Source organism: Pinus tabuliformis, chromosome J, assembly GCF_031772625.1.
Source record: "Pinus tabuliformis cultivar Carrire ecotype Pingquan chromosome J, CPIR1, whole genome shotgun sequence".
NCBI classification, from domain to species: Eukaryota; Viridiplantae; Streptophyta; class Pinopsida; order Pinales; family Pinaceae; genus Pinus; species Pinus tabuliformis.
Genome location: NC_142295.1, coordinates 1,276,192,779 through 1,276,336,957, shown reverse-complemented (window position 1 = coordinate 1,276,336,957; position 144,179 = coordinate 1,276,192,779). Strand labels below are relative to the sequence as shown.

Below are 144,179 nucleotides of genomic sequence, written 5' to 3'. Positions count from 1 at the left end.
ATCTCTGATGTGCGATATGGACCTCCGATCTCCAATGTGCGATATGGACCTCCGATCTCTGACTTCTGATATGTGGATCCGATTTTATTTAAGTCAACAATTTAATTATTAAATCGCGTCCACCACTTTATCAGAACTTTTGAATGGCACATCCAATAAGACCCTCTGATTATTGATTTCATATATCGTCGCAGACTCGATTGGATTTATCATAACGTGTCTAATATAATATCATATCCACCTCATCGGAACTTTCCTATATCACATTGGTCCCAATGTATGTGAGTAAAGATGATGTGGCATGTTGGACCTCCCGACATCCATTATAATATGGTCTCACATTATTTAAACGTATTTTTTAAAAGCTATACCCCCTCTTATCTTGTTATTATAATATGGTTTCCGTAATAATGAAACTATGATGTATTTGGTTGATTACTAACAAATACCCCTTCCAGCAACTATTTAATATATTTCCATTGTTTCAACTCATGCACAAGTCGGCCTCACTTCAAATAGATGTGTCCCTTCAGTTATAAACAAAATCACTATAAATATGAGTCTTATACTGTTTAGTTTTTATGAGTTTAGTAAAGGAGTAACTCGATGTCATTTTATTTTAAAGAGTTTGAAAAAGACACAAAAAGGAAATTCATTCAGTTCTTTTGCTGTAAAATTTTAACGAGCCCAAAGAAAATAAAGCTCGATGTTTTTCAGTTTTAGAGAGTCAGAAGAAAGCATAAGTAGACTCCATCAAGTTATTTTTCATAAGTTTTAGTCCCTCAAGTGTGAAAAAGGATAAAATAATGCAAGTGAGAACTCTATTGACCATGTTCTATCAACGTATACCTTTTTCATAAATAGTCCTAACTCTATCCGTAAAAGGGGTAAACTTATATTGAGTGGACAATTGTTCATTTACTTTTACGAGTTCGAACAAACAAGTACTTGGCAATCTTTTCATTTTTAAAGAGTCTTAAAAGGGCTTAAAAGAGGACTCTATGATTTTTGCTTTCCACAATTTTTTAAGAGCATGAAAAGTGATAAAAGTCAGCTAAATAGTCAAAATGATTTATTCTCACTTTGTAACCTATCCTGCAAATTTAAACTCAATAAATCGTTATAATTTCTCAAAAATATACAATTTTCCCTCCTAAAAGGTTTTAAATATAAAAATAATATTTATTTTTAGCTCAAAAACCCTATAAAAGTGGAAAAAGTAAATTATTTCTCACCATTTGTATTTGTACCATTTGAGAGCATAGAAATGAGTTTTTTACCACGAGACTTCTAGGATTGATTCCGAGCTAACCGATGGATGAAATCCTAAACCGCTTCTTCTAGGTAGAATATCTCTCCCTAACTTAGCTTTCATCTGTTCAAATTTCCATTTTAAGCTTTCAGTTAATTTTTTGGGGCAAGGATTTGTCAAAAAATGTGCCCTCAACCCTGTGTTGATTTCCTTCAATCGGGTCAGCGTAGTCAGGTAAAATTGGAAAATCTTGGCCTGCATAGATATTTTCTGGAAAAAATTGTGCAACTACGCCCTATCTGTAAAAAAAATGGCAGCATAGGCGGTGAGGGTTTATTTTTTGAAAGACTTGGTCCCCAAAAAATATGAGATCGACCGTATAAATTATTGTTAACATTTTAAAATGGTCATTTAAGGTTAATTGGTTGCTCAAAATGGAGTTGAGGGAAAGAGAGCATGAAGCCAATAATTTGGAAACTTGACAGATCCAACTATTGTGCATGCTCTAAGAACTTGTGGCCTCCTAAAATACTGGCTAATTCTTGGGATGAAAGCTTAGGTACATTTGATTACATGGCTGGTAAGAACCTGGAATGTCAAGGAACAATGTTTAGTGATCATAGATCACCGCATTACCATTGATGCTGATGACATTTATTTCTTGACTGGGTTTTCTCCTTGGGGAGACGGTATTTCATTGTTTGGATCGAGGACATGAGGAGATACTACAAATGGGTATCTACGACACTTTTGTAGAGGTTCACCACCCAAGGATGGTAGAATTGATATGTAAACCATCGATCTCTTACCCCTAAGGAACATTACTTTCATTTTTAGCAAGATGTGTGGAAGTGTTTCCCTTCATTTAACCACATGGGCATAGATGAAGACTGATTTGGAATGCTAGGAATCCATAGTGTTCAATTGGTTCAAGGCAGAGGTTATAAACATGAAAGGACAACTGACTAGATGCAAGAATGGGAAACTGAAGAACTTTGGTTATGGCGCCATTCTTATTGATTTCGCCCTAGAGATGATTCCTCTTCTCCGGCCACAACAAATTATAGCAGATGAGAGGGAACCTAGGGATTCATGCATGATGAGGTGGGTTTCACCAATGGCATATCATGGAGGTGATGGACTGGTAGTGAGGTATACTCCTGAGTTTTTTGACTGGTTAGGCCAATAGACCATTTCAATTGAGGAATTATCATATGCCAGGATGTATTACAGATGTGATCTGGATATTCTACTTCCATTCAGAGCTCAGTGGGGTGACATAGGTGAGAATTTCTCATTTTTACATGTTTTTAAATTTTTATGTGTTTTTGCTAAAGGCTAGTTATTTGAAATGCATGTGTAGAAGTGCGCCCAAACCGACCAGTAGGGCTGAGATGATTTCGCAGACGAGACGAGAAACATATAGCGGTTGTGACAGCTAATCCATAGGCTGTATAGATTTTGATAGAGTTGGAACACAAGCTAGAGAGGTTGACTTTGGATATCCTAGAGACTGGGATGGATGAAATTCCTCTCTGATATCAGAGACATGTAGTTGGGGTTCCAGGGCCACTTAGACATTTACTGTGTCAAGTTCCTAATGCTTTTGTTTGTTATCATGAGCATCATCATGCTTAGCTGTTCTAGTTTCTAGAACCATATTTTTTGTTTTTGATGTTGGCATATTCAGAAATTAAAGGCCTATTGGCCTTACGTCCTTGGATGACATATTTTGTAGACACACGATTATGCAAACCCTATTTTAATGAAAAAATACTACTTTTTCCTACAAATTATCTTGATCAATATGAATGAATATTGTTTTAGTTTACAAATGTCGCAAAGGTCTATTCAACACATGATTAGCCAATGCATCTATCAATGTGTTTAAATATCTTAGAATGTGTTTATATTTGATATAATCAAATTTCCTTTCCAAAAGACGGACCAGTAAAAACATTCTTAACATTGTTGGACTTCTTACTGCATACATATTGTTTATATGTAATACTACGAGCTGCGAATCTAAGCTAATGATTAAATATTGAATACCAAATATGATGGCATTAGATAAAAGAATAATGACTGCGCTATATTCTTATATGTTATTTTTTGTTTGACCGAGGCATATTCCATGAATAGACACTAGCTCATCACTGGGTGAATAGATAGCCCAAGTTGCAGAAGATAAATTTCAAGTACTATGACTAGTGCCATCAGCAAATCCAACATAAGTCTGAGGGGATGTCAATGTCTGCAAATCAAGTGAAAAATAAGATAAGCAGGAGAAGTAGTAGAAAATGTAAAAAACATTAACTACACATATACCTAAAAAATGGTAAATAATGTACAAAATCTCCATTAAAATTTTATGCATAATATTTCTTTAGGTAAATACAATTTATGGGCTTTTCTAAAGGAATACCATCATAATCGACCAGATCATAGGCTTCTTTAGCTAATATGTGTTTTATGATGTAAGGGCCATGCCACATGGGTTCAAACTTTCTCGCGCCTAACTTGTCATGAGCTTGATCATAAACCAAGACTAGGTCACCTTATGAATATGAAAGAGGATTGAAATTTTGATCGAAATGAGTGTTGACTCATTTTTTGTGAGCTTCACAAGCTAGTGTGGCATCATGGCGATTTTCACCTAAATGTGCTAAATGTACAAAACATTCTTCGTCTGTAGTGGTAGCAGGCAATAATCCAATTGCTAGTTTCAGAGATGGGATTTCACATTCAATGGGTAATACTGCTTCCAAATCATAGAAAATTTACAAAGGAGTAAGACCTAGTGATGTTTTTGCAGTAGTACGGTAAGCCCAAAGTGCTAAAAAGAGAATGGAATGCTAGTTTCCTTTATGAATACCAACTATCTGTTTAATCACATTGGTTAAAAATTTATTGATGACTTCAACTTGACCACTAGCTTGTGGATAGTAAGGAAGAGAGATATCATGGTGTAGACTGAGCTATGCTGATAGCGCAACCATCATAAAGTTACGAAAATGACTACCATGGTCCATAATAATTGCTTGCTGGAAACCAAACCGAGAAATCACATGATTGAAAATGAAAATTGATGCAGTTTCGTCCTCATCTTTATATGTAGGCATCACCTTGGTCCATTTCATAAAGTAAACGAATGCAAGGATAATATACCCATGCCCCCCTGACCGAGTGAGGGTAACAGGTGATGAAATCAATGACCCATTTGGAAAAAAGACCACCAACTATGATAGGGTGAAAAGGGGCTGGAGGTGCTCGCACTTTGTGATTGTAGATTTGGAAATTATGGCATTTGCAGACTGAAATAATGCAATATTTAAACATTGAAGGAAAAAAATAATCGACACGAAATATTTTTTGGGTAGTAGCATACATAGACATATGACCGCCACATGCTCCAAAATGACAAGAATTTAATGATTTTTTCGACCTCTTGGAGAGTCAAACAATGCCGAAAGATAGAATCGGTACTGCGACGTTAAAGAGTGTCACCAATTGCATTGTTTGGATTGGTCTCGGATTTGACGACGATCAGTTTTAGATAACTCAGGCCTAAAATTTTGGCATTGGAGATATCTAATGATATCTACATCCCATGGATTTGACGTACTAATAAGAAAGAGAGATTCATCAGTAAAGGAATCTTTCGCTAGAGTTTCTATATTAGTATGAGGAAAGTCACACAATAGTTCGGCGAAAACCAAATTTTTATTTGGTTTAGGTCTTTCAAATTCTAAATCAAACTCTTGTAATATAACTATCCATTCGGAGTATTTCCCCCTAGCAATTGTTTAGTAAGAATATACATCATAGGGTTGCAATCTGAAATGATAGTTGTTTTTGGAGAAGTATATAGTAGTAGAATTGTTGAACAGTTGCGAAGGCTAGCTTCTCCACGTTTGTATATTTAATCTCAGTTTTAGTGATATCTCTACTCAAATAATAAACCACATGTTCACTACTAGAATCATCCTCTTGGACTAACACCATGCCAATAGCAGCATCGGATGCAGCTAGGTACAAAAAGTAATCTCGATGATAATCAGGTGGATGCAGTAATGGTGCATTAGTTAGTGCATGTTTTAATGCATCAAAAGCTTTATCAACAAGCTCATCCCAGAAAAATGGAATTCCCCTTTTCAACAGTTGAGTAAAACCCTGGGTTAGTTTGGCATAATTGTGGATGAATCTATGAAAAAAAAATTCTTTCCCTTGCAAAATTTGGAGTTTTGGAAGGCTAGAAGGAGCAGGAAAATTCAGAATTGCCTCTACCTTAAGGGGGTCAACATGAATTCCTACTTTCTAAATGATGAAACCTAGAAGCCAACCCGATTGTACACAAAAAGAAACATATGTGCAGATTTAAGCGAATATTGTAATGCCTGCAACTAATGAAAATTTCTTTTAAGTGCAATGGCTGATCTTGCATTTTCATTTAATGAGCGGGTAAGTCATCCAAATAAGGCTAAAAAATATGCTTAATATTATGGAATGCATAAGACATTGCTCACTAAAAAGTTGCACCAACATTTTTCAGGTCAAATGGTAGTTTGCGAAAAGAAAAAGTCCCCCATGGGCATATAAACACGGTTTTTTACTAATTGACAGGGAGTATGTTTTTTTATTGTAGCCAGAAAATCCATCCATGAATGAGAAAATTTCATTCTCGTCACAGTCATTAACAACCTGGTTGATATTCAAAGTTGGATAATTGTCTTTGGGAAAAGCTTTATTGATATCTAGGTAATCAACACATACTTGAATAGTTCCTTATTTTTAATTAACAAGTACAATGTTTGATACCCAATCAGTAAAAGAAATGGGTTAAATGAATCCTGCTTTCAATAGTTTTTCCACCGCAGGTTTGATAGTGGCAACTTTTCATGGATGTATAGGACGTAATTTTTGTCTAAGGGTCTTAGCATCTGGATAAGTTTTTATCTCATGTACAACTATGCTAGGGTCGATTCCTGGCATTTCTTCGTATGACCAGGCAAAGGAAATTCCTGAAATAGGGCTTTATAACTATGAATCTCTTCTAAAGAACAAGAAGCTACTATATGAATATTTTTAATTATCCATGGTTTCACTGAGATGTCTATGGGTATCGTTGCCGATATGTTCCCTAAATTATATTCAGAATCAGAAGAAAGGGTAGATATTAGGCATTGAGGATCACTGAGAGTCTCAATTGAAAACATAGATGAGAAATAATTCTCAATTTTGTCAAAATATGGCAAGAAGTTTGAGTATCGTCCCATGTCATTTCATTCAAGGTAATAACTTCCATAATACCTTCATTAGTTAAAAACTCTGTGTTAAAAGAATCAGGCATAGAGATTGGTTCCAAGCGTGACAAATGAGAATGTTCATCAATAATCGTATTAATTTGATTATTTTCATACGTTGATAAGTTGGAAAAGGACTAAATTGTCTCATAAGCCAACTCACTACTATATAAGATTAATTCTGACTCTAAAGGTACTTTCCATAGATCTCCTAATTCGAAAGTACTTGATGTAATCATGTTAATCTGGGCATCATTATGAGGGAAATTTGGTGGAGGGAAAGTGAAATTTCCCATAAAAGATAAGTCTTTGAGAAGACCAACAGCAACTTCTTCATACAGAGTCGTTGATTTTGCAACAAAAGGCACACTACTAGTGGAATTAGGATCTGAGGTATAGTAGAAAAATTGGTTTACCTTCACAATTCTTTCTTTGCGAAGAAACATGATCATCCTAAAATATGATGAGACTATTGCCACCATGGCATAAGTCCAGCTCCGACCAAGCGAAAGGTTATAGTCAAGTTGAGCATCAACAACCTCAACTTCTATTGGAAACGTTTTACCCTCTAATTCGATTGGTAAATCATTTAAAATACTGTAAGGATCAAAACTTATTCCATCAAAGTCTTTCAAAGTTGTGGGAGATTGATTTGTTTTTGGAGAACCTAAAGCTCTCCAACAGGAAACGGACATAATACATGTCGAATCTCATTCACCAATCATTGTTCGAAAACTCATCAAGTTTTGACATGGAATGGTATCTGAAAATCCAGTTGGTTTGCGGGACGTGGGACATGATTCTTGAGATAAAAAAATAAATAAATAAATAAATATCAAATTGGAGTCATGAGGATCTACTGCTCCAATGGTTGATAATAAAAACTTCCTTTGTGCTGGACAAGTCTACAAAACTTCAAGATCCGACATTGCCAAAGGTGACATAACCAAATCTTCAACGATGTTATAGTTATGAGCAGCCCTAACGTGAGGTTTAAAGGCTGGATTTCGAAGCATACCCATAGGAGGCAGATGAATTATCGTACCAGGGTTTGGTTTTTCAATATGTAATGGTTTAGAAGAAGGAGGACTAGATGTGGAAGTTTGACCAAATGGACTAGAGTCATCTTCATCTTCAATGGGACGCTTTGTTGCATAATGTTTGGATCTCGTTGCTACCATAACTTTGGAAGACATCATCATGATATATGCCAATGTGGATGAGGAAGATTGGTCCTGAGAAACCATTTTTCTACCTTGAGGAGGAAACGGGTGCTTCAAAACAGTCGAAGTGGGTGAACCTTTGATAAATTTAGAAAATTTGGCACAATGTGGGCACTCCTTGGTGTAATGATCTTCATCACAAATTACGCAAGGATAATGAGGTTTCCTCTTTTCATCAGATGGATCATTCTTATTCAATTTATCCTTAGAATGAGTGTCTTGTTTAGCTTTCTCTTTTCCCCTTTTCTTATTTCTAGATTGCTTACTTTTGCTGGTAGATGATTCTATGACATTAATATCTGAAGTAATTTCAGGAGAATGATCTTCTTCAGGTGATTCAGATAGAGCTAAAACATGAGTTTTCTTAAAATTCTTCTTTTTATTCTTAGATTTTTGGCTCACATAACCAATCATACAATCAGCAGCATCTGATCTTCTAAGGGCTAGATTAGTTTGACTAGGGTGGGGTGAATTTGGGATATTTTCATACCAAGTACCAGACTGAGTATAAAAAATATCAAGGTATTGAGCACGAGAAATTACTTGCTCCTGAGTTACAACACATCCTTTGGAAACATCTTTAGTTATTATTGGTAAAAGAGATTTTATGAACCATTCATTCAAAATCGGGTCTAGAATGTAAACTTTAACCAAATGACGTCTTCGTATCCATTCATGAATGTGATCTGAGATATGGATTGACGCTGACTATTTTAAAGAGGTTATAAGTTCATTTCCATTAACATATCAAATGGGAAACTGAAAAATGGGTCAAAAAAGTTGTAGCAAGGGCGTTAAATGTACTGAAGGAAGATTGCGGTAATTCTACATACCATTTGGCTTCCGAACCAGTTAAGGTTCATTGAAAAAGTTGTAATCTAATAGAATCACTGATTAATGAGTTGGACACGCACCAAAGATAATAGGTCATAACATGGTTTGATGGGTCTTCACCCGACATACCTTCAAACTTAGGGATGTCACTGGGAAACTTAGTAGGAATGGATGGCCAAAATGGTAAATAAAGAAGAGGATTATTAGTTAACCAAGAGAGGTCAAGCAAATCCAAAGTTGCAATGAAAGGAAAATGGTGGTTAGGATCCTAAGGTGTCAACTGATAACCCTGAGGGATGAGTCTTGTACTAGGTGGAGGATACCCAGGATATCCTAGAATAGCCTGAGCAGTTGGAATCTGCATACCTCCTGGATATTCAGGATGAGCCATGCTTGAAATATAGGAACTTGGTATGGTTGATTATGAAATGAAGGACTCTGACCCATTTGATATTGAATGAAATGTCCTTGAAAGTGTTGATTTTGCAAAGGTTGACCTTGGAGAAACTGAGTTTGAAAAGGTGGACCTTGCACAAATTAACTCTAGGGTTGACCTTGTAAAGGTTTCCCTTGAAATGCCACTTTAATATATGGAAAATTAGGTTGTACGACATGAATTTGGGGTATGGACATAATTGCAGGAATATATTGAACACCAGATACATGAAGGAAAGAATGAACAAGTGGTTGCATCGTTACTTGTGATGTAAGTGGGATAGTTACTTGTGATAATCCTGGAATGGGACTTTGAGGTGAACTTGGACCTTGATTCTGAACAGTTGTTGGTACAACAGACTAAACAGATGTTTGAGGAGTACTCGGGACAGGATGATGGAGTGGTTGCTGGGTAGGCATTGATGGATTAACCTGGGTAGTTGGTTGGACTTGAAAAGGCATACCTTGAAAAGGCAATTGCTGTGTAGGTTTTCCAATAGATTGAACAGGTTGATACATGGGCACCTGAGAAGAAAATGGAATCGACTGTTGATTTAATGAACGGTTCTGTATTGTATTCATTCCAGGGTAACACATTCCAATGGTGGGTTGAGGCATAATAGGTTGACCAAAAACAGTTTGAGGAATTTGAGCATAATTAAGATAATTTCCGATCGGGGGTTGCCCCCAAGCTATAGGATAGGATCCACCTAAAGGTTTTCCTCCAGTTGGAGGATAGGATAGTTTCCCCCTAGGCATGTAATAACCCCCTGTTGGGTTGATTTGAGGATTGCCAACATTACCAGAAATCATATTGATAAATTGTTCAAATGTGAAACCTTCATTTGTAGGATTAATTACACCAGTTGACATGTTTGAAGTTTGATTTGAGGATGAATCTCCTGAATAAGCTCTAGCAAGAGAGTGATATCCAGGCGGTAGAAAACCACCATATAATGTTGACTCCAGAGAATTAGAAAACATAGATGTGTCTAATGAGGTACTTGTAGAAGCCATCATAGACCAATCAAAACCTAGTACGGTAGAGTAAGGAGTCATCTATCGCGGAATTCGTTGTCCTAAAAAGTTCAAGGGTGTAAAATACCAAGGTTCTGGGTGAAGAGATCCAAACAAAATATCTAAAATATCTACTGGTTCACTAGTAGAAACTATTGGTTCTTCCTCTTCGTCTGAAATAAGTCCTTCAATGCTAATGAGACTAGGAGGGAGACTATCGGTAATAGTGAGTTTTACACGCGATCAATGTGGAGGCTCTAGAATATGAGTTGTAGAAAGCGTATAATATTCAAGTTCAGAAATATCAGACTGAGGTTCATCAATATCTATTTCTAAAATGGGATTTGTATCTAAAAAGTCTCCAGTATATGATTTAGTTTGAATGAGTTCAGTAATTTGTAAATCAGTTCCTCTCGAGTGTGATACTAATTTTTGAGTTTGATCAAGTTCAGTTTATGTCACTTCAAGGCCTAAGATAGTAGATGTTTCTACTTGATTAACTTCATTTCCTTTTACATCAGAGTCTATAGTACTAGAAGTTTCAGTTTCTGCTGCAGTTCCAGATCCCGATGATTTAGACTTTTTGGCTTTTATCTTTTCTAACTTACTTGGTGTATACTTAGGGGGGTCCCCGAGTATACTACATGATTTTCTTGGTAATTTTTCCACAATGAAAAATTTTCACTTATTAAATCACACAATATATAAATTACACTTAAAGTCTCTAAAAAGTAAAAACAACATAGTAAGTAACACATGCTAAAAATTTAGGAGTTCAAACCATACAAACTGACTCTTCACGGAGATCAATAATTACTAGCTGGCGATGAAATCCAATGTCATAGTGATCAAGGTGAAAATATTTATAGAAATGAGCATTTGGAACCAGTTACCTTGACAACCTGCTTAATGAAATAGTCTAGTGCAAGTTACTTTTCTATAACCCATCTCAAGCAAAGATTACCCTCCAAAAAGTCCATGTGAGTCTAGTCAACATCTGTTTTGGGTACAACAGGACATCCCCTCTGTCGTGACCTTAGATAGAGCCCTAGGATTATAGTCACTAAGTTTACCAATTACAACAATTTTACCTGGGGGACAGTCATAGATCAGAGTACACACAAGGGAAGAGTAACAAGTTCAATCCCCTTAAAGGCTCCTCCACATGATCAATTAGAGGTTTACTTTCAAGTTACCCCAAATACCTTTTGGTACCATTGTAATACCTGAAAATCACTATATCTTGGATGATGAAGTAGGTGTCATCACTTCACCAGATTCAACATGATCTCATTCTTAACTCATGTACAAGAAGAGCTTCCCAGAGAAAAACTGAAATAATTATATTTTCTCTCCCTAAATCAAGATTCTATTGTTTGTTTGTATCTTTGGAAAGTTTACTTCCTTCCCATTTCCAAAGCCCTATACTTAAGCAACTGTAGGTGGAGAGAGCCCTAACACATGTAAAATTCTAGATGAATTCTAATTAACATACAATTATTAAGTTGTTCTTTACTCAATAGGTAATAAAGGTGAAACTCATGATGTTATGTCACTACTCAAAATCTTAATGCACTCAAAAATGCAATTTTCAACTTCCAAATTTGATGAAATCCTATTTAGAAGAAAGAAAGAGTTTCTTTGATTTTTTAGAAATGAAGTGCAAAACTCACAACTTTTATGACTTTCCTAAAACAGCCAATTCCATCTTAGTGAAATCAAAATGTAGAAAATAAACCAAGTTCTAGATTTCCCTAAATATCAAATAAACCAAAAATACTCTTTATGATTTATCACTCAAAAATTTCAAGCACACAGAAATCAATCAAGGGAGTTGGAGGAAAAATACTTTTTCCCTATGAATGCTTTGATTTAATCATAACAAAAGTGTATTTGTGAGAAATTCCGAAAATTGAAAGAAACAATTTCTTCACAAAAGCAGTAGATGTCAAGAAACCCTAATTTGCAATTCAATATGAGTTTGATCACAAATAAATAAAAAAATTAAGGTCAATTGGTGTATTTGACAGGACAAAATAAGGATATCACAACCAAAAGGAAAACCTATCTTGTTCTGATCAATTGACAAACCAACCAAGAAAGAACCTAACCAATTTCTTCAAAGAGACCTAATTCTCAAAAAAGATAATGACACATCCAAAAAATCAAACTCAGGTCGGGGTTGAGGCAAAAGCCAAATTTTAAAAAATTCCTAAGGCCTACGCAGGTCAACAATACAAAACAGAGCGCATACACCTTGTTGATAAGGAAAAACTAGCGTAGAACTACGTTTTGTTGGCGAACGAAAATAACACAAATATCATAAACCCAAGAAAAAATAAAAATTCAAGAAATCAACCACGGATCTGAAATTTCATTAGTTCATAAAGACTCAGGTCAAGATAAATCATAAGGATCAGAAAGAAAAACTAAGGAAAATGAAGAGAATAGAGACATTCCCCAGTATGGTGGCCAATTTGTTACATCGGAAAAATCCCTCTTGCGAATAAGAGCTATCTCCCTAGATCCTTGATGGAAACTAGAAACAAGAAAAACAATTGAGCTGACTCTTTCCCTAAGTTGGACTTGTTTGAATTATAATAATTAAAGCTAATGGATGAGCCTCTTACCTATTTCATGAAATGCTCGATGAAGATCCCTTGTTGTGACTTGATGCAGCTCCTGAATGCTTGACAATACTTGCAACCATAAACCATAAAAGAATCGAAATCATATATAATATAATAATGCAAACTAAACTTAACTTAATGATCAAGGAGATTAGGAATTGAATTTGCCTTAATCAATATTGTAGACAATTATAAACCATTCATCATTCTAATAAGACAACTCAATGGGAGAAAATGTTCATTTGTATTAACCAAAGATAAAGAGGAGCCTTACAACCTTCGCCTTGATGCTGTGAGGTTCCTCCCAAATGCCTTCAATCTCCTCCTTAGATTATAAGCTTTCCAATCTCTAACTAGTAGCATAAGTTTATCTTCTCTGAGTTTTGACCTCCTCTAACCCTCTACCCTCTAGTCATTTTATAGGTCAAGAGGAAGAAGTTTCAGATCCAAAAGAGGAGGGTGAGATCCCCTAATTGAGGGATTAGGTTTTCATGAGGAAAGGGATTAAGATGAATCATATGAGGGTTATAGTTTGAATAGTCATCACCTAGAAGCTTTCAGTTGGGAAATATTCGACCAACTACGTTTATATAATGTACTTTTTATTTTTACTTTCTTGAATTCACCTGCACGAGTTTATAGTGATAGATAGAGCACATCTCTACACTGTTCTCAGAGTTAGTTCTAGTGAATTCGCAAGAAAATCTACGATAATCAGCACAAGTGAAACTTGACAAGGTGTGACACCTATTATTCCCAAATTTCTCATCTTCTTCAAGATATTTTTGGTTGTTTGACTTCTAAGGGAGTTCAATCAAACATGTGCATGAATGGAAAAAACACACATAAACTGATCAAGTATCATGGTGAAAAAATTGACATGTAACAGATACCCAAGCCACTTTGATGAGATGAAGCTTTTTGTGGCTCTACTTACCTCCCTCCCTTAAAAATTTCCTCATAATTTTAACTAGTTCGCAAAGAGACCTAGTTGGCAGTAGGAGAGCTATGAACTAGCAAAAAGGAAATACTAATAATACCACTTTAATAAGAACTTGATGCACAACTAATTTCAACCAAATCACTCACCGCTATTGTAACTTGGACTTGAATTTCACAATAATTCCTAACCATGATTGTGAAGAGTGGGATTTTCAATGGATCATAATCCCTAAACATATAAAATCTTTCTAAGATGTTGTACGATAGAAACCAAGAATAGGAACCAAATGTTTATGAAGAAGGGGGATAATATTCCAAGAATAGATCTGTGATTTTCTATGATTAATAAGACCTATAGAAGTGAATAGATATTGATCTGGAACCCGCTTGAAGCGCTTTGTAATAATTAGTTAGGCTCCTCCCAACAAGAAGGTATCATATGCAAATTGGGAGTGATTTATACTCTTGATTCCTGAGACATATCTTATACATGGAAGGTTGACATTCCTTTGTTCATATCCAAGACACCTTCTTAATGAACATGCCATCAAGATTTAGAGGAAAGGTGAAAAGGGGCACCCCTGATGGAGCCCTATTGAGGCTTTAAAAAATCTTGAGGAGTGGCCATTCACCAAGGGGGAGATCAAATGAGAGGAGATACAAACCTACAACCATTTTATAAATTTCCCATTAAAGCCAAATTGAGATAGAAATTTTAATAAAAGGTCCCAAGTGACACGGTCAAATGAATTTTCCATATCAAGTTTGATGAACATAATCTATCCTTCCTTACACTGCTCAAATGTACTGGTTCTTAAACTAAGATTATATTATCTATTATGTGCCTTTGGCCCATGAATCCCCCCTGATTCTCAAAGATGAGATTGGGAAGGAAAGGTTTTATGCACTATTCTAAAATTTTAGAAATTATCTTATATGAAACATTGTATAAAGAGATCAGTCTATAACTTGGGAAGGAGGCCATATTGACTTCTTTGGGACTCAAGACAATAAAGGACTAATTAATCCCTCCTCCCATACAACCATGCTTGAAGATGTAATCCACTAGACAAATAAGATCAAAATTAATGACATCCTAATATGCCTAATAAAAGTGGGATAAAAACCCATATGGACCTCGAGCTTTGTTCAGGCTTTGATAAAATTTCATTTTTCAGATTTCCTCTTTTGTAATGCTTCATAGCACGTCTAAATTGTCATCTTCAGGCACCAATTTCAGATTTTATCTAACATGTACTAAACAACCTCTGAATTGGGTATAGGTTGGGAAAAGTATAGAAAAATGAAGTAATCGACAACCGCCCTTTGGATCCCCTTAAATTCCTTGATCTACACTCCATCAATGCTAACAAATTTAAAATTATTCCTTCAACCCAATTCCTTAGCTTGGTTATGGAAGAACTTAGTTTTGTGATCGCTAGTTAGTAGTCAAAAGCTGCAAGACTTAAGGTGCCATTCTTCCTATTCTAATATTAGCACATGATGGAAGGCCTCAAATTTTGCGTGCTTGTATTTCAGAAGCTCCATTGCGATAGATCCTTTCTCTATTTTCCTTTTAGATTCTTCCATATTTGATTTATGAATGTTTATTTTGGCTTCCTGTCTTCATTATTTTTTTTTATCGTGTGCTTAATGACTATCTTTAGATATTTTTTTTCCCAAAAGGTAATTAGAGAACCAATTTCCCACCTACTCCATGTTTCCATTAGCAAATTCGAGAAGTATTCCCTTTAGATCCAAAGACAAGAGAAGCGGAAGGGAAATGACCCATAGTCTACTATTTGAAATACTTGAAGAGAAGTTAGTCGATGATTTGAACTCGCCCAGGGAAGAATATGAGAGGAAATCTAAAAGTCTTGAGATAAAAAGGAACATGAAACTAAAAGTCTTCCTAGGTGGGCTACAATATTCCCTAGGCCAAGTCTACCATTCTTCCATGTAAATTTGTTAGCAATTGGCTTTATATCTATTAGATCTATCCAAGTAATGAGATCCTCTAAAATTTCTTGAAACTAATCTCGAACATGGGATCCTCTTTTTTTTCCGCAAGGATGGTAGCTTTATTAAAATCCCATGCCATAATACAATCTTGACTTCAGGTGGAGCCTCTGAGGTCTAGGAGAGACACTCAATAATTGATCTTTTCTATCTATTGAATAGGCACACATACATTTTTTTTGTGTAAGGATCGACATTCAATTACTGATAAAAATAAGTACAAACAATTCTCCAGGGTGTTAAGGGACGCCCTGCAGTGAAACCAATCCAAAACCACCATTTTAAAGTCTTGATATTACATATACCGAGTTTGACTAAAATGTTTGTCAACAGCATAGGGAAGAGTGAAAATGATTTGCAGAATGATACATAGAAACCAAAACTTTGGCCTAGAGCCACAAAACTAGTAATAAATGTGCTTAACATGACTAAACTATCCTATGTAAAAGAACTAGATGCCACATAAGGGATGGCCAATTACTTGAATGAGCGTGGAAGACTTGAGACTCTAAATGAGCTGTGGAGAGTCACAAGCTATATGCCATGAGCCATGAGCTACAAGCCACAAGCCATGAACATGCATAACAAGGAACCCTCCTCGGCCCATTGAGCATACATAGTGGGAGCTCCTTCCTTGACACCCCTAAGCCTATGCTACGCACAACATGTACTCCTTCCTTGTCCAATAATCATAGACAATAGAAACTCCTTCCCTGACACCCCGAAGCCTTGAGCCTCTATTTTGCTCTGAGTGTGACTGACGAGCTACCTTCTTACAAACTCTATGACCTCCCAGAAGTAGTGACATAAAGCTTATGCTCTTCACTGATAGGACAGGACCAAGAACCCGAAGGAATTGCTTCAAATTCCCTGCATGCCTCCCAATGTAATAACTCCAATGATTAGCCAATTGTCAATAGTTCGAAAGGTGAGCCTGAATGCCGAATTGGAGCCTCTCTGTAACCAAATAAATTCTACACGTCACGAATTGCCCCATGACTAATGGGTCCAATACCAACCTCCATGCAGATGAGGAGAGAAAAATCCCAATGTTAGGCATCGAACCTAGCTACTAGAGAATTGCGATGAGGATCAACATTGAAATTATCCCACACCATGGCTCGAATGGAAACCTAAAGAATATTTCAATTCTCCATGAAATGAGATGAATGAATACTAGCTTTGCATGCTGGAGCATTAGGCCAACACAATTCACCCTAAGGTCGAATGACCTTACAATCATCACACGCCATCATAAACCAAACACTATGGTACTCGATTGCATTAACAGTGAAGGCTCTAGGAATGAATGAATTTAATGGGGCATACAACTGAGTTATGGTTGATGCATGACCCCCTAGGTGGAGATCCAGTCCACCTATAGTAGTCTTGTTAATTGGAAGACTACATTCACACCCAGGATGGGGGTGAATATGCACATATACATTAACAACAATAAATTCCTTGTTTGATGGGAGATGAAGAAAGTGAATCATCAACCAATGAGGAAGCAAATGTGAGTCAATAAACTTGAAAATAGAGGTAGACCAAATGTAGAGCCCCCTAGAAGCCCCATCTGATCCAATCACTCTAAGCTCAGAATTCTTCCAAAATTTTGAAAACTTTTGGAGGGTATCTTGTTCCCCCGTATTTGTCTCATGGAGCAAGAGGATGTCCAACATTTCCTTTTTTATTATAGATTTAACTGTAGACATCTATTGATCGGAGCCTGACCCCCTGCAATTCCAAAAGAGGAATTTCATTATTTATTGTGCAATTTGTTGCCTCCAGAACGAAGGCCATGGCTGTTTTTATTGACATTTATACTAACCATTTTGGATGGATCGATTATTGTTTGGGTACCCATTTCCTTATTTTTTTTATAAATTTTTTTCATTCCAGAGCTATTGATTCGTCTTCCTCCCTACTTTTCTCTGCGAATGATTTATTTCCTTTTCCTTGTTCGCATACGATTTTTCATCTACAAATCTTGCTGGTAACCCTCAACCCCGAGTTTTGAGGGCCTTTGGAGAGTGGAATTATTATTGTTATGAATCTAAATCCTCCCCTTGAGTCCCACAGAGGCTTCCTCTAAGGGAGCATCCCTTCTGGTGCTAGAAGAGAAGATGGCTTAGTAGTTAGGATTTTCCATTCTTCTAGAAAATGTTTTAAGATATTGAAGCTATTGTTTGGATCTAGGGATCTATTCTTATTAATAGCATAGGTTCCCTCTCTAGGTGTTGTCCCTTACTTTTTTGGAGACATGGGCCCTTTCCCTTTCTGCCTTGTAGTGGCTTGAGGAGGAGCTTGGTTGTTTATCCTTGTGAGGCCTCTTCTCCTATTCTATTACTGCCATTATTATCTATCATTACTCCACTTTAACTTCTCTTCTGCCTTCTTATTACAATCACGTGTGAAATGGATATATTCATGGAAACGCTTGTATTTTAAATGGAATTTGATTGTAATCAAATTCCTATATATGAGATCAATTGTCTACGTTTAGATTTATTACTGTTGGTAAACACTTGTCTAGCTCCACCTCCACATAGATCTTGGTGCAAGTTTGCAACCTTTCTTGTGGCTCATCTTTGTCGATGTAATTTCTAAGAGCATTTCCTATACTACTAAAAGTTTCGTCATTCCAACAATGTAGTAGGAAGAAGAGAATTTTAACCCATACTGAGACTTATGTTGGAACATCACATTCAGGATTAAAATCTGGACTCCAGTGATCTAGATATAACCCTTGGTCCCCCCCATGAAGTAGGGGTTATTCCTAAAGATGAGATCCCAATTTTCTTTTACTTCGGACAGGACGATGTAATTCCATTGTCAACAAAATGACATTGAAACCTTATTTTTAATCTTGGGTATCCAGTTCTCATCGATCCATGCCTGCAGGGATCTCAAAGAGGGTCATAAACCCATAAAATGACAAATAATTCTCCTATCTGCAAGGTTCAAGGTCATTGATATAGATTGAGGTGTGAACTGCCACCTTTGGAATGTTGTTGATCTTCTTCACAAATTTTGAGGATTTAACCTTCTAGAAATGTCGCCCTCTAACAACAAGGGCATTAAATTCCACTCTATTTGGAGGGGGTGGCGGGGGTGAGATGGGGTCCTCTTGAACCTTGATCCATTTTCGACAAATAAAGGAAAGCAACAAAGGGTAACAGGATGAGCAATGCGCACTAGGTTTTGTTTGATTTTTCCATAATTAATTTACATTTCAAAACTAAAACTATATTATAATGTTATAAATGACTAAATTTAAATATTAAATAAGCATTTTAAAATTTATTTTTAATTGAGCACTTAATAAATACAATTATATGAATTTATGTTTTATAAATTTTATATATAATTAAAAAACTATTAATTTTTTTTTTTAATTTTTACAAATTTTATTAAAAAAAATTCTATAGTTTATATAACCTAATAATTCTCTTTTAATATATTGATGTTTAGTTTTAATGGTTTAATGAATTTATGTTTTACAAATTTTATATATAATTAAAAAACTATTAATTTTTTTTTTTTATAAAATTTATTAAAAACTTTTCAATGGTTTATATAACTTAATAATTCTCTTTTAATATATTGATGTTTAGTTTTTAATGGTTTAATTTAAATTTCTAAATAAAATTTTAGATTATATTCCAATATATAATTGGAAATTTAATAATATATTGACTTTTAATTGTTATAAATTATTATTATTATTTTTTATTTTTTATTTAAATATAAATTGGTTTGTTTAAAGAATTATCAAAGGAATTCTAAATATTTTTTAAATTTAATAGTAAACCATACAAATTGTTATATAAATATAAATCTAGAAAAATAAGCACTTACATTTTATAAAGACTTTTTAAAATACAAATTTATAGAGTAATAATTAATTTTTGATTGAACATTTTAAATAAAATTAATTGAATCTCAAAAACACTTGATCATCTCAATATTCAATCTAATAATTAAATTCATGATAAATATGATCAATGGAGATAGACACTTACAATTCTCATATTTGTAACTGACAAGATAATAAGACTAATACTTTAACTATAGTCATCCAATGAATCAATCTATTATAACTTTAGAATGCTCAACACTTTTAAAGACCAATGCCTTTTATTTTTCTCAAAATAAAAGGAATTTCAAAGAGTTACTAATTCATTTCTACAACTCTCATATTTGAAGCTATCAAGATAATAAGACTAATATTTTAACTGTAGTGATCCAATGAATCAATATATTATAACTTTAGAACCCTTAACACCTTTAAAGGCCAATGTCTTTTATTTTTCTCAAAATAAAAGGAATTTCAAAGAGCTACTAATTCATCTGGGGTATTGGTTCTTCAACTTTATGCTAGCTTTACCAAATAATAATGATGTGTAGGTTTCTCAACTTTCTGCTAGCTTTATCAAATAATAATGATGTGTATTTAAATGAAACATAATACGAACTCCACAAAGACCTGGAACCATTGACATTCTCTATTGGAAAACTCCAAGGTAAATTACGTTTAAAATTGGGACCGTGCTGAGACTTACCTATAAGGATCACATTATCCTTCTTTATTTTAGCTCAAAATGCTCTATAAAAAAAATCCAAGATAAGTTTTGTTTAAAATTGGTACCATGTCGAGACTTAGCTATAGGGACCACATTATCCTGCTTTCTTTTAGCTCAAAATACTCTATAAAAAAATTCAAAAGTAAATTATGTTTAAAATTAGGACCATGTAGAGACTTAGCTATAGGGACCACATTATCCTTCTTTCTTTTATCAAAAGTCAAGGAAATCATATGTGTGACCAAACTTGGATTGTCTTTTTTACTTTTAAATAGCACCCAATTTTTATAAAGCCATAATTATGAAGAACATAAGAGGTTAGCCCAATAAAAGATATAACCATCCTATCATGTATCCACTGCCTCATATTTTGAGGGTGCCCCACAATTCTAGAAACCATTTCAAAGTTTAAAGAACCTCTTGACACACTTGCAAAATGAAAAGGATTAAACAAAAACTTAATTCATTAATTCTTTCTGAAACATTTGTTTAATCCCCTTTATCCAATTTTTTTTTTCCTTTTTTTCTTTCTCTCATTCTATGTCAAAACATTGTTTCTCATTACTATCCACACAAAAAAATTATGCTTTTTTTACATTTCCATTTCCAAAAAAATCAACCACAATCATTTAGCCTCACCTTCCTCATCGAAAGAAAAAGCAACTTCATACCCCAGTTTTCCAATTAGAATACTTATAACCTTATTTGATTACTAAACTAGTTGATCTTCCTCTTCATTCAAAATGATTGCATAACAGAAAACAATTTGAGTATAAATAATTCATTCTTACATGAGGCCTTCGTATAGACCAATATTGTCTTCCAAGAATTAAGGTGGAAACCTTTCTACTTGATAATCATATTTTCTTACATGTACAAACTTGATAGGTCCATAATCACTTAAATGATTTGTCATGTAAATTGTGAGAGAAAAAAAAAATACTTAGATTATCATATTTTCTTAAATGTACAAACTTGATAAGTCCACAGTGCACACCGACTTGAATGATTTCTAAATTCTTAAAACAAAATATTTACCAAATACCTATTTTCCAAGCCATCCACCATTCCAAGACCGTAATGAAAAAAATCACACTCTTCTAAATAACAATATTTTATTTAGAAATTTAATATAACTTTAAGACCATTAGCAATCATGTAAAAAGGCAACAATATTTAAAATAAGTTAAACATTAGGACATAGTCAACAACAACCATTCCACAAGAAGATGAATTTGAAGGCATTGATATTGATAGTTCTATTTGTTTTTAAAATATTAACATTCAGATAATGTCTTAGGTGGGTGTTCTTTTAGATTTTCTTTTCTCTAATATATCTAGCCTACGCCAAAATAAACTACGAATAGACTTCATATAACCAACGAATATACTTTGGATATTACCCGACACAAATACAATCCATATAAACAATTCTAATAGACGTCCCTGTTGGAAAGGCAGAGGAGACAAAGCATGAATTCACACATAAAACATGAGCTTCTGCTCTTCTATTGATCACATAAAGCATGATACTTACAATGAACCCGGTGAAGGGTATTTATCCTTTTCCAACTATCTACTCGCTTTGGCATGCAACCACATGCAACCATACACTAAGAGTCATCTATCACTTAACTCGACTTGACTTAACACTCAACCGCTCAATCAGTCAGTTAACTGACTCTCTATGTTTAGCCAACTCCACATTCAAGTGTAATTATCTTATTTTAACACTCCCCATTAATTACGACTGCTAAACTAAAACATGACTCATGACAACTCAAACATGTCTACTGATCTATGTCTCAGCTAGGCTTACAACACCCAAGTTTCTTCCATGAAACTCAAACCCATATTGTGCTAATGACCTAGTAAATATATCAGCAAATTGATCACTAGATTTACAAGGCTTCAAGTGAACTTCTCCATTTCTCACAAGTTCTCTAATACAGTGATATCTAGTATCAATATGCTTGCTCTTCTGATGAAACACATTATTCTTTGATAGTGCAATCGTTGAGGTGTTGTCACAATATATTACTGTTGATCTTTGTTGTTTTTGATTGAGTCCATCAAATACTCTTCTTAACCACACTGCTTGACATCTTGCCGATGTTGCTGCTACATATTCTTCTTCTACTAACGAAAGTGTCACAGTGGGCTTCTTCTTAGATGCCCATGAAATCACACCTGAACCAAGATGGAACACAAAACCAGAAGTGGTCTTCCTATCATCCAAACTGCCTGAAAAATCACTATCTATGTATCCAATCAAATCCTTCTTTTCTGTGCTTGCATACATTATGCCACAATCTCTAGTTCCTGCTATGTATCTCAGAATTCTTTTTCTTGCACTCCAATGTGTGTCTTTTGGAGTCTCCATAAATCTAGAAATCAAACTCACTCTTTGCATGATATCCAGTCTTGTAACTGTGAGATACATGAGGCTGCCAACCAATCTTTTGAATAGAGTTGGATTGTCATATGATCCTACATCATCCTTGCTTAAATTTGTACCTGTTGCAACTGGTGTAGGGACAAGTTTGCAATTTTCCATCTTGAATATTTCCAATAATATGTGGCATATTTATTTTGACAAATAAAAATTCCTTTTTCAAATTTCTCAACTTCTACGCCAAGAACATATTTCACGAGACCAAGACCTGTCATCTCAAATTCTTTCATCATGGCTACTTTAAAATCATTTATCTCAAAATCACCTGTAAAAATCATGTCATCAACATATAAGAAAACAATTAAAATATTTCCATGCTCATTTAGCTTTGTGTATAAGGTAGGTTCAATGTTTCTTCTGCAAAATCCATTCTTAAACATGTAGCTGTCGATTCTTCTATACCAAACTCTAGGCGCTTGCTTTAGTCCATAGAGCGATTTCTTCAACCTATAAACTTTCTCTTCATTACTCTCAACTTCATATCCTTGAGGTTGCTGCACATAAATTTCTTCTTCTAGAATTCCATTCAAGAAGGATGATTTCACATCCATTTGGTATACTTTCCACTTGTTCTAAGCTGTTGTGGCTAGAACTGCTCTTACAATATCAAATCTGGCTACCGAAGCAAACGTTTCTCCAAAACCTATTCCCGGTTGCTGCGAGAATCCTTTTGCTACAAGTATAGCTTTAAATATGTCAATTTCACCTTTCTCATTCAACTTTGTCTTGTACACCCACTTCACACCAATGAGATTTTTGTCCTTTGGCAAATCAACCAAATCCTATGTATCATTCTTTTCAATAGTTTCAATTTCTTCATCCATGGCTTGCACCCAATTTTCATCTCTGATTGCTTCTTCAAATGAAGAAGGTTGGAACGACAACAATGCAAAATTTGAACTAACATCCAAATCATCATAAATATCTTTCAAGCTTCTCATCCTTCTCTTACCATTGCTTGATTCATCACCTGATTGACTGTTGGGAGAATCTCGATCTGTTGATATGCTTGAAGATCAATGCTACTCTGAAAATCTTGGAGTCCTCGTTGGTGTGTCTTTGTTTGGTGTCTTCACCTGTGATTCTTGCTGCTCTTTTTCTACTACATCATCTTCTTCCATCAGTGGCACTTGTGCATAAACTGTTTTGTCTACAGTTCCATTCCATGACTCTTGTTCTTTGAACACAACATCTCTGCTAATTATGGTCTTCTTTGTGACAGGGTTATACAATTTGTAAGCTTTTCATTGCTCACTATAAGCAGTGAATATGTATTTTTCACTTTTATCATCCAATTTGCCTCTTCGCTTATTAGGCACATGTGCATAAGCTACACATCCAAATACTCTGAGATGAGATACGTTGCAATACATACATGACCATGCTTGTTCTGGTACTCTATTCATCACAATCCTTGTAGGAGATCTGTTGATCACATAAATAGCACATGCAACTGTTGCTGCCCAATACTCATTAGTCAAGTTTCTGCCTTTCAACATGCTTCTTACCATGTTCATAATTGTCCTGTTCTTTCTCTCTGCTACACCATTCTCCTGCGGTGTGTACCTGGTTGTAAACTATCTTTTGATTCCATGTTGTTTACTATAATCATGGAATGCCTTTGAGTCATATTATCCACCACGATCTGACCTAAAAACCTTGATCTGTCAATCACTTTGGTTCTCTCCTAAGGCTTTGAATTCCTTGAACTTTGCAAAAGTTTTGGACTTCTTCTTCAAGAAGTAAACCCAAGTTTTTTCGCTATAGTCATCAATGAAAGTAAGGAAGTAACAACTTCCATTGATCAACTGTTTCCTCATAGGACCACACAAGTCTATATGCACTAGCTCAATAGGTTTCTTTGATTTGTATGCAACTCCCTTTGGAAAACTTTCACGATGTTGCTCTCCCAAGATGCAACACCCACAAGTACTAGCAAGTTCATTAATGGGAGGTAATCCTCTGACCATCTGTTTTTGTTGCAACAATCTTAAACCAGAAAAGTGCAAGTGTCCAAATCGAAAGTCTCATAACCAATAATCATTAGAACATGCAACTGTAAAAGAACTCACCTGACCATTGTAATTCATAATTAGAGGAAAGAGACTATTCCTCGTCATCTGCACCTTTGCTATAAGCTGCTTTCTTAGGGGCTTGTCATATATAACACATTCTTAACCTTTAAAGATAACCTTGTATCCTTTGTGTGTTAATTGACCAACACTTAACAAATTATGTTTGAGACTAGGAACATAATATACCTCTTAGATTGTCTTTGGCTCCCCCTGCTTGGTCAAAATGTTGACCACTCCTTTGCCATCTACTTCCATAGTTTTGTCAGTCCCCAACTTTACCGTTGTTTTCACAAATTGATCGAAATTTGCAACCAAATCCTCATTGCGTGTCATGTGGTTACTACAACCACTTTCTAACAACCACAGAGTAGCAGAGGGTTCATGCATGGTATGGCAAGCTAGGAACATGGAGTTAGTACTCTCTGTAGTGACATTAGCTCTTTGGTTCCCTTGATCAGCTATTTTCTTCCTGCAATCATGAGCATAGTGACCAAATTTATTGCAATACTAACATCTCACCTTTGGTTTGTCAACTCTTTGATTATTGTTGAAGATTCTGTAGATTCTTCCACTTTCATATTCATTCTCTTCTCGACCATCTCTCTGACCACCATATCTTCCACTCCGTCCTCTGCCTCTCATTCTAATTCTACCTCGACCTTTGTCTCTTGTAATAGAAACCTGACTTTTGAAAGCAGTCTCTAAATTGGACTCCTTATTTCTGTCTATCCTTGCCTCATGCGATAGAAGTGATTCCATCAACTCATCAACTGTCAATGATGCCAAATCTTTGGCTTCTTCTATGGTTGTTACCACAACATCAAATTTGGTAGAAAAAGATCTCAGGATCTTCTCAACCACTGTTTGATCTTTAATCTCTTCACTATAAATCTTTAACTTATTTACGATAGTTATGATCCAATTCATGAAAGAATCGACGTCCTCTATCTCCTTCATCTGCAAACTTTCAAAACCTCTCCTAGTATTCTGCAACTTAACAATATTGACTTTGGTCATACCTGTATAGTTTGTCGCCAAAGTATCTCGTGCTACTTTTGCTGAAGATGTGATCATAATCTTCTGGAACATTGCTCGGTTCACTCCCTGCTGAATAAGCTGAATCGTTTGTGCATTCTTCTTCTTGTCTTTCTTCCACTGTTCTTTCTCTATATTACTGAGAGCTTGTTCTTCTGCTTCATCTTTAGGTTCCAAAAACCCAAACTGGACATAATCCTAGACATCATGCACCTGCAACATAGTCGCCATCTTAATGGCCCACACATTATATTCTTTCCCTGTAAATGGTGAGAACTGGGGCTAGAAATTTGAGAAAGCCATCTTCCTCCAAAAATACTTTTTTGGAAAAACCGTAAATTTCTCCTTTGTAAAACTCTTTTTCAAAAAAAATACCCTTTCAGTAAAAACCCTAAATTTTTTATTTTATAAAAAAAAAATAAATAAATAAAAATTTCAAAAAACTCTCTTAATTATGTTTTATATATAAAAATAATCATTAAAATATCTTTATATATAAAAGCAAAAAACCTTTATAAAATCACCAACGAATTAAAAACAAATTTACGTGGGTCCAAATCCTTAATAAAATCTTTTAATGAAAAACCCTTTGTTTTTTTAATATGCACTCTTTTAATAAAAGACTTCAAAAACTTCCCACGCATATAAATCTTCGGAACGTTTGACTTCGAATTTTGAAACTATGTTATCTCTAACGCGTTTCTGTGAGTTTACAATAGGCAGAAGCGCGTTAATCCTGTAACGTTTCAAAAATTCACGTAATTTGCGGTTTTCACTTGACCCTGAAAGCGTACAGAACTGTAGGATGGGTTAATGCTCAAACCACGAAAAAATATATTTTTCTTTTCACACGGATCACTGCAAATCTGTTCTCTTTGGCTCTGTGTAACTTCGCTCTGATACCAATTATTGGAAACGCAGAAGAGACAAAGAATGAATTCACACGTAAAACTGTGTAACATCTCTCTGATACCAATTTGTTGGAAAGACAGAGGACACAAAGCATGAATTCAGGAGATGCTATTATTCTATTGATCACACACAACATGATGCTTACAATGAACCCCGTGAAAGGTATTTATCCTTTTCCAACTAGTTACTTGCCTTGACATGCAACCATACACTAAAGTGGTCTATCACTTGACTCAATACTCAAACAATCAACCACCTTAATTCAACACTCAAACACTATCACTTAACTCTAATTGACTCAATACTCAAACAATCAACAACCTTGATTCAACACTCAACCACTCAGTAAACTGACTCTCTAAACATGTTTAGCCAACTCCACATACAACCACTCAATCACTCAACTAACTCTCTATGTTTAACCAACTCCACATGCAAGAGTAATTATCCTATTTTAACAATCCAGTGGACTGCGGGGCACGGGAATAATTTCTAGTGCCACTGCCTTTGCCATAGTAATTCCAAACTTCTCTGTCATGTCCACTTCTTCTGCACTCATGCCCTTCGCTGGAGCCCACTCGAATGAATGGATGAGAGAAGCCAATACCAGATGAATCATCCGACTCGCCAACGGAAGCCCCGCGCATATTCTCCTTCCTGCTCCGAATGGTATCAACTCGAAGTGTTGTCCCCTGTAATCCACGCTATTCATCTTATCATCGAGAAATCTCTCAGGGACGAATTTAGGTGGTTCATTCCAGATGGCAGGGTCCCTTCCGATTGCCCACATGTTGACGATTACCTGGGTGTGTTTGGGTATCAAGAATCCCTCAATCTCACAATCACTATCTGCTCTGTGTGGAAGGAGCAGAGGAGCTACCGGGTGCAACCTCAAAACTTCTTTTACCACTGCACAAAGATAAGGGAGACGGTCACTATCACTTTCTTCCACCCTTTTATTGCGACCAACTACCTGGTCCAACTCGGCCTGGGCTCGTTTCATTTTCTCCGGATTGCATATGAGTTCTGCCATCGCCCACTCCATGGTCTTCGCAGTAGTGTCGCTTCCCGCCCCAAATATGTCCTGCATCAAGCAATTGGCCATAAGATAAATTACTTTGGCAGTATGAATTCACTAGTAAACTCCGATACTTTAGAATAAGATACTATCTATCATTAAATACGTCAATAGACTTATTGTATGATACCAACAACGGAGAATGGAAATGATTACAGTTAAGTAGACTCTGATGTCGGTGAGAGTAAAATCATCGCCTCTGATATCCAGCAGAGCGTCTAACAGATCCTCAGGACCATCACTCGCGTCCGTCGTTTTGCCTTTTGTGGCGAGGCGGTTCTCTATGAATTTGTCAACAATGCCAAATTCCCTTACCAAATAGAATGCTGTGTTACGTCTCACACCCTGAGGATCCAACCACTGAAGAAAGGGAAAGTAGTATTCACCCCCCATTGCCAAATACTGTCTTTGAACTCTTGGAAAGCTGGAGAATTGGCATGGAACATGTCTTTACCAAAGGCCATCTTGCCTAACATATTAAGAGCGAAGTGGGCCATCATATCTCCGATGTTTACGCTCTTCCCCTCTGTACTTCCCAACAGAATCTGCTTGATTGTTCGGAATACTTCATCTCTTCTCAAATGTTGCAGGGCTTCCAACCTCTTGACGCTGAAGAGCTCTTTATTGGATATGCGTCTGAGCAAACGCCAGTGGGATCCATATTGGGCCCAAATTACTGAGGACTTGTCGTAAGAAAGGCATTGAATTGAATGTATGACCGTCCGGCCCGCAAAAACATGGTCATGGGTTTTGAGAACTTGCTTTGCCATGGCCGGAGAGGAGACTACCACTGTAGTTTTCATTCCGAGAGAGACACACATGAGAGGGCCGTAATTCTGAGCGAGGTGGAAGAGAGCTTCGTGGGGTTTGTTAACCAACTCGAACAGGTTTCCCACAATCGGCCACCCTGGAGGTCCCGGAGGAAGCCTGCGATAAGTCTTCCTCCTCCACACATCAAAGGCAAAGAATATAAAGACGGAGGTGAACCCTGTAACAAAATACCATAACATCCATCCATTATCCATTGAGATTTATTGCAGAGGCGGCTAATTGGCAACCATGGAGAGTTGAGCTAAATAGGACTATAGATAGAGGTAATAGACAAGTATAAATACACGAATGCGAGCCTTTGCCCTAATTGAAACCATCGACTCACGGAAAAAATAAAAAAAAATACATATAGAAATGCATATAAAGGCGTTGTCTATTCAGGCCAGACTTTCACGTAGATTGTGACTTTGTGACTTTTTGGCCGGTGATTTTTTTTTAAGAAATCTGATTGTCGCAGTGTTCAACTAGAGACTATAATTTAGAGGATGGTGATTTTTTGGCAAATATTTTTGTAGTTTATTTGACTGTTACCATGTTTAAATAATTTTTTTATATAAATTCAATACCATCAAAAACTCTCAAATATTTTTGTAGCTTATTTGACTGTTACTATGTTTAAATAATTTTTTTATATAAATTCAATACCATCAAAAACTCAAACGCATCCAAAATTCTGAAGCTTTACAGCTGTGACCCTAACCATGAACAAAACTTGTACAGAATATCACACGGTCTGGTCTTAACCTTTTCACAGTGATGAGGTCATCTACGGAGTTGCGTGAATCGACGTTGAACGGGGAACTAGAAAGGGGATTTATGCCCACCTAGGACTCAAATTATATTGTTCAGGATATGCATGTGCACGTTGGGTTTGAATATTAGTTCTATGAAGTCATTTAGGTATTTCAATACAACGGTCATTCTCTGCATCAGAGTTAGTTGGATTGTATTCGCTTATTTATAAAAATCACTATTGGGAATCGCAAGTGCTCCGGACTGTATTAGGAAATAAACTTCGCCATCAGCTACATTTTAAATAAAATTTGTAGTCCTTGATTTAGATTCTGTGTATACATTTATATTTTCCCAACCATGAATTATTTAATGATTTGGATAATGGGGAAGATTTTGGTTTTCTCAAGAAGTGAAGCATTTTTGGGTGAATTGAAGCATTTGTGTGTGAATGGAGAGTGAAAAATGGTTTAAATAAATATTGTTGTGCTAAATATTAAGTATTTAATAAGTTTTTTTGGTAAGCTTGTATAAAAAGGTTTTTATTAATATATAAATATTTTTATATGGATAGTAAGAGAAGCAGAGATATCGGTTATCAAAACTAGAGTCTTAATATTAACATCAGTTACATCCATACTTTGAAAGTAGAGTTAAAAACCGTATAACTAATAGATGATAATGAAGGACTAGGGCAACTCCATTGCAATGAAGAGACCATGACACGAGATCAGAGCAAGGACACTATATAACAAAATTACAAGATCATTCCAATAGAAGAGTGGTTCCTATAAAGAAAGCTATATGTATGCAATTGGAGATATCAAAAGATCGACTACCATCATTTGTGACAAATTAAAGTACAACACAGTACAATACCAACCACATTGCGACCATCTATTGCATTCACTAAGAAGAGAGATATACCAATGTAGACCTTCAACAAAACTGTAGCATTTTCTAGAAAGACATATTAATTAAGTTGACAAAACCAGGCATTAGAAATCCACTTGTGTCGTATATGATCGTTGGTGAAAGAGGAGATATAGCAAATGGATGAGAAGTAGTAGTCATTTGTGTATTGATTAAAACATGAGGCCTAGTGTTATAGACATTTTTGTGCCTTACAGCTATAAGCATGAAATGTCCATAATTCAAGGGATCCAAAGTCCCTAAAGATGTTACAGCTCCTAAAGGAACAAGGTCAACCAATGACAGCTTCTCCCAAAAGTTCTCCATCAAAACCACTCAGAAACAGTCAATTCAGAATCAATTTAGAAGCTCCACTAGCTGCCTGCGTTGCAAAGCACCCAAATGCACTGGCTAGGTGCGTTGCAACGCACTTGGATACACTACCCAGGTGCGCTGAGCGGGAAATGACAAATGGCAAGCTCATTCAACGCGGTGGAACGACCATGGAAGCTTCCAGAATCTTCTCCGGTGACACTTTCCTCAATGAATTCGACTAGTGATGAGTAAGAGGCTCTCAACCTCCAAGTGGAAGCAAGAACTGACAGAGAGAAGCCACAAGTCAAAACATAAGTTGACTCATCCTCTCTGCTTACATCTATATATGGCTCTCTCATCCCAGAGATCGAGAGGCTGGAATTTTGTACTTTGCAGAGAATTGCTGTTGGTTTGAGATTGAGATTAGTACATTGGGTGATTTATGCTTTGTTGGAGGAGAGGAAGGGATTCCTTTGCTGGGAGGTAGATGCTGGATCGGAACTCACTTGGTTGTATCTCCTCTTGGACTTCCTTATTCTATCAATAAACTATTTGAGTTTCTCCTACATGCTGTGTACCAATGATGTTTTGTTATGCTTACATGTTTAGCTTAATCTGATCTTGAGCTTTTTATGAATGTATATCTATATCTTCGTGTAGTTTCTCTCTCTTGTGATCTTGTAGGAATTCGGTGAAGCTGGGTCGGTGAAGGAGCAAGGAGCTGGGAGCCACTGAAGAGAGGAGCGATTGGATCAACAAACTAGCGGAAGACACAGGTTAGTTACATCCTTCCTCCTCATTTACATTTCATAAAGGAGAAATACTCAATTAGTTTTCCTTGTTTGTTGCTAAGGCACTATCACACCTTAGAGTGCGATAGGGGCATTCCAAATGGATACTTTTCCCAACAACAAATTGGCGACTCCATTGGGGACCGTATCTAGTTAGTTTATTTCTGGTTCTATTGTTGTTCTTCTCATAAACTCAAGAGTGCCGAATCGAAATGAATTTGCCATTTTCAAATGCAAAGTAGAGATCTATTACTCTAGTCCATTCACTGGGCCTGTTTATGATCTGAACAACTGATCCACAAGTGCTCTAACAGCCCTTTGTGATAGATCTTAGTCCTCCTTTAAATCATCCTCCTAATTGTACCTAATTGATAGCTTTTATCCGGCCAAAAACTGTAGATTAAACTGCAAACCGTGACCCAGAACCCAGAGACAATTCTCGTTTCTGCTTCAGCGTAGGCTCTGTGAAGAGGTTCTGCATTTCAACGCAGGTCCCGAGAGGGCTACCTGCGCTGAAGTTCAGTTTCTCTGTGCTGGGGGTGCGCTGATCAACCCTTGCCTTGTGCAGCTGTGGTTCCCTGCTTCCTTTTGCTCAGTTTTGTCTCTGTTTTTGCAGCCTGTTATCAGTGTGTGTACCTATCTGAAACCCCTTTTCTTTGCGCCAATTCCGCCTCAGTTGTATAAAGAAATTGTATTTGTTCTTTGTGTATTTGTTACATCATTTGCACTTTCCCATTACAAAAGTAAACTAGTCATACTGTCGCCCTTAGATCCAGACCTGTCGTAAGTGTCGTTTTGATCTTAGGAGTGAGTTTGTTTGCTGTTCACAGTTGATTACACTTTTACTTTTGTCTTTTGGTTTGAATTTATGCATTTCTAGTGTTGAAACAAGTGTTTACTTCAAAATCATAAAGTGTCATAATCGTCTTTTTTATTTTCGAAAGAGGCTTGTTTGTGTTTTTCACTTGAAATCGAATTCAAATTTGTACAACAGCTTTCTTTTTAGGCATCAATATTAAGAAAGAGAAAACAAATACATGCATATGTGCATTTGCATTTTGACAGTTTGTATGTTGATTTAGGAAAAGTGCATTTACAGTGTGCTCTATGCTCTTTGAGAAAATATTGTGTCTTTCTTTTCCCCTTGTAGCTAGGATTTTCATTGTTGAAAAGATATAAAAGCTTACTTATCATCTTTAGACTGCATTTAGGAGTTGTATCATACATCTCGTGGTGATCCAAAAAGGCAAACTTCTAAGAAAGATCAACCTAAAATAAATTGAATGAACTTAACAACGCTTTGTAACTTAGCGCACAACATAGAGGTCTAGGCTAGAGACGTGTTCCGGCGTCGTAAAACCTGGTGACTGTCAATCTCGCTGATGGTTGGGAGATTCCTCCCGAGAGACGATAAGCGCCAGTACGGATTGTGCTCCCACGTACCGTCGAGTATATATTGGGAGACCCCTATAGGTATAAAACCTTTATCCATAGGAAGCCGTGTCGGCCGCCCTATTGATCGTAACGCACTGAACACAGCATTCGGGAAGATTGACCGCCCGTACCCTAAAAAGTATTCTGCGGTTTTGCGAAAAGTTTGCCACACCCTCTACCTAGATCTCCAGAGCAGTTCCTTTTGGCCTTTTTCAGACTCTATAACGAAAAAGTCCATCCGAGCATTTGTCACTTCAGGCTCATTAAAACATCGAAGGCGACTAGAGTCATCTTTTGCTTTTTCTCGACTCTTTAAAATTGAAAAAGCAAGTTGTGTCCAAGCGTCGTTAAAATTTATTTTAAACGGAATAATCATACCCTTGTTCCTGCGTTGATCTTTAGGTTGAGAAAATGGAGCCTACCAACCAAGGAATTCCCCTTGGTGGAAATCCTAGTCCCTTCTCCTCTTGGGGAGATGTTGGTGCGCCCCATATGGCCACATTATCACTTCCAGGACTGACAATTGGCTTGCCGGTCTGGCTCTTCTTAGCCATTTTCGTTCAGAACACCACTATTCCTGAACAGTCGAATCAGTAGTTAGACTCGTCCAGAGTTACCCACCAACCTTCCACTTCCTCTAATTCTTCTTCTCTCCCTTCCTCTTTGCTTGACGGGACTGGTAGAGATAAAAGCCAAGTTCCTAAGGAGAAGAAGGAAAAGAAGAAGAAAGAGAAGAATAAGAGGGAGCCAAAAGCGACTGGGGGCAAACAAGTGTCGTCTAACAAAAATCCACACACAGCACTGACTAGGCCTAAATCGCCATGTGTCATATGCAAGGGAGACCACTTCCACAGAGATTGTCCCTGCATCCCTCGGATACTAAGGGACTGTTCTCCCCGTTTGCACAATCCGATGGCATCAACCTCTGATAGCCATGTTGAATGCACACCATCAACTAGCGAAATTGAAGTCCCTGGACAAAAAGGGAGAGCTAGATTTCCCTGTAGACTGTGCGAAGGCAACCACGCTATCCACCGTTGTCCCTTCTTAGACGAAGCTAAAATAGTTTTGGATGATCGTCCGGTTTCACCGTTACGACTTCCTCCTGGATATAAAAAACTCTTGTCAAGTCCTTCGTTAGTTGAGAATCCAGCTGGCCCGCTCAAGTGGTCAGCTGAAGTGCCGGTCATTGAAGATGAACCAGCTGAATCCATACTCGACGAAAGTCAAAAGGTCGAGGCGACAGTTGACCCGGTCTTGCCTTCAAAGGATTTATCTTCGAATGACACAGTCACTGAAGAGGATAAATATGACACCATCCAAATTCTCTTCATCAACACAGACTGCGATGAGCACGGGGGCAATCCACCCATTCCTTTATCGCAGGAAGGAAGTTTGTCAGAGCGATACCCGGCCGTCTACTCGGTCCCACCACCAAGCAACCTAGTTGTCTCCTTCGACTGGAACCAACTAGGCAGACCCCGTTTGCCAGCAAGCATACCATTCAGAATTATCGTCCAAATATACAGAATGGTCATGGCTGGCACCATCATTAATGAGGGGGCATCTGTGAGTATCCTTTCCTCTATTGCTTGGAAAGCGCTTGGTTCGCCAGCGCTTTTGCCTGAAATGAGAAATCTGACAGGCTTTGATAAAGGAACCAGTCGACCTTTAGGGATCCTCTCCAATGTGCCTATCACATTGAAAGGGAAGACCATTCAAATGAACGTGATGGTCGTTCAAGGACCCTTGGATTACAACCTACTCCTTGGACGAGACTATATATATTGCATGGGAGCCATCGTCTCCTCACTCTTTAGAGTAATGTGTTTCCGCACGAAGGAAGAGTGGTCAAGCTCGTGGACCAGCTTTCATTTCCCGGATCACGCATTGCAAATAGTCATATACCATCCCTAAATGGTCTCTTCACACAAGAAATGTCTCAACCCACGGTCCGTCCTCCCAATGAGCGCGAGTGATTCGGAAGGATATGACTGGAACCCAGGGGGCATGCATCTTGGTCTGCTTCGGCAGGAAAACTTCGAGTATAGGGTAGGTTTCCGCGGGAGAATATGACTAGTCTGTACCCCGTCCGTCTTGGAAGAGGGGTTATTCTAGAATAAGATTCTTTTGTCAAAGTTATGTGTTTGGCGCTCGTTGTCACTCACCTTTGTCTATCTCGGTAGACATCACTGAAGAAATGTTTTGTTTGAAAGATTAATAAAACAATCTTTGGTAACCTAAAAGAGGTAGGCCTCTCCCGGTTAAACAAATGTTTTTCCTACAAATTGAGGGGTAACCTTGAAACTCTACTTTATACTTGGAGGCATGCAAACCTTTTGGAGTGCAAGCAAGGGGCGGCTATTTATTTTTTTAAATTTTTAAGTCCTCCATTTAAACCTGTAGGTCTAACCCTTTAAACTCGTAGGATTAGTCGTTTCCGAACTTGCATAACGAAAGGATGCGGGGCATAGCTTTGTAAGGCGCAAGCTCCATAAAAAATGGAATCTTACATGAGACATTCTTATCATATGACTGGATTATCGAGCCGTTTTAGCGCATAGTTCATGCTCGTTAAAAAATAAACATAAAATCGAGCAAGTGTTTCAACCCGCGTTTAAGCTCATTAAAAAATGAACTATCCTTCGGTAAATAACCACCGTGAATGTAAAATTATCAGCCATTAAAGCCTTGGTCGTGTTTGCACCGTCACCTCCACTTTTCCATTGGCCGATCGTTCACCTCCATATGATTGTTTACCCATTTTGAGGAACAGCTGCGAAGAGTGATTTCACTAGCCATCCTTGTGACACTGCCGTGCTTGGAAAATTCCAACCCGTACCTGGAATCAGCTGCTACCCATTTCATCACTCGTTCCTTAAAAAACGAGTCTTCTTTAAGCTCTTTTCATCTGACTCGTAAAATATGAAAAGATTGCCGAGTTTTGGCCTTCCAGCTCGTTAAAGCGACCGGAAGAGCTATCCCTCCTCTAGATTTTAATCTTTTTGGACCTGAGGGATTATTGCACAAAAAGATCGAGCGCTTGTTTTGTTCGGCTCGTTAAAACTATCGAAAATTCATCCCTTCTGTATTGTTTTATACTTTTTCGGACTTAAGGGATTAGATGACGAAAAAGGACTTCCGGAGTTAACTTTACGTTCCTTTTCAGACTCTCTAAAAATGAAAAGGACCGAGTTATCTTTGTCGTTAGACTCGTTAAAAACATTAATAGCGACAAACTTATCTTTAGACGAGAACGAGTTTCACTATCGCTAGGCTCGTTAAAACATAACGATCGGTTTGCCCGAAGGGAAAATTATAGAACAAGCATATGTTATCCTCCTCAAGCTTGACAAAAATAAAGAGGTACTGGTCAGCAATGACTGGGGAAAAATTGGGAAGAAACTCAAAGAACCTTTATTGGTAGCAAGTCGCTCTTGAACATGACACTTACACTCCATGCCTGAGTCGGGTTGGGTTGTTTCATTCACCGGTCACATCACCATGGTCTCGCCATACCATCCACCTTTGGGGTAAATGCTACCGATCCATCACACAAGTGTCGCCGATATGTTCAAGAGAAGTCAACCGTGTCCCATCCACTACCATACATTATCCTTCATTCTTTCATGACCGCCACCCTGAACCATATATCATCAGATCGTTTTCACCTCCATCAAAATCATTTTCTCCGTTCCGTGTCACTGATGTGGGATACATCAAGGCCCTCCTTTGACGGATCGCTTCTTGTCGACATCAGCCCATTATCCAGGAAGTTGATATAGGAACACCCCCTTCAGTACTTTGAAGCTTGCATGCCTCAATGGCAAGTTTCTCACTTCCGGCGACAGGCATACATCAATGACCTTCGACCGAAAGATTTTGCGTGGTGTTCGACGCCAAGTCCTTTATTCACACCACGTGAATTGTACTGCAGTACCTTGAGGGTCATTATCATTATCGGTGATTCCTCTCGCGCTTGTTAACAGTTTACATCATTGACTGGTAATCAAGCGATGTCTTTCCATGTTCGACTTCAAAACATTTCTCACATGGATCGACTTGTACTTAGAGTGAAGATCGGACGAGATTGAAGACCCCGGATCTAGTTTCATCCATCCAGGCTGCGATATATATTCAGGAAAAATAAAGACATTGACATGTACAACATTGCAGCACAGACAATCATCCTACCAAAGGGATGATGATTTCAGCAGAATCATCAGTCTACCATCCGACAATTGTCTGTCCTATGCACATAAAAATGAATTTATAAAGCTGAGCATGGGAATGCGTGCCTCAGCTAGATCATGAAAACAAAATGAAAAATAATGTATTGTATTGTATCTTATTACAGGTCTCCTCCCAACATTGAATGAACTTCGCATCCTCCTAATAAAGCATTTCACCCGATAAACGGCCTCATACTTTAGGGGGCAACTGTTATAGACATTTTTGTGCCTTACAGCTATAAGCATGAAATGTCCATAATTCAAGGGATCCAAAGTCCCTAAAGATGTTGTTACAGCTCCTAAAGGAACAAGGTCAACCAATGACAGCTTCTCCCAGAAGTTCTCCACCAAAAACCACTCAGAAACAGTCAATTCAGGATCAATTCAGAAGCTCCACTAGCTGCCTGCATTGCAAAGCACCCAAATGCACTGGCTAGGTGCATTGCAACGCACTTGGATACACTACCCAGGTGCGCTGAGCGGGAAATGACAAATGGCAAGCTCATTCAACGAGGTGGAAAGACCATGGAAGCTTCCAGAATCTTCTCCAGTGACACTTGCCTCAATGAATTCGACTAGTGATGAGTAAGAGGCTCTCAACCTCCAAGTGGAAGCAAGAACTGACAGAGAGAAGCCACAAGTCAAAACATAAGCTGACTCATCCTCTCTGCTTACATCTATATATGGGTCTCTCATCCCAGAGATCCAGAGACTGGAATTTTGTACTTTGCAGAGAATTGTTGTTGGTTTGAGATTGAGATTAGTACATTGGGTGCTTTATGCTTTGTTAGAGGAGAGGAAGGGATTCCTTTGCTGGGAGTTAGATGGTGGATCGAAACTCACTTGGTTGTATCTCCTCTTGGACTTTCTCATTCTATCAATAAACTATTTGAGTTTCTCCTACATGATGTGTACCAATGATGTTTTGTTATGCTTACATGTTTAGCTTAATCTGATCTTGAGCTTTTTATGAATGTATATCTATATCTTCGTGTAGTTTCTCTCTCTTGTGATCTTGCAGGAATTCGGTGAAGCTGGGCCGGTGAAGGAGCAAGGAGCTGGGAGCCACTGAAGAGAGGAGCGATTGGATCAACAAACTAGCGGAAGACATAGGTTAGTTACATCCTTCCTCCTCATTTACATTTCATAAAGGAGAAATACTCAATTAGTTTTCCTTGTTTGTTGCTAAGGCACTATCACACCCTAGAGTGGGATAGGGGCATTCCGAATGGATACTTTTCCCAACAACACCTAGTGAATTCCTCAGATTCCGAGTCTAAAACAACATATTTCTCCACTCTTCGCGGACATTAAACCATATCATCAAGGAAAAAACAAACATGCATGAGCATTCTCTTCATATCTTCTTGACCTGCGAAATTCTTGCAGCTATCCACGTGCTTATCATGTAGGACCGAGTTAAAGAGTGTGTCCATTTGTTGGTGGACTGCAAGAGAGTATAACAAATGCAATCTCCTCTCCCTAAATTTCCCTAGATTAGGAATCCTTTTGAGATATGTGACCCCCACTTTGGAATCTGATAAGTAAAGCTTATCACCAAACTCTCTCGACTCAAGATGTCAGATTTCCTTTCATACCTCTGAGGGACCGAGTCGAAACAAGATGCTACTGAATTCCATTCAAATAATTATCAATGAGAAATTGAACTACTTGCGCCCCCTCATCGACTTTCCATTCTCTGTTGAGGAGGCATTGTCACAAAAGGGAGCAAAGAAACCACATCAATTTGACCACTATAATGACAAACATGACAATACCCTAAAAGTTGGATTGTCACCCTAAACCAACATACCACGCGGTCTATTTTCAGAAGTTGGTAAGGTGCTTTCAAATGAGGTATTTGAACATCACCAACTACTTCGATGAGAGAAAAACATCCAATTTTAAACCAACAATGACGGTGAGAGTAGAAACTGAGGTTTTTAGACCGAGAGAAAATCAATGACGTATTATCATCAACACATCACAACTAAAGTCCATAGATAGTAAATATGGAGCGAGTGGAAAGACACACTTCTTACCAATGCTTTTGTGGACCAAAACCAAAAATTAGAAACCAATGTGGACCATAAAACACATTACGAGACCAAAAGGGACCAAAGTCTAAAACATTACATATTAAAATCACCAATTGCTTTATTACCCAACGAGAGATGAAAATTCCCTAAAAACCATATGGAGAAACTTCCCGGATACCATACTACACAAACGAGAACAAGACAATTAAAGGAGATACCTAGAGAGTCAGTCCCTTGAAGTGCCGAAGTAGGAAGGACCACAACTAGTTCAAACACTGAACTTATTGCAATGTTGTGTAGAAATAAGACGAAGAACATTGACCCCCTTCGAAAGTCCAAGACTTAAGATTATAAAAAACACAATTCCACTGTCCTTAGAAAGAAGAGAACATCCCAACTTTCTAAAAGATGAGAACATGCAACCCCGACATCTGATGTAGAGCATGATAAAGGAAAAGGAGCGGGTAGGTAAAGATTTCTCCTCCCCACCACTTTCGATCTCCTCATACCATCACCGTTCAAAGAAAAACACTATAGAAGAAGTATAGTTAAGAATGATGTGAGGAAAGAAAACTATTTATAAACTGTAGCAATGCGAGAGAAAAACTAGTGTTATTCTTGGCACACTTATTAAGAAAAACATTCCTCTTATTAAGAAAAATATTTTTAAAAATGTTACATATCTCTCTATATATATTATTTTTGTTATTAATATTTAAAATGTTATATGGCAACTTCATATTAAAAATGAAATAATTACAAATCTCCCTAGAAACCTATTAATAGAATAATATTTCTATCCCTTTATATATAAAATCTATATTAAATTTTTTTCCCTCTCAAACATACATACATATATATATATATATATATATATATATATATATATATATATATATATATATATATATTTCTTTTGTTTTATATAATATATGCATAGTTAACGTTGAAATATTTTATTTATGATTCACTTTCTACATATTAAAATGTTAATACATGTCCAATCATATTTAAAAAAAGAAGCATATACATGTCATATGAATGAAAAATTAATGTATAGACCAAAAAAAATCTATTTAATAGAAAAGGATCTCTCTCTATATATATATATGTATGTTACATGTCAAATGAGTAAAAAGTCAATGGATTAAAAAGAACTCTTCCTCTCTTATATATATATATATATATATATATATATATATATATATAGATATATATTACCTAGTAAAATATATATGTTTATTTTGTTTTGTATTGTATAGTATATACATAGTAGACATTGAAATATTTATGAATTATTCACACACTACACATTAAAATGTTAATAATGGTCCCAATTATATTTGAAAGTACAAAATATACATCCATAAAACACTCTCTATATATAATATTATTTTTGTTATAAATACTTTTTAAATGTTACATGCTTATTTATTTTCCGCATATCTATATATATATATATATATGTCATTCAACTCTATATTAAAAAATAATGAATTACAAATCTTCCTATCATATATATATATATATATATATATATATATATATATATATATATATATATATATATATATATATATATCTTTTGTTTTATATAGTATATACATAGTTGAGATTGAAATATTTTATTTATGATTCACATCATTCATTAAAATGTCAATACATGTCTTAATCATATTTGGAAATAGAAAACATATATCCTCAAAATTCTTAATTTTATTATAAATATTTTTTAAAAGGTTATATATATAATTATTGTTATTAATATTTAAAATGTTATATCTGAATTCCATATTAAAAAATGAATGATTACAAATTGTGTTAAAGAACATATTAATGGAATAAAAATTCTTTCTTGATAGAATTTATTTATAGTATCTTCATGCCAAGTCTCATCATTTCCCAGTTCAGAATTTGGGTGTCCTCAACACGCTAGCTACTTGTGCATTGAGAATCTCTCATGAAAACCACCTTTATAATGAGAAAGCCCATCTCCTTAATGGTTTTTTTAATAATGAATATAGTAGGCACCAAGGCCTTAAAGATTTCCTAAAAGCAAGCAGAGTTCCCAAGGTTAAGAAGGACCATATAGATCGTGTCTCAGGGGTGCATCTCCCTTTCATCCAAGGGACCACTGACAAGATTGCAAGGATCCTAAGGAAGCACAATGTTCCATCGACCTTTAGACCCCTTAACACCATTCAGAGCTCCTTAAGTTCTGTAAAAGACCCTATTGACCCCAAGGATATGAAAGGTGTTTATTTTATTCCTTGTTCTTGTGGGACCCCCTACGTTGGTGAAATTGGGCGCTCTATCAATCAAAGGATTCATGATCATGCAACATATATCAAACATATGAGAACCCGGTCTTCAATCGTGGCAAAACACGTGGAAAATACCAAGCATCATATTTTTATTGAGGAGGCTCGGGTCATTGCTAGGATTGCTCCTTTTCATCACTGGAAGTTTAGGGAGGCCATTGAAATTGAAAGGAGGCACAGTAATCTCAACAGAGATGACGGATGGAAAGTCAGTAGTTGTTGGATTCCTGCCCTTTCTTTTTAAGGCCCCCTGTTTTTCTTTTTTTTTGTTTTGATTTCATCTCCTCGTCTCTTGAATTATTTTGGTTTCCTCATTGTTTTCTTTTCTATTTTAGTGATTTTTTTTCCTTTTTTATTATTCTTAATTCTATATATATAATGATAATAATATTATTATTATTAAATCCTGTCGTATCATTAATTTAAGTTTAAAATTTAATAGATAAAAAGAGAAGACATAGTAATTATAATAAATTTTGATGAAGACATAGTAAAGAAGGTATTTGGGTATTTATTAGCATATTTGTTTAGTTCATTATATAAACAAAGGGTTAAATAATATACATACTTATATAAAAATTATGGTATTTTTAGTATCCTACTTTCTATTTATTCATAGTTTATTTATTTTAATTATAAACACGTTTATTTAAGTTTTATAAATAAACTAATTCATAAATATATAATAAAATGAACTATAATATTTATGTTTGGTCTATTAGTTCTTATTTAATAAAACTCGGTACTTATAATAAACATAGTATATTACATATATAATTAGTTAGTTACCCTAATATATTCATAATTTTATATATTTTATTAATGATTTAACTAATAAACTAATTAATTTATCAATTAATAATTATTTATTTCTAATTCTTGGTTCATTTAAAGGCAGCCCATTTTGGTCTAGTGAAATGGAATCATTTCTGTTGGTTAAATATAGTTGTTTCTTTCTAGCTGTTTGAACGGTTAGTCTCTCTATTTAACTCAATTCCATGATCTGTTTCTTTATCTTGTCCTGACAATGAACCACACTTGCTTATGGATCACAAAAGACTTAATTCAATAATTCAATAATTATTAATCTTTTTAAATGGTTTTTTTCCCAAGTAAAAATCATATTTTCCATTAAGAAAATTAAAATTACATGTTGAAGATGCTAAAAACACATATCAAAAGAACTAGCGCATAAATAATCACACTAGAAGCCTGAGCCTAAAAGTATATGATATAGTCATAGCATAATACCAAAAACATCAAAACTACTAATTTTTAGGGCTTTTTAAACAACCAAATATATAGAGACAAAACTGATTCTTGTAGCTGCCATAATTGGTACATAAAAATATTAAAAATGGATCAAATATAACATCATAAAAGAAATATGCTGCAAATTTACTCTCGAGCTCCATCATTCTGGATACCATCTATAAATGGTATTTGTTAATACTCATAATGTTCAATGAGCTCCATCATTCTGGATGCCATCTATAAATGGTCTATGGTAATACTCATAATGTTCAACCTACTCTGTGATCTGTCATCTGCCCCAAGCTTGTTGCCTGCCTGCCTTGGAAAGCTCATCAGATATTGTGTTTCTCTCCCTATAATTATGTTGACATGTGATGTGATTAAAATTCTTTTTTATAATTAAAACTTCCTCAAGGATGGGCTTCAGTGTGTGCATGTGACATACATAATTTTCATTAAACCAATTAATAACCACAAATATTTTATAAATATTATATATTAGTTTGGAATAAATTATACATATGACTTATAATGAAGTGTTAAAACATACATTTTTTAATTTAATTTTATTTTTTATCTATTTATATAAAATTGATATAAAACTATGTTATTTAACATGAACATTAAGATATTTTATTTGTATTTTTTTGTTATTAGTATATTTTAATTTTAACTATTACATGCAAACTAAACATAAAATGGATTGTATATCATGTAATATCAATTATATTGTTTTTACATGGTGTTTGCAAACTCCATATTAAATAGTGAAAGAATTACATATCTCTTTAATATTACAAAGTAAATTATATTTTTTTCTTTTTAATTTCAATTACTTTATATCTATATAAAGTGGATATAAATTAAGGTGGGAATTGAAGTATTTGTGAGTGACATTGAGTTATTACTTCTTCTTCTTCTTTTCTAATTTGTTGTTGTAACCATTATTTTACTATTTTTAAATGTAACATTACATGACCATATCTCCCTCATACTAGGTTTTAAAACACCTCTCAACCGAATTAGTCTAGATCCATCTTAACTCTAAATTTATAAGTAGCTAGAGAGATCAAATCTGTAGAGGTGCAAACCTCATTTTGAGTAGAAAACTTGAATCTTGATTAAGAGTTAAGTTGAATCTAGGCTAGTGTTAAAAAATGTGCATATTCTATACTTTCTAAATTTGAATATATAATTAATAAAAAAACAAATATTCTTACCTATTAAACCTAAATTTGAATATATAAATGGATAAAAAACAAATATTCTTACCTTTTAAACCTAAATTGGAATTTATAATTAATAAAAATTAAATATTGTTACCCATTAAACCTAAATATATATAACCAACCTAGATCCATCTTAATATTTTTACGGATTAAACCTAAATTTATCTAACCAGCCTAGATCCATCTTAACTCCAGAGAAAATATTTTTTTGAGTGAAAAAATTGAGGAATGTTTTAGACCTCCAGATATCTGACCCCTCTCAATGCTTCATCTCAAGTTAAGATGGGTGTAGGCTAATTTATATGTATATTTAGGTTTAATGGGTAAGAATATGTATTTTTCATTACTTCTAAATTCTTTTCTTTGGTAAAATTTTTTATTACGTAATGTGAGTCTTGAGATGATTGACATGCCTTAGGGAATCTAAGCTATTAGAATCACTCAAGGATTGCAATCGGCCTTGGCCGCATCAACCCTTAGCATGGGTGGATTATTTCCCAAGCGGTTTCGAACTAGTGACCTTTTCACCATGGAGTGCCTTTAACAGAATTCCTTGCAACATCTATGCCTTGTGAGCCATTATGAATTCAACTTTAGAAAGTATAGAATATGCACATTTTCTTAACATAATTAAATAGTTAAAATATGTTCATGCCTGAATTTAATGTGTAACTTAACTTTAATTGTGTTGAGAGGTGCGCCATCCTATGGAAGAAATGTTGTAATGTAATGTTATGTAAACATTTTAACTCGGTCAAATTGCATAAAAATTAAAATTAAAATTAAAAAAAAAAATTAATATATAAATATATGATGAAATTACTTATTTTATATACATATTTTCAAATATTATATTAAATTAATTTATATTAAAATTAATATCACAATAGGATGGATATTATTCATTTCTTAATAAAATGTATTTGATTATTACTGTGTGCCTCACCAAGGACTATAACACTCACCTCATTGTCAAATTCCGTTGAATTTCAATTATTTTATTGAGCTTTTGTAACTTTAACCAAACTTTTCTAGAAAATGTTGAATATTCCTATTTTTGCATAAATTCAAAAATAATTTTCTAATTTATAAAAATATTATTTCTAGTTTTCCATTGGATGAGCGAGCCTTGATGTGTCCGTTGAATTTCAATTATTTTTTTGAGCTTTTGTAACTTTAACCAAAGTTTTCTAGAAAATGTTGAATATTCCCATTTTTGCATAAATTCAAAAATAATTTTCTAATTTATAAAAATATTATTTCTAATTTTCCATTGGATGAGAGAGCCTTGATGTGACATAATTCCCCTCGTGGAGGGTGTTTTATTTTTGGTATTGGTTAGTTCCTAACAAATATTTTTAAAATAAAAAAGGCTACTTTTGTGAGTTACCAATCCATTAGTCAGTGCTTTGATACTAACATTATTATGCCTCACACTACTAGTGCTCTACCCAATGATGCCAAAACTATTTGTGTTGTAGGTCACTTATGTAACTGAGGGTATGTGTGTGTGGGGGCCACGAGGTAGGGCTGGTGAACACATATACAAAGGAATTTTCCATTGTGTGGAGTATGAAAGTGCAAGTGATGGTAAATAATGGTGGCAAAGTGTAATTAAAATTAAAATAAAAAATCTAGAGCCATTGTGAGAAATGCGGAGGTGCAGAGGAAGCTTTCATTGTGTTTCCTATGGCACCTGCACACTGCCACATGAATTCATAAACCTTTCACAAATTTGGTAAATCACAATTTTTTTGAACCAGGAACATTGCATTTGGCACCCTTACGATGCTCTCTCATTGAATTGTTAAAAGAATAAATACTGTGATATTCTTCCTACTTATTGTTTGAATTCGATAAGCCATCTCAAATATGAATGGAAATATATTGTTGTTCATGATGGGGAGAATATCCCATTTCTCATGTGGAGTTGCAGAGGTGCTTCTCTACACTTCTTCGCACTCATCGTCCTTGTAACTTGAATTGTATGAAAATGTGTGATCACTTTGCACCATGATCTTTAAACGAGAGGGAATATCAGACATATTGACTTGGATTAGATGTTTATATAATTGTTTTTTAAATTGTGCTAAAAGGTGTAATGAGTTATAATGAATGAGCTTTGAGGACGATTTTTCTTTACTTTCGCACACCACACTTGACGTCTTTGTTGGGGAGAAATATAAAATAATATATACTTATTTTTGGTCTTTATTGTTGGGTCTCTCAGTTATGCTCTTAAATTATACAAATAAGACCAAAATAGCTTTTATCGGGGAGGGTTTTAGAATGGTTGCTTCCATAAGCATATTAGTGATGAATTCGCTGACAATGAGATGATATGGGCAACTTTTACGATGCACTATGGCTTAACAATTTGGCCCATCCATGTCACTTCATTCATAATGTATTTTGATAACATGAAATGAGATTGGACTATGAATCCAATGTTTGATTCCGATAGCCAAATTTTTTGGTTACAATTTCACATAATAAACAAATAATTTATATGATTTTTCAATGTTGTAATTGAGAGAGATTGATTGTACATGATTTATGTTGGCACCACTATTTCAATTAATTTGCATTACCATTATTACAACTTGGGCTCATGTGTGTGTTTTTTTAAACTAAAGGTTGATGTTATGGTTTACTTGTTCAAAATCTATATAGCTATGCGAAGTTAATGACATCATAAACTTTACTAAATTATACTTTCTATGAGAATCCATGGGATACAAAAAAACTTGGCCAGACGAGCGAAGGAGAACATTTCACATTTTCTGGAAAGTCACAAATTATAATAATACTAGATGTATTATGAAAAAATGTTATTGATTCCAAGAAGAATATAATGAGGGGAGTGATAGACCGATAGGCAAGTTAATTGCAGAGACAAGGTCCATATAAAGTGAATAATGACCACATTGCATGGAGTGCATAGGAATCTTCCTCCACACAATGAAAGGACCTTTCTCCACACCTTCACACAAATAAGGCTCAAATACCATTGTCAGTGGTACACCTATATACAAAGTGTATCGAGTTTATACAAGGTGACACCCAAAGTGGTATTGAGTCATATTTCCTTACCTTAAAATCACAATGGATCCGCAGGTCATCAAGGAAGTGTAGAGTGTAGAGGAAGTTTTCATTATATGTCCTCCACACTACCCCTTTGTACATGATGCTACAATGGTGGGAAAGGGTTTCAAACATTGGCAGGTTTACTGATGGCTTAAGAAAAAATATATCAAAAACCATTTAGGCAATCCAATTGCAATACAACGCCTAATTCTCACTCAATATGCATGCATTGAAACTGCAAGTGGTTATTATTCTAATATATCAATATAATGCTTCATCACTGTCTATCTATAAAACACATACAATTATCTAGAGAAAAAAAAACATAGATGCACGGAGAGATTCTACTAAACGCCAACAGGTGAAGAGTCATATGAAGTACAATAGATCAAACAAAGATGCCAAAGAAGCCACCTACTTAGTCCCATGACCTTCTATAGCCTAATAAAATCACAATAAGTTATGCGTGTTCATATACTATATTTCACTTAGAAATACACTTCAGTTATCAACTACGAGCTAACATTTTTGACATTGTATATGTTGTCACACCTTTATATAAGTTAGGCATAAATCGATACATTCAAATCATAGTTTCTGTAACGATCCACCTCAAATTGTAGGAGGAATATGATTATTAGCATGCATATAATAGCTACATATGCATATATCACATGCATGGAACTAATATATATACTAATTGGCTATAACAAATGTCCAAGTATAGGATAAATTAATTAATTATTAAAAGTACTAATTAAATACCTAACTATCACGAAGGAAATAATTATATTAAGTGTAAAATTCAATAATGAAATTTAAGGGATATACTAAAGCTAAAATTTTAATTAATAAACTCGTCAATTAGTAAACCTATTTAATAATCCATTGATTAATAAACCTAGATAATAATATCATTTCAATCAAAATTTGGGTTAATTAAATCAATTTAAAAGAATTAACTAATAAAATAATTTCAAAATGAAACTGGCAGATCGAATAAAATCAATCATATATATTTAATGGTTATGAATAATCTAAACATCCCAAAGGATGATCATTTAATGGTTATATATAATTTAAAAACACCAAAGGGTGATCAATTAATGCTTATAAGTATATTCAAATCGAAGGGTGGATGGCTGCTAGAGTCATAAAGACTGTACATCATGATGTCAAGTGATCTATTGCTAGATTCATAAACACCGTAAAATCAAGCTTAGGTCTGGGTTGAATCAAAAGCCAAATTTTCAAAAATTCATAAGGCCTCCACAAGTCAGCAATACAAACCAGAGCACATGCACCTAGTTTCTAATGAAAAACCAGTGCAGAATTTCACTCTGTTGGCGAATGAAAACAACGCAAATATCATAAACCCAAGAAAAAATAAAAATTCAAGAAATCAACCACACAGATCTGAAAGGTCATTAGTTCATAAAGACTCAGGTTAAGATAAAGATGAAGGATCATAAAGCAAAACTAAGGAAAAGGAAGAGAATAGATACATTCCCTAGTATGGTTACCAATTTTTTACACCAGACAAGTCCCTCTTGCAGACAAGAGAGATCTCCCTAGATCCTTAATAGAAACTAGAAACAAGCAAGACAATTGAACTAACTCTTTCCCTAAGTTGGACTTGTTTGAATTATAAATATTAAAGCTAATGGATGAGCCTTTTACCTATTTCACAAAATGCTCAATGAAGATCCCTTGTTGTGACTTGATGCAGCTCCTGAATGCTTGACAAGACCTACAACCATAAACCATAAAAGGATCAAAAGCATATGCGATATAATAATCCAAACAAAACTTAACTTGATGATCAAGGAGATTAAGAATTGATTTTTCCTTAATCAACATTGTAAACAATTATAAACCATTCATCATTCTAATAAGACAAACCAATGGGAGAAAGTGTTCATTTGTATTAATCAAAGATAAAGAGGAGCCTTACAACCTTCGCCTTGATGTCGTGAGGTTCCTCCCAAAGGCATTCAATCTCCTCCTTAGATGACAATCTCTCGAATCTCAAACTAGCAGCATAAGTTTATATTCTCTGATTTCTGACCTCCTCTAACACTCTACCCTCTAGTAATTTTATAAGCCAAGAGGAAGAAGTTTTAGATCCAAAAGAGGAGGGTGAGATACCCTAATTGAGGGATTAGGTTTCCATGGGGAAAGGGATCAATATGCATCATCTGAAGGTTACAGTTCGAATAGTCATCACCTAGAAGCTTTCAGTTGGGAAATATTCAACCAAATACATTTCTATAATGTAATTTTTATTTTTACTTTCTTGAATTCACCTACACGGGTTTATAGTGGCAAACAAAGTGTATCTCTACATTGTTCTCATAGTTAATTCTAGCGAATGCACGTGAAAATATAGGAAAAGCAGCATAGGTGAAACCACGGGGCCTTCACTCAATGAACCTTTTACATATCACATGCTTTCATGGCATATTAAACAATACCCTTAATTTGACTACATATTGGAAAATACCTCTAAAACCACATTATTTAACCCCCTACTATTATTAACCCAATACACCTTCCGAATTTAAAAACCCCTACTTTCACCAAATATTGTAGGTATCAATTTTTTCATTAACATTTTTTATACCCCTTTATATTTTTTCATTAACTTTGAGCTCCAATTTTTATACCTATCAATATAAAAACCCTTTATCCCATATATATCCCCCAATATAATATGCCATTTTTTCCTCAATATGTATTCCCTAATATGAACCCATGTGGTTTGGTATTGCTCCGCCAGTGAAGCCCCCATGGGTGAAACTTGATCTTTCGCTCGGTTCTTCGCTTGTCCCTTCTCCTCACCGATAGGTCTTTGCCGCTTCTCCCTTGACCACTCCGCTTCAAAGAGTACCTGTAAAGTCAAAGCAGCATAATACCTTCAAAGTGCAGAGATCTACAATCATAAACAATATAGGACCAGATATATATTGACCACACAAATGCATATACTATCAGACATACATGAATGTGGAGGAAAACTTGAACAACTTTATTGATATAAAGACTAGAAGAGAGGATTACAACCCATTGATATGACCCGGCGTCATCCTCCCAGCATGAAAGCCCTTCTTCACCTCATGAAAAGCTTAGATCACCCAACACTATCATATTCCACCAGGAAACCAACAGCACTTCCTTACAAGATACAAAATTCCAGCCTCTGGATCTCTGGGATGAGGGATCCATTTATAAATGATTGCAGGGGGGTGAGTTAGCTTCTAGGATTTTGATTAGTGTCCTCTCTCTAATAGTTCTTGATTCCACTTGGAGATTGATGATCTCTTCCTCATCCCTAGGCAAATTCAGAGAGGCAAGTGTCACAGGAGAAGTTTCTAGAAGATTCCATGACGATCCACCTTGCAAACTCTCTCTGCCATTTGTCTACTCTCGCCCATCGCACCCTACAAAAGGGCTTTCCAGTATGCATCGCACCCTTTACACTGAGCAGGTGAGATGCATCATACCCTCTGCACTGGGCAGTCTGTATGGTCCAGCTTTGACCAGTTCTGAGCAGTTTGGAGAACTTGTGGGAGATGATGTAATCAGCTGACCTTGTTCCTTTAGGGTGTGAAGCAACACTTTTAGGGACTTAGGAGCCCTTGGTTTATGGGCATGTATGATTGGGGTTGCAGTGCCCAAAAACGTCCATAACAGTTGCCCCCTAAAGCATGATGTCGTTAATCTTTTGATGTCGGGTGAAATGCTTTATCATGAGGATCCGAAGTTTTTTCAAGTTGGAAGGCGACCTGTAATAAGATACAATACAATACGTTGTCTTCATAATATTTTTCATAATCTAGCTGAGGCGGGCATTCCCATGCTCACCTTTATAAATTCATTTTCATGTACATAAGATAGACAACCGTCTATGTGGCAGAATGATGATTCTGATAGAGCCATCATCCTTTGATTCGTATGATCATCTATGCAGCAATGATGTACATTTGATGTCTTTATTTTCCTGAATATATCGCAGCCCGGATGGATGAAACTAAATCTGGGGTCCCCAAACTCGTCCAATCTTCACTCGGAGTACAAGTCGATCCATGTGAAAGATGTTCTGGAGTCGAACATGGAAAGACATCGCCTAATTACCAACCAATGATGTAAGCTATTAACAGGTGCGAGAGGAATCACCGATAATGATGATGACCCTCAAGGTACTATAGTACAATTCACGTGGTGTGAAAAAGGGAATTGGCATCAAACACCACGCAAAATATTTCGGTTGAAGGCCATTGATGTAAACTTGTCTCCAGAAGTGAGAAACTTGCCAATGAGGCATGCAAGCTTCAAAGTACTGAAAGGGTTGTTCCTAAGTCGACTTCTTGGATAATGAGCTGATGTCGACAAGAAGCGACCCGTCATAGGAGGGCCTTAATGAATTCCACATCTACGACATGGAATGGAGTAGATGATTTTGGAGGTGAAAATGATCTGATGATACAGGGTTCAGGGTGGCGGTCATGAAAGAATGGAGCGTGAATGTATTGCAGTGGATGAGACACAGGTGAATTCTTTGAGCGACTTCTCTTGAACATACTGGCGACACTGACATGGATTGGTAGCATTAACCTGAAATATGGATGGTGCGATGGACCAATGGTGATATGACCAGTGAACGGAATAACCCAACCCAACTCGAACATGGAGTGAAAGTGTCATGTTCAAGAGCGACTTGCTACCAATAAAGTTTCTTCAAGTTTTCTTCCCAATTTTTCCCCAGTTATTGCTAACCAGTACCTCTTTATTTTTATCAAGCTTGAGGAGGATAACATATGCTTGTTCTATAATTTTCCCTTCGGGCAAACTTGTCACTATGTTTTGATGAGCCTAGCGACAGTGAAACTCGTTCTTGTCTATATGGACAAGTTTGTTGCTATTGGTTTTAATAACGAGTTTAAAGACAAAGATAACTCGGCCCTTTTCAATTTTAGAGAGTCTGAAAGGGACGTAAAGGAAACTCCAATAATCCTTTTTCGTCATATAATCCCTCATGTCCGAAAAAGTATAAAATAATACGAAAGGGATGAATTTTCGATAATTTTAACGAGCCGAACAAAACCAGTGCTCGATCTTTTTGTGTAATAATCCCTCAGGTCCAAAAAGATTAAAATCTAGAGGAGGGATAGCACTCCCAGTATCTTTAACGAGCTAGAGAGGCCAACTGCTCGGCAATCTTTTCATATTTTACGAGTCAGACTAAAAGAGCTTAAAGGAGACCCGTTTTTTGAGGAACGAGTGATAATTTCAGGTAGCAGCTGATTCCAGGTAACGCTTGGAATTTTCCAATCATGGCAGTGTCACAAGGATGGCTAACAGGATCACTCTTTGTAGCTGTTAGTGAAAAGGGGTAAACAATCAAATGGAGGTGAATGATCGGATAAAACAGAGTGGAGGTGATGATGAGAACACGACCGAGGCTCAAAAGCTGATGATAATGTATTCACAATGGTTATTTACAGGAATTAGTTCATTTTTTAATGAGATTAAACTCTCGGGGAAACATTTGCTCATTGCTTAGGTTTATTTTTTAACGAGCTTGAACTTCACATAAAAACTACACGTGCCAATCGTATAATAAGGATGTCTCATCGATAGATTCCATTTTTATGGAGCTTGCACCTTTCGAAGCTATGCTCCGTTGCCTCTCGTATGCAAGCTAGGAATGACCAACTACGCTCCTCTACTTAACTACCAAGATCACTACCAAGGTTAGGTAGGAAAATTTTTCCTTTACTTTGTTGGTGCCATCTGGCCCCTGCGAAGACGAACGGTCGACTTGACCACTCACCCGACTTAGGCAATTGAAGTCAGTGGAACCATAGAGTTAGTGTTATGTTGGTCGCTTTTCACTTGCTCACAAAAGGTTTGCATGCCCCCAGGTATAGTGAAGTAAAGTTTCCAGGTTACCATTTAGAAGTTCTCGCATTCGCAAGATAGTTTCCATCCACACAACAGACAGAAACACTTCCTCGGCTTAGTCCATTTGGACAAAGGCTCCAATCACCTAACCTTGACGAAGGAATATTATCCCAGTCTAATCCCATTGTCCCATACGGATGGGTATCGGACCAGTCATATATCCTTCGTGGAAACTTACCCTATACCTAGAGTTTCCCTGCCAAAGCAGACTAGGGTGCATGCCCCATGGGTTTCAGTCATGTCCCCCCGAATTGCTTGCGTTCTTCAGGTGGACGGACCGGAGATTGATGAGACATTCCTTGCGTGAAAAGACCATTTAGAGATGGCATTTGACTATTAGCTATGTGTGAGCTGGGGAACGAAAGCTGGTCTACGAGCTGGACCACTCGACCTTCATGCGGAAAACACGTTACTCTAAAGAGTGAGGAGACAATGTCACCCATGCTATAAATATAATGGTGCCCAAGGAGTAGATTATAATCTAGAGGTCCTTGGACTACCATTACATTCATATAAATGGTTTTCCTTCTCAATGTTATAGGTACATTGGGAAGGATCCCTAACGGTCGACTGGTTCCTTTTTTGAAGCCTGTCAGATTTCTCATCTCAGGCAGAAGCGATGGTGAACCAAGAAATTTCCAAGCAGTTGAGGAAAGGATGCTCACAGAAGACCCTTCATCTATGATGGTACCGACCATGACCATTTTGTAAGCTTGTACAATGATTCGGAATGGTACACTAGCCGGTAAACGGGGTCTGCCTAGCAGATTCCAATTGAAAGAAATGACTAGGTTTCTTGGAGGTGGGACCAAATAGACGGTCGGATATGACTCTGACGAACTTCCTTCCTGCGGTAAAGGAACGGGTAGATTGCCCCCATGTTCATCGGAGTCTGTGTTTATGAAAATAATTTGAACGGTGTCATTCTCATTCTCTTTAGTGATTGTATCATCTGAAGATGGACCTTCCGAAGACACGTATGGATTCAGCAGGTTTATCTTCAATGAAAAATGCTTCGACCAACCATAGCGAAGTGTCGGTCGGATTTTCAACAAGTGATGGACTCAAAAAGAGTTTCTTGTATCTAGGAGGAAGCCATAGTGGTGAAGCAGGACGGTTATCCAAGACTCCTTTAGCTTCGTCTAGGAAGGGACAATGGCGGATGACGTGATCGCCTTCACACAGTTTACAAGGAAATTTACATTTCCTTTTTTGTCCAAATGCTTCGCTTTCACTAGTTGATGGTGTACTTTCAACATGATCTTTAGAGGTTGATGACACTAGATTGTGCAATCGAGGAGACCAGTCCCTTAAGATCCGAGGGATGCAATGACAATCTCGATGATAGTGGTCTCCTTTGCAAATGACACATGGATATTTAGGCTTGGATGGTGCGGTGTGTGTATTTTCACTAGACAATGCCCAGTTACCCCTTTTCGCCTTTGGCTCCTTCTTCTTCTTCTCTTTCTTCTCCTTCCCCTTCTTCTCCTTCTTAGTTACTTGATTTTTGGTTTTACTAGCTTCATCGAGCGAAGAGGAAGGAGGAGAGGGAGAATCAGACAAAGTAGAAGGTTGGGGGGTAGCTTTAGTATCATCTAGTTGCTAACTTGATTATTCAGGAATCACGGTGTTTTGAATGATAGAGGTTGAGAAGAGCCATATTGGCAAGCCAATCGTCAACCCTGGAAGCGACAATGTGGCCATATGAGGTGCACCAACATCTCCCCAAGAGGAGAAAGGACTAGGATTTCCTCCAAGGGAAAATCCTTGGTTGGTGGGCTCCATTTTCCTGAACCTAAGACCAACGTGGGAATGGTGATATTATTCCAATTAAAATAAATTTTATATGCTTTGACACAACCTGTTTTTTCAATTTTTAAGAGTCGAGAAAAAACAAAAGATGACACTAGTTGCATTCGATTTTTAATGAGCCTGAAGTGACAAGTGCTCAGATGTACCTTTTCCTTTAAGGAGTCTAAAAAGGAACGAAAGAGACTACTCTGGAAATCTAGACAGAAGGATTACCAAACCAATCACAAAACTGCAGAATACTTTTTACGGTACAACAGTCAATCTTCCCGAATGTTGTGTTCAGTGCATTGCGATCGATAGGGCGACAGACACGACTTCCTATGGATAAAGGATATAGCCTATTGTGGTCTCCCAATATATACTCGACGGTACGTGGGAGCACAAGTCTGTACTGGCACTTGTCGTCTCAAAGAGGAGGAATCACCCAACCAACAATGAAAGCGACAGTTACTAGGCTTTACGACGCCGGAATACGTCTCTAGCCTAGACTTCTAGATGTTGTGCATTAGGTTCCAAAGCATTTTTATGTTCATTAAATTTATTTTACAGTTGATCTTTCTTAACAAATTTTCCTTTCAAGTTCACCGCATGACGTAGATATACAATTCCTAAAATGCAATCTAAGATGATAAACAATCGTTTAATCTTGTTTTTGCAATTGAAATCCTAGCTACTAAAGAAAGAGAGATGATATTCTTTCAACATAGAGCAAAGAGCACACACTAGATGCACTATCCTAAATCAAACCAGCAAGCAGTCTAAATGCAAATGCACATGCATGTATTTTTTTTTTAGCTTTCTTAATGTGTGAATGAGTAGAAGAATGCTAAGTACAAATCTGAATTATCTTTTCAAAGCGACAGTGCTAACAAATTTCTCTTCAAAAACGAAAGGAAGATAATGACGACACTTTGCTATTTTGAACTGAAAACTGCTTTCGACACTTGAAAAACTACTAATTCAAATCAAATACAAGAGTAACTGTATAATCGACCATCAAGAACAATAGAATTCTTTTTTTTGACTGAAACGACACTTGCGACACTTCCAAATCAAAAGACGATAGTTTGACTACGTTACTTTTTGTAAAAGATAATTGTAAATGGCGCACAATACATAAAAACATTCACAAATATTTGTACTATGGAGGCGGAATCATGCAAAGGAAGGGAGTTTCCACAGTGCTATACTGATCATAGACAGCAAAACTCCTGAATAAATCTGAAGAGAGTGAACACAAAACCAAAATCTGAGAGCAGAAGAGGTCTTATCTGATCAGCGCACCTGCAGCACAGGGAAAGTGTGATGTAGTGCACCTACTGCACACGGGAGGTGCGATGCATCCAGATTCCCAAGAGGAGAAAGTGCGATGGTCTAGGGACAAGACTTCAACTTGGTTCTTGGTCACAGTTTGCAGCTTAGTTCAGGGATTTAAGTTGAGCTAATGATAGTCAGTAAATAGAAATCACAGGGGTTGATCTAATGAGGTTACTAGAGCCACCACTAGGGCAATTAGGATGTTTGCAAATCGATTGTTCAGTTTATAAACAAAAACCAGAGATAGACTGAAGCAACATTGATCTACTTTGCACTTGCATAGCAAATGCAGTTCGAAGGCAAGTTGGCTTAATTGCAGGCTCCGTCTGTAAGTTTATAAAGCAAAAAAATATAGACAAGCAAACAATCTATTCACTCCCCAGTGGAGTCGCCATTTTGTTATCGGGAAATCTAGTGTCTATGTAGAGCTGCTAGTCCCACTAAGATGGGTAGCTATCTTAGAAACAAACAGATTAAAGTTACTTTCGTTTTCCTTTATGAGAAGTAGATAGGAGAGGATCAAAGAATACCAACCTCGATCTTTCGCTCGGTTCTTCACTTGTCCCTTCTCCTCACCAACAGGTCTTTGCTGCTTCTCCCTTGACCACTTCGCTTCAAAGAGTACCTGTAAAGTCAAAGCAGCATAATACCTTCAAAGTGCAGAGATCTACAATCATAAACAATATAGGACCAGATATATATTGACCACACAAATGCATATACTATCAGACATACAAGAATGTGGAGGAAAACTTGAATAGCTTTATTGATATAAAGATTAGAAGAGAGGATTACAACCCATTGATCTAACCCAGCGTCATCCTCCCAGCATGAAAGCCCTTATTCACCTCATGAAAAGCTTAGATCACCCAAAACTATGATATTCCACCAGGAAACCAATAGCACTTCCTTACAAGATACAAAATTGCAGCCTCTGGATCTATGGGATGAGGGATCCATATATAGATGATTACAGGGGCGTGATTCAGCTTCTGGGATTTTGATTAGTGTCCTCTCTCTAATAGTTCTTGTTTCCACTTGGAGATTGATGATCTCTTACTCATCCCTGGGCGACTTCAAAGAGGCAAGTGTCACAGGAGAAGTTTCTGGAAGATTCCATGATGATCCACCTTGCAAACTGTCTCTGCCATTTGTCTACTCTCGCCCATCACACCCTACAGAAGGGCTTTCCAGTATGCATCGCACCCTTTACACTGAGCAGGTGAGATGCATCGCACCCTCTGCACTAGGCAGTCTGTATGGTCCAGCTTTGACCAGTTCTGAGCAATTTTCTGTGGAGAACTTCTGGGAGATGATGTAATCAGCTGACCTTGTTCCTTTAGGGTGTGAAGCAACACTTTTAGGGACTTAGGATTCCTTGGTCTATGGACATGTATGATTGGGGTTGCAGTGCCAAAAAATGTCTATAACAGAGACAAATTGACATGTAACAAGTACCCAAGCCACTTTGATGAGATGAAACTTTTTGTAGCTCTGCTTACCACCCTCCCATAAAAATTTCCTCATAATTTTAACTAGTTTGCAAAGAATCCCAATTGGTAGTAAGAGAACTATGAATTGGTAAAAACGAAACACTAATAATACCACTTTAATAAGAACTTGATTCACAACTAAGTTCAACCAAATGAGTCCCTATTGTTGTAGCTTGGACTTGAATTTCACAATAATTCCTAACCATGATTGTGAAGGGTGAGATTTTAAATGGATCATAAACCCTAAACATATAAAATATTTCTAAGAGGTTGTAGGACGGAACCAAAGAATAAGAACCAAATGTTTATGAAGAAGGGGGATAATATTCCAAGAATAGATCTGTGATTTTCTATGATTAATAAGACCTCTAGAAATGAATAAACATTGATTTGGAACTCGCTTGAAGCACATTGTAATAATTAATTAGGCTATTCCCAACAAGAAGGTATCATATGCAAATTCAAAGTGATTTATACTCTTGATTCCTGAGACATATCTTATACATGGAAGCTTAACATTCCTTTGTTCATATTCAAGACACCTGCTTAATGAATATGCCATCAAGATTTAGAGGAAGGGTGACAATGGGAACCCTTGATGGAACCCTATTGAGGCTTTAAAAAGTCTTGAGGAGTGGCCATTCACCAAGGGGGAGATCAAAGGAGAGGAGATACAAACCCACACCCATTTTATAAATTACCCACTAAAGCCGAATTGAGATAGAAATTTTAATAAAAGGTCCCAAGTGACATGGTCAAATGAATTTTCCATATCAAGTTTGATGAACATAATTTATCCTTCCTACACTGCTCAAATGTATTGCTTCCTGGACTAAGACGATATTACCTATTATGTGCCTTTGGCCCACAAATCCCCCTTGATTCTTATAGATGATATTGGGAAGGAAAGGTTTTATGCTCTACGATAAAATTTTGGAAATAATCTTATATGAAACATTGCATAAAGAGATCGGTCTATATCTTGGGAATGAGACCATATTGACTTCTTTTGGAATCAAGATAATGAAGGATGAATTAATCCCTCCTCCCATACAATCATGCTTGAAGATGTAATCCACTAGAATAATAAGATCAAAATTAATGACATCCCAATATGCCTAATAAAAGTGGGATAAAAACCCATATGGAACTGGAGCTTTGTTCGGGCTTTGAGAAAATGCCATTTTTCAGATATCCTCTTTTGTAATGCTTCACAGCAGGTCTAAATTGTCATCCTTAGGCACCAATTTCATATTTTATCTAGCATGTACTAAACGATCTCTGATTTAGGTATAGGTTGGGAAAGTATAGAAAATTGAAGTAATCGACAACCGCCCTTTGGATCCCCTTAGAGTCCTTGATCTACACTCCATCTATGTTAACAAATTTAATGTTATTCCTCCAAATCAATTTCTTAGCTTGGTTGTGGAAGAACATAGTGGTGTGATCACTAGTTAGCAGCCATAAGCTGCAAGACTTAAGGCTCCATTCTTCATCTTCTAATCTTAGCACATGATGGAAGGCCTCGAATTTTACGTGCTTGTATTTCAAAAGCTCCTTTGCGATGGATCCTTGCTCTATTTTCCTTTCATATTATGCCAGATTTGATTTATGCATGTTTATTTTGGCCACCTTTCTTCATTATTTGTTTTTATTGTGTGCTTAATGACTAACTTTAGATATTTTTTTCCCCAAAAGGTAATTAAAGAACCAATTTCCCACCTACTCCATGTTTCCATTACCAAATCCGAGAAATATTCCCTTTAGATCCAAATAGGAGAGAAGCGAAAGGCAAACGACCCATAGTCTATTGTTTGCAATACTTGAAGAGAAATTGGTTGATCATTTGAACTCGCCCAGGGAAGAATATTAGAGGAGATCTGAAAGCCTTGATATAAAAAGGAACATGAAACTAAAAGTCTTCCTAGGTGGGCTACAATATTCCCTAGGCCAAGTCTACCGTTATTCCATGTAAATTTGTTAACCTTGATAACTATTAGATCTATCTAAGTAATGAGATCCTCTAAAATTTCTTGAAACTAATATCAAACATGGGATCCTCCTTTTCTTCCCCAAGGATGGTAGGTTTTGTTAAAATCCCATGCCATAATACAATCTTGATTTCAAATGGAGCCTCTGAGGTCTAGGAGAGAAACTCAATAATTGAAATTTTTTGTCTATTGAATAGGCACATATACATTTTTTCTGTGTAAGGGTCGACATTCAATTACTGATAAAAATAAGTAAAACTAATTATACATGGTGTTACGGGATGCCCTACAGGGAAACCAAACCAAAACCACCATTTTAAAGTCCTGATATTACATATACTGAGTTTGACTTAAATGTCCATCAACACAATAGGCAAGAGTGAAAATGTTTTGCAGAATGATACATAGAAATAAGAACTTTGTCCTGGAGCCAAAAAACTAGTAGTAAATGTGCTTAACATGAAACTATCATATGTAAATGAACTATAAGCCACATAAGGGATGGCCAGTTACTTGAGTCAGCCTGGAAGACTTGAGACTATAAATGAGCTGTGAAGAGTCACAAGCTATAATCCATGAGCCACAAGCTACAAGCCAGAAGCCACAAACATGCATAACAAGGACCCCTCCTCAGCTTATTGAGCACACATAGTGGAAGCTCCTTCCTCGATATTCCTGAGCCTCTACTATTCACAATAGGTACTCCTTTCGTGTCTAATGATCACACACAATAGGAACTCCTTCCTCGACACCCCAGAGCCTCGAGCCTCTATACTACTTCGAGTGTAACGAATGAGCTACCTTCTTACAAACTCTATGACCTCCCAGAAGCAGTGACACAAAGCTTATGCCATTCACTAACACGACAAAACTAAGAACCTAAAGGAATTTCTTCAAATTCCCTGCATGCCTCCCAATGTAATAACTCCACTAATTAGCTAATTGCCAATAGTCTGAAAGGTAAGCCTTAGTGCTGAATTGGAGACTCTATGCGACCAAGTAAATTCTACAGGTCATGAATTTCCCCACGGCTAATGGATGCCCAACCCCAACACCCAAGCAGGCACACAGAGCAAAATCCCAATTGTATGCATCGATCCTAGCTGCCAAAGAATCGCGAGGAGGATCAACATTGCAATTATCCTAGACCATGGCTTGAATGGAAACCTAAAGAATATTGTGATTATCCATGAAACCATATGAATGAATACTATCTTTGCACGATGAAGCATTAGGCCAACACAACTCACCCTGAGGTCGAATGTCCTTATAATCAGATATCGTTTTTGGGATTCAACTGCGCTAAGTAAGTCATTAACGTATGACCATTTCCATGAGAGTTAGTCGTAACTGACTAATTTCTCATGATCTTTGAATTGTTCACTTAGCACTCATTGCATCGGGTGATGCTCACAGGGGTGTAGAAGTGGGATTGAAACTAGTGAAATGAATCACATAGCGTCAATCGTCACTTCCGGGGCTTGCACCCGGTAACCAGGACTTCCCGGGAGGTCACCCATCCCAAATCTCCTCTGGCTCAAGCGCGCTTAACTGTGGAGTTTTCCCCACAATCAAGCCCACTTAGCTTGCTACCCCATTTTCAAAACCTTAGCAAGTATTGTGCCTCATGAACCATTCAAGTATATATCCCTTCACTCTTTTTGAATTTAAGTATTAGGGGTTTACGCAGTGCATTATATTAGATATCGTTTTTGGGATTCAACTGCGTTAAGTAAGTCATTAACGTATGACCATTTCCATGAGACTTAGTCGTAACTGACTAATTTCTCATGATCTTTGAAATGTTCACTTAGCACTCATTGCATCGGGTGATGCTCACAGGGGTGAAGAAGTGGGATTGAAACTAGTGAAATGAATCACATAGCGTCAATCGTCACTTCCGGGGCTTGCACCCGGTAACCAGGATTTCCCGGGAGGTCACCCATCCCAGATCTCCTCTGGCTCAAGCGCGGTTAACTGTGGAGTTTTGCCCACAATCAAGCCCACTTAGCTTGCTACCCCATTTGCAAAACCTTAGCAAGTATTGTGCCTCATGAACCATTCAAGTAGAGATCCCTTCACTCTTTTTGAATTTAAGTATTAGGGGTTTACGCAGTGCATTATATTAGATATCATTTTTGGGATTCAACTGCGTTAAGTAAGTCATTAACGTATGACCATTTCCATGAGAGTTAGTCGTAACTGACTAATTTCTCATGATCTTTGAATTGTTCACTTAGCACTCATTGCATCGGGTGATGCTCACAGGGGTGAAGAAGTGGGATTGAAACTAGTGAAATGAATAACATAGCGTCAATCGTCACTTCCGGGGCTTGCACCCGGTAACCAGGACTTCCCGGGAGGTCACCCATCCCAGATCTCCTCTGGCTCAAGCACGCTTAACTGTGGAGTTTTCCCAACAATTCCCCCACTTTGAGATCCCTTACTAAGACGTATGTTGGAACATTAAATTTAGGATTGAAATATGGACTCCAATGATCTAGATATTACCCTCGCCCCCCCCCCCCCCGCATGAAGTAGGGGTTATTCCTAAAGATGAGATCCGAGTTTGCTTTTCCTTCGGACAGGAAGGTGTAAATCGATTGTCAATAAAATGACATTGAAACCTTATTTTTAATCTTGGGTATCCAATTCTCATCAATCCATGCCTGCCGGGATCTCAAAGAGTGTCATAAGCCCATAAAATGGCAAATAATCCTCCTATCTGCGAGCTTCAGGGTCATTGATTTAGATTGAGGTGTGAACCTCCACCTTTGGAATGTTGTTGATCTTCTTCACAAATTTTGAGGATTCAACCTTCTAGAAAAGTGGCCGTCTAGCAAGAAGGGCATTAAATTCCACTATGTCTGGAGGGGTTGCAGGGGTGAGATGGGGTCCTCTTGAACGTGGATTCATTTTTGACAAATAAAAGAAAGCACCAAAGGATAACAGGTTGAGCAATGTGCACTAGGTTTTGTTTGATTTTTCCATAATTAATTTACATTTCAAAACTAAAACAATATTGTAATGTTATAAATGATTAAATTTATATATTAAAATATCATTTTATAATTTATTTTTAATTGCACAGTTAATAAATACAATTATAAGAATTTATGTTTTAAAAATTTTATATATTTTTTAATTAAAAAAAATTGAATAGTTTATATAACTTAATAATTCTCTTTTAATATATTGATGTTTAGTTTTTAATGGTTAAATTTAAATTTCTAAATAGAATTTTAAATTGTATTTCCAATATATAATTGGAAATTTAATAATATATTGACTTTTAATTATTATTATAAATGTTTTTTACATTTATTTAAACATAAATTGGTTTTTTACATAAAAAAATCATCAAAAGAATTATAAATATTATTTAATTTTTAATTTTTTTTTTTTTAAATTTAATAGTAAACCATACAAATTGTTATATGAATTTAGAAAAATAAGTGCCTACATTTTATAAAGATACTTTTTAAAATACAAATTAATAGAGTAATAATTAATTTTTGAATTTAATAATATATTGACTTTTAATTATTATAAATTATTATTATAATTGTTTTTTATTTTTATTTAAACATAAATGGGTTTTTTACATAAAGAATCATCAAAATAATTCTAAATATTATTTAATTTTTTTTTTTTTAATTTAATAGTAAACCATACAAATTGTTATATAAATTTAGAAAAATAAGTACTTACATTTTATAAAGATACTTTTTAAAATACAAATTAATAGAGTAATAATTAATTTTTGATTTAACATTTTAAATAAAATTAATTGAATCTCAAAAACACTTGATCATCTCAATCTTATAACCTTCATTTAGTATAAAAATTTCTTTTGAAAGAGGATCAATCTAATAATCAAATTCATGATAAATATGCTCAATGAAGATAGACACTTACAACCCTCATATTTGTAGCTGTCAATATAATAAGACTAATAATTTAACTATAGTGATCTAATGAATCAATATGTTATAACTTTAGAATCCTCAACACCTTTAAAGACCAATGTCTTTTATTTTTCTCAAAATAAAAGGAATTTCAAAGAGCTACTAATTCATTTCTACAACTCTCATATTTGAAGCTGGAAAGATAATAAGACTAATATTTTAATTGTAGTGATCCAATGAATCAATCTATTATAACTTTAGAATCCTAAACACCTCTAAAGACCAATGTCTTTTATTTTTCTCAAAATAAAATGAATTTCAAAGAGCTACTAATTCATCTCGGGTATTGTTTCCTCAGCTTTCTGCTAGCTTTATCAAATAATAATGATGTGCAGATTCCTCACCTTTTTGTTAGCTTTATCAAATAATAATAATGTGTAGGTTCCTCACCTTTATGTTATCTTTATCAAATAATAATCATGTGTATTTAAATGAAACATAATATGAACTCCACAAAGACTTGGAACCATTGATATGCTCTATTGAAAAACTCGAAGGCAAATTATGCTTAAAATGGAGACCATGGTGAGACTTACCTATAGGGACCACATTATCCTTCTTTATTTTAACTCAAAATGCTCTATAAAAAAAATCCAAGATAAGTTGTGTTTAAAATTGAGACCATGTAGAGACTTCACTATAGGGACCACATTGCCCTTCTTTCTTTTAGCTTAAAATACTCTATAAAAAAATCCAAAGTAAATTATGTTTAAAAATAGGACCATGTAGAGACTTAGTTTTAGGGACCACATTATGCTTCTTTCTTTTAGTAAAAGTCAAGGAAATTAGGTGTGACCAAACTTAGGTTGCCTTTTTTACTTTTAAATAGCACCTATTTTTATAAAGCCATAATTATGAAAAACATAAGAGGTTAGCCCAATAAAAGATATAACCATATTTTGATGGTGCCCATTTCAAAGTTTAAAGAACCTCTTGATACACTTGCAAAATGAGAAAATAAAAAAAACAATTCATTAATTCTTTGTGAAACATTTATTTAAACATGTTTATCTAAACCTTTTTTTTCCTTCCTTTCTTTCTATTATCCTCATGTCAAAACATTGTTTCTCATTACCATCCACACTTTTTACTTTTCCGTTTCCAAAAAAATCAACCACAATCATTTACCCTCACCTTCCCATCAAAAGCAAAAGCAAAAGCAACTCCATACCCTAGTTTTGCAATTAGAATACTTATAGCCTTATTTTGTACCCTAGTTTTGCAATTAGAATACTTATTCAAAATGATTGCATAACATGAAAGAGTTTGACTATAAATAATTCATTCTTACATGAGGCCCTCGTATAGACCAATATTGTCTTCTAAGAATAAGGGTGAAAACCGTTCTACTTGATACTCGGATTTCCTTACATGTACAAACTTAATAGGTCCATAATCACTTAAATGATTTCTCAAATCTTTAAAGAAAAAAACATAACCTCAAATCTTTAGAAAAAACATAATTTGAGCGGGTTTTAAGGTATTTGCATGGCACTAGTGATTATGGTTTATGCTATCATGGAAGACCAAGATTGGACAGAGTGTTGGATATTTGTGGCTTTGTGGATGCAGACTCGGCTGGAGATCTAGATCAAAGAAGATCTACAAGTGGGTATGTGTTTAACCTATTTGGAGGTGCAGTCAGTTGGATGAGTAAGAAACAATCTGTAGTGGCACTATCAACTATAGAGGCAGAATACATGGCAGCCACTCATGCAAGCAAGGAAGAAGTTTGGTTGCAGAGATTGTGTTCAAGTATGGAGTTAGTACAGCAAGCTATAAGGATAGACTATGACAGCCAAAGTGCAATTTTCTTGGCAAAGAACCGTGCATATCATTCAAAGACAAAGCACATTGATGTTCAGTATCACTTTATGAGGGATATGATAGAAGACAAAAAGGTGTTGCTGGTAAAGGTGGACACTTTGAAGAATACTGCAGATGCATTGACAAAATCTGTGAGCTCTGAGAAGTTCTCTTGGTGTAGAGAAACAATGGGTGTTGCAGGGCTGGATAAATGACTAAGCTCTCTTATGGCCCCTTGTGGAAAGAAAACAACAAGTGGGAGAACGTTGGGTTGTGTTATATTCTTTCCACGGCTAGCGCACGTAGTTAACCAAGGGTTAGAGGGGTACCCGTAACCCCACTTTATGGGGTCTAGCGCAGTGCCTCGGAAAATTTTGGTTTTGGACCCTATGTTAGGTTGGGTACACCCACCTATGGTTTTGTGCATGATTTTCGCACATGTTTTTTGGACATGATGATTTTTAGTCCATGGTTTTGGACGCGATGGTTTTCGATCCATGGTATTAGATGCTTTGGCATGTATAAATATGTATTGTAGCATTGAAAGGAGCATAATGAAAAATCAAGTTGGTAGTTCCGGTTTTGGGATCCAGGGGAAAATCTCTGTGTATATGTGTTTTATGTGTTATGCTCTCACATTGTTTATTTTCTATGTTTTAGAATTCGTATGTAGGTAATTTTTGCATGGGGTTAAAACCTACATTTGGAATCAGAGCTTTTTTGGCTTCAAGGGAACGCCTTTGTTGCCAAGGGGTTTCGCTCAGGCCTGTGGTAGACCCTGTTTAGTGTGACATCTGCGAAATCGATTCTCTTGGTGAAAGAAGATGGCAAGCAGTGGTAAGATAGAGATCGAGAAATTTAATGGTCAGAGTTTTGAGTTGTGGAAACTCAAGATGGAGGATTTTTTGGTGGATAAAGATCAGTGGATCGTGGTAGATCTGGGTACTAAACCAACCGGAGTGTCCAATGAAGAATGGAAGAAGCTGGATCAGAAGGCAAAGAGCACAATACGATTGTGTGTTTGCAGTTCAGTAATTCTAAATGTATCAGGGGAAGCTACGGCGAAGGCTTTGTGGGAAAATTTAGGGACTTTGTACCAATCTAAGTCTCTGGTGAATAAACTGTTCCTGCGGAAAGGCTATATAACCTAAGGATGAAAGATGGAGACTCAGTGACAAAGCATATGAACGCATTTAATACTGTGGTAAGTCATTAGCATATGTTGATATTAAAATTTTAGATGAATATAAGTGCATCAGTTTATTGTGTTCTCTAGCAAATTTGTGGGATAGTCTGGTTATTACAATAGGTAGCAATGCAACTGCCTTGCAGTTTGATGAAATAGTCTCATCCTTGCTAACGGAGGAAATGAGACGAAAAAATATGAAGAGCCAGAATGGTGATGCCTTGTCTGCATGAGGACAGTCCCAGAACAGAAACAAAAATAAGTCATCGAGTGGGAAATTTAAATCTAGAGGGAGATCTAAATCTCCAGGAAAACCTGTAAAGGTGGTGTGCTGGAAATGCGGAAAGGAAGAGCACTACAAAAGAGACTGTAAATCTAAAACTCCTGAAAAAGGAAAGGGATCTGATGATGCTCCTTTTGTAGAGGCGAAAACCACCTCAGATGAAGGTGGGAATGTGTACTTGGCTTCTTCAAGTACACATGTAGATCATGAGGCATGGTTGATTGACTCAGGTGCATCCTTTCACTTCACTCCCCATAGAGAGTGGTTCTGCGAGTATGAGAAATACGATGGTGGTGATGTCTTCTTGGGGGATGATAGGAAGGCTAGAATCATTGGTCGTGGAAAAGTAAAATTGAAGTTGCAATGTGGAAGGGTTAGAACACTTCTGAGTGTTCTGCATATTCCCGCATTGGCGAGAAATCTGATTTTTGTAAGCAAGTTGGATGATGCATGTGTAAAAACAGTGTTCGAGAAGGATACCTGCAAAATGCTTCAGGGAGCATTGGTATTGATGCAGGGAGTTTGAATTGGAACTCTGTACAAGCTGCAAGTTAGCACTATTGTTGACAGGTGCAACAGTTTTGTGGTTCCTGAAAGTCGAGCAGAAAATATAGTGGTCTCTGGAGAGAAGACCATGTTGTGGCATCAAAGGCTTGGACATATTGGAGAGAAAGGCCTTCGAATACTTCATGGTAAAGGTATGGTAGAAGGTATGAGTGATAGCTATCTAGATTTTGATTTCAGTGAAAATTGTGTATATGGGAAGCAGAATCGGGTGAGTTTCCCCTCTAGTAGTAAGAGGGCGAAACAGATATTAGAGCTTGTGCACAGTGATGTGTTTGGACCTGTGAAGGTTCCATCACTGGGTAAGTCTATGTACTATGTATCATTTATAGATGACTTCTCAAGAAATACATGGATATATTTCCTTAAGAAGAAATCTGAAGTCTTTGACAGGTTTAAAGAATTTAAGGCTCTAGTGGAAAATCAGACAGAGAAGAAGATAAAGGTGTTGAGGACAGATAATGGTGGAGAGTTTTGCAGCAAGGAATTTGAAGAATTCTATAAGAAGTGTGGTATGTCACGGCAGAAGACTACTCCATATACACTTCATCAAAATGGAGTTGCAGAAAGAATGAACAAGATGTTGATGGAAAGCGCAAGAAGCATGCTCAGTGGTGCCGGGTTAGGACATGAATTCTGGGCAGAGGTGGTGGATACTACATGTTACCTGGTCAACAGGTCACCTTCATCGGCGTTGGAGGATAAAACTCCACAAGAGGTATGGATTGGTAAGAAACCCTCTCTTTCACATCTGAGGGTATTTGGATGTGATGCATATGTACATTTTCCAAAGGAGAAAAGAACCAAGTTGGATAGTAAAGATGAAAAGTGCATCTTTATTGAGTATAAGGATGGTTTAAAGGGTTATAATCTTTGGAACCCAGTAACAAGGAAGGTTGTGTACAGCTGAGATGTGGTGTTCAGAGAGGTGAAAGATGTTATTAAACATGAAGTCCACCCAAAGGAACCTGAGAAGATAGAGTTTGAGCTAAAGGAGGAAGAATCAGACTCTACAGTAGAGAAGGAATCAGAATATGAAGAGCCACAAACTCCAGGTGTGAGAAGATCAGTTCAAGAGAGAAGGTAGCCAAAAAGGTATAGTCCATCTACTTTCTATTCAAATTTTTCTTTGTCTATTACTGATGATGATCCCAGAACTATGAAGGAAGCAGTGGATTCAGAGGATGGAGAACTCTGGAAAGAGGCCATGGTTGATGAAATGGCATCTTTGCACAAAAATGAGGCTTGGGATCTGGTGGAGTTGCCGGCTGGAAGGAAACCCATTGGCAGCAAATGGGTATTAAAAAAGAAGACAAATGCAGAAGGAAAAGTGGAGAAATACAAAGCTCGGTTGGTAGCAAAAGGTTATTCCCAGGTGCCGGGAATTGATTTTGGTGATACTTTTTCTCCTATTGCCAAGGTAACTTCTATTAGATTACTTTTATCTGTTGCTGTTGCTTTTGATTTTGAGGTACAACAGATGGATGTGAAGACAACATTTCTTCATGGGGATCTAGAAGAGGAAATATACATGAAGCAACCTGAAGGCTTTACGGTGAAGGTTAAGAAAGAACTGGTATGCAAGTTAAAGAAGTCTCTATATGGGTTAAAATAGTCACCAAGGATGTGGTATCAGAAATTTGATACATTTATGCAGGGACTTGGCTTCACCAGAAGCAAAGAAGATCACCATGTGTATTTTAAATTAATTGGTGACTGTGTTATTTATCTGGTCTTGTATGTGGATGATATGTTGCTGGTTGGAAATGACAAAGAAATTATCCAGGATTTGAAGACCCAGTTGTCCTCCAAATTCGACATGAAAGATCTTGGTGCTGCAAACTATATTTTGGGCATGGAAATTAAAAGAGACCGGGCAAAGAGGAAGCTCTGGTTAAACCAGAGGAAGTATGTCGAGACAATACTACAGAGGTTTAATATGCAGGATAGTAAACTGATGAAGGTTCCTATTCATGTAGGTGTGAGGTTATTTGTTGAACAGTGTCCCAAGACACAAGAAGAGGAAGAGAACATGTCCTATGTTCCATATGCAAGTGCAGTCAGTAACCTGATGTATGCAATGGTTTGTACTAGACCAGACATTGCACATGCAGTGGGAGTATTGAGAAGGTTTATGTCAAAACTAGGAAAGGAGCATTGGATAGCAGTGAAGCAAGTTTTTAGGTATTTGCGTGGCACTAGTGATTATGGTTTGTGCTACCAAGGAAGACCAAGATTGGACAGAGTGTTTGATATTTGTGGCTTTGTTGATGCAGACTCGGCTGGAGATCTAGATCAGAGAAGATATACAAGTGGGTATGTGTTTAACCTATTTAGAGGTGCAGTCAGTTGGATGAGTAAGAAACAATCTGTAGTGACACTATCAACTATAGAGGTAGAATACATGGCAGCCACTCATGCAAGCAAGGAAGCAATTTGGTTGCAAAGATTGTGTTCAAGTATGGGGTTACTACAAGAAGCTATAAGGATAGACTGTGATAGCCAAAGTGCAATTTTCTTGGCAAAGAACATTGCATATCATTCAAAGACAAAGCACATTGATGTTCAGTATCACTTTGTGAGGGATATGATAGAAGACACAAAGGTGTTGCTGGTAAAGGTGGACACTTTGAAGAATACTGCAGATGCATTGACAAAACCTATGAGCTCTAAGAAGTTCTCTTGGTGTAGAGAAACAATGGGCGTTGCAAGGCTGGATAAATGACTAAGCTCTCTTGTGGCCCCCTGTGGAAAGAAAACAACAAGTGGGAGAATGTTGGGTTGTGTTATATTCTTTCCACGGCTAGCCCACGCGGTTAACTGAGGGTTAGAGGGGGGTAGGTCACAGGGGGTTTGAGGGGTACCCGTAACCCCACTTTATAAGGTCCGGGGCAGTGGCCCGAAAAATTTTGGTTTTGGACCCTATGTTAGGTTGGGCGGACCCACCTATGGTTTTGTGCATGATTTTTGCACATGTTTTTTGGACGCGATGGTTTTCGGTCCATGGTTTTGGACACGATGGTTTTTGTTCCATGGTATTGGATGCTTTGGCATGTATAAATATGTATTGTAACATTGAAAGGAACATAATGAAAAATCAAGCTAGTAGTCCCAATTTTGGGATCCAAGGGAAAATCTCTGTGTATATTTGTTTTATGTGTTATGCTCTCGCATTGTTTATTTTCTATGTTTTAGAATTCGTATGCAAGTAATTTCTGCATGGGGTTAAAACCTACAGAGAAAGCCAATGAATTTCATGATCTATAGCTTGGGCAACAAACAATGGATGAGTTTATCACCCAATTTACCTCTTTACTTCAATATGTGTCTTATATACGGGAGGAAAAGGCTAAGTTAAAATGATTCGTTAGTAGTTTTCCCATGACAATGAGAGAAAGAATTGAATTTGATAACCCAAAAAAAATGGACAAGGTTATACGAAAGGCCAGGATATGCTGTCAGCAAAGTAAGCAGAAGGGAGAACTTATGGGAAAGAAGTGGACTGACAAGAAAGGTAATAGGATCTTTGTGGCCAATAAGGGAAATTGAGGCAGCGTTAGCAAGGGGTTCTCAAAAGGGAAGAACACCAGAAATCTACAAAAAAATCAGTTCAAAATCAGACCACCTGCTGAAAACAGATTCAGTGAACAAACTAGTAAAGTTGATAACGAAGGGACAGCAAGACCCCCAGTGCAATGCTGGGGATGTGGAGGGCCACATTACGTTAAAAATTATCCTCACCGGAAAGGAACTGATAAGATTTCATAGATCCATGAGGCATCTACGATAGGCGACGTGGCCCAGAGCATCCCAAAAATTAATGCCACACTCGAAGATCATCAAGCCGAGTACCAACCGACAATGGTGGAGTTTGAAGGTAAAATTTTTTATCACCCTGTATCTGTTTTAATTGATCCAGGTGATATGTTAAGTTATGTAAGTCCAAAGGTTGTGGAACAATGTAAATTACAGTCGAGTAAGTTTAAAAATTCTTGGCTAGTACAATTGGCAACAGGAGCAAAGAGACGGGCGCTAGCCAAAGTTAATGATTGTCCACTTGAGATAGTAGGTTAGCCTTTGAAGGTAGATCTAAACATACTTCCCCTTGGGTCGTATGATGTGTTGATAGGCATGGATTGGTTGGAAAAATGTTGGTCCATTATAAATTGCAAAACAAAAACAATCTGCTACAAGAATGAATTGGGAGAGCAGCAGGTAATGCAAGGCATTCTGAGGCCAGTACAGATACGACCCATAACTGCTTCACAACTGGCAAAGTGTATCCAGAAAGGCTGTTAGGTATATGCTATTCAGGTCAGTTATGCCAATTCAAAGGACAAGACTGCCACCTTAGGGAGTATTCCAATAGTTCAAGAGTTTGTAGATTTGTTCCCTGAAGAGATACTAGGACTACCACCAAAGAGAGACATAGATTTCACCTTTGAATTGGTGCCATGGGTAGCCCCAGTGTCCTAAGCTCCTTATTGTATGAGCACACTGGAATTGACAGAGCTAAAAATGTAGTTACAAGAGTTATTAGTTAAAAACTACATCCGCCCCAGCGTATCACCCTGAGGAGCTCCAGTGTTGTTCGTCAAAAATAAGTATGGAACCCTTTGCATGTGTATGGATTACCATCAACTGAATAAGTTGACAATTAATAACAAATACCCGCTACCTCGTATTGATGAATTATTTGATCAGGTAAAAGAGGCTACGGTATTCTCTAAAATTAACTTGCATTTGGGATACCATCAGATCAGAATCAAAGAGGAAGATATTGCCAAAACTGCCTTTAGGACTCGTTATGGGCACTATGAGTTTGTAGTACTACCTTTGGGTTAACCAATTCCCCCACAACCTTTATGTGCTTAATGAACAACATATTTCATCGGTATTTAGACAAATTTGTGTTAATCTTTATTGACGACATACTGATATACTCTCAAAACATCAAAGAGCACAAGGAGCATCTTAGATGGGTATTGCAAACTCTCCGAGAGCATCAATTATATGCCAAATACAACAAGTGCGATTTCTTTAAGGAACAAATTTAGTACTTAGGACATATTATTACTAAAGATCGAATTGCGGTGGATCCTGAAAAGATCAAGACCATAATGGAATGGCCAATACCGAAGGACGTAACGGATATAAGATCCTTTATGAGTTTAGCAGGTTACTATAGGCAGTTTGTGGAAGGATTTTCTAGAGTGGCCTATCCTATCACTTCCCTGCAGAAAAAGGGGGAAATTTTTAAATGGACATCTAAATGATTTTTTTTTTTGAACAGCTCAAGCATCTGCTCACCACTGCGCCTGTATTAAGCATAGCAGATCTAGGTAAAGAGTATGTGGTATGCACGGATGCAAGTAAGGAAGGGGTAGGAGGAGTCCTGATGCAGGAAGCTAAGGTAATCGCCTATGAGTTAAGGGAGTTAAAGGAACATGAGAAAATTATTTTGCCTATGATTTGGAGTTGGCAGCTATCATTCACGCCCTAAAGATGTGGTGTCACTATCTATTGGGCAGAAAATGTCTACTAATGACAGATCACCACAGCCTGACTAGTTATTTTAATCAGCCTACCTTAAATGCTAGATAGGAACGGTGGGTATATTTTCTGAGTGGGTTTGATTTTGAGATTAAACATTTGAAAGGGAAAGAGAACTGTGTAGTGGACACTTTAAGTCAAAAGGTACACTGCCTCTACGAAATTTCTTGCAGTGAAGGGTGGACTACCTTCGATGAAATGGTTAAGGAGGCAGCAAATCAGGATCTGAAATATTAGCAAATAGGATAGCAAGCTCAAAATCCAACCAGCAGCGAATATCAGCAAGGTTATGCGATGGATGCTACCGGCCTATTGAGATATAAAAAAAGACTATATGTGCCCAACCAGAGTAACATTAAAAGTATGATTTTAGATGAATTTCATAAGAGTCCCTACGCGGGACATCTAGGTTACCAAAAATTGATTACCACACTTCGGAAGGAGTACTACTAGCCAGGCATGAAGAAATATGTAGCAGAATATCTAGCATGATGTTTGGAATGTCAACAAGTCAAGGCGGAACATCAGCACCCTGCGGGACTATTGCAGCCACTACCAATTCCAGAATGGAAGTGGGAAACCATCTCTATGGATTTTATAACAGGATTACCCAAATCTAAAAGAAGCAATGACTCTATCATGGTGGTGGTGGACAAATTAAGCAAAGCAGCCCATTTTATACCGGTACAATCCACTTTCAAAGTGGTGCAGATTGCCAACATCTTCATGCAGAATGTTTTCAGGTTACATGGACTACCAAAAACCATAATTTCTGATCGTGATGTGAAATTTACATCAGCCTTCTGGAGGACTCTATTTGAGGGGTTGGGAACTCAACTAAATTTCAGTACTGCCTATCACCCTCAAACAGACGGACAAACAGAACAGGTGAACCAAGTAGTGGAAGACATGCTGAGATCGTACATAATGCAACAACCATCAAAATGGGAAGATTATCTGCATTTGGTCAAATTTGCATACAACAACAGCTATAATACTTCTTTGCAAATGAACCCATTTGAAGTGTTGTACATAAGAAAATGTTGCACACCCTCCATTTGGGGGGGACCTGAAGACAAGCTATTGCTGGGGCCTAAAATGCTAAGGGAGATGGAAGAGATGGCCAAGAAGGTGTGAAGCAACTTAAAGGCAGCCCAAGATAGGAAGAAGAATTTTGCTGACACGAAGTGAAGTTTCAAGGAATATCAAGTAGGTGATCATGTGTATGTGAGAATAAGACCTAAAAAGAGTATGTTATAGTGGAACGGGTGCAACAAACTGGCACCCCGTTTTGTGGGCCATTTCAAATATTAGCAAGAGTTGGGCCAGTGGCATACCAACTTGCTCTACCAAGCCATATGCGGGTTCACAACGTCTTTCATGTGTCTGTATTAAAAAGATACATTTATGATCCTAAGCATATAGTCAGTTGGCAAGATATCCAGGTAAAGGGTAACTTAGGTAGACCTAAATACTTTTGATATTAAGGAAAAAAAATTGATGTAGGTTTTGTTTGTTTCAGGATGAGCCAGAAGGAGAATTCTTGGTCGAGCTGCTGAATATACTCGAACAGAGAGAAGTAACGTTGTGGAAATGAGCCATCACCCAAGTTAAACTGCAATGGCAGCACTTTAGACCGGATGAGGCTACCTAAGAGGATGAAAAGCTCATGAAAGAAGCATATCTGGGTCTATTTGTGTCCAGAAAACATCGGGGATGATGTTTGATTTCAGTGGGGGAAGATGTGATATCCCAAGATATACTGTAAATATTTGTTTTACTGCAGTAAAGACAGATATACTGTAAATATTTATTTTACCATAGTAAGCAGATATATTGTAATATTTTGTTTTATCACTGTAAGGAGCAAACTGGTAATTATGGTTGTTAATGTTAAGTTAAACAATGTGTTAACTTTGAATTAGGAAAATGTTGTGAATAAAGCAGGCTTTGTAACTTCTCAAGGGGGAAGTTGGAAAAGAGCAGTTTCTTGAAAGAAAAACCCTAACTACCTTCCCATGCTCCAAAGAAAAGAGTGGAGGGGAGGAAAAAAACACGTGTTGAAAGGTCAGACGGGAAAAACGGGACATGATGCTAAGTCTGGTGAGGACTAGATAGCACAACACTGTCTGCGAATAGACTTGCAGAGGACAGTGGTCTTGCAAGTAAGCTAGGGGGGAGATTTGGTCTGGAGGACAAATCTCATGGATGGGTGGATAAAGAGCAGTAGATGATAAGGTGTATTCTACCCTGAAGGTCTTTTTTTTTCTTTAAAGAACCAGGCATGTAACACCATCTTAAGCTATTTGTTGCTCAATCAAATTTATAAGACTTTATATGAGCATTAATTAGAATGATAGGTATCTAAATATATACATGTTCAGTAATTAGAAAAAAATACAGGAATGAAAAGATATAGTGTTGGTTCAATGTTGTTTAACCCTTGGTAACAGAAGAGATTTAGAGACAGAACTAATTGGATTAAACTGGTTACTAAAATGACCCTAGGTCTCTGGACAGCTTTAGGTAGGGAAAATAGTACTGTTTAGTTAAATTTCATCATCTAGAAAATCTTCTACAGACACACTGTATGTAGAAATTGTTGACACCTAATCCTTGTGATTGGGTGAATATATGTAAATAGATAAATAATAAATATGAACAGTCATCGGGAGATGAACTGAACAGTCTCTCCCTCATGTATATAATGAAGACCTACCTGATGGAATAAGACACGAATCATTTTTGCCTTATGGAGTTACTGCCTGGCCTGACATGGTATCAGAGCCAACTCCCTTTTTTGAGCTTTTATGCCCTTTGTAACTCCCTATTCTACTCCTCTGCTCCTCTGCTCTCCATTCAAAATAGCCTTCCATACAAAGCGTTGTCTCTCCATTCAAAAACGCTACCTGTTCATAAATGTTGGTAGCCTGCTCCATGCAGTCACCTGAACGTTGTTGCCACAGTCACCTGAACGCTGCTGCCACTGTCACCAGAATGCTGCTCCACGCAGGTTATCAGGTTCCTCTGCTGAATATTCCAAAACCAATTTTAGTTCCAATGCTGAGATGGTTTCGATTTCTCTGTCATTTTTCTCTATCATGGCATCTTCCACCTTTTTCCATTGATGTCCGATGAACCTTCTCCTGTAAACTCTGGAAACTCTGTGTTAATTCTTTGAAAGAAAATTGTTGAAATGTATGAAGTCGATTGTTGCCCTGAGTAATGAGTTGAAGCTGCCATAACAATCGTGCAAAGTCGTGGGGGTGAAGATCATTTTATTTTATTGAATGAATGCTGGTTGAAACTCCTGCTTTGGTTCGTATGTGCTGAAGAGAGTAGTGTGTGATGGAATTCTTCTTCTTTGAAATAGTACGGTTCATTCAAATCGCTGTGTGAATCCTGCGTTAATGTTATGTTGGGAAATTTTAAATGATATGTTGCATGAATCCTTGAAAGCCATATGATAGTTGCAATCTTTTTATACATGGTCGTCGTGTGCTCGTGTTCCTTTCTTTCTTGGAGGTCGATCTGTGATTGAAGTGGGTATGTTGTATGGTATTCAATATATATTGCATCCAAACATATTCGATATATATTGTGCGTTGAATATTTTTAAATGGTCTATATGGTAGCTGCAATCTTCCACCTTTTTCTGTTGCCTTTTCATGTAAAACAATTCAAGAACATTGTAGAAAATGATGAGGATGAAATTTGAAAATTTTCTAAGAATGCATAGCTGATCTATGTTTTATATTTTCATTAAAGACAAAGATTGTACATGGAGAAAATGCCCTTTTGAAATGTTAAAAAAAAATAAAAAATTACCACCAGAAGTACAATTTTACTGTATATTGGCAAAAGTATTTTTTCTATCAGAAGAAGTTTTTTTTTTACAGAATGCATTCAATCATATCCATGGTGGGAATACTTCTCACTGGCAAGGAGAACTATCCTAAATGGTCCTGGATGATAAAACACACCCTCATTTGAGTTGTGGAAAGAAGTGTGTGTCAGAGATGGAGACAATGAACCAGTACAGCCTACCTCAGTCAAATAACTCGTCATTTGGGAAAACAAGAACAACAAAGCTTATGCATTAATCGTAGCATCTATAAATGAAGAGGTGAGTCACCATATTTTTTCATATTCAACTGCCCTTGAAGCCTTACAAAAGCTGAAAGAACTCTATGGCTCACATTCTGCACTTGAAGTTGTTCAAATCATGATTAAACTCTTCACTCTTGAACTGCAAAATAATGATCCTCTTGCTCTTGCATCTGAAGTAAAGTCTATAATGCATGATATCAAATCCACTAAGGTTGAATTGAATATTCCTCTTATTGGTTTTCTCAAGGCACTTTACCCTACTTACTCCAATTATCTTAAGTCATTGCAAGAAAATGGAAATCTCAAAGATATAACCTTTAACTCTCTTGTGAAAAAGTTTGATAAAATAGAGAAAGCTTTCGGAAAGAAGACAACCCCTGAATCTTTTGAAGAGGCTGTGTGCCTTGCTCATAAAGAAAATCATTCTGCTCAAGATTCTACAAGAGGAAGAGGTGGTCGAAGAGGAAGAGGAATATATTTCAGAGGCAGGGGGGCAGACATTCTCAAGGAGAAAAGGCAGATTTGCACTGCATACGCTGCAAAAGAAATGGGTCACATGATGCCTCTACATGCAAGCTACCGTGGGACAAAATTGAGTAGAAAGGAAACCAACAGAAAGGTAAAACTGATGATACAAACAAAGGTAAAGCACCTGAAACCACTCACTATGTTGTGGCACAATGTAACATTGGAGTAAATGAAGATTTATTTAATGCTTCACTTGCTTCTTGGAAAAATGATTGGTTGCTTGATTCAGGAGCAACCTACCACATGACTCATAGAAAATATTTTTTTGAATATTTCACTGATAATGTTGAGGGAGCAGTATACTTTGCAGACCAATAAAAAATCAAGCCATCAGGGCTTGGCACAATCAGGCTTAAATTGCCTGGCTTTCCAGACTTTCTTCTGCATCATGTTCTATATCTCCCACAGCTCAAGAGAAACTTGCTGTCCTTGGTCCACATCCGCCAGCAAGGTCACTCCATTCATATGTTTGATGGCAAGCTTGAGGTAAGAAAAGCATCTGACCACTCACTTGTCATGAGGGGAATAGAAGAAGAAAGGCTTCTCAAGATGCAAGGAACCTCTGCTCATACACAAAATTTCTCATACAATTCTCATCATGAAGAAGGTACACTTCCATCAAGTTTATTATGGCATGCTAGATTTGGACATTTGAGCTATGACAGTCTCCGCTTATTGAAGAAAAATGGTGTTGCTGGTTTTCCTACAATTCCTAGGAAGCTTAAGAAATGTGATGCTTGCATTCTAGGAAAGCATAGCAAACAGTGTTTTCATGATTCACATTCAAGAGCACATAGAAAAATTGAACTCATTCATTCAGATTTATGTGGTCCAATGCCTGTTCCTTCTGTAAATGGAAATAAATATATCATGACATTTATTGATGACTACACCAGAATGTGTTGGGTTTATTTATTGAAGAACAAATCTGATGCTTTTCAAACATTCAAGAATTTTCATACACCTCCAAAGCATACCGCCTCTATGATGAAGTAAATAAGAAGTTTGTTGTATCTAGAGATGTAATTTTTCTTAAATCATCCAAAACTGACAATGTTGTTGAGCGGCAACTTGATCACTTGGATAGATTTGCAAAAGAAAAATCATTTCAAGAATTTGATAATCAGATTCCACATCTTGAAGGGGGGATTCCTATAGTATATCAACATGTGGAATCTTCTTCTGAAGAACACTCTCCCCCGCATGAAACTCCAAGAATGGATGATGCTTTAAGTGATGTGATTGATAGAATTGGGAGATTCAATCTTGATTCAGTCCCAACTCAATCAATGGAGCAGCCTGGACCATCTGAAAAAGGTCCCCCAAAGTGGTTGACAAAGACACTTGAAAGTGTTCATCCTGATGAGGTTGGAAAGACAGGAACTAGAAATTCAAACCAGCAAAATGGAGGTGATGTGGATGACTCTAATTCACTTGTTGATATGGATGTTTCTTATGATTGTGAATTGAACTTGTCTACAGATTTTGAACCAACTTCATTCAAAGAAGTTTCTTCTCATGATGAATGGAAAGAAGCAATGCAAAAGGATTATGATGCCTCATAAAGAATGACACTTGGAAGCTGGTTGATCCTCCATTAGGAACCAAACCAATTGGCTGCAAGTGGGCCTACAAGAACAAGTATAAAGTTGATGGCTCACTTGAAAAGCACAAAGCTAGGCTTGTGGCAAAATGTTTTGCATAGAAGGAAGGGGTTGATTATGAGGAGAATTTTTCCCCCACAGCAAAATGGGCTACCATCCGGACACTCTGTGCACTAGCAGCTCAGAACGGTTGGAAAGTCCACCAAATGGATGTAAAAAATGCTTTCTTAAATGGAGACCTAAAAGAGAACGTTTTTATGTCCTAGCCTGAAGGATTTGTTGTGAAAGGACATGAACATAAAGTATGCAAATTGGTGAAGTCCTTGTATGGCCTCAAACAAGCACCGCGAGCTTGGTATGAAAAACTAAGCATCTTTTGAAACTAAATTTCAAACATTATGATCTTGATGATGCAACTTTATTTGTCAAGAAAGTTGGAAAAACAGTTGTATATCTTGTGGTATATGTATATGATCTTTTGATGACAGGGAAAAATGAAAGCTACATTGCATCCATAAAGAAGGAATTGGGGAAAAGTTTTGAAATAACTGATTTGGGCTATGTTCATTACTATCTTGGCATTGAAGTAACCCAACATCCGAAGTCCATATTTCTTTCTCAAAAGAAATACATTGGAGATCTGTTGAATAGGTTTGGCATGACAGAGTGCAATCCTCTTACTACTCCAATGGAACAAAACTTAAAGCTCACATCTATTGAAGGAAAAGAATTTGAGGATGTAACAAAGTATAGACAGCTTGTAGGAAGTCTCAACTACCTAACTACTACCAGACCAGACATTTCTTTTGTTGTTGGAATCCTCTCCAGGTTTATGCAAAATCCTTGTGACGGACATTGGTCTGCTACAAAAAGAGTTCTAAGGTACTTGAAGGTAACTCAAGACTTTGGAATCAAGAATACGCAGGTGAACGACTTCAGCTTGATTGGATACTCTGATTCAGACTTCGATGGAGACAAAGAAATTGGGGTATCTACTTCAGGATATGCTATGAGTCTTGGATCAGGAGTTGTCTCATGGAGATCATGAAAATAATCAGTTCCAACAGATTCCACAACAGAATCAGAATACATGGCAGCAGCTGAAGCAACAAAAGAAATTGTGTGGTTCGGGAAAATTCTTGAATATTTGCAGGTAAAACAAGTACAATCAACTCCACTCATGATTGACAATACCTCTGCAATAATGTTGGCCAAGAACCCAAAGTTCCATGATCGAACGAAGCACATCAATACTAAATATCATCTGATTCGACATCATGTTGAGGCCAAAACAATCCATCTCCATCATTGTTCCACAAATGAGCAAATTGTAGACATCTTCACCAAAGTGCTTGGAAGAGAAAAGCTTGAACGATTCAGAATGATGCTTGGACTCACCAACATCCCTTCAAATTAAGGGGGGAATGTTGACACCTAATCCTTGTGATTAGGTGAATATATGTAAATAGATAAATAACAAATATGAACAGTCATCGGGAGATGAACTGAATAGTCTCTCCCTCATGTATATAATGAAGACCTACCTAATGGAATAATACACGAATCATTTTTCCCTTATGGAGTTACTGCCTGGTCTGACAGAAATTAAAAGAAATAGTTTTGGTAGTTCATTTTCTGGGAATTGTAAATAATATGAACTGGTAGATCTCCTTATTTCATTATCTGGAAATTGAACTTTTTATAAAGAAAAATAGATCTTTTTATTTCATTCTCAGAAGGAATTAATAATTATAGAACTGACTTCTCTCTTTCGAGACAAATTTTGGTAGAGAGAAATTAACACATACAGAGCTGGGTTTTAGTGAAACCCTAAAAGCACAACTAACTATCTGAAATAACAAAGTCAGAGAATACAAATCACTAAATACCCAGTCCATAATCAAGAACTGGAAGAACTACGGGAGCTAGTTATAGTAAATGTATTTGGACTAGAGGAACAAGGACGAGAGCCACCAGTTGCCAAGTAAGTACAACACTGGGAAATTTATTCTATGAACTTTGAAAAACATTGAAAACACTACTGTATATTATTAAGCACAGAGTTGTGAGCCTGCAGCAGTTAACACAGGCATAGTTTGAGTAAAATATCAGATACATATTAAAATGGTGAGACTCTGTTGTAAAAACCTTTATACCGCAATTAAATTAGAGCCGAAACCATAGAAAGGTGATGCGGGAGCACTCAGCGGCAAACGTGAACTAGAGGATGAGAACAAAGGAAAGTCTGCCTTAAAGCAGAAAATTAGATTTAAAGAAGATAAAGCAGATTTAAAGCGGCTTTAAAGCGGATAAAGGATACTTATCTGTCATGCATGCAGAAAAACAAGGATAGGATCGATGCTTTCAATCTAACACTTCTTGTATATATATGTGTAGTGTGATAGGGTGAGAGATATCTGATTAGCGAGGCATCTGTGAGTGGCAAGATGTAGCCGAGCGTGAGCTCATTTTTAAGGCTGAAATGCCTTAATTTTGTAATCGTTTTGTTTAATATATAAACCTGGGTTTAGTGTTGTTTCGTACATGTGTGTTTCATAATTGCATTCATTCCGTGTGTGAGCTTGTTTAACTATTATATGTGATTGTTCTGTGTATTATGAATATCATCGTATGGAGTGGCAGAGATTGTTGAATGGCGTTGAGTGCCAGTGAAGAGGCGATGTGTATGCGTGGAGCTGGTAACGTCCAACGTCGATGAAAGGAAGATCGATTGAGCATTTGCTGTAGTATTAAATTGGTGGTTGCCGTAATGGTCGTTCAAATCTGAAATTGAATCTACAAGTTTGTGGTTGTCATGTCGGCGTGTAAACCCTGAACGCTGTCATCAGAAGTCGAACTTCGCATCGGAACCAAAGGTAACCCATACCGCCGGACGCAATTTGCTATGAATCAGGTTGGAGGTCAAGTCGAATCCGGAACTCGGATAGGAGCAGTGGAGATTTACGTCAGCATTGGATGGAGTTGTTTCTGTATTACCATGTGGCCGCGAGGTTTTAATATTCAGAGTGCATGCTTGACTTGGGTTAAAAGGATGATCGATATTAATGAAAATCCACGTTGTAAAATCAACTGGCTTAAAAGCCTAAATCGCTTCCGACGGGACTTAGTGGGCCATAACCCACAGGTCTAGGATCGAGATTTATACCTGAAAAGGGATTTTGGGCTTAACCCCAATTTCTCATTTTCATCAGTTGGTATCAGAGTGAGAAAACGATTTTGCGGAAGGAGGTACAGTTCTTGATAAAGTATGTATGGTCTTTATATTTTGTGTAGGTAGTAGCAGAGGAAGGTGAGAAGATTGTAGAGGAAGGTGAGAAGATTGCAATAGCCTAGAGTGATTACCAAAAGACCAGATCTGGAGGAAAGGATTGGTGAGGTAAGATGCAGCAAGGAGGACTTGTTGTTGCAGAGGCAGATTATAGCTCACAAGTTGAAGTTATTACGAAGACCAGGAGAAGCATATGACCAGGAGGTCATAAATTTATGTGCCTCGGGAGTCTGATGCGGGAGCACTCAGCGGAAAACATGGACCAGAGGATGAGAACAGAGGAAAGTCTGCCTTAAAGCAGAAAATTAGATTTAAAGCAGATAAAGTAGATTTAAAGCGGCTTTAAAGCGGATAAAGGATACTTATCTGTCATGCATGCAGAAAAACAAGGATAGGATCGATGCTTTCAATCTAACACTTCTTGTATATATATGTGTAGTGTGATAGGGTGAGAGATATCTGATTAAGAGGCATCTGTGAGTGGCAAGATGTAGCCGAGCGTGAGCTCGTTTTTAAGGCTGAAATGCCTTAATTTTGTAACCGTGTTGTTTAATATATAAACCTGGGTTTAGTGTTGTTGCGTACATGTGTGTTTTATAATTGCGTTCATTCCGTGTGTGAGCTTGTTTAACTATTATATGTGATTGTTCTGTGTATTATGAATATCATTGTATGGAGTGGCAAAGATTGTTGAATGGCGTTGAGTGCCAGTGAAGAGGCGATGTGTATGCGTGGAGCTGGTAACGTCCAACGTCAATGAAAGGAAGATCGATTGAGCATTTGCTGTAGTATTAAATTGGTGGTTGCTATAACGGTCGTTCAAATCTGAAATTGAATCTACAAGTTGTGGTTGTCATGTCGGCGTGTAAACCCTCAACGCTGTCATCAGAAGTCGAACTTCGCATCGGAACCAAAGGTAACCCATACCGCCGGACGAAATTTGCTATGAATCAGGTTGGAGGTCAAGTCGGATCCGGAACTTGGATAGGAGTAGTGGAGATTTACGTCAGCATTGGATGGAGTTGGTGTATCGGCGGATCTGCCGACGTATACAGAGGCATTCATATATATATATATATATATTATCCATCTATTGTTCTGTATTACCATGTGGCCGCGAGGTTTTAATATTCAGAGTGCATGCTTGACTTGGGTTAAAAGGATGATCGATATTAATGAAAATCCACGTTGTAAAATCAACTGGCTTAAAAGCCTAAATCGCTTCCGACGGGACTTAGTGGGCCATAACCCACAGGTCCAGGATCGAGATTTATATCTGAAAAGGGATTTTGGGCTTAACCCCAATTTCTCATTTTCATCAAAAGGTTCGATGACCCTCATGAAATCAACATAAGAAGACACAGCACGGTATGCACAAAAGAATCAAATCGTGTGAGAACCTTTCACATAAAGAAATAACACGAGACAGGCCACAATAAACTCTATACTTTCCAGAAGGAGAGCAAGGTGTGTTGCATCGATCGAAGGAGACTTAAATAAAGCAATAAATAGTCCTTTATAATTTATAGCCAAGAGAGTTTAAAGACACGAATAGTACCAGGGTAACCCGATTATCAGAACGAAGAAATAGACTTATCTAAACAACCAGGTTTCCAGGTTGTAAACGACCAAAACCCTTCATTCAAACCCATTAAAATAGACCTATTATGCTTTTTTTACAACAATAGGAAATCTCCTTAGTGATTTAGTCCATCCGATAGTTGTCTATAACCCCTTTACATATACAAACACAAAGCTGGCGTGAATCTGGTGAAATTGACCAGAACCCTAAATCATTTGCATAATGCCCCTGACTGTCGAAAGCTGGAAATTGCTATGGTCTTACTCAGAAATTCTTGGTTGTGGAAGGCTGGTAAGGGAACTCACACCTTTGGAGCATTGGAACGAAACCCCCGGCCTCCTCACCCTTGTTCCTGTAGATTCATGGAAGAAGATGTGTCAGCGAAGACATGAGGACATTTTACAATGTCGAAATAGACAAATTCACAAAAAAAAAAACAAGGATCATGCAACCTTACCTGGTTCTTAGAGTTGGTGTCAAACAGTAAACGAAAGAAATTTCCATGGAACCACCTTTGTTATTACATAGTGGCATGATGCACCAAGCTAAGCAACCAGGTGGAAAATCGAACCAGACTCCCAAAAGCAGGGAAACCAAAATGAAATGAACTTCCTACCATCAGGCTCGAGTAACCCTCCAGAGTTTGCCCACTCGTAGGATCCAGAACTCAAGGGCCACACCGTCGATGTGAGTAGCATCCCAAGGATCCAACAGATGAGGTACCGTCCTGCCACGCCACGTTACCATGGCCGGGCAGGGTTATTAAATGTTAGAGGAGGTAGACAGATCCGTCGGCAGATGACTGTAAAAAAAAACTAAATAAAAATCTAAGTAATAAATGAGACCATCAGCCCAGTCAACAGCGGAGTACATCCGGAACACACGGAAAGGACCATCATTGGAGTTAAGCATGTGAAATAGAGGAATGATTTGTACCTTGGAGAATGTATCAATGTTTGAATTAATGATCGGATAAACTTTAAATTATAGCGAATCAACCCATGTAGTATTATTAAGATAATGATCAAATTATCTATATGTATAGTGACTCAATCTCTAAAGTATTATTATATTTCCTTTTTTAATTACTCATGTATATACGTGTAAATAAAAAAAAAATGTGCATTGGTGTTGTGACACACACACACACACATATATATGTAATTGACATTGAAATATTTTATTTATGATTCACATTCTACAAATTAAAATAACCTTAATAAATGTCCTAATCATATATAGAAGTACAAAAAATATATCCAAAAGATTCTTTCTCTATACAATTTTTTATTTTATAAATATTTTTAAAAATGTTACATATCTCTCTATATATTATTTTTGTTATTAATATTTAAAATGTTATATGTCGACTCCATATTAAAAATGAATGAATCTCTCTAGAAAACCTATTAATAGAATAATTATTCTCTCTTTTTATATATTAAATTTTTTTAACACATATATATTTCTTTTGTTTTTGGTGCCAGAGTCTCTCTACAACCCATTATAGGGGTAATGTGTAGATGTAATGTAAAAAAGTTTCTAAACATTTTTACATGTCCACTTAATATGTTGAATTTATATTAATATGTCCAATTTATAATATGTAAAATTAATATAGAGCCCAAGGGAGATGTTGTAGTGTCCACAAAAAGTTAAAAGTAATAAAAATAGTAAAATTCAAATTTGTTACATTGTAATTTATTTTTTGTTATAACTTTTTAGATTAAAAAAATCATAATATACATATTATATTAAAATGTATAAGTAGCAACAATAAGTTAAGATCCATTTTACCTTATAAAATAGAATGAAGATTATGTAACCATATTTAAATTTAATTAATAAGCACATAAATTTACAATATAACAATATGTTTAACCATGGAAATTCATGTCCGCTTTGCCATAGATATTATTAACTTGTAAATATGCTTTGTTACAATACCATGGGCCAATACCATGGCTCATCAATATAACATACCCAAAAGCCATCTCTCATTTCACACTCAAAATATTTTATAAATATTTTATTTGAATTTAATTTTATAACATATTTTTATTAAATTTAAAAGAAAAAATAGTATAATTTCTTCTGACATATGCCAAATAAACCCAGTGTCAAATAATTTGAGAACGAGATCCAAGCCACCCAGATCTCAGAGAGACCCGAGTGCACTTGTGGGTTTGAAATTGAGTTAGGATTGTAGAGAGACGAGACAGTTGAAGGAAGATGACGATTTGGGGCCACTCGCCTCTGGTCATGTCCTAATTTTGTTAAATTTGACATGGAATGGAAGCTGTGAAGATACATGACGTGTTGTTTTATCGGTCCATCTATTCAAAGGATTATTCCGAGGGAATCTAGCATATAGTTTTATCAAATATATGCACGCATATATCCTCATGCAAAGAGCCACCAAACCAGAGTTGGCATGGTATAAAAACAAGACCAGGGAATAACTGTTGACCACCAGAAAGTAAGGCATTCACTTATAAAAAATCGATGCACTCACACTAGCGTCACCTCTGGCAAACAAATATTCAAGGCATTTATGAGCAGAGCAGTGTGGTGAGCAATGTGATCAGCGATATAAGCAGAGTAGTGTGGGCAGCAACGAGAGGAGCAAGCAACGAACAGTGAGCAGTGTGAAAGCAGGGAGTTTTTATGCAGCAGAAGTATTGAGCAGTGAGCAAGCAACAAAAAATGCATTCAAACATGACAAAGGAACCAAAAATTTCTGAACATGTGGAGACAAATGATTTAGGACAAGTGAAAATTGCCTCATCTGCCAAAGCTGGCAAGTGAGTTTGATTCAATGCTAAACAATATCGCGGCATTTTAAAATGAAGAATATCCCATCTAAAATGGGAGAAAACAAGGAAGAAACAATCTAAAAATAAAATTAATCAAGTCCTCCGCAAAAAGCACTCAAACAAGTCTCCTCCACAAGCACGTGGCAACAAGAAGTCCAAAGGAAAATTCATTGATGATTTTGCCTTATATAGTCCCACATCCACACCTCTCACCTCGTCACCTGATCTTTATGTGAAAGAATTGTTAAATGCAAAACAAAGGTTGGAGGTTTTAGAAGCTAAAGGGCAGGAAAGAGATCATAAAATTCATATAATAACGGCTGAGAACAAGGCATTAGCAAAAAGAAATAAAATTTTAAAAGAACAAGTGGCATTGATAGAGGAAGCTCTTCTGATAGGGAAGACAAAATGGCAATGCATGAAGGTGGATGTGCAAAACATAAAGAAATCTGTAGTGGAAAGTACAGAGGTGGTGAATGTGAGATCATCCCAGGATAAAGGGAAAATGATTGTCCAAATAAACAACCATGAAGAGAACACAAGAGAAGAAACGAAAGAAGATTCCACCAGAGTTTCCAAAACTTGGGCTCAAGTTATTAGCAATTCTGCTAATAAGGAAGGAGAAAAAAATATTCAGGTCGACAACATGCAAGATAGCGAAGGCAAAGAAAGACAAAATAGGGTAGTAAACATAATTATTAAAGTGGTGAAAGACTATGGGAAAAATGAATGTACTCTTGACCTTGCAAGAGACTTCTTGAAAGACAAGTTGCTATGGCAAGGAAAAATATGCCAAGCATGGAGGGTGGGTAATTTTAACGGGGAGAGAACCAGGCCCATAAAAGTCATTATGACTAGCTTGCATGATAAATATATTATTCTAAGCAAGAAACATCTCATTAGGGGTTCTCATTTTTTCCTAGAAGAAGATTTAACTGTAAAACAATAGGAGGAAAGAAGGAAAGAAATTTTAAAGGTTAGGGAAGTAAGAGATGAAGGAAAGAGAGCATGGATTTATAAAGGAAAAGTTGTGATAGCGCAATTTGGACCTCCTTCCAGAACAAAGCAGCAAGATGGTAATAAAGAAGAGGCAACAAACTCTTCAATAGGAAATCAAAAAGCAAGGTCGGTATGGGAAAATAGGGACAAAGACTCAAATGTGAGTCTTGCATGTCAAAATAAATAACAATCAAGTCATACCTAGGTTTCCTTAAGATTAGTTTGTTGGAACTGCATAGGTTACCCATGGAGATGAGGACCTAGGTTAGGGCTTATTGTGGACAATGGAGACATAATTTGCCTCATAGAAACACATGAGCATGAAGGGTACAAGACACCTTTGTTTAAAGGATACTGGAAGATGGCAGTGTGGAACAAGGTAGCACGGAATGGCAAAGGGCACGGGGGTATCATGGTTATAGTAAGGGAGAAAGAAGGTCATCTCATTTAGTTAGAAAAAGAAGACTCAAATAAGCAATTCATTTGGTTTAAAATATCAGAAAATGGAAACCACATCAGAATTGCAGCATGCTATTTTGCGCCACAAGTTTCAAAATCTACAAAGTAGAGGGCTTGACCACAAAGATCCATTTGCAGCTTTGAAAGCGGATATTGCAACATATTCTCAGCTAGGTGAAGTCCTTATAGTGGGTGATTTCAATGTTAGGACTGCAAGTGAGAAAGCTAGCATTCTTCGTTGTAAAGATGATTGTGACCCTATTTGGCTTATAGAAGAAAGCAATCATCAGTGAGAAAGAATTTCAGAGGACAAGGGTTGCAATCTCTTTGGTGAACAATTGCTTACTCTATGTGGGGCCTTTGATTTAGTCATTTTTAATGGCTTGACTATATGGCAAAATCCGGTAATTTCACTTACAATACTTGCAATGGAGCAAGTGTGGTAGATTATGTAATTTGCTGGTTTGTGTGAGAAAATGGAAGAAGTTTTGGTTGGAGATCAGCTGTGGGATTTGAAATCAGATCACAGGCCAATTTATTTATGTTTCTCTTGGATTGAAAAGAAACAATTATAGTCAAAAATTTAGCATGTCCAACAAAATCTCCCACAGGGAAGAATTCTTTTCACCCCAGAAAATTGTAATACCTTGAAAATGACGCTAGGGAGGCTCTTTGAGAAGGAAAAGGTTACAATTCATAGCCTTCATAGTCATGAATTAACACATTTAATTCAATGCGCACTTGCAAAGTGCAAAAGAACAAAAATTAATAAGTCTCTAACAAATTTCTTTCGAGTTAATGCTTGGTTTGACGAGGAATGCAAAAGGCCAAGGAGAATGTGGAAAGAGTCAAACAAGGATAACATAAAGCTCAAATCTTACAAGCAGTTATTAAGAAAGAGAAAGGCTGATTTCATGGTTTCAAGGAGGGAATAACTAATCTTCCTTGGGCAAAATAATCCCAAATTATTTTGGAAGGAGCTCCAACCGAAAAAGATACAAATTGGAAATAATATTACAGCTTCTAAATGGTTTGACTATGCAAGACAACTCTATGAGCAGGTTTCCAAGGTTGACCCTCCCCCCTTGGTCAACACTGATACTGAACTCTTCACGGTACAAGAGGTAGATATGGGTATCAAGAAGTTGGGTGTTGGAAAAGCAAAAGACTTAGCTGAACTCCAAGTAGAATATCTAAAGTGGGGCTCAAAGATTCTTGCACCTCACATTACAAAATTGTTCAACAACATCATACAACAAGGGCTCCCCACAAATTGGACAACTAGTCTGGCAATACCTCTTTTCAAGAGCGGCGATGTCAATAATCCCTCCAATTATAGGACCATCATGATAAACCCTTTGTTTGCAAAGCTATCTGGAAGCATGCTAGAAAACAAAATTAGCAAGTGCGCAGAAGAAAGAGATAAGCGTGCTAAATGGCAAGCAGGTTTTAGACCTAAGCATTCCACAGTTGATCATTGCATAACTATAAGGCACATCATTGAAAAAGTTTGGGAGAAAAAGGAAGAAGTCTTTTTTTGCTTTGTTGATTTCAGAAAAGCATTTGACTCGGTTCCTAGGGATAAACTTTAGCAGCGAATGGAGGAACTTGGGGTTCCTAAACATTTGACAGCAGTTGTGCATAGGCTGTATGAAGAGGTGAAAGTCAAAATTAGAACTTTAGCACGCATTTATGAAAGTTTTAGAAGCGATATCGGGGTCAAGCAAGGTTGCCCAATGTCTCCTACCCTTTTTGGTTTATATATCGATAAGCCTGAGGAGTGGTTAAATTCACAAGCGGGTGATGGTATCTATTTGTGAAATTTTGTTATAATGCTTCTTTTGTATGTAGATGACCTTATTCTGATTGCTAAATCGTCTCTTGGTTTGCAAGAGCACTTACTATCCCTTGAGCATTTTTGTAGAAGTGTGGGGATGCAAGTCAATATCAGCAAAACGAAAGTAGTGGTCTTCTCTAAGAAAAGAAAACATAACCAACATAAGTTCTACTTTGAAGGCAACATTCTGGAAGAAGTTATGGATTACAAATACCTCGGAATTGACTTCAACAAAATTCTAAACTGGAATTGTTATAGAAAGAAAAGAACTTTGGGGCATTGGAAAGCATTTTATGCTTTTCAAAATAGGTGTAGAGACGTAGAGTTATGGGACTGGAAGACCACTCAAACTCTTTTTTGGCTTCTAGTGATTCCAGTGATTCTCTATGGTTGTGAACTGTGGGTTAGCAATACCTCCGACATGCAGTGGAGACAAATTGAGAAAATTCATAAGCGTTTGATTACAAACAAATTTAATATTAAACGTGCAGTTCCTTAGGATATCTTGTTAAGTGAAACAGGGACTGCTCCTATTGAAGCAATTGTTATGGTGCGATTCATAAGGTATTAAAAAAAAATTGAGCAAATGGAAGAGGGTAGATGGCCTAAGGTTGTCTTTAATGATAGATTCTGCAAGAGAAAGAAAACTTGGATGCAGCAAAATAACAAATGGTTTAGTAAATGGGGTATTTTCTTGAACGCGTGTCCCATAAACAACAAAGAGATAAAAGCTTTTGTTATGGAAAAGTTCCACAAACATACTTGGGATAAGGAGCTAAGAAGAAAGAAAAATTACTATATTGAAGTGTTTAATCCCACTCATAATCATCAATCAAAAGCATACATAGAGGCCAATATCTCTTGGAGAGCCAAAATTCTTATTGCTCAATTAAGGACTAATTCTCATCAACTCTGTTGTGAAACAGGGAACTGGAAAAGGCCAAAGGAAGTGTGGGAGGAAAGGGTATGTATTTTTTGTTCTTCCGGAAAAGTGGAAACAGAAAAACATTTCATTTTAGAATACATGTGAGGCCTTCAAAGAAAACATGGAAAGTTATGTAGATATGCTTGTAGCTAGCTCTTAGGATAATCTATTTAACGAGGGGTTTTTCAAGAAGTTGGGAGCATTTGTTGTGAAGATTCACATAAAAAGGGCTGAATACATCAAGCAGATGAAGAAGCAATCTGTCCCATAGGCTATCTTTAGCCTCGTAGACGTTAAAATAATTTCTTTCTTTCTTTCTTTCTATATGTACATCTTTATCACATGAAAATATATAAGATATAAATAGTAGTTATAAATTAAGATTCGTATCACCATATAAATTAAAATAATAATTCTGTGACCAGATAAGTAGAAAACATATATCCGTAGGACTCTCTCCCTATATAATTTTTTTTATAGATATTTTTAAAAATGTTACATATCTCTCTCTATCTATATTATTTTTGTTATTAATATTTAAAATGTTATATGTCAACTTCATATTAAAAATAAAAGAATTACAAATCTCCCTAAAAAATGTATTAATAGAATAATAATTCTATCTCTTTATATATAAAATCTATATTAAAATAATTTCTCACACACACACACACACATTTCTTTTGTTTTACATAATATATACATAGTTAACATTGAAATATTTTATTTATGATTCACATTCTACATATGAAAATGTTAATACATGTCCAATCACATTTAAAAGAAGAAAGCATATAGATGTCATATGAATGGAAAATTAATGAATTATAGACCCCCAAAAAAAACTGTTTAATATAAAAGGAGCTCTCTCTCTCTCTCTCTCTCTCTCGATATATATATAATAATAATAATAATAATAATAATATCCACTTTTAAGGTCACGGCCAAGCCAGACACCAAATTGTTGTATGAGACCCCCTTGTTTGTGGGACAAGGGACCCACCTCTACGCAGCGATTTAACTGCTAAGTCTACGAAGGCATACATACTCTACCCACCTCTAGTTTTGAACCTGTGGCCTCTTAGGAGGAAAAACATGCTCTTAACCATTAGGCCCACTCAAGCTATATATATATATATATATATTACATGTCAAATGAATAAAAAGTCAATGGATTATAAATCTAAAAAAAACTATTAATGAAATAAGAACTCTTCCTTACAAAGATTGTAAAAGTGTGAGGAGAGCAGTTAAGGAAGCTATTGATGAGTCTCTTAAATTGGCAAGATAAAAATATACAAAGCCCTAACTAAAAGGAAGAAAAGGTAGTATATTCGTAAAATACAATAGAATCTCTTACACCTCTCTAAGGTAGCTCCTACGAAATTTTGGAGGCAGATTCTAACTAGGAAAACTAAAGATAATAATAAAATTGCTTTACACGAAGAATTCCTATCTTAAAAAACTTTATGAATCTCCAAATGTCATGGATAACTTTGAAACCCTGCTCACAACAAAAGAATTTTTCTAATCAGAATACATTGATTTTGGGGTTAAACGCCTGGAAAATGGGAAAGCTAAGGACATTGAAGGTTACCAGGTGGAAATCTTAAAAATTGGAGGTCTTATCCTCATCCCCCACATCCACAAGATTTTCAATCAAGCGGTCAAGCAAGGGTTCCCTAACCCATGGACTCAGAGCCTCATTATCCCTATTTTTAAAAGTGGGGATACAAATAACCCCTCTAACTATCAGATAAATATGATCAACCCTCTCTTAGCCAAGTTATATGGTATTATTTTGGAAAAGAAGTCGAGCATATGGCTTGAAAGGGAAGGCAAGTGGGCTAAAGGCCAAGCGGGTTTTAAAAGGAAGCACTCAACAACGGACCACCTCGCTATGCTTAGGATCATTTTGGAGGAATGCCACAATGATAAATCTAATCTCTTTTGTTGCTTTGTGGACTTTATAAAGGATTTTGATACGGTTCCTGGAAACAACCTATGGAATAGATTAGAAGAGCTAAAGGTTCCTTTCGAGTTGAGAGTTGTCGCTATAAGGTTATACGAGAATGTAATTGCCAAGTTGGAGAGCAATGAGGGGTGGTCGAAAGATTGTAAAAGTAATATCGGAGTTAAACAAGGTTGCGCCCTCTCCCCCACCCTATTTGGCATTTACATCGACAAGCTAGAAGGTTGTTTAGAGGAAGCAGGTTGTTCTGGCACAATCTTAGCTGTGATAGTCATCATCCTTCTTCTCTATGTTGATGAAATTGTTCTTCTCGCAAGGTTCCCATATGATCTTGATAAACAACTTAGACTTCTTAAGGATTTATGCTCTACCATGGGTATGCCTATAAACACTGACAAAAAAAAAGTTATGATTATCAAATCCAAGAAGGACACTTATAGTAATTTTATGTGTGACAAAAGTAACTTGGAGGAAGTGTCTTCTTACAGGTACCTAGGAATTGATATTCATCACAAGCTCAACTAGGACTATAGCATTGAGAAAAGGATTAATGGGGGTTGGAAAGCTTATTTTGGTCTGAAAATAATTGTAAAACAACAAACCTCGTAATGTGGAATAGAAAGAAGTTCCTCTTTGAAACTTTAGTCACTCCTGTTATCTTATGGATGTGAGGTTTGGGGTTGCAACATCTCTAGAGAATCCTAGAGAAAGATTGAGCAGCTCCGGAATCGTTTTATAACGTATAACCTAACAATTAAAAGAAATGCACCCTATCCTATTCTGCTTAGAGAAGTGGCTCTTCCCCCTATCGAGAGCCTAGCTATAACTAGGCTTCCATTGTACAAGCACAAACTCAATAACATAGGAGACCATAAACTTCCTAAGCTAGCTTTAAATTCCAACGAAAACCACCTAAGGCTCAAACGAGGTTGGTATAAAGGCACCGGGGCCTCGTTAAACCATTGGGAGATCAACGAGAATGTTGCATTGCAAAACATTAATAACATTAAAAGTATTGTTACTTCTAAGTTCAAAGAAAAAAATGTGGTGTGAGAAAGATTTATCAACTAAAAGAAAATTAAGATATTATAAGGAGGTCATCAACCCCACCCTAGAATATCAAAAGCATCTCTCTGTTTTAACTAGCTCAAAGAAGAAAATTAATATAGCAAAGATTAGAAGGAACTCTCATGAGCTCCATAGTGAAATCGGTCGTTGGGCAGTTCCTAAAACACCATGGATGGAAAGGATCTGTCATCTCTATGAGAATATGGACATTGATGATGAAAATCACTTCCTCTTAAAGTGCCCTATGTACAACCACATTAGATCTTAGTTTCATAATCTTTGTTGCAATACTGACCTTCCTAGCCTTTTACAATGTCAAAATTATAGTGAGCTCAGGAGGTTTCTCTCCATGCTTTTTGAGCATAAGAATAAAATCTTAAATCAACTAAATAATTCGTTTCTTTAGGTCCGATAGACCAAAATTTGGTTTCAGTGGACGTTAACCATCATCATCATCATTATATATATATATATATATATATATATATATATATATATATATATATATAATTTACCTAGTAAAGTATATATGTTTATTTTGTTTTCTATTGTATAGTATATACATAGTATACATTGAAATATTTATGGATTATTCACACACTACACATTAAAATGTTAATAATCGTCCCCATTATATTTGAAAGTACAAAATATATATCCATAAAACACTCTCTATATATAATACGATTTTTGTTATAAATGCTTTTTAAGTGTTACATGCTTATTTATTTTCCCCACACACACACACACACACACATATAATATGTTATATGTCAACTTTATATTAAAAATTAATGAATTACAAATCTTCTGAACGAAAATTATAATTTTATATATCTATATATATATATATAATTCATATTATGTATATTTCTTTTGTTTTACTTAGTATATACATAATTGAGATTCACATATTTTATTTATGATTCACATCATACATATATATATTTAAAATGTTATATCTCAACTCTATATAAAAAATAATGAATTACAAATTTTCCTAACGAATTATCTATCTATCTATCTATCTATCTAAATATATATATATATATATAGATAATTCATATTATATATATATTCCTTTTGTTTTATATAGTATATACATAATTGAGATTGAAATATTTTATTTATGATTCACATCATACATTAAAATGTTAATACATGTCTTAATCATATTTGGAAATCGAAAACATATATGTTCAAAATTCTTAATTTTATTATAAATATTTTTTAAAATATTATATATATAATTATTGTTATTAATATTTAAAATGTTATATCTGAATTCCATATTAAGAAAATGAATGAATTACAAATATTGTTAAAGAACTTATTAATGGAATAAAAATTATCTATGGATAGAATTTATTTATAGTATCTTCATGCCAAGTCTCATCATTTCCCAGCTCAGAATTTGGGTGTCATCAGCACACTAGCTACTCATGCATTGAGAATCTCTGATTAAAACCACCTTTATAATAAGAAATCCCATCTCCTTAATTCTTTTGTTAATAATGGATATAGTAAGCACCAAGGCCTTAAAGCTTTCCTAAAAGAAAGCATAGGTCCCAAGGTTAAAAAGGACCCTATAGATCGTGTCCTAGGGGTACATCACCCTTTCATCCAGGGGACCACTGACAAGATTGCAAGAATCCTAAGGAAGAAAAACGTTCCCTTGACGTTTATACCCCTTAGGACCATTCAGATCTCCTTAAGATCTGTGAAGGACCCTGTTGACCCCAAGGATATGAAAGGTGTTTATGTTATTCCTTGTTCTTGTGGGTTCCCCTACGTTGGTGAAATTGGGCACTCTATCAACCAGAGGATTCATGAGCATGCAATAGATATCAAGCATATGAAAACCCGATCTTCAGTCGTGGTAGAACACGCGGAAAGGACCAAGCATCATATTTGCATTGAGGAGGCTTGGGTCATTGCTAGGATTGTTCCTTTTCATCAACGGAAGTTTAGGGAGGCCATTGAAATTGAAAGGAGGCCAAAATAATCTCAACAAAGATGACAGATGGAAAATTAGCAGTTCTTGGATTCTTGCCCTTTCTTCTTAACACCCCCCTATTTTTCTTTCTTTTTGGTTTTGATTTCATCCTCTCGTCTCTTGAATTATTTTGGTTTCTTCGTTGTTTTCTTTTCTATTTTAGTGGTTTTTTGGGTTTTTTTTTTTTGTTATTCTTAATTATATATATATATATATATATATATATATATATATATATATATATATATATATATATATATATATATATATATATATATATAGATAGATAGATAGATAATAATATAATAATAATAATATCATAGCATTAATTTAAGTTTAAAAAATTAATAGATAAAAAGGGAAGACATAGTAATTAATTTCATTATGTTTTTTATTAGTTTAAGTTTTATAAATAAACTAATTCATAAATATATAATAAAATGAATTATAATATTTATGTTTGGTCTTTAGTTCTTATTTAATAAAACTCGGTACTTATAATAAACATAATGTAATACATATATAATTAGTTAGTCACCTTAATATATTAATAATTTTATATATCTTATTAATGATTTAACTAATTAATTAATTGATTGATTAATTAATAATTATTTATCCCTAATTCTTGGTCCATTTAAATGTACCCATTTCTGGTCCAGTCAAATGGAACCATTATGTTGGTCAAATATAGTTTTTTTCTCGCTATTTCTTTCTAACCTTTTGAATGGTTAGCCTCTCTATTTAACTCAATTCCATGATTTATTTCTTCATGTTGTCCTCACGATGAACCACACTTGCTAGTTCGAAATGGGTCGACAAATGAATGGTTAGTCTCTCTATTTAACTCAATTCCATGATTTGTTTCTTCATGTTGTCCTCACGATGAACCACACTTGCTGGTTCAAAATGGGTCGACAAATGAATTTTGAATGTTTCTTTTTCCCAAGTAAATCATAATTTCCATTAAGAATATTAAACTTGCATGCTGAAGATGCAAAAAAAACATATCAAAAAGACTACCACATAAATAATCACACCAGAAGTCCGAGCCTAAAAGTATATGATCTAGTCATAGCACAATACCAAAAACATCAAAGCTGTTGATTTTTAAGGCTTTTTAAACAACCAAATATATAGAGACAAAACTGATTCTTGTAGATGCCATAATTGGTACATAAAAATAACAAAAATGGATCAAATATAACATCATAAAAGAAACTATGCTAGAAAGTTAGTCTCGAGCTCCATCACTCTCGATACCATCTATAAATGGTCTGTGTTAATACTCATAATGTTCAATGAGCTCCATCATTCTGGATACCATCTATAAATGGTCAGTGGTAATACTCATAATTTTCAACCTGCTTTGTGACCTATCATCTACCCCAAGCTTGTTGCCTCTCCCTATAATTATGTTGACATGTGATGTAATCAAAATTCCTTTTTATCATTAAAACTTCCTCAAGGATGGGCCTAAGCGTGTAATTATTACCTTTTTTTTTCTAATTTGTTATTGTAAGTATTATTTCATTATTTTTAAATGTAACATTACATGACAACATCTCCCTCATATTGGGTTGTAAAACACCTCTCAACGAAATTATTCTAGATCATCTTAACTCCAAATTTATAAATAGCTAGAGGGATCAAATCTCTAGAGGTGCAAACCTCATTTTGAGTACAAAACTTGAGGAAATTTTTGCACCTTCAAAGATTTGATCCCTCTTAGATCTTGATAGGTTAAGAGTTAAGTGGAATCTAGGCTAGTGTTAAAAATGTGCATATTCTATACTTTCTAAATTTGAATCTATAATTAATAGAAAAACAAATACTCTTACCTATTAAACCTAAATTTGAATATATAAATGAATAAAAAACAAATATTCTTACCTTTTAAACCTACATTTGGATCTATAATTAATAAAAATTAAATATTTTTACCCATTAAACCTATATATATATAACCAACCTAGATCCGTCTTAATATATTTACGAATTAAACATAAATATATATAACGAGACTAGATCCATCTTAACTCCAAATCTATCAAACACCAAGAGAGATCAAATCTCTCAAGATGCAAATATTTTTTTGAGTGAAAAAAATGAAGAATGTTTTAGACCTCTAGATATTTGATCCCTCTCAATGCATGATCTCAAGTTCAGATGGATCTAGGCTAATTTATATGTATATTTAGGTTTAATGGGTAAGAATATGTGTTTTTTATTACTTCTAAATTCAATTTTTTTTGTAAATTTTTTTATTACGTAATGTGAGTCTTGAGATGATTAACATGCCTATCATGTGGCTTGAGTAACCATGACTAAGGGCATCTAAGCTGTTAGAATCACTCAAGGATTGCAATTGGCCTTGGTCGTGCCAACCCTTAGCATGGGTGGATTTTTTCCCATGCGGTTTCGAACCAATGACCTTTTCACCATGGAGTGCCTTAAAAGAATTCCTTGCAACATCTACTCCTCATGAGAAATTATGAATTCAACTTTAGAAAGTATATAATATGTACATTTTCTTAACATAATTAAATAGTTAAAACATGATCATGCCTGAATTTAATGTATAATTTAACTTTGATTGCGTTGAGAGGCAAGCCATCCTATTGAAGAGATGTTGTAATGTAATGTTATGTAAACATTTTAACTTGGTCAAATTTCATAAAAATAAAAATAAAAATTACAGGAAAAAATTAATATATAAATATTTGATGAAATTACTTATTTTTTATACATATATTCAAATATTATATTAAATTAATTTATATTAATATCACAATAGGATGGATATTATTCGTTTCCTAATAAAATGTATTTGATTATTAGTCGTTGCCTCAGCAGGGACTATAACACTCACCTCGTTGTCAAATGCCATTGAATTTCAATTATTTTTTTGAGCTTTTGTAACTTTAACCAAATTTTTCTAGAAAATGTTGAATATTCCTATTTTTTCCTAAATTCAAAAATAATTTTCTAATTTATAAAAATATTATTTATAATTTTCCATTAGATGAGCTAGCTTTGATGTGTCCTTTGAATTTCAATTATTTTTTTGAGCTTTTGTAACTTTAACCAAAGTTTCTGGAAAATGTTGAATATTCCTATTTTTTCATAAATTCAAAAATAATTTTCTAATTTATAAAAATATTATTTCTAATTTTCCATTGGATGAGAGAGCCTTGATGTGACATAATTCCCCTCGTGGAGGGTGTTTTATTTTTGGTATTTGTTAGCTCCTAACAAATATTTTTAAAATAAAAAAGGCTAATTTTTGAGTTACCAATCCATTAGTGAGTGCTCTGATACTAACACTATTATGCCTCATAGTGCTAGTGCTCTACCTAATGATGCCAGAATTGATGGTGTTGTAGGTCACTTATGTAAGTGAGTGGGTGTATGTCTATGGTTGGAGGGGGGGGGGAGGGGTTGGTGGGTGAACAAATCTACAAAGGATTTTTTCATTTTGTGGAGTATGAAAATGCAAGTAATGGTAAATAATGGTGGAAAAGCATAATTAAAATTAAAATAAAAAATCTAGAGCCATCATGAGAAATGTGGAGGTGCAGAGGAAGCTTTCATTGTGTTTCCCCTGCACGTCCACACCGCCACATGAATTCATCAACCTTTGACAAATTTGGTAAATCACAATTTTGTTGAACAAGGAACATTGCATTTGGCACCCTTACGATGCTCTCTCATTGAAATATTAAAGGAAAAAATATTGTGATATTGTTCTTACTTATTGTTTGAATTCGATAAGGCATCTCAGATATGCATGGAAATATATTGTTGTTCATGATGGGGAGTAGATCCCATTTCTCGTGTGGAGTTGCAGAGGTGTTTCTCTACACTTCTTCGCACTCACCGTCACTGTAACTTAAAATGTATGAAATTTTTTTATCACTTCACACGATGATGTTTAAACGAGAGGGAATATCAGACATGTTGACTTGGATTAGATGTTTATATAATTTTTTTAAAAATTGTGCTAAAAGGTCTAATGAGTTATAACGATGAGTTATGATGCAAGCATGATAGGTGTGAATGAGCTTTGAGGACCATTTTTCTTTACTTTCACATACCACACTTGAAGACTTTGTTGGGGAGAAAGATAAAATAATATATTCTTATTTTTGGTCTTTATTTTAGGTCTCTTAGTTATGCTCTTAAATTATACAAATAAGACCAAAATAACTTTTATCGGGGAGGGTTTTAGAACGGTTGCATCCACAAGCATATCAGTGATGAACTTACTGACAATGAGATGATGTAGGCAACTTTTCGATGCACTATGGCTGAACAATTTGGCCCATCCATGTTAGTTGATTCATAATTTATTTTGAGAGAATGAAACGAGATTGAACTATGGCTCCAATGTTCGATTTCGATAGCCAACTTTTTTGGTTACAACTTCACATAATAAACAAATAATTTATATGATTTTTCAATGCTGTAACTGAGAGACATTGATTGTACATGCTTTATGTTGGCACCACTGTTTCAATTAATTTGCATTACCATTATTACAACTTGGGCTCATGTGTGTGTTTTTTTTAACTAAGGGTTAATGTCATGGTTTACTTGTTCAAAATCTATATAGCTATTCGAGGTTAATGACATCATAAACTTTAATAATTAGACTTGCTACGAGAATCCATGAGATACAAAAAAACTTGGCTAAACGAGCAAAGGAGCACATTTCACATTTTTTGGAATATCACAAATTAGAATAATACTAGATGTATTATGAAAACATGTTATTGATTGCAGGAGGACTATAATGAGGATTCTAAAGGAGCACATTTCTTATTTTATAGAAAAACACAAATTAGAATAATACTAGATGTATTCCAACAAAATGCTATTGGTTCCAAGAGGAATATAATGAGGAGGGTGATAGACCAATAGGCAAGTTAATCGTGGAGACAAGGGCCATATAAAGTGAATAATGACTACATTGTGTGGAGTGCAGAGGAAGCTTCCTCCACACAATGAAAGCACCTTTCTCCACACCTTCGCATAAATAAGGCTAAAATACCATTGTTAGTGGTACACCTATGTACAAAGTGGATCGAATTTATACAAGGTGACACCCAAAGTGGTATTGAGTCATATTTTCTTACCTTAAAATCACAATGGATCCGCAGGGCATCAAGGAACTGTGCAGAAGAATTTTTCATTATGCGTCCTCCACACTCCCCCTTTGTGCATGATGCTACGATGGTGGGAAAGGGTTTCAAACGTTGGCAGGTTTACTGATGTCTCAAGAAAAAATAATATAAAAAACCATTTCTGCAATCCAATTGCAATATGATGCCTAATTCTCACTCAAGGTGCATGCATTGAAACTGCAAGTGGTTACTATTCTAATCTATCAACACAATACTTCATCACCGTCTATCTATAAAACAAATACAATTATCTAGAGAAAAAAATAACATACATGCACTAAGAGATTATGTTAATTTCCAACTGGTGAAGAGTCATATGAAGTACAATAGATCAAATAAGGATGCCAAAGAAGCCACCTGATTAGTCCCATGACCTTCTATAGCCTAAGAAAATCACAATAAGTTGTTCTTTCTCATATACTATATTTGACTTAGATATACACTTTAGTTATTAGCTAGGAGCCAATATGTTTGACATTGTATATGTTTCCGCACCTTTATATAAGTTAGGCATAAATTGATACATTCAAATCATAGTTTGTGCAATAACCCCCTCGAATTGTGGGAGGAATATGATTATTAGCATGCATATAATAGCTACATATGCATATATCACATGCATTGCACTAATATATGTACTAATTGGCTATAACAAATGTCTAAGTATAGGATAAATTAATTAATTATTAAAAGTACTAATTACACACCTAACTATCAAGAAGGCAACAAATATATTAAGTATAAAATTCAATAATGAAATTTAAGGAATATACTAAAGCTAAAATTACAATTGATAAACTCGTCAATTAGTAAACCTGTTTAATAATCCATTGATTAATAAACCTAAATAATAAAATCATTTCAATCAAAATTTTGTTTAATTAAACACATTTAAAAGCATTAACTAATAAAATAATTTCAAAATGAAATTGGGGGAACAAATAAAATCATTCATATATATTTAATGGTTATAAATAATTTAAACATCCCAAAGGGCGATCATTTAATGGTTATATATAATTTAAAAACACCAAAAGGTGATCAATTAATGCTTATAAGTATATTAAAATTGAAGGGTGGATGACTACTAGAGTCATAAAGACCATACATCATGATGTCAAGTGACCAACTGAATGAATGCATTTGATGTGGCAGTGAGGAGATTACTTGCAGAGGAGATAACCTCTCTTATAAAAGGGAGGTAACAGGGTGAAGAAGGGGTGATTTTCATTGTTATTTTTCTATTGGATGAAAGAAGGCAAAAGGAAATAGGGGTTACGAAGAAGGAGGAATGGTACAAATTGAGGGTTGAGCCTCGGGCTCGATTTTCAACTTAAATTTTGGAAACTTGAGCAATGTTATTGGAGTTTTGGGCATGGGGGAAAGAAGGTACGAGAGAGCTTTATCCAAAATAGGCATGGAGGAATCAGTCAGTTTGGTAATGAAAGAAAAGGATTGGGAGCAACATTAGCCATGGATTGACATCAGATGGAAGAACTAGGTATGCACTTGTGTTTAATTTTCAATTCAATATGAGTTTGATCACAAATAAGCAAAAAATTAAGGTCAATTGTTGTATTTGACAGAACAAAATAAGAATATCACAAGAAGAAGGACAACCTATCTTCTTTTGATCAATCGACAAACCAACCAGGAAAAACCCTAATTAGTTTCTTCAAAGAGACCTAATTCTAAAAAAATATTAACAAAGCACATAAACAAGTTTAGAAGATACATAAGATAGTCCACACAAAGATAATACACTTCCATAAAATCAAACTCAGGTCTGGGTTGAAGCAAAAGCCAAATTTTCAAAAAGTCCTAAGGCCTACGTAGGTTAGCAATACAAACCAAAGCGCATGCACCCAGTTTATAAGGAAAAACTGATGCCAAATTGCGCTCTGTTAGCGCACGAAAACAACGCAAATATCATAAACCCAAGAAAAAATAAAATTTCAAGAAATCAACCACACAGATCTGAAAGGTCATTAGTTCATAAAGACTTCGGTCAAGATAAATCAGAAGGATCGAAGAGAAAAACTAAGGAAAAGGAAGAGAATAGCAACATTACCTAATATGGTTGCCAATTTCTTACACTAGACAAATCCCTCTTGCAGATAATAACGATCTCCCTAGATCCTTGACAGAAACTAAAAACAAACAAGACAAATGAACTAACTCTTTCCCTAAGTTGGACTCGTTTGAATTATAAATATTAAAGCTAATGGATGAGCCTCTTACCTATTTCACAAAATGCTGCAACTCCTCAATTCTTGACAAGACCTACAACCATAAACCATAAAAGGATCAAAATCATATGTGATATAATAATCCAAACAAAATTTAACTTAATGATCAAGGAGATTAGGAATTGAATTTTCCTTAATCAACATTGTAAACTATTATAAACCATTCATCATTCTAATAAGACAAATCAATGGGAGAAAGTGTTCATTTTTATTAATCAAAGATAAAGAGGAGCCTTCATGTTGTCAGGTTCCTCACAAATGCATTCAATCTCCTCCTTAGATGACAAGCTTTCCAATCTAAAACTAATAGCATAAGTTTATATTCTCTGATTTCTAAGCTCCTCTAGCCCTCTACCCTCTAGTAATTTTATAAGCCAAGAGGAAGAAGTTTCAGAGCCAAAAGAGGAGGGTGAGATCCCCTAATTGAGGGATTAGTTTTCCATGAGGAAAGGGATAAAGATGCATCATCTGAGGGTTATAGTTCAAATAGTCATCACGTAGAAGCTTTCAGTTGGGAAATATTCGACCAACTACGTTTCTAGAATGTACTTTTTATGTTTACTTTCTTGAATTCACCTGCACGGTTTATAGTGGTAGAAAGAGTGTATATCTATGCTATTCTCATAGTTAATTCCAGTGAATGCATGGGAAAAGCTAGGAAAATCAGCATAGGTAAAACTTGACAAGGTGTGACAACTATTATTCCCAAATTTATCATCTTCTTCAAGATATTTTTAGTTGTTTGACTTCTAAGAAAGTTCAATCAAACATGTTCATGATGGTAAAAAGACCCATAAACTGATCAAGTGTCATGGAGACAAATTGACATGTAACAGATACCCAAGCCACTTTGATGAGATGAAACTTTTTGTGGCTCTACTTACTACCTTCCCATAAAAATTTCCTCATAATTTTAACTAGTTCACAAGTAATCCTAGTTGGTAGTAGGAGAACTATGAACTGGTAAAAAGGAAATATTGATAATACCACTTTAATAAGAACTTGATTCATAACTAAGTTCAACCAAATCAATCCCGAGTGTTGTAGCTTAGACTTGAATTTCACAAAAATTCCTAATCATGATTGTGAAGAGTGGGATTTTAAATGGATCATAAACCCTAAACATATAAAATATTTCTAAGAGGTTGTAGGATGGAACCAATGAATAAGAACCAAATGTTTATGAAGAAGGGGGATAATATTCCAAGAATAGATCTATGATTTTATATGATTAATAAGAATTCTAGAAGTGAATAGATATTGATTTGGAACCTGCTTGAAGCACTTTGTAATAATTAATTAGGCTTCACCCAACAAGAAGGTATCATATGCAAATTCAGAGTGATTTATACTCTTGATTCCTGAGACATATCTTATACATGGAAGCTTGACATTCCTTTGTTCATATTCAAGACACCTGCTTAATGAATATGCCATCAAGATTTAGAGGAAGGGTGACAAGGGGCACCCTCGATGGAGCCCTACTAACACTTTAAAAAAGCTTGAGAAGTCGCCATTCACCAAGGGGGAGATCAAAGGACAGGAGACACAAACCTACATCCATTTTATAAATTTCCCATTAAAGCCAAATTGAGATAGAAATTTTAATAAAAGGTCCCAAGTGCAACGATCAAATGTTTTTTCCATATCAAGTTTGATGAACATAATTTATCCTTCCTACACTGCTCAAATGTATTGCTTCTTGGACTAAGATGATATTATCTATTATGTTCCTTTGACCCATGAATCCCCCCTGATTCTCAAAGATGATATTGGGAAGGAAAGGTTTTATGCGCTATGATAAAATTTTAGAAATAATCTTATATGAAACATTGCATAAATAGATCAGTCTATATCTTAGGAATGAGGCCATATTGACTTCTTTTGGAATGGAGACAATAAAGGATGAATTAATCCCTCCTCTCATACAATCATGCTTGAAGATGTAATCCACTAGAAGAATAAGATCAAAATTAATGGCATCACAATATGCCTAATAAAAGTGGGATAAAAACCCATATGGAACTGCAGCTTTGTTCAGAATTTGAGAAAATTCCATTTTTCAGATTTCGTCTATTGTAACGCTTCACGACAAGTCTAAATTGTCATCTTCAGGCACCAATTTCAGATTTTATCTAGCATGTACTAAATGATCTCTGAATTGGGTATAGGTCAGGAAAAGTATAGAAAATTGAAGTAATCGACAACCGCCCTTTGGATCCCCTTAAAGTGCTTGATCTACACTCCATCCATGCTAACAAATTTAATATTATTCCTCCAAACCAATTCCTTATCCTGGTTATGGAAGAACTTGGTGTTGTGATCGCTAGTTAGTAGCCATAAGCTACAAGACTTAAGGCACCATTCTTCCTCTTCTCATCTTAGCACATGATGGAAGGCCTCGAATTTTGCGTGCTTGTATTGCAGAAGCTCCTTTGTGATGGATCCTTTCTCTATTTTCCTTTTAGATTCTGCCAGATTTGATTTATGCATGTTTATTTTGGCCTCCTTTCTTCATTATTTTTTTTTATTGTGTGCTTAATGACTAACTTTAGATCTTTTTTTCCCCAAAAGGTAATTAGAGAACCAATTTCCCACCTACTCCATGTTTCCATTACCAAATCTGATAAATATTCCCTTTAGATCCAAAGAGGAGAGAAGCGGAAGGGAAACAACCCATAGTTTACTATTTGTAATACTTGAAGAGAAATTGGTCGATGATTTGAACTCGCCCAAGGAAGAATATTAGAGGAGATCTGAAAGTCTTGAGATAAAAAGGAACATGAAACTAAAAGTCTTCCTAGGTGGGCTACAATACTCCCTAGGCCAAGTCTACCATTATTCCATGTAAATTTGTTAACCTTGATAACTATTACATCTATCTAAGTAATGAGATCCTCTAAAATTTCTTGAAACTAATCTCGAACATGGGATCCTCCATTTTTCCCAAGGATGGTAGGTTTTATTAAAATCCCATGCCATAATACAATATTGATTTCAAGTGGAGCCTCTAAGGTCTAGGATTGACAGTCAATAATTGAACTTTTATGTCCATTGAATAGGCACATATACATTTTTTCTATGTAAGGATCGACATTCAATTACTGATAAAAATAACTAAAAACAATTCTACATGGTGTTAAGGGATGCCCTATAGGGAAACCAACTCAAAACCACCATTTAAAAGTTTTGATATTACGTATACTAAGTTTGACTAAAATTTTTGTCAACACCATAAGAAAGAGTGAAAATGATTTGCAGAATGATACATAGAAACTAGAACTTTGGCCTGGAACCACAAAACTAGTAGTAAATGTGCTTAACATGAAACTATCCTATGTAAATGCACTAGAAGCCACATAAGGGATGGCCAATTACTTGAATGAGCCTGGAAGATTTGAGATTGTAAATGAACTGTGGAGAGTCACAATCTATAAGTTATGAGCCACGAGCTACAAGCCACAAGCCACAAACACGCATAACAAGGACCCCTCCTCGGCCCATTGAGCACACACAGTGGGAGCTCCTTTCTCGACATGCCTCAGCGTTAACTATGCACAATAAGTACTCCTTCCCTGTACAATGATCACACACAACAGAAAATCCTTCCCCGACACCCCAGCTACACTACTCTGAGTGTGACAGACGAGCTACCTTCTTACAAACTGTATGACCACCAAGAAGTAGTGACACAAAGCTTATGCTCTTCACTAACATGACAAGACTAAGAACTCGAAGGAATTGCTTCAAATTCCCTCCATGCCTCCCAATGTAATAACTCTACTGATTAGTCAATTTCCAATAGTCCGAAAGGCAAGCCTTAGTGCCTAATTGGAGCCTATTTGCAACCAAATAAATTCTACAGGTCACAAATTGCCCCAAAACTAATGGATGTCCAACCCCAACATCCATGTATACGAAGAGAGAAAAATCCCAATTGTAGGCATCGATCCTAGCTACCAGAGAATTACGAGGAGGATCAACATTGCAATTATCCCACACCATGGCTTGAATGGAAACCTAAAGAATATTGTGATTCTCCATGAAACCAGATGAATGAATACTATCTTTGCATGGTGGAGCAATAGGCCAAGACAATTCACCCTGAGGTCGAATGGCCTTATAATCATCACGCATGATCATAAACCAAACACTATGGTGTTGGATTGCATTAAAAGTAAAGGCTCTAGGCATGAGTGAGTTTAATGGAGCATACAACTAAGCTATGGTTGATGCATGACCCCCCACGTGGAGAGCCAAGTCGCCGAGAGCAGTCTTGTCAATTGGAAGACTACATTGGCACCCACGGTGGGGGTGAATATGCACATATACATTAACAACAATAAATTCCTTATTTGATGGCAGATGAAGCAAGTGAACCATCAACAACTGAGGCACCAAATGTGATTCAATCAACTTGAAAATAGAGGTAGACCAAATTTAGAGCCCCCTAGAAGCCCCATGTGATCCAATCACTCTAAGCTCAGAATTCTTCCAAAACCTTGAAAAATTTTGGAGGATCTCTTGTTCCCCCATATTTGTCTCATGGAGAAAGAGGATGGCCAACATTTCCTTTTTTATTATAGATTTAAATTTATACATCTATTTATCGGAGCCTAGCCCCCTGCAATTCCAAAAGAGGAATTTCATTATTTATTGTGCCATTTGTTGCCTCCGGAATGGAGGCCATGGATGTTTTTATTGATGTTTATACTGACCATTTTGGATGGATCGATTGTTGTTTGGGTACCCATTTCCTTTGTTTTTCTTATAAAGTTTTTTCATTCCAGAGCTATTGATTTGTCTTCCTCCCTAATTTTCCTCACAAATGATTTACTTCCTTTTCCCAGTTTGCATCTGATTTTTCATCTACAAATCTTGTTGGTAACCCTGAAACCTGAGTTTTGAGGGCCTTGGGCAAGTGGAATTATTCTTCTTATGAATCTATATCCTACGCTTGAGTCCCCACAGAGGCCTAATTTAAGGGAGCATCCCTTCTGGCACTACAATTGAAGACAGCTTAGTGGGGCTTGGGGCCTTCCCCATCATCATTTTAGTAGTTAGGATTTCCCATTCTTCTAGAAAATGTGTCAAGGTATTAAAGCTATTGTTTGGATCTAGGGATCTATTATTAGTAGTAGTAGAGGTTCCCTCTCTAGGCATTGACCCTTACTTTTTTGGAGACATGGGCCCTTTCCCTTTCTGCCTTGTAGTCGCTTGAGGAGGAGCTTGGTTATTCATCCTTGCGAGGCCTCTTCTCCTATTCTATTGCTTCCATTATTATCCATCATTACTCTACTTTAGCTTCTCTTCTGCCTTATTATTACAATCATGTGTGAAATGGCTATATTCATGGAAAAACTTGCATTTAAATGGAATTTGATTGCAATCAACTTCTTGTATATGAGATTAATTATCTAGGTTTATATTTATTACTATTGGTAAACACTTGTCTAGCTCCACTTCCACACTGATATTGGTGCAAGCTTGCAACCCTTCTTGTGGCTTATCTCGATCTATGTATTTGCTAAGAATATTTCCTAGAATCCTAAAAGTTTCCTCATTCCAACAATGTAGTAGGAAGAAGATAAGTTTAACCCATATTGAGACTTCTGTTGGAACATCACATTCAGGATTAAAATCTGGACTCCAATGATCTAGAGATAACCCTTGGCCCCCCCATGAAGTAGGGGTTATTCCTAAAGATGAGATCCAAATTTGCTTTTCCTTCGGACAGGAAGGTATAAATCGATTGTCAACAAAATGACATTGAAACCTTATTTTTAATCTTGGGTATCCAGTTCTCATCGATCCATGCCCGTAGGGATCTCAAAGAGGGTCATAAGCCCATAAAATGGCAAATAATCCTCCTATCTGCAAGCTTAAGGGTCATTGATTTAGATTGAGGTGTGAAACTCCACCTTTGGAATGTTGTTGATCTTCTTCACAAATTTTGAGGATTCAAAATGAGTTTTTCCATTGCCCACTCCATGGTCTTCACAGTAGTGTTGCTTCCTGCCCTAAATATGTCCTGCATCAAGCAATTGGCCATAAGAGAAATTACTTTGGGAGTATGAATTCAGTAGTAAACTCTGATGCTTTAGAATAAGACACCATCTATCATTAAATATGTCAATAGCCTTATTGTATGATACCAACAACGGAGAATGGAAATGATTACAGTTAAGTAAACTCTGATGTCAACGAGAGTAAAATCATCGCTTCTCATTTCCAGCAGAGCTTCCAACAGATCCTTAGAAGAATCACTCCCATCTGTCGTTTTGCCTTTTGTGGTGAGGTGGTTCTCTATGAATTTGTCAAGAATACCAAATTCCTATATATAGATATATATATATATATATATATATATATATATATATATATATATATATATATATATATATATATATATATATATATATATATATATATTAACATAGTAAAATATATATGTTTATTTTGTTTTGTATTGTATAGTATCCATATAATATACATTGAAATATTTTATTTATAATTCACATCATACATATATATATTTAAAATGTTATATGTCAACTCTAGATTAAAAAATAATAAATTACAAATCTTTCTAATGAATTATATATATATATATATATATATATATATATATATATATATAATTCATATTATATATATTTCTTTTGTTTTGCATAGTATACACATAATTGAGATTGAAACATTTTATTTATGATTCACAACATACATTAAAATGTCAATACATGTCTTACTCATATTTGGAAATAGAAAACATATATCTTCAAAATTCTTAATTTTATTATAAATATTGTTTAAAAGGTTATATATATAATTATTGTTATTAATATTTATAATGTTATATCTAAATTCCATATTAAAAAATGAAGAATTACAATTATTGTTAAAGAACTTATTAATGGAATAAAAATTATCTCTCGATAGAATTTATTTATAGTACCTTCATGCCAAGTCTCATCATTTCCCAGCTCATAATTTGGGTGTCCTCAACACGCTAGCTACTCGTGCATTGAGAATCTCTGATGAACACCACCTTTATAATGAGAAAGCCCATCTCCTTAATTCTTTTGTTAATACTGGATATAATAGGCACCAAGAACTTAAAGCTTTCCTAAAAGCAAGCAGAGGTCCCAAGGTTAAGAAGGGCCCTATAGATCGTGTCTCAGGGGTGCATCTCCCTTTCATCTAGGGCATCACTGACAAGATTGCAAGAATCCTAAGGAAGCACAATGTTCCCTCGACCTTTAGACCCCTTAGCACCATTCAGATCTCCTTAAGATCTGTGAAAGACCCTATTGACCCCAAGGATATGAAAGGTGTTTATGTTATTCCTTGTTCTTGTGGGACCCCCTACATTGGTGAAACTGGGCGCTCTATCAATCAGATGATTCATGAGCACGCAACAGATACCAAGCATATGAGAACCCGGTCTTCAATCGTGGTAGAACACGCAGAAGAGACCAAGCATCATATTTGCATTGAGGAGGCTCGGGTCATTGCTAGGATTGGTCCATTTCATCACCGAAAGTTTAGGGAGGCCACTCAAATTGAAAGGAGGCCAAGTAATCTCAACAGAGATGATGGATGGAAAATCAACAGTTGTTGGATTCCCGCCCTTTCTTCTTAAGACCCCTTTGTTTTTCTTTCTTTTTTATTTTGATTTCATCCTCTTGTTATTTCAATTATTTTGATTTCCTTATTGTTTTCTTTTCTATTTTAGTGAATTTTTTTTGTTATTCTTAATTTATATATATATATCTATATCTATATATATATATATATATATATAATGATAATAATATAATAATATTATTATTATTAATTCCTATCATAGCATTAATTTAAGTTTAAAAACTTAATAGATAAAAGGCGAGGACATAGTAATTATAATAAATTTTCATGAAGACACAGTACAAAAGGTCTTTAGGTATTTATTAGCATATTTGTTTAGTTCATTATATAAACAAAAGGTTAAATAATATATGTACTTATATAAAAATTATAGTATTTATAGTATCCTCGTTTTTATTTATTCATAATTTATTTATTTTAATTATAAACACGTTTATTTAAGTTTTATAAATAAACTAATTCATAAATATATAATAAAATGAATTATAATATTTAGGTTTGGTCTATTAGTTCTTATTTAATAAAACTCGGTACTTATAATAAACATAATGTAATATTTAATACATATATAATTAGCTAGTTACCCTAATATATTAATAATTTTATATATTTTATTAATGATTTAACTAATTAATTGATTAATTAATAATTATTTATCCCTATTTCTTGGTCCATTTAAATGTAGTCATTTCTGGTCCAGTCAAATGGAAACATTTCTGTTAGTCAAATATAGTTGTTTTTTTCTAGCTGTTTCTTTCTAGACGTTTGAATGGTCAGTCTCTTTGTTTAACTCAATTCCATGATATGTTTCTTCATGTTGTCGTGACGATGAACCACACTTGCTGGTTTGAAACGCGTCGACAAATGAATTTTGATGTGATTATTACCGAAAAAAATATCTTCAAAACTGATATGGATCACAAAAGACTTAATTCAATAATTCAATAATTATTAATCTTTTTAAAATGTTTTTTTCCCAAGTAAAAATCATAATTTCCATTAAGAATATTAAAAGTACATGCTCAAGATGCTAAAAAAACATATCAAAAGGAATACCACATAAATAATCACACCAGAAGTACAAGCCTAAAAGTATATGATCTAGTCATAGCACAATACCAAAAACATCAAAACTGTTGATTTTTAGGGCTTTTTAAACAACCAAATATATAGAGACAAAATACTCATAGTGTTCAATAAGCTCCATCATTCTCAATACCATCTATAAATGGTTTGTGGTAATACTCATAATGTTCAACCTACTATGTGATATGTCATCTACCCCAAGCTTGTTTCCTGCCCGCCTTAGAAAGCTCATGAGATATTGTGTTTCTATCCCTATAATTATGTTGACATGTGATGTGATCAAAATTCCTTTTTATCATTAAAACTTCCTCAAGGATGGGCTTGAGCATGTGCATGTGACATACATAATTTTGATTAAACCAATTAATAACCGCACATATTTTATAAATGTTATATATTAGTTTGCAATAAATTATACATATTCCTTATAATGAAGTGTGAAAATATACATTTTTTAATTTAAATTACTTTGTTTTTATTTATATAAACTTGATATAAAACTATGTTATTTAATATGAACATTAAAATATTTTATTTCTATTTTTTTGTTATTAGTATATTTTTATTTTAACTATTACATGAAAACTAAACATAAAATGGATTACATATCATGTAATATCAATTATATTGTTTTTACATGGCCTTTGTAAACTTCATATTAAATAGTGAAAGAATTACATATCTCTTTAATATTACAAAGTAAACAATATTTTTTTCCTTTTACTTTCAATTACTTTATATCTATATAAAGTGGATGTAAATGAAGGTGGGAATTCAAGTATTTGTGAGTGACATTGAGTTATTACCTTTTTTTTTCTAATTTGTTATTGTAAGTATTATTTTATTATTTTTAAATGTAACATTACATGACAACATCTCCCTCATACCGGGTTGTAAAACACCTCTCAACGAAATTAGTGTACATCCTCTTAACTCCAAATTTATAAGTAGCTAGAGGAATCAAATCTCTAGAGGTGCAAACCTCATTTTGAGTACAAAACTTGAGGAAATTTTTGCACCTCCGAAGATTTGATCCCTCTTAGATCTTGATAGGTTAAGAGTTAAGTTGAATCTAGGCTAGTGTTAAAAAATTTGCATATTCTATACTTTCTAAATTTGAATCTATAATTAATTAAAAAAAAAAACAAATATTCTTACCTATTAAACCTAAATTTGAATATATAAATGAATAAAAAACAAATATTCTTGCCTTTTAAACCTAAATTGGAATATATAATTAATCAAAATTAAATATTCTTACCCATTAAACCTAAATATATATAACCAACCTAGATCCATCTTAATATATTTATGAATTAAACCCAAATATATATAACCAGACTAGATCCATCTTAACTCCAAATCTATCAAACACCGAGAGAGATCAAATCTCTTGAGATGCAAATATTTTTTTGAGTGAAAAAATTGAGGAATGTTTTAGACCTCCAGATATTTGATCCCTCTCAATGCTTGATCTCAAGTTCAGATGAATCTAGGCTAATTTATATGTATATTTAGGTTTAATGGGTAAGAATATGTGTTTTTTATTACTTCTAAATTCATTTTTTTTGTATTTTTTTTTATTACGTAATGTGAGTTGTGAGATGATTGAAATGCCTACCATGTGGCTTGAGTAACCATGACTAAGGGCATCTGAGCTGTTAGAATCACTCAAGGATTGCAATCGTCCTTGGCCGCACCAACCCTTAGCATGGGTGGATTTTTTCCCACGCGGTTTCAAACGAGTGACCTTTTAACCATGGAGTGCCTTAACATAATTCCTTGCAACATCTATGCCTTGTGAGAAATTATGAATTCAACTTTAGAAAGTATAGAATATGCACATTTTCTCAACATAATTAAATAGTTAAAATATGAGCATGCCTGGATTTAATGTATAATTTAACTTTAATTGCGTTGAGAGGCGCACCATCCTATGGAAGAGATGTTGTAACGTAATGTCATGTAAGCATTTTAACTCGGTCAAATTGCATAAAAATAAAAATAAAAATTACAAAAAAATACTAATATATAAATATATGATGAAATTACTTATTTTTTATACATATTTTCAAACATTATATTAAATTAATTTATATTACTATCACAATAGGATGGATATTATTCATTTCTTAATAAAATGTATTTGATGATTAGTCTCTGCCTCACCAAAGACTATAACACTTACCTCGTTGTCAAATTCCATTGAATTTCAATTATTTTTTGAGCTTTTGTAACTTTAACCAAAGTTTTCTAGAAAATGTTGAATATTCCTATTTTTTCATAAGTTCAAAAATAATTTTCTGATTTATAAAAATATTATTTTTAATTTTCCATTGGATGAGTGAGCTTTGATGTGTCTGTTGAATTTCAATTATTGTTTTTAGCTTTTGTAACTTTAACCAAAGTTTCTAGAAAATGTTGAATATTCCTATTTTTGCATAAATTCAAAAGTAATTTTCTAATTTATAAAAATATTATTTGTTATTTTCCATTGGATGAGCGAGCCTTCATGTGACATAATTCCCCTGGTGGAGGGTGTTTTATTTTTGGTATTTGTTAGTTCCTAACAAATATTTTTAAAATAAAAAAGGCTAATTTGGTGAGTTACCAATCCATTAGTGAGTGCTTTGATACTAACACTATTATGCCTCACATTGCTAGTGCTCTACCTAATGATGCCAGAATTGATGGTGTTGTAGGTCACTTACGTAAGTGAGGGGGTGTGTGTGGGGGGTGAACAAATATACAAAGGAATTTTTCATTGTGTGGAGTATGAAAGTGCAAGTGATGGTAAATAATGGTGTAAAAGCGTAATTAAAAATAAAATAAAAAATCTAGAGCCATCGTGAGAAATACGGAAGTGCATAGGAAGCTTTCATTGTGCTTCCTCTGCATGTCCGCACTGCCACATGAATTCATCAACCTTTGACAAATTTGGTAAATCACAATTTTGTTGAAAAAGGAACAATGCATTTGGCACCCTTACGATGCTCTCTCATTGAATTATTAAAGGAAAAAATATTGTGATATTCTTCCTACTTATTGTTTGAATTAGATAAGCGATCTCAAATATGAATGGAAATATATTGTCGTTCATGATGGGGAGAAGATACCATTTCTCGTGTGGAGTTGCAGAGGTGCTTCTCTACACTTCTTCGCACTCGTCGTCGCTATAATTTGAATTGTATGAAAATGTGATCACTCTGTACCATGATTTTTAAACGAGAGGGAATATCAGACATGTTGACTTAGATTAGATGTTTATATATATATATATATATATTTTGAATTGTTCTAAAAGGTCTAATGAGTTATAACGATGAGTTATGATGCAAGCATGATAGGTGTGATTGAGCTTTGAGGACCATTTTTCTTTACTTTCGCACACCACACTTGACAACTTTGTTGGAGAGAATGATAAAATAATATATTCTTATTTTTGGTATTTTTGGTCTTTATTGTTAGGTCTCTCAATTATGCCCTTAAATTATACAAATAAGACCAAAATAACTTTTATCGGGGAGGGTTTTAGAATGGTTGCATCCACAAGCATATCAGTGATGAACTGGCTGACAATGAGATGATCTAGGCAACTTTTACGATGCACTGTGGCTGAACAATTTGGCCCATCCATGTCAGTTCATTCATAATGTATTTGAGATCATGAAATGAGATTGGACTATGGCTCCAATGTTTGATTTCGATAGCTAACCTTTTTGGTTACAACTTCACATAATAAACAAATAATTTATATGAATTTTCGATGTTGTAATTGAGAGAGATTGATTGTTACCACTATTTCAATTAATTTTCATTACCATTATTACAACTTGGGCTCTTGTATGTGTTTTTTCAAACTAAGGGTTGATGTCATGGTTTAATTGTTCAAAAGATATATATCTATTTGAATTTAACGACATTATAAACTTTACTAAATTAGACTTCCTATGAGAATCCATGAGATACAAAGAAAACTTGGCTAAATGAGCGAAGGAGAACATTTCACATTTTCTGGAAAATCACAAATTAGAATAATACTATATGTATTATGAAAAAATGTTATTGATTCCAAGAGGACTGTAATGAGGATTCAGAAGGAGCAAACTTCATATTCTCTAGAAAAGCACAAATTAGAATAATACTAGATGTATTCCAACAAAATGTTATTGATTCCAAGAAGAATATAATGAGGAGGGTGATAGACCAATAGGAAAGTTAATCGTGGATACAAGGGCCATATAAAGTGAATAATGACTACATTGTGTGGAGTGTAGAGGAAGCTTCCTCCACACAACGAATGCACCTTTCTCCACACCTTCACACAAATAAGGTTCAAATACCATTGCCAATGGTACACCTCTGTACAAAGTGTATCGAATTTATACAAGGTGACACCCAAAGTGGTATTGAGCCATATTTCCTTACCTTAAAATCACAATGGATCCGTAGGGCATCAAGGAACTATAGAGTGTAGAGGAATTTCTCATTATGCGTCCTCCACACTCCCCCTTTGTGCATGATGCTACGATGGTGGGGAAGGGTTTCAAACGTTAGTAGGTTTACTGATATCTCAAGAAAAAATGATATCAAAAACCATTTCTGCAATCCAATTGCAATATGATGCCTAATTCTCACTCAAGATGCATGCATTGAAATTGCAAGTGGTTACTATTCTAATCTATCAACATAATACTTCATCATTGTTTATCTATAAAACACATACAATTATCTAGAGAAAAAAAAACATAGATGCACCAAGAAATTATGCTAAACTCCAACTGGTGAAGAGTCATATGAATTACAACAGATCAAACAAGGATGCCAAAGAAGCCACCTCATTAGTCCCATGGCCTTATATACCCTAAGAAAATCACAATAAGTTGTGCTTGTTCATATACTATATTTGACTTAGAAATACACTTCAGTTATCAGCTAGGAGCCAACATGTTTGACATTGTATATGTTATCACACCTATATATAAGTTAGGCATAAATTGATACATTCAAATAGCAGTTTGTGTAATGACCCACCTCGAATTGTGGGAGGAATATGATTATTAGCATGCATATAATAGCTACATATATATATTTCACATGCATTGCATTAATATGTATACTAATTGGCTATAACAAATGTCTAAGTATAGGATAAATTAATTAATTATTAAAAGTACTAATTGAATACCTAACTATCAAGAAGGAAAAAAATATATTAAGTATAAAATTCAATAATGAAATTTAAGGGATATACTAAAGCTAAAATTACAACTAATAAACTCATCAATTAGTAAACCTGTTTAATAATCCATTGATTAATAAACCTAAATAATAAAATCATTTCAATCAAAATTTTGGTAAATCAAACCCATTTAAAAGCATTAACTAATAAAATAATTTCAAAATGAAATTGGGGGACCGAATAAAATCAATCATATATATTTAATGTTTATAAATAATTTAAACATCCCAAAGGGCGATCATTTAATGGTTATATATAATTTAAAAAAACCAAAGGGTGATCAATTAATGCTTATAAGTATATTAAAATAGAAGGGTGGGCGACTATTAGAGTCATAAAGATTTTACATCATGATTTCAAGTGACCGACTGAATGAATGGATTTGATGAGGAAGTGAGGAGATTACTTGCAGAGGAGATAACCTCTCTTATAAAAGGGAGGTGACAGGGCGAAGAAGGGGGGGTTTTCATTGTTGTTTTTCTAGTGGATGAAAGGAGACGAAAGGAAATAGAGGTTACGAAGAAGGAGGAATGGTACAAATTGAGGGATGAGCCTCAGGCTCGATCTTCAACTAAAAATTTGGAAACTTGAGCACTATTCTTGGAGTTTTGGGCATGTGGCCAAGAAGGTCTCAATCTCAAATTCCTCTAGGTCTAGGAACCAGAGAGGTTTATCCAAAATGGGCAGGGAGGAATCAATCAGTTTGGTAAAGAAAGCAAAGGATTGGGAGTAACATCAGCCATGGATCAACATCAGACGGGAGAACTAGGTATGCACTTGTGTTTAATTTTATGGACTTTACTTGTGTTTAATTTGCAATTCAATATGAGTTTGATCACAAATAAGCAAAAAAATTAAGGTCAATTGGTGTATTTGACAGAACAAAATAAGGATATCACAAGTAGAAGGATAACCTTCGCCTTGATGTCGTGAGGTTCCTCCCAAATGCATTCAATCTCCTCCTTAGATGACAAGCTTTCCAATCTAAAACTGGTAGCATAAGTTTACATTCTCTGATTTCTGACCTCCTCTAACCCTCTAGTAATTTTATGGGCCAAGAGGAAGAAGTTTTAGATCCAAAAGAGGAGGGTGATATCCCCTATTTAAGAGATTAGTTTTCCATGAGGAAAGGGATAAATATGCATCATTTGAGGGTTATAGTTCGAATAGTCATCACCTATAAGCTTTTAGTTCAGAAATATTAGACCAACTACGTTTCTAGAATGTACTTTTTATGTTTACTTTCTTGAATTCACCTGCACGGTTTATAGTGGCAGAAAGAGTGTACCTCTACACTGTTCTCATAGTTAATTCCAGCGAATGCATGGCAAAAGCTAGGAAAATCAGCATAGGCGAAACTTGACAAGGTGTGACAACTATTATTCCCAAATTTCTCATCTTCTTCAAGATTTTTTAGTTGTTTTACTTCTAAGAGAGTTCAATCAGACATGTTTGTGATGGTAAAAAGACCCATAAACTGATCAAGTGTCATGGAGACAAATTGACATGTCACAGATACCCAAGCCACTTTGATGAGATGAAACTTTTTGTGGCTCTACTTACCACCCTCCCATAAAAATTTCCTCATAATTTTAACTAGTTCACAAATAATCCTAGTTGGTAGTAGGAGAACTATGAACTAGTAAAAAGGAAATATTGATAATACCACTTTAATAAGAACTTGGTTCACAACAAAATTCAACCAAATCAGTCCCCATTGTCGTAGCTTGGAATTGAATTTCACAACAATTCCTAACCATGATTGTGAAGAGTGGGATTTTAAATGGATCATAAACCCTAAACATATAAAATATTTCTAAGAGGTTGTAGGATGGAACCAATGAATAAGAACCAAACGGTTATGAAGAAGGGGGATAATATTCCAAGAATAGATTTGTGATTTTCTATGATTAATAAGACCTCTAGAAACGAATAGATATTGATTTGGAATCCTCTTGAAACACTTTGTAATAATTAATTAGGCTTCTCCTGAAAATAAGGTATCATATGCAAATTCAGAGTGATTTATACTCTTGATTCCTGAAACATATCTTATACATGGAAGCTTGACATTCCTTTGTTCATATTCATGACACCTGCTTAATGAATATGCCATCAAGATTTAGAGGAAAGGTGACAAGGGGCACCCTTGATGGAGCCCTATTGAGGCTTCAAAAAAGATTGAGGAGTGGCCATTCACCAAGGGGGAGATCAAAGGAGACGAGACACAAACCTACATCCATTTTATAAATTTCCCATTAAAGCCAAATTGAGATAGAAATTTTAATAAAAGGTCCCGAGTGACACGGTTAAATGAATTTTCCATATCAAGTTTGATGAGCATAATATATCCTTCCTACATTGCTCAAATGTATTGCCTCTTGGACTAAGATGATATTAACTATTATGTGCCTTTGGCCCATGAATCCCCCCTAATTCTTAAAGATGATATTGGGAAGGAAAGGTTTTATGTACTATGATAAAATTTTAGAAATAATCTTATATGAAATATTGCATAAAGAGATTAGCTGATATCTTGGGAATGAGGCCATATTGACTTTTTTAGGAATCAAGACAAAAAAGGACGAATTAATCCCTCCTCCCATACGATCATGGTTGAAGATGTAATGCACTAGAAAAATAAGATCAAAATTAATAACATCCCAATATGCCTAATAAAAGTGGGATAAAAATCCATATGGAACTAGAGCTTTGTTCAGGCTTTGTGAAAATGCCATTTTTTAGATTTCTTCTTTTGTAATGCTTCACAAGAGCTCTAAATTGCCATCTTCAGGCACCAATTTCAGATTTTATCTAGCATGTACTAAACGATCTCTGAATTTGTTATAGGTTGGGAAAAATATAGAAAATTGAAGAAATTGACAATTTCCCTTTGGATCCCCTTAAAGTCCTTGATCGACACTCCATCCATGCTAACAAATTTAATATTGTTCCTCCAAACCAATTCCTTAGCTTAGTTATGGAAGAACTTAGTGTTGTGATCACTAGTTAGCAGCCATAAGCTGCAAGACTTAAGGCGCCATCTCCGTCTTCTAATCTTAGCACATTAATGAAGGACTCGAATTTTGCGTGCTTGTATTGCAGAAGCTCCTTTGCAATGGATCCCTGCTCTATTTTTCTTTTAGATTTTGCAAAATTTGATTGATGCATGTTTATTTTGGCCTCCTTTGTTCATTATTTTTTTTATTGTGTTCTTAATGACTAACTTTAGATATTTTTTTCCCCAAAAGGTAATGAGAGAACCAATTTCCTACCTACTTCATGTTTCCATTACCAAATTTGAGAAATATTCCCTTTAGATCCAGAGAGGAGAGAAGCGGACGGGAAACGACCCATAGTCTACTGTTTGGAATACTTGAAGAGAAATTGGTCGATGATTTGAACTCACCCAGGGAAGAATATTAGAGGAGATCGGAAATTCTTGAGATAAAAAGGAACATGAAACTAAAAGTATTCCTAGGTGGGCTACAATATTCCCTAGGCCAAGTCTACCATTATTCCATGCAAATTTGTTAACCTTGATAACTATTAGATCTATCTAACTAATGAGATCCTCTAAAATTTCTTGAAACTAATATCGAACATGGGATCCTCCCATCTTTTCCCCAAGGATGGTAGGTTTTATTAAAATCCCATGCCATAATACAATCTTGATTTCAAGTGGAGCCTCTGAGGTCTAGGAGAGACACTCAATAATTGAACTTTTATGTCTATTGAATAGGCACATATACATTTTTTATGTGTAAGGATCGACATTCAATTACTGATAAAAATAAGTAAAACCAATTCTACATCGTGTTAAAGGACACCCTGCAGGGAAACCAACCCAAAACCACCATTTTAAAGTCTTGATATTACATATACTGAGTTTGACTAAAATGTCTATCAACACCATAAACAAGAGTGAAAATGATTTGCAGAATGATACATATAAACCAGAACTTTGGCCTGGAGCCACAAAACTAGTAGTAAATGTGCTTAACATGAAACTATCCTATGTAAATGAACTAGAAGCCACATAAGGGATGACCAATTACTTGAATGAGCCTGGAAGACTTGAGACTGTAAACGAGCTGCAAAGAGTCACAATATATAAGCCATGAGCCACGAGCTACAAGCCACAAGCCACATACACGCATAACAAGGCCCCCTCCTTGGCCCATTGAACACACACAGTGGGAGATACTTCTTCGACATGCCTCAACCTTGACTATGCACAACAGGTACTCCTTCCCTGTCCAATGATCACACACAACAGGAACTCCTTCCTCGAAACCCGAGAGCCTCAAGCCTCTATGCTGCTTTGAGAGTGACAGACGAGCTACCTTCCTACAAACTCTATGACCTCCCAGAAGTAGTGACATAAAGCCTATTCTCTTCACTAACATGACAAGACTAAGAACCGAAAGGAATTGCTTCAAATTCCCTGCATGCCTCCCAATGTAGTAACTCCACTAATTAGCCAATTGCAAATAGTCTAAAAGGTAAGCCTTAGTGCCGAATTGGAGCCTCTGTGCAACAAAATAAATTCTACAGGTCATAGGTTGCCCCGCGACTAATGGACGTCCAACCCCAACATCCATGTAGACGAAGAGAGCAAAATCGCAATTGTAGGCATCGATCCTAGCTGCCAGAGAATTGCGAGGAGGATCAACATTGCAATTATCCCACACCATGGCTCGAATGGAAACCTAAAGAATATTGTGATTCTCCATGAAACCAGATGAATGAATACTATCTTTGCACGATGGAGCATTAGGATAACACAATTCACCCTCAGGTCGAATGGCCTTATAATCATCACACATGATCATAAACAAAATACTATGGTATTGGATTGTGTTAATGGTAAAGGATCTAGGCATGAGTGAATCTAATGGAGCATACAACTAAGCTATGTTTGATGCATGACCCCCCACGTGGAGAGCCAAGTCGGCGAGAGCAGTCTTGTCAATTGGAAGACTACATTGGCACCCACAGTGGGGGTGAATATGCGTTAACAACAATAAATTCCTTGTTTGATGGGAGATGAAGCAAGTGAACCATCAAAAAATTAAGCACCAAATGTGAGTCAATAAACTTGAAAATAGAGATAGACCAAATTTAGAGCCCCCTAGAAGCCCCATGTGATCCAATCACTCTAAGGTCAGAATTCTTCCAAAATTTGAAAACTTTTGAAGGGTCTCTTCTACCCCTATATTTGCCTCATGGAGCAAGAGGATGGCCAACATTTCCTTTTTTATTATAGATTTAAATTTAGACATCTATTTATCAAAGCCTAACCCCCTACAATTCCAAAAGAGGAATTTCATTATTTATTGTGCGATTTGTTGCCTCCGGAATGGAGGCTAGGGATGTTCATATTGATGTTTATACTAACCATTTTGGATGGATCGATTATTTTTTGGGTACCCATTTCCTTTGTTTTTTTTATAAATATTTTTCATTCCGGAGCTATCGATTAGTCTTCCTCCCTACTTTTCTCCGTGAATGATTCATTTCGTTTTCCCTATTCGCATCCGATTTTTCATCTACAAATCTTGTTGGTAACCTTGAACCCCTAGTTTTGAGGGCCTTGGGGGAGTGGAATTCTTCTTCCTATGAATCTATATCCTTCGCTTGAGTCCCCATAGAGGTTTACTCTAAGGGAACATGCCTTTTGGTGTTACAAGAGAAGAGGGCTTAGTGGGGCTTCGGGCCTTCTCCATCATCATTTTAGCAGTTAGGATTTCCAATTTTTCTAGAAAATGTTTCAAGATATTGAAGCTATTGTTTGGATCTAGGGATCTATTATTATTAATAGTAGAGATTCCCTCTCTAGGCATTGACCCTTACTTTTTTGGAGACATGGGCCCTTACCCTTTCTGCCTTGTAGTCGCTTTAGGAGGAGCTTGGTTGTTCATCCTTGCGAGGCCTCTTCTCCTATTCTATTGCTACCATTATTATCCATCATTACTCTACTTTAGCTTCTCTTCTCCCTTATTATTACAATCATGTGTGAAATGGCTATATTCATGGAAAAACTTGCATTTAAATGGAATTTGATTACATTCAACTTCTTGTATATGAGATCAATTATCTAGGTTTATATTTATTACTGTTGATAAACACTTTTCTAGCTCCACCGCCACACTGATATTGGTGCAAGTTTGTAACCCTTCTTGTGGCTTATCTCGGTCGATGTATTTGCTAAGAATATTTCCTATACTCCTAAAAGTTTCCTCATTCCAATAATGTAGTAGGAAGAAGAGAAGTTTAACGCATACTGAGACTTATGTTGGAACATCACATTCAGGATTAAAATGTGGACTCCAATGATCTAGATATAACCCTTGGCTCCCCCATGAAGTAGGGGTTATTCCTAAAGATGAGATCCAAATTTGCTTTCCTTCAGACAGGAAGGTGTAAATCGATTGTCAACAAAATGACATTGAAACCTTATTTTTAATCTTGGGTATCCAGTTCTCGTCAATCCATGCTCGCAGGGATCTCAAAGAGGGTCATAAGCCCATAAAATGACAAATAATCCTCATATCTGCAAGCTTCAGGGTCATTGATTTAGATTGAGCTGTGAACCTCCACCTTTGGAATGTTGTTGATGTTCTTCTCAAATTTTGAGGATTCAACCTTTTAGAAAAGTGGCCCTCTAGCAACAAGGGCATTAAATTCCACTATGTTTGGAGGGGGTTGCGAGGGTGAGATGGGGGTCCTATTGAACCTTGAGCCATTTTCGGCAAATAAAAGAAAGCAACAAAGAATAACAGGTTGAGCAATGCACAGTAGGTTTTGTTTGATTTTTCCATAATTAATTTACATTTCAAAAATAAAACAATATTATAATGTTATAAATGATTAAATTTATATATTAAAATATCATTTTATAGTTTATTTTTAATTGAACACTCAATAAATACAATTATATGAATTTATGTTTTATAAATTTTATATATAACTAAAAAACTATTATTTTTTTTTTTTTTGAATTTTTATTAAAAAAAATTCAATAGTTTATATAACTTAATAATTCTCTTTTAATATATTGATGTTTAGTTTCTAATGGTTTAATGAATTTATGTTTTATAAATTTTATATATAATTAAAAAACTATTTTTTTATAGATTTTCTTAAACAAAAATTAATAGTTTATATAATTTAATAATTCTCTTTTAATATGTTGATGTTTAGTTTTTAATGGTTAAATTTACATTTCTACATAGAATTTTAAATTATATTTCCAATATATAATTGGAAATTTAATAATATATTTACTTTTAATTAATATAAATTATTATTATTAATATTGTATTTTATTTTTATTTAATATAAATTGGTTTTTTACATAAAGAATCATCACAAGAATTCTAAATATTAGTTAAATTTGTTTTTTTTTTAAATTTAATAGTAAATCATACAAATTGTTATATCAGTTTAGAAAAATAAGCATTTACATTTTATAAAGACATTTTTTAAAATACAAACTAATAGAGTAATAATTAATTTTTGATTTAACATTTTAATCAAAATTAATTGAATCTCAAAAACACTTTATCATATTAATTTTCTAATCTTTATTTAGTATTAAAATTTCTTTTAAAAGAACATCAATTTAATAATTAAACTCATGATAAATATACTCAATGAAGACAGACACTTACAACTCTCACATTTGTAGCTGTCAAGATAATAAGACTAATATTTTAACTATAGTGATCTAATGAATCAATCTATTATAACTTTAGAATCCTCAACACCTTTAAAGACCAATGTCTTTTGTTTTTCTCAAAATAAAAGGAATTTCAAAGACCTACTAATTCATTTCTACAACTCTCATATTTGAAGCTGGAAAGATATAAGACTAATATTTTAATTGAAGTGATCTAAGTAATGAGATCCTCTAAAATTTCTTGAAACTAATATCAAACATGGGATCCTCCCTTTTTTCCCCAAGGATGGTAGGTTTGTTTAAAATTCCCTGCCATAATACAATCTTGATTTCAAGTGGAGCCTTTGAGGTCTAGGAGAGACACTCAATAATTGAACTTTTATGTCTATTGAATAGGCACATATACATTTTTTATGTGTAACGATCGACATTCAATTATTGATAAAAATAAGTAAAAACAATTCTACATGGTGTTAAGGGACGCCCTACAGGGAAACCAACACAAAACCACCATTTTCAAGTCTTGATATTACATATACTGAGTTTGACTAAAATGTCTATCAACACCATAAGCAAGAGTGAAAATGATTTGCAAAATGATACATAGAAACCAGAACTTTGGCCTGGAGCCACAAAACTAGTAGTAAATGTGCTTAACATGAAACTATCCTATGTAAATGAACTAGAAGCCACATAAGGGATGACCAATTACTTGAATGAGCCTGGAAGACTTGAGACTATAAATGAGCTATAGAGAGTCACAATCTATAAGCCATGAGCCACGAGCTACAAGACACAAGCCACATACAGGCATGACAAGGACCCCTCCTCGCCCCATTGAACACACACAGTGGGAGATCCTTCCTCAACATGCCTCAACCTCGACTATGTGCAACAGGTACTCCTTCCTTGTCCAATGATCACACACAATAGGAACTCCTTCCCTAAAACCCCAGACCCTCAGAGCGTCGAGCTACCTTCTTACAAACTCTATGACCTCCCAGAATTAGTGACATAAAGCTTATTCTATTCACTAACATGACAAGGCTAAGAACCTGAAGGAATTGCTTCAAATTCCCTGCATGCCTCCCAATGTAGTAACTCCACTGATTAGCCAATTGCCAATAGTCTGAAAGGTAAGCTTTAGTGCCAAATTGGAGCCTCTGTGCAACCAAATAAATTCTACTGGTCACGGGTTGCCCCACGACTAATGGACGTCCAACCCCAACATCCATGCAAATGAAGAGAGAAAAATCCCAATTGTAGGCATCGATCCTAGCTACCAGAGAATTGCGAGGAGGATCAACATTGCAATTATCCCACACGATGGCTCGAATGGAAACCTAAAGAATATTGTGATTCTCCATGAAACCAGATGAATGAATACTATCTTTGCACGATGGAGCATTAGGCCAACACAATTCACCCTGAGGTCAAATGGACTTATAATCATCACACACGATCATAAACCAAACACTATGGTATTGGATTGCGTTAATGGTAAAGGATCTAGGAACGAGTGAATTTAATGGAGCATACAACTAAGCTATGGTTGATGCATGACCCCCCACGTGGAGAGCCAAGTCGCCAAGAGCAGTCTTGTCAATTGGAAGACTACTTTGGCACCCACGGTGGGAGTGAATATGCATTAACAACAATAAATTCCTTGTTTGATGGGAGATGAAGCAAGTGAACCATCAACAAATGAGGCACCAACTGTGAGTCAATAAACTTGAAAATAAAGATAGACCAAATTTAGAGACCCCTAGAAGCCCCATGTGATCCAATCACTCTAAGGTCAGAATTCTTCCAAAATTTTCAAAACTTTTGAAGGGTCTCTTCTTCCCCTATATTTGTCTCATGGAGCAAGAGGATGGCCAACATTTCCTTCTTTATTATAGATTTAAATTTAGACATCTATTTATCAAAGCCTAACCCCCTGAAATTCCAAAAGAGGAATTTCATTTTTTATTGTGCGATTTGTTGCCTCCGAAATGGAGGCCAGGGATGTTCTTATTGATGTTTATACTGACCATTTTGGATGGATCGATTATTTTTTGGGTACCCATTTCCTTTTTTTTTATAAAGATTTTTCATTCTGGAGCTATCAATTAGTCTTCCTCCCTACGTTTCTCCGCGAATGATTCATTTCGCTTTCCCTGTTCGCATCCAATTTTTCATCTACAAATATTGTTGGTAACCCTGAAACCCTAGTTTTTAGGGCCTTGGGGGAGTGGAATTCTTCTTCCTGTGAATCTATATCCTCCGCTTGAGTCCCCATAGAGGATTACTCTAAGGGAACATCCCTTCTAGCGCTACAAGAGAAGAGGGCTTAGTGGGGCTTGGGGTCTTCTCCATCATCATTTTAGTAGTTATGATTTCCCATGTTTCTAGAAAATGTTTCATGTGATTGAAGCTATTGTTTGGATCTAGGGATCTATTATTATTATTATTATTATTATTAGAGGTTCCCTCTCTAGGCGTTGACCCTTACTTTTTTGGAGACATGGGCCCTTTCCCTTTCTGCCTTGTAGTCACTTGAGGAGGAGCTTGGTTCTTCATCCTTGCGAGGCCTCTTCTCCTATTCTATTGTTGCCATTATTATCCATCATTACTCTACTTTAGCTTCTCTTCTGCCTTATTATTACAATCACGTGTGAAATGGCTATATTCATGGAAAAACTTGCATTTAAATGGAATTTGATTTCAATCAACTTCTTGTATATGAGATCAATTATCTAGGTTTATATTTATTACTGTTGGTAAACACTTGTCTAGCTCCACCACCACACTGATATTGGTGCAAGTTTGCAACCCTTCTTGTGGCTTATCTCTGTCGATGTATATGCTAAGGATATTTCCTATACTCATAAAAGTTTCCTCATTCCAACAACATAGTAGGAAGAAGAGAAGTTTAACCCATACAGAGACTTCTGTTGGAACATCACATTTAGGATTAAAATCTGGACTCCAATGATCTAGATATAACCCTTGGCCCCCTCATGAAGTAGGGGTTATTCCTAAAGATGAGATCTAAATTTGCTTTTCCTTTAGACAAGAAGGTGTAAATCGATTATCAACAAAATGACATTGAAACCTTATTTTTAATCTTGGGTATCTAGTTCTCGTCAATCCATGCCCGCAGGGATCTCAAAGAGGGTCATAAGCCCATAAAATGACAAATAATCCTCATATCTGCAAGCTTCAGGGTCATTGATTTAGATTGAGTTGTGAACCTCCACCTTTGGAATGTTGTTGATGTTCTTCACAAATTTTGAAGATTCAACCTTTTAGAAAAGTGGCCCTCTAGCAACAAGGGCATTAAATTCAACTATGTCTGGAGGGGGTTGCGAGGATGAGATGGGGGTCTTATTGAACCTTGATCCATTTTCAGCAAATAAAGGAAAGAAACAAAGAATAACAGGTTGAGCTATGCGCACTTGGTTTTGTTTGATTTTTCTATAATTAATTTACATTTCAAAACTAAAACAATATTATAATGTTATAAATGATTAAATTTATATATTAAAATATCATTTTATAGTTTATTTTTAATTGAACACTCAATAAATACAATTATATGAATTTATGTTTTATAAATTTTATATATAAATAAATAACTATTAATTTTTTTTTTTTTAATTTTTATTAAAAAAATTCAATAGTTTATATAGCTTAATAATTCTCTTTAAATATATTGATGTTTAGTTTTTAATGGTTTAATGAATGTTTTATAAGTTTTATATATAATTAAAAAACTATTAATTTTTTTATAGATTTTATTAAAAAAAATTAATAGTTTAGATAATTTAATAAAAAAAATTTAATATATCGATGTTTAGTTTTTAATGGTTAAATTTAAATTTCTAAATGGAATTTTAAATTATATTTCCAATATATAATTGGAAATTTAATAATATATTGACTTTTAATTATTATAAATTATTATTAATAATATTGTTTTTTATTTGTATTTAATACAAATTGGTTTTTTTACATAAAGAATCATCAAAAGAATTCTAAATATTAGTTAAATTTTTTTTTTTTTAATTTAATAGTAAATCATACAAATTGTTATATAAATTTAGAAAAATAAGCATTTACATTTTATAAAGACATTTTTTAAAGTACAAATTAATAGAGTAATAATTAATTTTTGGTTTATCATTTTAAATAAAATTAATTAAATCTCAAAAACACTTGATCATCTCAATTTTCTAATTTTCATTTAGTATTAAAATTTCTTTTAAAAGAACATCAATCTAATAATTAAACTCATGATAAATATACTCAATGAAGACACACACTTACAACTCTCATATTTGTAGTTGTCAAATAATAAGACTAATATTTTAACTATAGTGATCTAATGAATCAATCTATTATAACTTTAGAATCCTCAACACCTTTAAAGACCAATGTCTTTTGTTTTTCCCAAAATAAAAGGAATTTCAAAGAACTACTAATTCATTTATACAACTCTCATATTTGAAGCTCGAAAGATAATAAGACTAATATTTTAATTGTAGTGATCTAAGTAATGAGATCCTCTAAAATTTCTTGAAACTAATATTGAACATTGGATCCTCCCTTTTTTCCCCAAGGATGGTAGGTTTTATTAAAATTCCATGCCATAATACAATCTTGATTTCAAGTGGAGCCTCTGAGGTCTAGGAGAGACACTCAATAATTGAACTTTTATGTCTATTGAATAGGCACATATACATTTTTTATGTGTAAGGATCGACATTCAATTACTGATAAAAATAAGTAAAAACAATTCTACATGGTGTTAAGGGACGCCCTTCATGGAAACCAACCCAAAACCACCATTTTAAAGTCTTGATATTACATATATTGAGTTTGACTAAAATGTTTATCAACACCATAAGCAAGAGTGAAAATGATTTGCAGAATGATACATAGAAACAAGAACTTTGGCCTGGAGCCACTAAACTAGTAGTAAATGTGATTAACATGAAACTATCCTATGTAAATGAGCTAGAAGCCACATAAGGGATGACCAATTACTTGAATGAGCCTGGAAGACTTGAGACTGTAAATGAGCTGCAGAGAGTCACAATCTATAAGCCATGAGCCACGAGCTACAAGCCACAAGCCACATACATGCATAACAAGGACCCCTCCTTGGCCCATTGAACACACACAGTGGGAGATCCTTCCTCGACATGCCTCAACCTCGACTATGCGCAACAGATACTCCTTCCTTGTCCAATGATCACACACAATAGGAACTCCTTCCCTGAAACCTGAGAGCCTCAAGCCTCTACGCTGCTTTGAGCGTGACGGACGAGCTACCTTCTTACAAACTCTATGACCTCCCAGAAGCAGTGACACAAAGCTTATTCTCTTCACTAACATGACAAGGCTAAGAACCAGAAGGAATTGCTTCAAATTCCCTGCATGCCTCCCAATGTAGTAACTCCACTGATTAGCCAATTGCCAATAGTCTGAAAGGTAAGCCTTAGTGCTGAATTTGAGCCTCTGTGCAACCAAATAAATTCTACTAGTCACGGGTTGCCCCATGACTAATGGACGTCCAACCCCAACATCCATGCAGATGAAGAGAGAAAAATCCCAACTGTAGGCATCGATCCTAGCTGCAAGAGAATTGCGAGGAGGATCAACATTGCAATTATCCCACACCATGGCTCGAATGGAAACCTAAAGAATATTTTGATTCTCCATGAAACCAGATGAATGAATACTATCTTTGCACGGTGGAGCATTAGGCCCACACAATTCACCCTAAGGTCGAATGGCCTTATAATCATCACACACGATCATAAACCAAACACTATGGTATTGGATTGCATTAACGGTAAAGGCTCTAGGCATGAGTGAATTTAATGGAGCATACAACTAAGCTATGGTTGATGCATGACCCCCCACGTGGAGAGCCAAGTCGCCGAGAGTAGTCTTGTCAATTGGAAGACTACATTGGCACCCATGGTGGGGGTGAATATGCATTAATAACAATAAATTCCTTGTTTGATGGGAGATGAAGCAAGTGAACCATCAACAAATGAGACACCAAATGTGAGTCAACAAACTTGAAAATAAAGGTAAACCAAATTTAGAGCCCCCTAGAAGCTCCATGTGATCTAATCACTCTAAGCTCAGAATTCTTCCAAAATTTTGAAAACATTTGAAGGGTCTCCTCTTCCCCTATATTTGTCTCACAAAACAAGAGGATGGCCAACATTTCCTTTTTATTATAGATTTAAATTTAGACATCTATTTATCAAAGCCTAACCCCTTGCAATTCCAAAATAGGAATTTCATTATTTATTGTGCGATTTGTTGCCTCCAGAATGGAGGCCAGGGATGTTCTTATTGATGTTTATACTAACCATTTTGGATGGATTGATTATTGTTTGGGTACCCATTTCCTTTTTTTTTATAAAGAATTTTCATTTGGTAACTATCGATTAGTCTTCCTCCCTACTTCTCTCGGCGAATGATTCATTTCGTTTTCCCTGTTCACATCTGATTTTTCATCTACCGATCTTGTTGGTGACCCTGAACCCCTGGTTTTGAGGGCCTTAGGGGAGTGGAATTCTTCTTCTTATGGATCTATATCCTCCGCTTGAGTCCCCATAGAGGTTTACTCTAAGGGAACATCCCTTCTAACACTACAAGAGAAGAGGGCTTAGTGGCCTTGGGGCTTTCTCCATCATCATTTTAGTAGTTAGGATTTCCCTTTTTTCTAGAAAATGTTTCAAGATATTGAAGCTATTTTTTGGATCTAGGGATCTATTATTATTAATAGAAGAGGTTCCCTCTCTAGGCATTGACCCTTACTTTTTTGGAGACATGGGCCCTTTCCCTTTCCCCCTTGTAGTCGCTTGAGGAGGAGCTTGGTTGTTCATCCTTGGGATGCCTCTTCTCCTATTCTATTGCTGCCATTATTATCCATCATTACTCTACTTTAGCTTCTCTTCTGCCTTATTATTAAAATCACGTGTGAAAAGGCTATTATCATGGAAAAACTTGCATTTAAATGGAATTTGATTGCAATCAACTTCTTGTATATGAGATCAATTATCTAGGTTTATATTTATTACTGTTGGTAAACACTTTTCTAGCTCCACCTCCACACTGATATTGGTGCAAGTTTGCAACCCTTCTTGTGGCTGATCTCGGTCGATGTATTTGCTAAGAATATTTTCTATACTCCTAAAAGTTTCCTCATTCCAACAATGTAGTAGGAAGAAGAGAAGTTTAACCCATACTGAGACTTCTTTTGGAACATAACATTCATGATTAAAATCTCGACTCCAATGATCTAGATATAACCCTTGGCCCCCCCACGAAGTAGGGGTTATTCCTAAAGATGAGATCCAAATTTTCTTTTCCTTTGGATAGGAAGGTGTACATTGATTGTCAACAAAATGACATTGAAACCTTATTTTTAATCTTGGGTATCCAGTTCTTGTCAATCCATGCCCGCAAGGATCTCAAAGAGGGTCATAAGCCCATAAAATGACAAATAATCCTCATATCTGCAAGCTTCAGGGTTATTGATTTAGATTGAGCTGTGAACCTCCACCTTTGGAATGTTGTTGATGTTCTTCACAAATTTTGAAGATTCAACCTTTTAGAAAAGTGGTCGTCTAGCAACGAGGGCATTAAATTCCACTATGTCTGGAGGGGGTTGCGAGGGTGAGATGGGGGTCCTATTGAACCTTGATCCATTTTCGGAAATTAAAGGAAAGCAACAAAGAATAACAGGTTGAGCAATGCGCACTAGGTTTTGTTTGATTTTTCCATAATTAATTTACATTTCAAAACTAAAACAATATTATAATGTTATAAGTGATTAAATTTATATATTAAAATATCATTTTATAGTTTATTTTTAATTGAACACTCAATAAATATGAATTTATGTTTTATAAATTTTATATATAATTAAAAAACTATTTTTATTTTTATTTTTTTGGATTTTTTATTAAAAAAATTCAATAGTTTATATACTTAATCTTCTCTTTTAATATATTGATGTTTAGTTTTTAATGGTTTAATGAATTTATGTTTTATAAATTTTATGTATAATTAAAAAACTATTTTTTTTTATAGATTTTTTAAAAAAAAAAATTAATAGTTTATATAATTTAATAATTCTCATTTAATATATTGATGTTTAGTTTTTAATGGTTAAATTTAAATTTCTAAATAGAATTTTAAATTACATTTCCAATATATAATTGGAAATTTAATAATATATTGACTTTTAATTATTATAAATTATTATTATTAATATTGTTTTTTTTTTTTTTTTTATTTAATATAAATTGGTTTTTTACATAAAGAATTATCAAAAGAATTCTAAATATTAGTTAAATTTGTTTTTTTTTTTAAATTTAACAGTAAATCATATAAATTGTTATATAAATTTAGAAAAATAAGCATTTACATTTTATAAAGACATTTTTTAAAATACAAATTAATAGAGTAATAATTAATTTTTGATTTAATATTTTAAATAAAATTAATTGAATCTCAAAAACACTTGATCATCTCAATTTTCTAATCTTCATTTACTATTAAAATTTCTTTAAAAAAACATCAATCTAATAATTAAACTCATGATAAATATACTCAATGAAGACACACTTACAACTCTCATATTTGTAGCTGTCAAGATAATAGGACTACCTCAACACCTTTAATGACCAATGTCTGTGTTTTCTCAAAATAAAAGGAATTTCAAAGAGCTACTAATTCATTTCTACAACTCTCATATTTGAAGCTGGAAAGATAATAAGAGTAAGATTTTAATTGCAGTGATCAACCGGAATTTCAAAGAGCTACTAATTCATCTCGGGTATTGGTTCCTCAACTTTCTTCCAGCTTTATCAAATAGATGTAAACTTCGGATATTACGCGACACAAATAGAGTCCGATACAAACAGTTCTAATAGACATGCCGTGGCAGTCGTGGCAAGGGAATAATTTCCAGTGGCACTGCCTTCGCCATAGTAATTCCAAACTTCTCTGTCATGTCCACTTCTTCTGCACTCATGCCCTTCGCAGGTGCCCACTCGAATGAATGGATGAGAGAAGCCAATACCAGATGAATCATCCGACTCGCCAACGGAAGCCCCGCGCATATTCTCCTTCCTGCTCCGAATGGTATCAGCTCGAAGTGTTGTCCTCTGTAATCCACGCTATTCATCTTATCATCCAGAAATCTCTCAGGGACGAATTCCGATGGTTCATTCCAGATGGCAGGGTCCCTTCCGATTGCCCACATGTTGACGATTACCTGGGTGTGTTTGGGTATCAAGAATCCCTCAATCTCACAATCACTATCTGCTCTGTGTGGAACGAACAGAGGAACTACCGGGTGTAGTCGGAACCCTTCTTTCACCACTGCACAAAGATAAGGCAGACGGTCGGTGTCACTTTCTTCGACCCTTCTGTTGCGCCCAACTACCTGGTCCAACTCTGCCTGGGCTCGTTTCATTTTCTCCGGATTGCGTATGAGTTCTGCCATCGTCCACTCCATGGTCTTCGCAGTAGTGTCGCTTCCCGCCTCAAATATGTCCTACATCAAGCAATTGGCCATAAGAGAAATTACTTTGGCACTATGAATTCACTAGTAAACTCCGATACTTTAGAATAAGACACCATCTATCATTAAATGTGTCAATAGCCTTATTGTATGATACCAACAACGGAGAATGGAAATGATTAATGATTACAGTTAAGTAGCCTCTGATGTCGGCGAGAGTAAAATCATCGCTTCTCATTTCCAGCAGAGCGTCCAACAGATCCTTAGGAGCATCATTCCCGTCCGTCGTTTTGCCTTTTGTGGTGAGGCGGTTCTCTATGAATTTGTCAAGAATACCAAATTCCCTTGCCATACAGATTGCCGTGTTACGTCCCACCCCCTGAGGATCCAACCACTGAAGAAAGGGAAAGTAGTCCACCAAATTGGGAGCTGCTGCATTCACCGCCAATTGCCAAATAGCATCACTGAACTCTTGGAAAGCTGGAGAATTGGGATGGAACATGTCTTTACCAAAGGCCAACTTGCCTAACATATTAACAGCCAAGTGGGCCATCATATTTCCGATGTTTACACTCTTCCCCTCTGCACTTCCCAACAGAATCTGATTGATTGTTCGGAATACTTCATCTTTTCTCAAATGTTGCAGGGCTTCTAACCTCTTGACGCTGAAGAGCTTCGTATTGGATATGCGTCTGAGCAAACGCCAGTGGGACCCATATTGGGACCAAATTAGTGAGGACTTGTCGTAAGAAAGGCACTGAACTGACTGTACGACCGTCCGGCCTGCAAAAACATGGTCATGGGTTTTGAGAACTTGCTTTGCCATGGCAGGAGAAGAGACCACCACTGTAGTTTTCATTCCAAGAGAGAGACACATGAGAGGGCCGTACTTCTGAGCGAGGTGGAAGAGAGCTTCGTGAGGATTGCTACCCAACTGGAACAGGTTTCCCACAATCGGCCATCCCAGAGGTCCCGGCGGAAGCCTGCGATAAGTCTTCCTCCTCCACACATCAAAGACAAAGAATATAAAGACAGAGGTGAGCCCTGTCACAGAATACCATAACATCCATCCATTATCCATTGAGATTTATTGCAGAGGCTGCTAATGGGCAACTACATAGAAATGTTACATAGAGGTGGAAGACAAGTCGTATAAATACACGAATGCGAGTCTCAACCCTAAGTGATTAACAGTAATCTATTTGAAGTCAATAATGTTACTAGTTTAAATTATCTAATTCTATTTTCACGTTCTTTAGTATTTCATTTTGTTTTCATATTTATGAGTTTAAAATTTGGTATCGACTTTTTGGAATTACAAATTTGATTGGTAAATTGTTTCGAGTTTTAGAAATTTTAGAAACTCTTTATAATCTCAGTATTATAGAAATTTTATAAATTTTTCATAATTTCAATGTTTCAAAAGATTTTTCAAAATATTACATTTAATCAAAACCCCTTTTTAAACAATAAAGATTAAAATTTAACTCAAAAAATTACACTACCAAAACTCCAAAAAAATATTCAAACATAATAAAACATGTTAATTTTTTCAAACATTTTAAATAGAAAAGAATAAGCGAGGTTAAATTTTTTTGGTTTAAAACGTCATTTTATAGAAATTGGAAAAATTGCTAAAATATTTTCACAACTAATTAAATTAGCCAGATTTAAATATTTTAATATTTTAAAATATAAATTATTATGGAAAAATTGCTAAAATATTTTCACAACTATTTAAATTAGCCAGATTTAAATATTTTAATTTTTTAAAATATAAATTATTATTAATATATTTAGTTTGTACAAATTATCTTTAGTACGAGTTACTGTATACATTTATTATTCAAAATTTAATGAACAACAAACTGCATTATTGGAGTTGTTTATAATACGACTTTTTGAAGATTCTGGTGACGGAATCCGGCGAAGAAATTGAGGTCAAATCTTGATTTCTTGCAGTTAAAATGGTTTTTTAACTGCATATTTGGATTCAGCACCCTGAAAAACCCCTAGGACGCTTTCATTGTGCAGAAACTAGCTATCAAACTTCCGATTCTAATAATTCTTGCCGGATTTCGACCGGAAAAATCCGCCAGAAAACAACTCCTGCATTATTTGGTTGGTTGGCTTTCTGCATAAATTCCACATTAGTCGCCGGTAGCGACTTTTATAGAAATGTGTACGAAAATTCCACATTTGTCGCCATTCGCGACTTTTGTGACATTTCTTAATTACTACGCACGTACGATGAATTGATTTAGATTCCGTCCATATATTTATTTTTTCATAATCATAAGTTATTTATTACTATTCTAAATTTATTTTACTTCCAGAGTTATGATTAGAGTCTGGAAAATCAAATATCTTTTTTTCAGAGTTATGATTAGAGTCTGGAAAATCAAATATCTTTTTATTTTATTGGATTCCGATTTAAAGAGTTTAATTATTAATTATAGTTAATTAAAAATTAAAATTATATATTTTATTTTAATTAAGTTTTGTTTTATTATTTTTTTACATAATATTTATTATTGATCTTTGATTTTTCATAGTAAAGTATTTTAGTAAGAGGAATTTATTGAACAAAAATATTAAATAAGATATTTAAGACATTTTATTAAGATAGATTTTTTTTTAATTTAATTTAAATTAATTTTGTTTTATTTTGAGCAAGTTAAAATATTTAAAAATATATTACAAATGTTAAATAAGATATTACAACATCTCTACCATAGTAAACTTTTGACAACCATTTTTCTATTTCTATTCAATTTTCTATCTTCTTAAAGTTGCATTGTCTCTTGAATATTTGACTTTTCTTGGAGACAGATGTATAAAGGGTAAAAAAAAAAATTGCTAAATATATTAAGTATTTAATGAGTTGGATAATGGGGAAAATTTTAGAATGTTGAATTGAGAGTGAAAAATGACCTAAATAAATAATTAAATATTTAATGAAAAAAGATGTATTTTTGTTTTGTTTTGTTTTATTTGTTCTTGTTGTTTTTTTTTTTTAATAAAAAAATATGTATTTTTGTTTGCTTGTTCTTCTTGTTGTTTTTTTTAATGTAATTTTAGTTTTTTTAATTGAGGCATGAAAAATTGTTTGTGAAAAATTAAGTATTTAATGAATTGGATAATAGGGAAGATTTTAGTTTTGTTAGGTAATTAGCATAGATCCATCTAACTCTGGCTTTACAAGGGTCAAGAGGGATCAAATCCCTCAAGGTGCAAATCTCTTTTTGAGTGAAAAACGTGAGGAATGATTTGCACCTGGAGAGATTTGATTCCTCTCGTTGTAGGTAGACTTGGAGTTAGGTGGATCTATGTTAATGTTATTTTTTAGCAGCACACCAATAAAATATTTTAACTATAAGAAACCTTCTCTCTCTCTCTCTCTCTCTCTCTAAAATCCTTGAAAATAGTTCATACTCAAGTTAATAACACACACACACACACATATAGAAATAGATTGTACCACTTTTGTCAAAAAATACCATTAAAGTCTTATGTTTCTTGTGCCACTTAAAGGACTCTAAATATTTACTACTATGACTACAATACTTACTACTATGACTACAGTCACAATAAGGTCTACCTAGTTGATATTTTTGGTAACCCTGGTTTACAAACCTATCTTTTACAAAAATACTACTAGCCTACATAATTAAACTGATATCTAAATAGCCTAATGACATAGTAAACCAAAACATAACTTCCCTATTCTCGAACCTCATTCCACAGGAGCCTTGTTAGACATTGCTTTTGTTGGAGCCACTGCTGAAGGGTCACCAGAGCCATCGACTGTCCGAGCCTTATACTTTCACACATGGGCTAATTATCCTTTAGCTTCCCCTAAAGTAATGTTTATATTATGAATGTACTTAAGAAAAATGGTAAACATAGTGTTCAGGTCACTTATACGACCATCCTGCAACTTCTCAATATTAATCAGCCCCTTCAGGACCGATTCAATACCTCCCACTCTTTCCTTGATGGCCCTCAATTGATTTAAGGTATCCATTTGACCTTTGGTCCTTTTCACTGATGCTCTTACTTGTAAGTTTCCCACTAGGGTCTTTACATGCCATGTTATTTCTACAGTATTATGGTAGAGGATTGCACAGGTTGTAGTTTCATTTGTGTCTATGATCCAATTGACCTCCTCCTCTATTCGACTGTCTGGAGTAGCCCTCCTTTTCTTGTGAACCTCGTCCTCCCAAACCTACACCACTTCTTTGTCCTTTTATGGTACCGTAGTGTGAAAAGCATTAGTTGCTTCCCTTTCTGCCATTTCTATGTGAGAACGCTTACTACAACCCGCCCCTTTTGCCTTCGCCTTAGGTCTCCCTTTCGACCTGCAAACTGAATGCCTAATTTTATCCATACTTGACTCAAAAACCTTCCTTGCCTTCGATACTGCTCTTATCAAGGTTCTACTATTCCACCAGTGCTCAATTTCCAAACAAAAATCGCAAAAGAGGGCTTCAAGCCCATAATTTAAAGCCTATTATGTTGGACTGCTTTGTCTTGCTGAATTTTTGGTAGTTTTCCTTGACATATTCACATCATTAGATCTATCGATGATAAGATTGTCACTATGTGTAAGCATGTTCCATCTATCCCTTTCATTCGCCAGGCTCAACAACTTGTACAAAATAATCACCATTTTCCTCCTCTTGTACATATCCTCTGCTAGTAACGTACCTTCCCACCTCTCAGTCATCTTCTTATCATTTATGAACCAGCCTACACGACTTGCCTTGATGGGGTGTTCATAACTTCGCCACCTTTGGTCGTCACTCTTTCCATGCAACGATCCCATGTGCCCATTCTCCCATCTCATTTTGAAATTCCACTTGCTTTCATGATCACAAATTAATCAATCATGTGAGTAGGTGGGGTTTTTCTTGAGGCCGGGCTCGCCTATGCATTGTGCTCATTACCAGCTGTCGTGGAGCTATCTCGTTTAGAAAAAATTTAAAATTCTTCCTTAAGTTGTCCCTCATGGATATCCCTCCAAGCCACGTCAGTAAACGTGTGCATGTTGGCTACCGATTCATTGGCCAGCCTGTCCACCACCGCATTTGTTGACCTTAGAACTAGGCTGAAATCTATTATTATGAAAGTCACCTGATGTTGTTGTATGCACTAGATTAATTGTGCCAGACACCAATTCCTCATGACCTTCCTTACCTGTGAGCCACACTCTAGCGTACGTATTGCTTGGATGGCTATATTCGAGTATCCTTCTACATTAGCATTAAAATTCTCTCTCGAGCCAAAATTTCAAGCCCTTGTTCCAAGGCCTAAAATTCAGCTGTGTTGTTGGAGGCATGTTCCAAGTTTATGAAAAATACCTTGCAAATTTTCCCTTTCCAGCCTTGTATAACTCCACCTGCTCCTGTGCTACCAGGGTTTCCTTTAGATGCCCCATCAAAACTCAACTTAAAGAAACCTTGGGGGGAGGGGGGCAACCAAATTGATGAACCCAACTGGATTTTAAGATCTCTTTTTCAGGACGCCTGCATACTAAGGTAATCTAGCTCTAAGAGCTTTAACACCCTTTCCTCTTGTGGTGATGGATGTTCCTCTGATATTTTGGGGCCTTTACTAATTACCATTTCCTTCAGCTAGCATTGAATTGATTCCACCAGGTGTTTTGTAAAAAGCTTCTTGTTCTGGAAAATTCATCTGTTCATTTCCTTCCAAACTAACCAATTAATGAAACTAGGAACTAAGCACCAGGTAAGGTTTACCATTTCATTCTTAGTGTAATTCCCTCACCATTTTCTAATAGATTCTTGTATATTGTCCTTGATTCTATCAGTTAGCTAGAAGAGATAATCCATCCAATCCCATATGATAAATGTATAACTATAGGTGTTTAAAAGATTATTTAGGTTTTCCTCTCCACTTCATAGAGAAAACACCATGAGGCTCCAATAAAGTCTTTCTTCACTAGATTTTCCCATGTGAGAACTTTCTTGTGCAACACCAACCATAGGAAGGTTTTAATTTTCGGTCGTTGGGGTGATGACCACAGTTTCTTCCAAGATGGATCGATTGCCTCACTTTGAGCACATTCTATATACACTTTCACCTCCTTGAGATTAAATTACACTCCTTCTTTTTGCCCCCACCTTAATTGATCATGGTCCTCGTTATAGAGGATTCTTCTCTGGCTTAATTCCTCTACTAATCCATGGACCACTTGGTATATTGTCCTTGATTCTATCAGTTAGCTAGAAGATATAATCCATCCAATCCCATATGATAAATGTATAACTATAGGTGTTTAAAAGATTATTTAGGTTTTCCTCTCCACTTCATAGAGAAAACACCATGAGGCTCCAATAAAGTCTTTCTTCACTAGATTTTCCCATGTGAGAACTTTCTTATGCAACGCCAACCATAGGAAGGTTTTAATTTTCGGTCGTTGGGGTGATGACCACAGTTTCTTCCAAGATGGATCGATTGCCTCACTTTGAGCACATTCTATATGCACTTTCACCTCCTTGAGATTAAATTACACTCCTTCTTTTTGCCCCCACCTTAATTGATCATGGTCCTCATTATAGAGGATTCTTCTCTGGCTTAATTCCTCTACTAATCCATGGACCACTTGGTATATTGGATGTACTTCTAAAAGAGGCTAAGGTTCCACTTTTTGCCATTTATTTCCATCCAACCCCTATTCCCAAAATTGGTGCACTTCTCTGCGACCCTGACTCTCAATAAATAATTGGATTGGGCACCACTTTTCCTTGCTTAAACTGGGTTGTTTTTTCCAAGAATATTCCCAAAAAAAAAGTTGAACTTCCATCCTTGATATACTAAAAGAAATGTATTTATATTATTTATATACTTTTGCAGGCCATATTCCATATCTTTGGACCTTGAATTGATCGTGACATACAAACAAGGTCTTGTGTAGATTTGTTGGAGGCATATTTTTCTCTCTAGAGATAAGCCCATGGTGTTGACCCTCCTTTGATCCATCACCACGAAATTTTAGCTCCACTCATTTTATTGGCCATCTTCGGATATTGTAGACCCAGGCCCCCTGAAGATTTTGATTTACATACAGTATTCTAGGCTAACAACATCCACTTTCTCTTACCCTCAACTTCTCTCCATAAAACAATCCTTTTAATATCTTTGACTTTTTGCAAAACCCATTTGGGAGTTGTGAGTATTGATAACATATACCTCGGAATTGATTTCAAAATGACTATAGTCAAGATTAGACCACCTATGAGGTTCAATGCTCTAACAATCCATGTTTTCACCCTATCCTCCAAGCTCGTGACAACCTTATCCCAATTTAATTTCTTCCGGGATTGAACAGTTAGAGGGATTCCCAAAAATTTGGAAGGAATACATTTCCTTTGCAATCTTAGGATAGCAATCAAATTTCTCTGAATAGAAATATGTGTGTTGAATAAAAAAAGCATAGATTTGGAGTGGTTTATCTCCATACATAAGGTGGCTACAAAAGTATCCATGATAGCCTTGAATGAACGAGCTTCCTTCACTGTAGGGATACCATGTAGCATGGTATCATCGACAAACTTCTCGTGCATGGTAGTCAGACATCCTTAATGTCATTAGAGCCAATTAATGTCCTCATTCCTAGCAGATGCTGTAATTACCCTACCCAGGCCTTCATCATTATAACAAACATGAGCGGTGACATAGGGTCACCTTGGAAAATTCTCGGGGAAGGGAAAAATGGTTTTGCAAGAGCATCATTTAGCAAAATCGAAAACATGGGAGAGGTGACCAAGGAAATTATATAGTTTGTCCATCTATTATCAAACCCAAAGGCCCTTAGGACTGCCTCCATATATTACCAGCTAATATTATCATACACCTTCGAAAGGTCAAGTTGTATTATCATCCCTGCCTTCCCCAGGTTCTTTAGAGATTGGGAAATAACATGAGCATGAATCATATTATCCAGAATTTGCCTACCTTCCACAAAACTTGACTATTCTTCTAAGATGAATATAGGAATTATTGTTTTGATCCGTTTGGTGACCAATTTTGACATAATCTTGTATACCACATTACAAGGAGATATCAGTCGAAATTTATCAGGGGTACTTGCCTTCTCCTCCTTCGGAATAAGAGTGATAAACGTAGATTTTAGAGCATTAAGGATTGTAGTTGAGTCCTGGTAGTCAACCACCACCTCAAAAACATATGTCTTGACTATTTCCCAGCAGGTTGAAGAAATCATTCGCAAATCCATCTGGACTTGGCGCCTTACTATTAGGCATCTCATTTACCGCCCGCGCCACTTATTCCATGGAGATGGGTTTATAAATTCTTATTATGCTCATCTATTATCGGTTTTGGAGTATGATTTACTACCTTATGAATGGATTCTGATATATCAAGCATGGGTTCCTCCATAATCTTTTGAATGTGTTGAACCAGTATCTACTCAATATCTTGGTGTGCTTCATAAGACTGCCCCCTCTTATCCTTAATCCTGAGGATTTGATTAGAGTTTCGGTGTTCAATTTACGAATGATGAAATAATTTAGTATTCTTTTCACCTTCCTGAATCCATAGGACTCATGATTTTTGTTTCCATAAGACTTCTTCCTGAAGGAATCTTTCCTCCAATTACTTCATAAGCTTTGTTTCCTCATTCTCCCTTTTCTCCGTCTATCCTTCTTTAATCAACACTTTTTGTAACACCTCCATCTTCAGTTCCACATCTCTTTTTTCCTGAAATATGTTACCAAACTATGTCTTGTTCCACTATCTTAGCTGGGTTTTAATGTATCTCAACCTGACCTGTAATTAAACATCTTGGTACCCCAGATTGGGAGCAAATCTTCCCACCATTTTTTGATAGTATTCATAAATGAGGGGTGATCTAGAATGGTCTATTTTTAGGGGTACCTAGCATTGCAATTGTCAACACTACTAACCAATGATCTGAGCCCCAGTAGGGGAGAAGATTGGCTTCCATATCCATCCCTTACATCAATAAATCCTCTGATATCAAGAATCTGTCCAACCTTTGATCTAGGTGGATATTCATGGCCACCCACCTATTCCACGTAAACCTCCATTCAATTTCATAAGTTTCCTTGATTATAACGTAATTTACTATTTTTAGCAGTTTTTAGGTCCTGAAGTTTCGAAGCTAGTTTGACCCCCTAAACGGTGGTTTTTTGAGGTTTGCAACAAGCCTTTCCCTAATCTATGAGCCTACCACAAATCCTATAGTACTCGGATATATATTTCTAATGAGGTATCATACACACTGAATAGAGATCATATAACCAAGTTACGACCTCAGGAAGTTGGCTGACCAACTAAGCCAACGAGGCCCACAAACTCTGGGCGTTCCATCTCCCAGGGTTAGGTTTTTGTTTTTTTAGGGTTTCCCATTGGTGTTCAATAATAGAAAGGTCCTTGAGCCT

General features: G+C 35.5%; 1 protein-coding gene and 1 pseudogene across 1 annotated transcript; both read right to left on the bottom strand.

The window, feature by feature from the left end:
* Positions 1 to 27,172: 27,172 nt before the first annotated feature.
* On the bottom strand, positions 27,173 to 130,859 carry LOC149231897 (cytochrome P450 76T24 pseudogene; annotated as a pseudogene).
* A 3,133-nt stretch (positions 130,860 to 133,992) lies between these two features.
* Positions 133,993 to 135,838, bottom strand: LOC149231896 (cytochrome P450 76T24-like). Its single transcript, XM_089376383.1, has 2 exons — positions 134,921 to 135,838; positions 133,993 to 134,763 (listed from the first exon to the last, which is right to left on the bottom strand). Exons 1-2 carry the CDS (start codon positions 135,809 to 135,811, stop codon positions 134,131 to 134,133), a joined length of 1,524 nt encoding a protein of 507 aa, XP_089232509.1. The 5' UTR covers positions 135,812 to 135,838; the 3' UTR covers positions 133,993 to 134,130.
* Positions 135,839 to 144,179: the final 8,341 nt, after the last annotated feature.

Excerpts from the sequence above, each read along its gene's own strand:
- LOC149231896 (XM_089376383.1), bottom strand. The coding sequence starts at position 135,811 with ATGGATAATGGATGGATGTTATGGTATTCTGTGACAGGGCTCACCTCT. Across the intron at positions 134,764-134,920 it reads ACATCAGAGGCTACTTAACT|GACATATTTGAGGCGGGAAG; the intron begins GTAATCATTAAT and ends TGCTTGATGTAG.